Source organism: Callospermophilus lateralis, chromosome 5 (assembly GCF_048772815.1).
Source record: "Callospermophilus lateralis isolate mCalLat2 chromosome 5, mCalLat2.hap1, whole genome shotgun sequence".
Lineage (NCBI taxonomy): Eukaryota > Metazoa > Chordata > Mammalia > Rodentia > Sciuridae > Callospermophilus > Callospermophilus lateralis.
Genome location: NC_135309.1, coordinates 85856777 through 86000955, shown reverse-complemented (window position 1 = coordinate 86000955; position 144179 = coordinate 85856777). Strand labels below are relative to the sequence as shown.

The 144179-nt window shown below is 33.5% G+C and overlaps 1 protein-coding gene and 1 pseudogene across 2 annotated transcripts; both read left to right on the top strand.

Moving 5' to 3' along the window:
• Positions 1 to 15844: 15844 nt before the first annotated feature.
• LOC143399298 (anamorsin pseudogene) lies at positions 15845 to 16847 on the top strand (annotated as a pseudogene).
• A 58173-nt stretch (positions 16848 to 75020) lies between these two features.
• Fam174a (family with sequence similarity 174 member A) lies at positions 75021 to 120084 on the top strand. 2 transcript variants are annotated; one of them, XM_076856012.2, is made up of 3 exons: positions 75021 to 75648; positions 94034 to 94168; positions 119496 to 120084. In XM_076856012.2, the coding sequence occupies exons 1-3, from the start codon at positions 75215 to 75217 to the stop codon at positions 119497 to 119499; spliced, it is 573 nt and encodes a 190-aa protein (XP_076712127.2). In that variant the 5' UTR covers positions 75021 to 75214; the 3' UTR covers positions 119500 to 120084. The 2 variants fall into 2 exon arrangements, with proteins under 2 accessions (XP_076712127.2, XP_076712128.2); XM_076856013.2 differs by lacking the exon at positions 119496 to 120084 and having other exon boundaries at positions 94034 to 94172.
• The last annotated feature ends 24095 nt before the right edge of the window (positions 120085 to 144179 follow it).

The window sequence follows — 144179 nt, the reverse complement described above, 5'->3', positions numbered from 1 at the left end:
CCCCTTGGTAAATTCCCTTTGTTTCTGATTTGATACTTGGTCATGTGTTATAGTCTCATTAATGGGACCATAGCAAACATGTGACAAGCAGAGGGTCTCATCAATGGGACTATAGCACATGACTGTGACAAGCAGAGGTTTGAGTCATAACTAAGAATTGGGGATCCTCTTCTTTTCTTTCTTGAAATTTGACATCACATCCAGACTAAATGGATGAATGATGAGAGAGCCATAACCCACTTTCTTTCATAGTTTCATCCAAGAGTAAAATCTTAAAAGCCTGAAGACACAAAGGTAGATGAGGTTAATCCATCAGAAGAACCCACTTGCTGAGCCCAAACCTAATTTATGACCCAAGAACGGTAAACTAAAAAATGATGTTTGAATTCAGAAGTTTTTGTGATTGTCTATTAAACAACAAAAGACAATCAATGAATATTCTTAGATTTTATCTAATAATTATAGATGTGTATATATACATATGTATGTTTGTGTGTGTCTGTGCATGCAAAATACAAAGTCTTTAGATATTATTAGATATTGACTGTGTTTTTAAAAGAAGCTAAATAAGTAGATTTCTCCTCATAAATATTCCTTATTTTATGAAATTAAAACTTTCAGTTTTCTTTAACAACAGAATGACTGGTAGGGTTATGCTCCAAAAATACCATCATTGAACAATGAAATATTTTGAATCAGGTTTTTACAAATTAGTATATTTCCTTTTTAGTAAGAGCAAGAATTGCTATTGCTTGATTGCAGTGTGAGCAAGTTTGTAATCAATGAGTTCTAACAAGAATTATGTTACTTCAGCCATTTTTAGTAACCAGCACATTACAGCTCCACTTATAGCATGCAAGAAAACAAAAATTTAATTAGCTACATTGTAGAAGGGGACACAGATGGAGATGTTAAAAAATATGCATACTTCAAGGAAAGAAAATTTGCTGTGCTTTTGTTTTTATGAGAAAAAGAGCTAAAATATGTCTCTGTGCACTGCAGAAAGGAATTGTTATTTAATTTTGTTATTTTGATTAACACTAAAGAAATTTGGGGGACATTTGGAGGGTATGTTTTCCAATTAGAAAAGAGAATTTAAAAGTTTTGCACTTCATGAAAACATTGTTCTAAATTGTGTGTTGCAGAGCATGCCTATAATCCCAGTGATTCTGAAGGTTAAGACAGGATTGCAAGTACATGGCTCACCTCAGCAATTTAGCGAGATCCTCAGCAACTTAGAGAAACTTTGCCTCAAAACAAAAAGTAGACTTTGCACCTAACAGAAGAAAAAGCAGGCCCAAATCTTCATCATGTTGGCTTAGAACCTGACTTCCTTAACAAGACTCCTAAAGAGAATAAATCAAATAAAATCAAGAATCAATAAATGGAATGGATTAAAACTAAAAAGCTTCTTTCAGCAAAGAAAACAATCAATAACATGAAGAGAATCTACAGAGTGGGAAAAAATATTTACCATAGGTACCTCAGATAGAGCACTAATCTCCAAGATATAAATAGAACACACAAAAATTAACACCAAAAAAAAAAAAAACCCACAAATAACCAATAAATTGGCTAAGAAACTAAGCAGACACTTCTCACAAGAAGAAATAACAATCAATCAACAAATATATGAAAAAATGTTCAACATTTCTAGCAATTAGACAAATGCCAATCAAAACTACTCCAAGATTTCATCTCATGCCAGAATTTCATCTCAGAACAGCAATTATCAAAAATACAAGCAACAATAAGTTTTGGTGAGGATAAGGGGGAAAAGGTGCACTCATTCATTACTGTTGGGATTGCAAATTGGTGCAACCACTCTGGAAAGCAGTATGGAAATTCCTTAGAAAACTTGGAAGGGAACCACCATTTAACCCAGCTATCCCACTCCTCAGTCTATACCCAAAGAAGTAAAATCAGCACACTGCAGTGACAGCCACATCAATGTTTATAGCAGCTCAATGCACAATAGCTAAGCTGTGGAACAAACCAAGATACCCTTCAATAGATGAATGCCTAAAGAAAATGTGGTGTATGTACACAATGGAATAATACTCAGCCTTAAAGAAGAAAAATGAAATTATGGCATTTGCAGTAAATGGATGGACTTGGAGAATATTATGCTAAACAAAGTAAGCCAATCATGAAAAACCAAAAGCCAAATGGTTTCTCTGATAAGTAGATGCTGATCCATGCTGGAGGGAGTGGGGTGGGAGAATGAAGGAACTTTGGAAGGGGCAGAGGGGAGTGAGGAGAAAGGATGGGGTGTGGGTTGGGAAAGATGGTAAAATGAGACGAACATTATTACCCTACATACATGTACAATTACACAAATGCTGTGACTCTGCATTGTGTACAAACAAACAGAGAAATGAAAAGTTGTGTTCCATTTGTGTGAAAAAATAAAAAGTAAATGACTGAGAATATAGTCCAATGATACCATACGCAGGGTTAAATTTCCAGTATGGGAGAAAACACAGAACAAAGCAAAACAAACAAACAAAAAAGCCCACCATTTGATGCAATTAAGTGATTTTGACTTTTTAAGTAAAATCATATTGATTAAATTTCAAATATGTAATATTTTGTTGTTATTTATAATTTTGTAATCTTAAGTATGTTCCTCTAGTTTTTCATCAATAAGATATTCAGATTAAAGACAATATATTTACTTAAAAACATAAGTCTTTAAATGGCAAGCATACAAATGCAATGGCCAGCATGTAAACAGCTTTGATTATTATTTTTTCTACTAATACATGCCATTATAATTGTTTACAGATCAATAAGGCACCACAGTTTAAAACTACTTCCCAATAAAAACAAATCTAAAAAATCTTATTTCTTAAATATGCTTTGAATTTATCTTTTTCTTTCTAGTTGTATCCTACTGGCTTGTGCATAAGCCCTTATGATTTTTTTTTCGGGGTGGGGGCTGGATTACTCAATTGGCATCTTAAATTATCTCCTTTATTCATCTGTTGCTGTTCCCTAATCTTTAGATATCATATTCCAGCAATATAAGATTATTAGTATTTAGCCGGAGATACTGCTTTGTCTTATAATTTCATGTATATTTATGTGGTAAAATATTATTATTATTATTATACAAACTTGGTCTATGTATTTCCTCCCATTATATTCAGTGGTTCTGATGACTTAATTATTTTTCTCTCTTCTGCTATTTTATCTTCTTCACATTTCTAAGATTATACTTTGTACAACGTTTTGTGATGTTTTACACTCTATATCAAAGTTAATTTTATAATTTTATGTCTTAACAGATATCTGTTGTTACAGACATTGTTATAGATCTGTTCATACTATATTGGATGTATTTTCATAATTGTCAGTAGGTTTATAGACTGGTTCATCAAAAAAACTTTGTCTTTTTTTTGATCATTTTTCTTGATCTCTTAGGAAATCATCTAGCATTAATAAAACATGTAATTATTGTTTTTTAAATGGTTTTTGACTATTCAGTTTGAGTACTATGAAACTTGTGAAAACAGAATGTTTTCCTGTTGGAAATAACATAAAGTGAACTCTTTGCAGAAATTCCTCTGAAAGGATACAGTCTAGTTAAACAGAACTTCTATACATTTATGTGCAAATATCTAAAGCTATGATATTTATCTCCCTGTTTTCTTCATAGAACTGCAATTATAACTAATAAAAATTTTACACTTTTCAAGGTATAAAATAAAACTCAACTTATGTCTATCTCCCATTTTAATGCTCAGTGACTCTGTTGCACAAATAGATTTTCTTTGCAATGTCTAATTTTCTATTAATGAAGTTAAACAGTTACCAATCAGTTTATGTAAATATCTTTAGATATTATTACTAAATCAAAACTTTTGTTATGTACTTCCTGTATTGTTTTATAGAGAACAATTTATCCTATTTAGAAAGGAATCTAGGAAGGTGGCAGAGGAAGCCCAAGGAATCTATGTTTCACCTAGACAATAATTGCACTGAACAAATCTGTCTAATGTAACTAGTTTGTGGCTCTTGAGCCTTTGGAAGACTTACAACTTCCAAGGGGAGGCTTACACAGTAGTTTATGGTTACAGTCATTTTAAGCTCAGCAGGGTAACAACTGCCAAGTCACCACACAATCCCATTGCAGGTAACTATGTAACTGTTCTTGGAGCAGTTTCCATGCAGTTTGCAGGATCAAAACTGGACAAATGACCCTGTCCTACAAATACTGGGAATCTCTGCTGTGAACACCTATGGCAGCTTCTAACCAAAGAGGTGTGTAGAAAGAGGGAGTGGTCACAATTGCAAACCCTCCTCTTCTGACTGAAGTTATTTCCAAGCAATTGAAGGTTTCACCACACTTACCACATTTCATTTTTTTTCCTTTCAGAAGCCAGACATTAATAACTAGAACATTCAAAAGCAACTACATTTTATAAAGGAAATAGAAGGTCACTGAACATTCCCGAAAATAAGACAAGTTCTGAAAAGACCTGAAAAGGCTTAATACCTCTAGCCTTTCTTCAGCACAGAGTCAGCTCATGAAAAATAAATAAATAAAAGAAGGAAGGAAGGAAGGGGGTAGGAGAGAAGAGAGAGAGAGAGAGAGAGAGAGAGAGAGAGAGAGAGAGAGAGAGAGAGAGAGAAGCAAAACACTGGGGAAAGGTAGAATATAATTTCCAAAGACAATACATTATTAGATTTTAATGTCTGGTTTTCAACAACAACTCACCAAACAAACAAAACAAATCACAGCATACAGAAAAACAGGATTTATTTTACATTAAAATGAAACTAAAATAGATATCTTTATCAAAATAAAAAAAAATCAACAAAAATTATCCCTGAGAAGATACATGATGGCTAATCTACTAAACAAAGGTTTTAAAACCAACTTCTCAATGCTGGAAGAATTAAATAAATACATAAAATTAAGAAACAATATAGGAACAAAATGTAAATATCAATAAAAGACAGATTATATAAAAATAAAAAAATTCTGAAGCAGAAAATTACAACTGAAATTATAAAAATTACTGGAGGAATGAAACAAAAGAAGATTTGAGTAGGCAGAAGAACAAATCAGTGAATACAAAGGTAGAAAAAATGGAAGTGATTGATTCCAAGAAACAGAAATAGAAAAGATTTAATAAAATTGAATGGAGTGAGGACCTATGAGATAACTCCCTGTGGGAGTCCCAAAAAGAACAGAGAAAAGACAGAGGGAATATTTGAAAAAAATAATCACTGGAAATATTCCAAATTTGATGAACATAAATACCTATGAATCTCAATGAATTCTAATTATAGGAACTTCAAGACACCCAAATGTAGATATATTTCCTTCTTCCTGACTTCACATATCCTAATATGTTCTTCTTCAGAAATACAAACTACTCTTTATCATGACAATTAATACTATTCTTCCACTATTTAACCAGATGACAGTGTAATTGTTTATATGGTTTCAATTTCTTTTTTGCAGTTACTATAAATTTGAGTACTTTCTTTTCAGTATTCACTTAGTATTGTTTCTCAGAAATTTGAATAATTTCTCTTAGTTTTCTTGTAGTTCATTACTGCTTACAACAAACTTAAATTTTTTCTAAGATTCTTTACTTCACTTTTTAAAAGTATTGAATTTTACATGTTTTCCTTTTTCTTTTAGTTCTTTAAAAATTCTCTATTGTTTTTAGTGATCCAGTTTTTCATGAAAAGATAGCTGAAATTTCTCTCCCTTTTCCCCTTATATTATGTAGAGCCTTCAACATAAGTTTTCTCCCTTCCCCCAATTGCTGTGTCTTCTGTGATCTACTAGTTTAGAGAGTTGAGGTTTTTTAATCTACAGCTGAGATTTAGCTTAAATATAGGAATACAGCTTTTAATTAAATTCTTTTCACCACTTTAAGTGTTGTGAGGGTGGGATCATCAAGATATGAGTTTTGATCAACCACTTTTCTAAAATATATGTTCAGGAATTGCTGTGTGCTCTGTAGCTTAGCCATCAGAGTTTGAGACTTGGAAGATTTCTCTATGACTTAAAGACTGTGCTCAAGCTATTTAAATAAATATATATTTATATACATATAAATATGTATAAGTATTTTTGTGTATATATATATATTTACTTTCTATATCTCAGAAAATCTTCTTTTCTACTGCCTCATCCTAATCTTCTGAAAGTCTTATTAAATTTTATGATGGCTCACAATATATATTGGAAGGATTTTCTAATTTCGTGTTTATTTTATCTCATAAGATTTTATTGATTAATAATACAATATATTACATCTATTTGTGATTTATAACAATAGTTTAAAACTTTGGCTATAATCTCCTTGGCCATTAGAATAAAAACGACTGACCTAACTATGTTTTTACCTGAATGTGAGAAAAGGATCTCAAGTTTTAAGCATAATGGATTATTTTCTTTTTTTTTTATTGGTTATTCAAAACATTACAAAACTCTTGACATATCATTTTTCGTACATTCAATTCAAGTGGGTTATGAACTCCCATTTTTACCCCAAATACAGATTGCAGAATCACATCAATTACACATCCACATTTTTACATAATGCCATATTAGTAACTGTTGTATTCTGCTACCTTTCCTATCCTCTACTATCCCCCCTCCCCTCCCCTCCCATCTTCTCTCTCTACCCCATCTGTTGTAATTTAATTCTTTCTCTTGTTTTTTTTTTCCCTTCCCCCTCAAATTCTCTTATATGTAATTTTGTATATCAATGAGGGTCTCCTTCCATTTCCATGCAATTTCCCTTTTCTCTCCCTTTTCCTCCCACCTCATGTCTCTGTTTAAAGTTGATCTTTTCCTCCTGCTCTTCCTCCCTGCTCTGTTCTTAGTTGTTCTCATTATATCAAAGAAGACATTTGGCATTTGTGTTTTAGGGATTGGCTAGCTTCACTTAGCATAATCTGCTCTAATGCCATCCATTTCCCTAATGGATTATTTTCTAACACACTTTTCCAAACTTAGAAAAATATATTGTTTTTTTAAGTCTCCAGAAATAGTACTTTCCATTGAAGAAATTTTGATTTGACTAGATAAAGTAGTTCAGAGTAAATACAGCAAGCAAAGAATATTAGAAAACATACCTTAAGGAAATGATCAAAATATAGCAAAATTCTATTTTCTTTTCAGTTGTTTTTCTTTCTAGACATGAATATAAGAGAGAAACTCTATGACCAGATAAAATTTCATGATGTTACTTTATTCTAATCAGATGAAGAAGTTGGTAGATATAACCAAAAATATATATGAAGACATGAGAAATGAAAAATATTGTTATCAATATCTTGAAGACAAAATAGCTTTTGTGGGACTAAATGTTTTTATTTAACTATTTTTTTCTATCAATTTCAATTATTCCCATATATTTTTCAAAAGATTATTTTCATTTATTATTCCTTACCTTAAGTTGACAATACAATTTTGGATTTTTCTTTAGCTTTTTTAAAAAATATTTATTTAGTTGTTGATGGACCTTTTTTAAAAAAAAATATTTATTTATATGTGGTGATGAGAATCAAACCCAGTGTCTCACACATGTGAGGCAAGCATTCTACCACAGAGCTACAACCCCAGCCCTGGAATATCTTAAAGTGTCTCTAAATACTTCAAACATTCATCATAAAGCAAAAGTCATCCTAATTTGAGGAATTTAAAATAATTTATGTTATTCATAATTTAAGGACACCACAATAATTACATAAACTACACAAATTCTACCCATTACTATTCTAAATTCCTTTAGTCTCTGAATTTCGAATGAAATTAGAAAGCACATATGAATATTTTAAATATACATGTATTATATAAGTATCTCTAATGAAAGAGTGATTTTTGCCTTATAAATGGCATTATACACTACTCACTCTAATAAATGTTGAGGGTTTCTTATGCAAATTTTTTATGAATAAATCTTCCCATGTTTGAATAATTTAGAAATCTTGGGAAGTACTTTTTCTACTGTATTTGACTTGTCATATATGCCAAAATATGATTGATAAGCACACCAGCAATGACTAAATAAGATGACATACATGAGAGTTTATGGCAGAGCTTTTTTACCACTATGACTATGATAATAAAAAAAATGAAAAATATACCTTTTAATTTTGCGGGGAGTTCCGGGGATTGAACTCAGTGCCACTCAATCACTGAGCCACATCCCCAGCCTTACTTTTTATTTTATTTAGAGACAGGGTCTCACTGAGTTGCTTACTGCCCTGCCATTGCTGAGGCTGGCTTTGAACTTGTGATCCTCCTGTCCCAGGTTCCCAAGCCACTGGGATTATGGGTGTACAACATCACGCCTGGGGAAAAATACACCTTTTAAAAATATTTTGCTTTCACGTATTTATTTAGTATTGAATTTAATTTTGTAGATTTCAAAATCACTGAGATTATTAGTTTCATTTATTTAATTTTCAAATTTTGTTTCCATTAATAGTAATGTGAATTTACTACGTTCTAGCTTTAGAAAAGACAAATAAACAATAGCGAACATTTTTGTCTACTCTTCAAATATACATGAATATATATTCAAATATACATGAATAAACACTTGAACATATACATATATATATATATATATTTTTTTTTAATACATGTCTTCATAAACATGAAGATTACCTATCTTTTTTTTAATTAGCTACACATGACATTACAATGATCTTGGCAAGATTACCTATCTTAAAGTTAGGTTTTACACAAATTAGGAAATGAAGACCTGGAGATTTGAAATAACTTGACCCAAATTAACCAATCAGCTAGCTAATAAATTTTTCTCCAATTTGTTTTTATAATTTGGCTTTTATATCTTTATATTCTGTATTCTTTCTACCAAAAAATCAAAATGAATAATATTTTATTGTACATTTATATAGAATGTAAGTAAAAAAAAAAAATGTTACTACCTTTGCTAATTTGAAGTACCCTGGATAACCCTACACAATATTCATCAAACCACATAGTTGGGATATGACATGTATGAATTTGAAAAAATAGGGTAGGGAGCAGAAAGAGGCCCGCTTTCTTCAGTGTGTCAGTTATGCATTGAGGCAAAGCAAATAAATCAAAAATATTGTAGCTTGGGGTTGTGACTCAGAGGTAGAATGTTTGCCAAGTATGTGTGAGGCACTGGGTTCAATCCTCAACACCACATTAAAAAAACAATAAATTTTTTTTAAAAAATTGTAGCTTAAAATAATGATTCATTAATTTTCACAAATTTTTGATCTAATTGGGTGATTCTTCTGCAATTTTCATTTACATTTCTTCATGCTTCTGTATCCATGTAAGGGACTGACTATGGTAACATTTAGGATGTCCAAATCTGTCCATGTGTCATTCATTTTCAAAGAGATTTGATCCATGCTGGGCTTTCTCACATATAATATCTATATTATAAGAAAATGAAAGATCTCACCGGCTCAGGAGTTTTACACCATCATTTCTGCCATATTCTGTATACTCAAAGAAGACCTAAGGCTGGATTCAAGTAATTATGGAATCTAATTAGCCTCTTTGTAAAAAGAAAGCAATGGCACCATTGTATTGAGATTTTCAGGTCATGACATATTTGCAATAATAATATTGATTTTAAAGAAAAATGCAAAGTGGTATGTTTCAGACTTAATTTTAATGAGATAAGATTTTTGATATATATGCTATCCAATATCTCCTTTCTCTCTGTCCCTCACTGTTTCTTACTCTTTTTTATTGTGAGATACCTTTAAGGCTTAACTTTATTCTTTGTTATTCTCTTTATTTTTCCATTTCTTTGAAGTATTTACAACATCCCTGTTTCTTGGGAATCTATAATGTTAACTTTTAAAGCCATTTCATGATGCAAGTTAATGTCAATGTACCACACACTAAATGTCAAAAACCAGTCAGATATTTACAGAATTCCTAAATCTCTATCAGGGAAATCTCTCTTTTTCTGGTTCCCTTTAATTAAATACAGAATAATGATTGTACACTTAGAAAATTTACTTTTTCTTCTTTAAAAAATCTTATACAGAATCTCATAAGTAAAAATTTAAACAAGGTGATCATTAAGCTGTTTATTAATACAATACATATTTACAATAATTTTAATCAAGAAAATTGAAGATGTTTAGATAAATTTTTTTAAAAACTGAAAACAAAGATGATCAAAATACAGTTGTTTTGTGTACAATAATCTACAATATAGTGTCTTTTTATTTTGCTTTGGTTTCATAACATAGGTAGATTCCTCAAATAGATGAACACCTACAAAATTTCAAGTTACAAATTAACCTGACATAACTTGTATAAAATGTGTAAAAGAAAAATTTGGACTTCAAAGTTAAATCACTATCAAGATTAAAATTGCTGGCATTACTTGCAATACATTTGAAAAATAAATAATATTGGGCAAAAAAAATATCTACAAGACACTATATTAAAGACAGAATTTATCTTTACTTTTGTGGGTAATGATTAATACCCTGACTTTTTATGATGATTGTATTCAGGCAAATTAGGAAAATTATTTGCAATCAATGTTTAGGATCATCCCTACAGCTTGGCTACTGCTCCTGATGGTTGCAAACACTGGCATCAACACTGTGGTGCTGGTTCTATAGGAATGCAGGGTGCAAGAGTCAGGATACCATGGAGATTTCCACCAAGATTTCAAAGGAAGGTGTGGGAGGTGAAGTAAAGTGCATCAGGATCAGAGCCCTTGTAGGTTTCCCCTGAGAGAGGGATGCATGGAGATTTAAGAATGAATCTGAAAAAACAATGGAGACCTCTGAGATTAAGAGATGCCAATACTGTGTAATGTTTTCTAAGGAAATATGCAGGAATTGAGACAGATAAGCCAACACATAGACCCTCTGACTATAACCAGCACAAGCATAGGAGTGGAGCTAAACAAGCCCTTTAGATAGAATATTCTGATGCCATGTGCTCCAGATGCTGGATTTGAAACTATAGGCCTTGTTTGCTCAGCCGGATTTTGGTTCTGCTTTGATCCTATCACTTCTTTTCATGGCCTTAATTCTCCATTTTGGTATGGAAATGTTTACTATATGCCATAATATACTATACATATATATATCTTGCTTTTGATTTTTACAATGGCTCGTGTTGAGAGTTTCCTTTGAGTCTCAGAGGAGACTTTCAATTTGAACTTTTGGGCAATCCTGGAATTGTTAACAACATGGGGACTCTTTAAAATGAAGTAAAAAGTGGTTTGCATTGTAATATGGGCATCAGTTTGGGGGACAGGGGCAGAGTGTTTAGCTATGAGATATCCCCCAAAAACTTACATGTGAGACAATACATAAAAGTTTAGAGTTAAATGATTAAATTAAAAATGCATTAATGCACTTATAGAGTTTAACTGGGTGTTAACTATAGGCAGGTAGGATGTGACAGGAAGTGAGTCACTGTGGTGTGTTTTGGAGTTTATTTATTCTTTGTTGAGTAAAATATTCTCTCTCTGCTTCCTGGTGGCTTGTCTGTATTCCTCCACCACACTCTTCCACCATGATGTCCTTCCTTACCCTAAGCCCTGAGGAATAGAGTTGGCCATCTATGAACTGAAACCTCTGAAGTTGCAGCCCCCAAATAAACGTTTCTTCCTCTAAAACTGTTAGACAGATCTTTTGGTTACAACAGTAAAAAATAAAAAAAAAATGACTAAACGAATCTGCTAACTTATGTACATACATGTACATTTAATCCTTTATAAATGTCTCATATTTTGACAAAGCAAAGTAAGAACATACATTATAAATTTCCCACTTTTGTATCATTGGTTTCCTTAAAGAAGTTAAATAGGGGATTTTACTCTATGGTGGATCCAATGTTTTTTAGTCACATCCACATTTGCATATGAATTCTTTAAATAAGTTCTTCACATCTCCATGAATACCTTGAAAAGGCTCTTTGGAGGCATGTACAAATGAAAATTAAGATTTAAACCAGTGTAAAAATAAATACTTCAATATTATTAGCAGTTAAAAATACATTGGAATATATCAGAAGAAAGCATATACTTTTGAATAAAGACACATATCCCTTTCCCTAGAAATGGAATCCTAACTTTACTTGCATATGAAACAGAGTTCTTACAGGTTTGTGTGTGATTTTCTCAACTTGGGTAGCTAGATGCCTGTGTATCTTAACAATTGCATCAGTATTTTACTAAGATAGCATCTTACTTAGATGCTGATGCAATTGTGAAGATGAAAGGGCAACTACCTGCATCTATAGTGGAATACTATTTTACCTAAAAACCCAATTGACAGATGTACTATAAATGTTCAGAGAGATTAGACAGACATTGTCTCAAAAATTAATAACATAAAGCTATCATTTTAAATAATACCTGATGATAGTTGTTACAATGATAATTTTCTAACTTTCAAGAAAAAATTAAAAGCTGGAGAAACATGTGTGCCACTATGAACTTGACAGTTTTCTAATATCTAGATAATATTTTGATGAGCATACTGTGATGTTAATAAATGGATGATGAAATATATTGATTTGTAGATTACCAGCCCAGTTACCCAATATTTTCCAAATAGCTACCAGATGATATTATAAAAGTGAGCATTAGTAAAAGGTAATTTGATTGCAAGACAGATCAACAGATTTCATGTTTGTTAATTGTTGCTATTAATTCTTGTTTAAGCTGATTTTGTTTGGTTGATTTCTTCATTGCAATCAATCTTAACAAATAAATCAATTATTAACTTTTGTGTTGTTTCAAAAAATCCACACACAAATTAAAAGATTATTACTAAATTCTTCCCTTTTCCAACTTAATGTTTGTACAGAACCAAAACTTTTTCTTAATGTTTTAGTCAAACAAACATCAAAACAGTTTGAATGCAGAAGATATGAGAATCCAGACATTAAAGTGATTTGCAAAATAAAAATATGTAAACAATGTCACTTTCTTCAATATTTCTTTTTAATTTTGGAAGAAATTTTATATAGTAGGTTAAATAAAACATGTTTTTTTAAAATTAAAGTCTACACAAATGAATTCATCAAGTACATTAAGAATGTATTTGTTTTAAAATCTAATGCTGAAAATACTAATATATATATAACTCACAAAATCAAAGGCTTATGGAATTATAAGTAATTTTTATTAGAACATTATGGTTATACATAGTAGTTGAGTTCATCCTGACAAACTCATACAGGCATGGAAATCAATAATTGATTGTTAAGAGTGTGAAGAGTTTCTGTTTGAGAGCAACAACTCCAAATTTTCACCCATTTTGTATTTTATACTAATGTCCCTGTCATCAACCAATGTATTTCATTATATCTTTTCTGATGTTTCAAAACCCCTCTCTTTCACATGTTCCCACAAATTGTCCCACAGCATACCACACACCAACAACCAGATGGATCTAGGATGTTCCCTATGGGCTTTGTAGCAGCAGTAGTCATGGAAGAATAGCAGCAACAGATAGTTTTGTTTATTTTGTTTACCTGGGTATCCTCTAGATTCTATTTGAGTTACTTTATCACTCATTTCATTTCTATCATAGTTCTTTGATGTAAATTCTTATGTTACTGGAATTATTTTAATTTTAAATAGACCCCCCAAAAATTTAAAATAATGGTATGCAATTATTAAATATATAGCAAGAAATACAAAGGAAGGAGTTTAGGATAGATTTAGCAACTTAAAAAGGTCAATGAGAACATCGTCCTTTGCGATTCCTTTGTCCTTCCATTCTCAGTATGTTTGTTTCCTTCTCAGAGTTGCTTCCAGTGGTCTCAACATTGTCCACTGCACATTCATGTGCCACACCCTCCTCTGACAAAATCTCAAATCTCTCTTATTATGACTAAGGAGGAAAATTGTTTGCTCAGGAGGAAAATTATTCACAGAACTACTGCCAACTTGTATGACTTCTTGGATTTCTTCAGCCATATTAAGCTTCTGCTCTAAATTAGCCATTGGGAAGGGTGACTAGTGTAACCAAAACCCTTCTGACATGAGAAATATTCATTGTTTTCTGGGGTTGGGCCGATGCCTGCTGGGCAAATGCCTGCTGAACGAATTCTGTGGTTTTTTTTCACCCAAGAGAAAGGGGTGAGTTGTTGCTCAGGTTATATATTTATTCTCACGTTCTGTTAGGATGCACAAGGTCTCTGGATCCAAGAACAGATCATTACACACAATCCCCACAGGATAACAGGGTGAGAGTCTGATGTTACCGTGTGCTTGTAATAAAGAAGAACCTTGAATTTATGAGACTCAGAGGTTATATTGGGCAGTTGTCTCATCTGTCCCTCTGTCTTTGGGGAGAGAGAGCGAGCCTTCCTGGAAAGTTAAGGAGATCTGTTCCTGGGAGGGGATGGGCAAGCTCCAGCCTGCCAATACTGGCATGTTAGTCAAACACTCCAGGGGAGATGAACTTTCATCTAACTTCAGAGCAATACACCAGCTCCAGCTTTCAAGGCATGTTTGCTATAGGTCATCTGTTGACACAACTGTATAGTGATGTTTGGTTCAGAAAACTCAGAGCAAGCACAAAATGAAAAAGAAAAAAAAAATGGAGAATTGTGGTCCAAACCATGTCACACCATGATTGTCCCTGCTTTACATATGTGATCAACAGATTTCTGCCCTGGCAAGGGACTAATCAGGTTAACAAACCTCTGCTCAAACCTATATGATTTTGACTCAAATATAGCAATTCTTTCATGAATACCAGAATACTTTTGGTAATTTGTGGCTAGGCAGAAGGAAAGAGAGTAGATAAGTGGATTCTGGAATTTTAAATTAAGATTCCAAATTACTTTGTCATTGTAGATATAAACTAACTCCTTGTTTGATATCTTTAGTTATTTTTCAGACTCCATTGGGAATCTGATCATCATTTGTAATATTGAATACATATGAAAATATATTCCTGAAAGCAAAAAATAAATTAGGTTTCAAAACCACCTGTTTCAAATCTACTGACAATGTATAGCTAGAAACCTTTTCTCTCTTAAATATGACTTGAGAGAATGCTTTTGATTATGAAATAAATGCCCTAATTTATATTAGTATAAGGAGACATTTGTTGAAAAAACTGTCACTACATGTAAAATATTCACATGCAACCTAATTTTTCTGCCTTTAAATATGGCTGCCCTCGGTTATTTAATATAGAAACTCCTACAGATATTCGTGATCATGAAATGAAATATTGGAATTCTGTTTTTCTAATGAAAACTTAGGCAATTCGAAATGTGTGATAACAAGTAGAATAACACAAATTGACATATTGTTCAATCCCTCATAGCTTCTGGGATTTTGCCCTTGGTAATTCAGACTGTACTGTGCTGATAGTTTTTTAAGTTAAAGAGTTTGCTTTTGCTCAACTTGATGCCTGCTATTATGTGGAAATATTTTTCTGAGATTACTGAAAGTTACTTTTGTGTTTTGTGTTTAATTTCTAAGTATAACAAAGCATAAAAGAATAAAATTAGCCCATTTCCTATTTCCAGCCTCGTGCCTAGGTAGGAAGGTAGCCAAGGCAGCTTCATGGAGAACCCCGGAGGCGGCGGGCTTATGCCTTGGGAAGCAGGTGTGAGGGGCCGAGCCCAGCCCTGGACCTACTTGCCTGGGCTCCTGACGCTGTGGCTCCCTGTCCTTCCTGGGTTGTCTCCTTTGTTGCTCAGCCACCCCCCAGGCACTGATCGCTAGGTGGCAAAGACCTGAGCTCGAGCCATGGAGTCTGAGACTCGGTTCTACCTCGTAGACAACTCTTGTGACCTTGCGTCCCAGTTCTACCAAGTTTGCAAGCTTTTAGGTCTGTCAACACTGGAGGAATGGCCTATTTTGGGATCTCAGCTGGCCAGGCTGTGGCAGTGGTCTAGGATAAGTCACATCCCCTGTGGAGGCTCTGAAAGATCTGGTGGATAAACTTCAAGTGTTAACTGGTGATGAAGGTCAAGTGTTGGTGGAGAACATGAGCCAGCTGTTGCGGTCTGCCCCCAAGAAATCCAGCTTTGACGTTATCTTGTCAGGTGTAGTCCCAGGAAGTATGACTCTGCACAGTGCCAAGGTTTTGGCTGGGATGGCCCGCATCCTTCGGCCTGGGGGATGTCTTTTTCTGAAAGAACCAGTAGAGACAGCTGTAGATAAAGATAGCAAAGTGAAGACAGTGTCTAAACTGTGTTCAGCCCTGACTCTCTCTGGTCTTGTGGAAGTAAAAGAGCTGCAGCGGGATCCTTGAGTCCTGAGGAGAAGCAGTCTATTCAGTGACACCTGGGCTGCAACAGTGAGAGCCTGCTCTCTGTTCAGATCACAGGCAAAAAGCCAGACTTTGAAGTGGGTTCTTCCACTCAGCTTAAACTTTCTATCACCAAAAAGTCTCCTTTGGTGAAACCTGCTGTGGACCCTGCCACTGCCAAGCTCTGGACCCTCTCAGTCAATGACATGGAGGACGAGAGCATGAATCTCATTGACTCAGATGAGCTACTGGATCCAGAAGATTTGAAAAAACAGATCCTGCTTCCCTATGGGCTGCTTCTTGTGGGGAAAGAAAAAAGAGGAAGGCTTGTAAGAACTGCACCTATGGCCTTGCAGAAGAACTAGAAAAAGAGAAGTCACAGGAACAGAAGAATGCCCAGCCCAAGTCAGCCTGTGGAAACTGCTACCTAGGCGATGCTTTCCGCTGTGCCAACTGCCCTACCTTGGGAAGCTAGCCTTCAAACCTGGCAAGAAGGTGCTGCTGAGCGATGGCAATCTTCATGATGCCTAGGAGGACCCATGGGACACATTTGCTCTTCCACCACCTTCTGTCCCTCAGATCCCACCACTGTGGCTCCTCCCACCTCCTTGGACTCTCTGGCTCTCCGTTGGAAATCCCTTTTCAGGGTGGTGCTTGTAGACAGGGAAGCTGGCTGTGGGTGCAGTGGTGTGTAGTGCTGCTGTTTGTATCCAAAGACCCAGGCTTGGTGGCCTGGCTTCCTGTAGCCGGGGCCTCTTTCCTCACCTAGTGTTAGGAGAAGGGAGCCTGCCCAGAAGAGGCCCCTCTCCTGGTGTTAAAGAAGCACTGACCAGACACTCTCAAGCCCAGACATCCTTGAGTGTCTGGGCTCTGGGACGAGCTCCAGGCCCTGCCCCTGTCCTAAGCTCAGCCCTGCCATGTACCTGTCTTCCCAAGCTGGTGGTTTACTTGATATGCAGTTTTAGTGACGAGTCAACTGTCTCATGTCTCAACACCAAAGGAGTCACTCACAGGTTACTGTGATCCCATCCCATGTCTCTCTACTCCTCCCCCTCCACTTTAGTGTTGCATTTGTGTCCCGTGTCATTTCTGTTCCTCTGTAGGTATTAAACTTGCATACTTCTGTGTATCCATTGTAAAGAGAGGCTCTGTATGTATGTGTGATATCTTTCAGACATCCATCAGTAGGGACCATGAAACTGTCTTTCTGGAGGAACTTGGTGTCTCCCCACAAAGAGGGCCAGCGCCGTACTATGAAGTATGGCCTCTCTCCTCTACTGAGGAAGAGTCCAGGTTAGTAAGAATTTGGAGAGAAGTAGGAGAGCACTCTAAACCAACTGAAGACTCTGAGCAAGAGACCTCTTTATTCTCCTCATGACCCACCCACACAGATCTGGAAACCAATCTTGCCAAATATTTGAAGAGATTGTGTGGATTTAAAAAGTGTTGATTCTCTCAGCTTGCTTTTGCTGACCCTGGTCCACACTGCTGGAGTTATGGCTATGACTAAATTCTAGCTGGATTCCAAATCCTTTGTGGGAGGCAGAGTTTGGAGACAACCATTGGCCCCTGCCCTGAGTGACCTTGAGTTTGAGCAAGACCTGTGAATGCACTAGAATCTCCCTTCTGGGATTAGGTGAGGTTTCGTGGCAAAAGTAAAAGGATTTTGCAGAGATAATTAAAATCCTGATGGATTTAATGAGAAGGAAGATTATCCTGAATGAGCCTGCCCACAGTTGATCCTTTAAAAGAACTTAGAGAAGGAAGAGCTTTCCTTACCCGCCTTGTAGGGATCAGCACGACAGTGTGAGAGGCCCATAGGGCAAGAAACTCCTAGTGCAGACAAGTCCCCAGCACACAGTCCTCATGAAAATAGGGACCTCAGACCTTTGGAAGAACTGGAGTTCCAGGTGAGAGCACAGCCTGCGATGCCCTGATAGCAGTGTTCTGTGCCTGGACCTCATACAGAAACTGAGAATAGGACTGGGATGTAGCTCAGTGGCAGAGCACCTGCCTGCAATGCGTGAGGCCCTGGGTTCCCTCCCCAGAAGTGCAAAATAAAACGGGTGCTTTTTTGATGCTGGAGAAGTTGAGTGAGAAGAAGATAATAAACTGGTGTGTTAAGCAGAAAAAAATAAAATAAAATTCCAAATTTGTAGGGAGAAAAGGGAGAAAGTATAATAAATAACCAGAAATTATACACATGTGTTACCTATTTTTCTCAAATTAGCCATAATAAACCAGATGCTATTTATGTACAGTTGGTTAAAATCAATTTTATTACTTATTTATTTACTTTTACATAACTGTATTTTATATAGTTATCTTTTAGGAGATTGCTCTAATTTTATTCCTTAGTTACAGAAGCAAATTGTTGCTTCCATATGGATGTAGATATGGTTTATATCTACAATCTCTCCTGTTAATCTCTCCTGTTTCTTATTTATTCAATAGAATATTCATTCAATTTGCCATTTAAAGTACATTTATCGGCACCTGCAATAAGTTACATGGATAATTATATGAATAGATATATGGATAATTTTCTATGCTTTTCATAAACTATTTCTGGCATGTTAACATTTAATACATGATAGCAGAAAACATGAAGCATAAACTTTCTTTTGTTACATGTTGTAACATGAAGCAAATGCATTTATTTTATTTTACTCTTTGGTATCAGAGATTGAACCCATTGGTGTTTTAGTACCACACCACATTCTTATTTCTTTTTTACTTTTTATTTTGGAACAAGGTCTTTCTAGGTTGCTTAGGGACATACTAAATTACTGAGGATGACTTAGAACTTGCAATCCTTCTGCATCAGCCTGGAAGTTACCAAGATTACCAGGCATTTGCCACTGTGTTCTGTAAGCAAATGTATATACGTGTGGTTTTGTGATGGGCAGCACAATGTTTTCAAGTCAGATGAAGTGTGGCAGAGGCAGAGAAGACTGTCAAGCGAGCATAAGGCTAAAAGACTTTTCAGTCATGACCATTCCCTTTTTTGATCTTAAATTTGAATTGTTTCTAATTTTATTAACTTATGTGTCTACAGAATGATACTCCAAAATTCTAAGTTTTTCTATTGTTATTTCTGTTCTCTTATTTCAAAATTTCCTTTTTCTACACCATATTCTTCAGACATTTTAGAATTTTATTCTATAACAAAATTAAGATTTAAATGTATTGCAGAATGTATACATAGCTATAAAACAATTGAACTTTGATTAGTTGCTTTACTGACTAAAAGAAACAAGATCCCCCCCCTAGAAAACCAGAAATTAAATTACCAATATTCCTTAGACTTTCATATGAATTTTATTAACATTTTTACCATAAAAATTATTCAAATAAGCTAAACTTGCCTGTATTTATGAATAAATTTACTTCAAGTTTTATATTAAGTACTTGCAAGTGCCAATAAATGTACTTTACATGGCAAAATGAAGGGATATTCTATTGAAAAAATTAGAAACAGGAGAGATTTTTCCCTCTAGATAAAAGATCCAAAGTGTCATCCATATGGCAGTAACAATTTGCTTCTGTAACTAAGGAAAAATATTAGAGCAATCTTCTAAAAGATAACTATATAAAATATAGTTATATAAAAGTAAATAAATAAGTAAGAAAATTGATTTTAACCAACTGTACATGAATAGCATCTGATTCATTATGGCTAATTTGAGAAGAATAGGTAAAACATGTGTACAATTTTTGGTTATTTATTTACTTTCTCCTTTTTCTGCCTACAAATTTGTAATCTTATTCTTTTGTGCTTTGTTATACTTAAAAATTAAACACAAAACCCAAAAGTAGCTTTCATTAATCTCTAGAAAATATTTCCACATTGGGGCTGGGGTTGTGGCTCAGTGGCAGAGCACTTGCCTAGCATGTGTGAGGCCCTGGGTTCAGCACCACATAAAAATAAATAAATAAAATAAAGGTATTGTGTTCAACTACTAGTAAAAAATAAATATTTTTTGAAAAAGAAAATATTTCCACATAATAGTAGGCATCAAATTATCTATATAACTAAATATATCCACTAATTCACTAATTAAATGTTGAAATATTAAAAAAGATATGACGTTTTTCTTTACTTTTCTGATGATTTTTAACTTAGGGTCTTTTCTAAATATCAATTTTGATGTTGGTCCCTTCAACATCACATGTTTTTACCATGTAAATGAACTAATATGCTTTCGTTTTTAGTACAAAGTTAGCATGACACAAAATTCACATTGTTTCAAGTATAATTTTTTTATAGTATAGTAATGTCCTATGGCAACACTAATAGCACCTGAAAAGCAAAACGTAAATTACAAAAAATATTTTAGGTTTTTTTTAATTTCCATTTAATAAGTTACCCAGAAGTTAATTGATAAAGCCTTAGGCACTTTTGAAAGTGAATTTAGAATTGAGTACATTTAGTTTGCCCTTATGACCCTAAATAGAATAAATTATTCAATCGAAATGCAAAAAGTGGGTGAATGGATTAAAAACCACAATCCAAATGTATCCTGCTTGTAGGAGACATTCAGTGAAGGGATTGAAGTAGATATTATATTGCAAGCAGAAACCAAAAAGACACAGAGGTTGCTATAGTTATATCATAGGACAGACTCTGGATCAAAAAACATAGAAAAAGACAAAGAAGGCCATTCATTATGTAGTAAAAAGTGGTCAGCTCATCAAGAGTTTATACAAACTGTACCCAATATCTAATAATATATGCACCCAATATCTAATAATCTAAAAACATGAAACAAACATCAAGAAATTTAAAGGAATTTATGTACTGCAACACAGTAATCGAAAGGATTTCCAATATCCCACTTTCAGCAATAGAAAGATCATCCAGATAGAAAGTCAGTCAGGAAATTTTGGACTTGAACTAAACCTTGGAACAAATGTACCTAACAGAAACATACAGAAAATTCCATCCAACAGCAATAATTCTAAAGAACCCATGAACAATTTTCAGACAGGTAATATTTTAGGCCACAAAACTAAACAAATTAAGAAGATTGAAATCATATCAAGTATCTCTTCAGATAACAAGGGCATTAAATTAAAAATAAGCAATAGAATGAATATTAGAAAATTTGCAAATATGTCAAAATTAAACATTGTACTCTGAATAGATTAAAGAAAATTTTAAAGGCAAAGAAAATTAAATATATATTTTGAAGAAAAAAAAGTGATACAATATATTCTGAAACTTATAGAACTAAGAACAAATTTTAAGCAAGAATTTATAGAAACTCTACCTAAGAACGAATAAGCATATCAGATAAATTACCTATGTTACTTATGCAACAAAAACTAAAAAAAGAAGAACTAACCACAAGTTAGTAGAAAGAAGGAAAAAATAAAAAGAACAGGAATAAATGAAATAGAGACAATCAAAACAATAGAAAATACCAACAAAACTAAGAGTCGGTTTTTCTAGAAAGATAAAATTTATAAACCAATGACAAAGAGAAGTTGATTAAAATCTGTATGAAGAGGAGACATTACTACTGAAAACATAGTAGACAATTATGTACAATTATATACCACAAACTGGATAACTTGAAAAAAATTGCTAAATTCCTAGAAAAATATCACCTACCAAGACTGAATCATGAAGAAATCAGAAGTTTGAACAACACATTGAAAATATGTAAGGGCTTTAAAACAGTGTTAAGAGTCTCACAAAAAAAATTAAATGCCAAGATCAGATGGCTTAATGACTTAATTCTACCAAACATGTGAAGGACTAATATTGAATCCTTCTCAAACTCTTCAGAAAAAAAGAAAGGAGGGATCAATTTCAAGTTCATTTTATAAGACCAAGAATATACTTATATCAAAGCCATACATAGAAAATACCAATAAAGAAAGCTTCAAGTTCATACCCCTGATGAACACAGATGCAAAAGTCCTCAACAAAATACTAACAACCATCTTCAACAGTACATTAAAAGTAACATTCATGATAATTGCCATTCTGACTGGAGTGAGAAGAAATCTTAGTTTTGATTTGCATTTCTCTAACTAATTGCTTAGAGATGATAAACACTTTTTCATATGTCTGTTGATCTATTATGTTTTTTTTTCTGTGAAATGTCTGTTCAGTTCCTTAACCATTTATTGGTCAGCTTATCTATCTATCTATTTATTTATTTGTTTGTTTGTTAGTTTGTTTGTTTAGTTAGTTATTGGTGTTAATTTTTTTGAGTTCTTTATATATCCCCGAGATTAGTGCCCTACCTGAGGTGCATGTGGTAAAGATTTTCTCCATTCTGTAGGCTCTCTCTTCATGTTATTGTTTCCTTTGCTGAGAAGAAGCCTTGAGGTATAACTCATTCATTGCTTGTGGCACTGCACATTGGTACAATCAGTATGGAGAGCAGTATGGAGGGAGATTCCTCAGAACTTGGAATGGAACCACTATTTGACCAGCTATCCCACTCCTCAGTTTATACCCAAAGGACTTAAAATAAGCATACTATAGTAAAACAATCACATCAATGTTTATAGCAGCTCGATTCACAATAGCTTAATTATGGAACCAACTTAGATGCCTTTCAACAGATGACGGAATAAAGAAAATGTGGTACGTATACACAATGGAATATTACTCAGCCTCAAAGAAGAATGAAATTATGGCATTTTTGGTAAATGGATGGAACTGGAGAATATCATGCTAAGCAAAATAAGCCAAATTAAACAACAAGAAGAAGAAAACAAAGTGAATGCTGATCCATAATGGGAGGAGAATAGAAAAGAATGAAGAACTTTTGGAATGAGGGAAGGAGAGAGGGTGTGGGGATGGGAAGAATGATGGAATGAGTTGGATCTTATTACACTATACACATATATGAATAACACTACAGGTGTGACTATGCACCATGTACAGCCAGAGGAACAAGAAGTTGTGCTCTGTTTGTGTAAAATGTGTCAAAGTGTATTCTACTGTCATGTATAACTGATTAAAACAAATTAAAAACTAAAAAGTTTCACTCATTATGATTAAGGGGAATTTATGCCTGTGATGCAAAAGTGATTCAACATATGCAAATCAATAAAATTCACTGTATTATCAGAACATAGAACACAAACCATTATGGGCATCTCAATACATGCAGAATAAGCTGATAAAATTCAACAACAGGATGAGAAATCTTAATAAATTCTGTAAAAGGAATGTTTCTCAACATCATAAAAGCCATGTAAGACAGGCTCACAGCTAACACCATTCTCAATGGTTAAATGATTAAGGTTTTGCTTTAAAATCTAAAACTAAGTTGCTTATTTTTATCTCTCCTATTAAACCCAGTATTGGAAGTCATGGAGAAAAAGAAGAAATAAAAGGTCATCCATTAGGAAAAAGTAAAATTGTCTTTGTTTTCTGATTATAAAATCTTATAAACTGAAAACTACATCAGAAAGTTTTCTGACTGATCAGTGAATTCAGTAAATCTGTGGGATAAAAAAATCAACATAAAATTCATCTTGGTTTATATAAACTAGCAATGAACTATCTTAAAAGTAAATTAAGAGAACAATTTCATCTGTTATAAAAATAACAAATGAAATATTTAAAAGTAAATTAATTAAGGAAATAAAAGTTGAGTGTATGAAAACTGTGGAGCACTGATGAAAGAAATTGAAGATGACACAAATAAATGGAATGATATCCCATGATCTTGGGTTGTAAAACATTTATACTGTTAAAATATCCATAGGGATGGGAGGGAAAAGGAGGGAGAAGGGGAATAGCATGGATGATGGTAGAAAACCATCATCATTGTACAAAATACATGTATGAAGATGTGAATTTGGTGTCAACATACCTTATATACAATCAGAGATATGATAAATTGTGGCATAAAAGTGTATTAAGAATTGTAATGCAAATAATAATAATAATAGAGCTCATGTGTAATGGCATAATTTGGATTGAACATACTTTATATACAGAGTTACGAAAAATGGTGTTGTGAATGGATAATTATGATTGTAATGCATTCCACTATTGTCATGTATGTAAGAAAAAAAAATGTCAATACAACCCAAAGCAATCCATGGATTTAATGGTATCCCTATCAAGTTTTCTTACCTTTTCTCAAAATGCAAAAAGGAAAAAAAAATATTTTTATAGAAAAGCAAAAATCTCAAGATATCTAAACCTTAATTGAGCAGAAAAAAAACTAATTATGAGGTATCATGCTGTCACAGAAAAGCAAGGACCCGAAACTCCTAAGTTCCTTCGTTCCAGCAAGCAAAAATTTAAAGTCAGATAGCAAAAGTCATGCAAGAGAACTTCATTATAAGTGAAAGTAAAGTAAAAGCAAAGTGAGACTTAAGCAGACAACTCTCACGGAGAGAGAGTTGGCTGTCTCCAAGTAGTCACTGACAAAAAACACAATGCTGTCTCCAAATTTATTACTGTTTGACATTTACGAGAACTGGAAAGCATCTTCTGTATTCTTTGCCAATCAGGTATTCAATTCCTCCTTCACGTTGGGTGGCAGTGTTTTTGACTTTAGTAGTTTCTCTCAAGAATTTTTTGGGGCCATCCTATTCAGGGGGGCTTCTTCTACAAGTCAAGCCCCTGTTAATGTGGGCATTGGGGTCAATAGACGTCAGAAGTTATCTTAATGTGGTGCCTGCACTACTAAGAGAATCTTTCCTCCCAGACAAATGGAGCCTCTAGGCCTAAATACCAGTTGTAGGAAACATTGATGTTAGAGGCACAAATCAATTGCCACAAAGAAGAAGCTATTAGCCAAATACAGGGTGTGAGGAACTTTAAGGGGCAAATGTCTCTCTTCTATTACCAAATAAATGATATTGAAGCCTTCAGAAATCTCTATGTTTTAGTCATTCCCCACTCCAAAGAGTTCTCATTCTCTAAGATTAACCTCATTACTGTTATTGAATAATGAAATGTCATTTTAAGGCTATATTTCTGTCACTTGGAAAAACATTCCATCTTTTATAACCTTATCTGATTTTAATATTTAATTTTAATTTAACCAAGATATTTTTAAAATCTATAAGTCAAAAGTTACTGGATACTATATAATTTAGGTAGAATGATATATCACAACTAGATAAAACCAGAAATATTCTTCTGGTTCAAGAAGCTTGTGTTTTCATGGACATGTTTGCATAAAAGATAAAATAATATATTGTTTTTTCATTTATGTATCTTGAAAAAAATGAAATATTTTACTAAAGAAAATAAATTAAAATTTTAATCTCCCCTGCTAAATAGTTTGAAATAGATGATGCACATATCTATGTCCATGTATCAGATTAAGTCTTAATTTAAATTATAATATTTCTGGTGTAGTATTTTAAGAAATTAACAAAATATTCCCAAATTTTAAGATTTGTAATTTTATCATGAAAAGTTTGGAAATAAAACTTTCTTTAAGATTTTTATATTTCTTTGTATTGAAGAATACAAACACACACCACACACACACACACATACACAAGTATGTGTTGTATTTCAGAGGTCTTCAAACTGTGTATTTTACTAAGAACAAAAGTTCTAACATTGCCAAAAGTATTCTTTAAATTTCAGTTCTTCTTAAAATAAACAATTTTTTATGTTCCCACATCCTTTTTTTTTTCCCCCGAAATGAATCTGTTTGAGCATCTGATAACTTTGTTATGAGAACTGTCTTCTTAGAATCTGGACTTCTTCCCTAAACAGGAACAAAAGGAAGCTCCTACAAAACAAGATTGTTATTTGATGTGCATGTCAATGTTTTTTGACAGAAGTTACATGGCAGGAAATCTAAGACTTTCAAATTTAAATACAAATTTTTAAAATTATCTTGACATTGCCTAAATTTGAAGGAGTTAATTATGGCTTCATAAAATTTACTTATTTCACTCTGATGTTTTTACCTTTTCCAAAGTTTCACTACTAAATTTAATTATAATGATTCTATATGGACTACTCAGTATAATATCCTACAGAGAAGATACTAAATATTTTAGGATTTATATCCTGCTCATCTTTCTTACATGTCTATGACCTATACACCCATCAATTCACAAAGTTGTTTTAATTTAAAATTTTCATTTATAATTTTTATCATTAGCTTTCTTAGAAACCAACTTTACTAAATTATTATATGAATTCAATGGTAAAGAAGCATAACAAAAGTTGAATCCAACTGTTTAGTGATGATTTGGAGATGGTACTTTCTTTCTCCTTTTAGGCATTCATGCAACTTGGTAGAAACAGGAGAAGCATTAAAATATTACTGATTTTCTACTTGGCCTCTGTACAAGTAAGCCCCATACTAATTTGCTATGTTCCTGGGGGCTCTGCTAAGGGAGTTGTGACAATGGCCACTACAGTTCAATAAACTTAGCCCTTTACTGCTGACTAGCTCCAATACAGATAATTGGTTTTTACAAGACTTTTCTCTCGACTCCTGGTCTCTTTTTCAGAGAATATATATGCTGCATATATTCCTATAGATTAAGTATAACTTAGTCTGTGGGACAGGGTATGGGTAAATTTCTTAAAAAAAATGTACTAGATTGTATGAATTGTTTTGGCCTCACATATTTCATTTATGAGCCTTAAAGCAACCCATTAGCCAAAATCCCCACAATTCATCTTCCCACCAAAATATTTACAGATGAATCTGCATCTGTGGTGTTTCCTTCTCTTTTGCTGGATTAGAAGAACTCTATATGTGCTTATTCAAGACTTTTCCACCTGCTTCTTTCTCAGTGATCTCCAACTTTGTGTTATTTAGACTTACATGTTTTGCCTCTTTGCCATCAATAATTACAATAATTAACATGCGTTTGTTTTTCATGAAAGCATATCTATAAAACACCTTCTTTACCAATATCAATGCTATTTTGCCCAGTTTATTATTGGTTAAGACTTTAAAAGAAGGTATTTATTATGAACTTCCTCTGTTTTTCTCACTCTCAAATGTTTGTTAACTCCTTCCACTTTAACTTCTTAAAACTTTCATTAGTCCTTAAAACATTCTCTGGCTGAGGTTATTCTTTGTTCATTACTTTTTTCATATGTTTTTCCTAACAAATATTTATGTAACACTATGTTAGGATATAAAAAACTAAGTACCAGTAAAAAAAAAAATCTCTGATTAATGATTGATATTTTGCAAATGCAATTAGCATCCTTTATCATATTAATTTCTATTTTGTAAAAAAATACTATAAGCTTATTGCAACAATAAAAAACAAGGGTATATAAAAGAAAATGCAATTTCTTCCAAATTATTACTTGATGTGAAAGTTATATATAAATTCTTCCACAAATTTCTCTATAATCATATATTGAAACATTTAAATTTGCTGATATTCTATTTTCTCATAAAACAATATCAAGTGTTCCAATATAGTGAATATGCACATATATAAAAACGTTCACATACTATTAAATGTATGACATTTTAGTATATGAATGGTTTAATGAATGTGTGAGACATATATATATATATATGTTCATTTTTATTAAGAAAATATAATTGAATACAAAATTTCTGGTCAACAAATAAAACCTCTCTACAAAGATCAAAGTGAAAGAAAAGAGTTTACAAAGATCAAAGTGAAGGAAAAGAGTTTTATTTTCAAACAAACAGTAATCTAGAAGGTTACAATCATCATAGGAAATCCATTAAGAGATTGTAAAGAGAAAGTAAGAAGATACAATCCATTACATAAGACTCCTTCAGATAAACAATAACTACTGCTAAATTAAGATTTGTTAGCACCATTTGTCAGGCACAGCCCATATCAAATTCACATGATAATTGGCTTATCTAAAGGAAAATTAAACTCAAATCTGTACGGCAGGAAGTGGTTTTACAATTTAGCCAAGATTAAACTCCATCTTCCCACAGAAACTCAGAGATAAGTGTATGAAATTCCTTGCTGATTACATTTCAAAGGCAGTTACCAAGTCCTTGAACAAATATTTCCTTTTTACCATAAGACTTGCAAAAGATCTCATTTAAAATTTAATAATATTTTATGTGTTTAAAGAAAACACCCCAAACCATACAATTTTATTTTTTAAATAAAATACTTAAAAACAAGATGGTAGGATATTTCTTTCCTTATTTTTCAAAAGAAAAAAAAGTAGCCTTTTTCAAATTTATATTTACCTTTGTATCCTCTCTCTCAAGAATTAAATCATTCACAAAAAAATTAGCTATCACAAAATATCATCTCCTAAAGTTTGAATAGTCCAGTTTTCCAAATTGGCAACTATATAGAAGGCAGAAAAGAAAATTCTGAAAAGAAAAATATGTTATTTTTTAGGATTAGAAAGTTAGTCACAAAACCAAGGTCCATAATCAGTAATACAAGTAGACAGTATTTTCAGATAACTGAACAAGCTATCAATATACAAGTAAATTTCAGTCAGTTTTTATTTGGAGCAGATAAATAATCATGATAAAACAACAAATGTAATGTATTATTTCTCTTAATAGTTGAACAATAAGCATTTAATTATTGCAGTGAAAAATGCATACACTAGATCTTAGTAATTAAAATGGTTCCCCTTTCTTATTGTAGACATTCAGTTAAATCTTATGAAACAAACAAAAAAAAAACATGAAAGTACAAATGAGATAAATCACAAGTTTTACATATGAGAAAATAGCACATATTTATCTCATTATTCTTTGTATAACCATATAATACTTTCCATTTTCAGTCTATCACGTGTGCTTAATGAGTATGCTTATCTCACTAAACTATACCAGATTTTATATTTCTAATACATTCAACCTGCCCCCAAATAATCTTATAATGTTTTGAATATTTTTACCCTATAAAAATCAGCACTGAATTTTATTCAAACCATTTTCTAGTTATTTATTCATTTTCAATATCAATTCAAACACAATTAATGATTATCATTTATCGAGTGTTTACTATACATCTGGTAAATATTTTATGAACATTGCCACTCTAGTGTCACATAACTCAATAAGATATGTTTGCCAACCCTTTCAGATGGAGAGAATAGGGGACATTAGAGTAAGTAAGTCACTCTACAAGAGTGAAACAGCTAGAAGTTGGTAGGACTAAATTCAAACCTAGGTCAGCCTGAATGCCCAGATCCTGCTCCAAGTTCTGTGCTTTGCCAGCACATAACTGCCTCTTGTTTTAGATATAGTTTACCCCATGCTGTATGGCAAAGAATTCACAAAGTACTCAAGAAGGTAGCAAATCTGGCTCCTCTAAGCAATTATTAATAATAAAGATGTTTGAATTCCTGGATTAGGAAATTATTCAGGGTGATCATGGTGATAAATATTCTTAGTAACAGAGGTTAATGCCAAGGTTTTGAGCAACCAACTCATTTGTAAAATAGTAAATGTAGTGATATGACAGATATGACCCCTGGGGGAAGTTTTGTGAATAATTGACACAAAGCTGAAAACCTGTGGAAAGCTTTTAGCAAGGTTGCTAATAATAATGTCTCCCCGATGACTGATATGGTACAGGAGCATCTCCCCTGAGACCTTAGTAAAACCTGGAGTGATTAAAAACTGCAACCATGGGTTATAGAAAATGAAGTGCTCTGCTAGGCACTGTGGCACACACCTGCAATACCAACTAGCTGGGATGCTTAGACAGGAGAATCATAGGCTAAAGGCAAAATAGAGAGATATTATCTCAAAAATTAAATAAATAAATAAATAAATGTTGAGAGCCACAGCCGAAGGGGCCCCAGCAAACTTCCAGCTGCCAGCAAACTTCCAGCTGCCAGCTGATGATTGGCTCATTGGGCTGTTTCCCCGCCCTTTCAGACCACGGAGCTGCTCATTGGGGGACTCTTTTTGGCTCCGCCCACACAACCCAGCCAATCGGCCTCAAGGGCAGGAGGAGTGGGGAAGGTTGAGAGGCTTGTGGGAAGCCTGTGGTGGCAGGCTCTGAGGGTTTTTCCTGAGGAGCTGTGTGATGTGGTGTATGTGTTCTAAAAATAAAGTTCATTTCTTTTGACAAGTGGTTCCTGAATTGTGCCCAGCCAGACTGTGGCAAATAAATAAATAAATAAATAAATAAATAAATAAATAAAGGGCTGGGAATTAAGCTCAGTGGCAAAGTACCCCTGAATTTAATCCCAAGTAACAGGAAAAAGAAAAGAAAAGAAAAAAAAAAAGACAGGAAAAAAGAGAAAAATAAAATGCTCAATTTTAGGGCTGGGGCTATAGCTCAGTGGCAAAGCACTTGCCTAGCATGTGTGAGGCACTGGGTTTGATCTTTAGCACCTTATTAAAAAAAGAAGAAGAAATAAAATAAAGGCATCCTGTCCATCTACAACTATAAATTTTTTTAAATGCTCATTTATATTATGAACACTATTAATATATTTAATTTAAAAAGCTTCAGAACCTGCTTGCTTTTGGGTATAAAGGTACTGCTATATTCACTGAGCCTATTTCTAGAGGGGCATAAACCAGCCTGAGGGTAGTCTGTACAGAAAGCTATGGAAGGCAGGGGAGAGGAGAATAGTGGAAGGGTTGGGTAGAATGGGGAGAGCAACCTCTGCAGGTTTTGTATCTTTGAAGATGCCATGGTTTGGCTAAGAAGGCTTGGATAGTAGTCAACCTGTGGGGGCAGAGGAAAGATGATTGTGGGTCCCACCTCTGAGGAACTGTAATACAACCTTTTACTAATTTTCTTTACCTTTCTTTTTGCACTTTACCTAATGTCCCACAAAAAGATTATTTGTGATTCTAGTGCAATATTTTGTCAAACCTTTTGCTTTTTACAGTTACTTAAAGCTAGTATTTTATTTAACTACTTATTTGGTAATATCATTCTCAACAATAAATCCCCTTAAAGGCAGAAACTTGTTCTAGAAAACAACTATCTTAGTATAAGAAGCACATACTTATTTGGCAAGTAAATTCACTCAGATGGGTAGGTTTTCTTTCTCCCAACAATAACCAGTGAGAAACATCTGGTTTTGTTTTTTAAAGCAAAGATCCTCCTCCTTATTTAATACTTCTTTTCATAATGCAGGAAAGAAACCTATTCTAGATCACTTAAATGAGGAGAATTTTTTGTTTCATAGAGATAAATTAATAGAAAAGTTACAATGAAACTTACCTTGTGAATTTAGAACAAATAAAATATTACAAGTGTGTCTTGTGTGACAGCAGACACAGGTGACAAAAGGTAATGACTTTCACATTCATAAAATTTTGGAACTACAGGGAGAAGATTGCATCTCGATATTTTGGAATTAGGGGGAAACACAAGAAGATTGAGGACTGTAAAAAAGATGGCAAAATAACAAAGTTCCCATGAGAACACATAGTAAGGATGTGGCGAGGGGATGCATAAACTTGAAGGAACAGAAAGGTCAACAGGTGAGCATGTCTGAGGGGAAGGACATTTTTTATTTAACAGAGAGTATGTAGAGAAATAGTGGCACTCTGTGTTGAGTGCCTCCTCTCTGCCCCATGAGTTTCATACACATTGTAAACTCATCTAAGAATGTATAAAAATAAATAAACATGAAGTGGCATGATACTGGGAAATGCTTTTGCTGTACATGTTGCCAATTATGAAGAAATATTTATAATTAACATAAAAAAGTGATAAATTCTTAAAACATTAGCAAAAAGGTTTAACCTTTCTATTGATTTTTAGAATTATGTGTCGGCCCAAACTAGACAATTAAAAAATTGAGTCCATAAGAGAACTAGTATTTTCTGAATACCACACATACTTGACAGGTACTATATCATTTAATCCTCATAAAAATAATACAGAGTAGCTATCTATTTTTTTTCTGAAGGGAGGGGAGACCAGGGATTGAACTCAGGGCTCCCCAGCCCTATTTTGTATTTTATTTAGAGACAGAGTCTCACTGAGTTGCTTGGCCCCTCGCTCTTTTTAAAATATATTTATTTTTAGTTGTAGATAGACACAATATCTTTATTTTGTTTATTTTATTTTTATGTGGTGCTTAGAATTGAACCTAGTGCCTTACATGTGCAGGCAAGTGATCTACCACTGAGCTACAACCCAGCCCATGCCTCACTTTTGCCGAGGCTGGCTTTGAACTTACTATCCTTCTGTCTCAGCCTTCCAAGCTCCTGAGATTACAGGCATGTGCCCCTGCACCTGGCTTATATTTCTATTTCTAAGATACAGGCTAACCAACCTAAATTTAAAAAAATAATAATATACATTATTATTATTATTATTATTATTATTATTATTATTTTAAATTGCAGTTTTCTTTTTTAGGAACACTTAAATAAATAGGGTCATCCAGATTAATTTGTTCAGAGAAGGCTCTGGCAGATACAAAGTAGAGCTCTCACCTCTGAGTCCAAGATGCTACCATTTGCCAATTTTACCTATCCTGCCTACTGACATTTCCCAGCCAGTGAAAAAGGGAAAAAAGAAAATTGGGGACAAGTGGGATGTTTAAGGGAAAGAATCTGAAACTTGTATAATTCACTTGTATTCTCCTGTTAGTTGCAACTCATTGAGATGATCTCACTTGGAGGAAGGCTGGCTATGCAATGTAGCCTCTATCTGGAAGCAAGAGCTGGACTAGAATATGTGTATAAATGGCAGCTTTGGCCAAGCTTAATTTACTGGACTTACTGTGAAACTAATCTTACATAAACATTTGAGACTCTCACATACACAAGATTCCTTCTAAGACCCTCAAGGAAGAAGAGCTAGCAACACACGTTTGTTTATTTTGTGCTGTTTTCCTTAACATTTCTAAAAGATCAATCCACCTCTAGTAGGTAAAGCCTATTGTCAAAAGGAAGAGAGTAAAAATGAATTCTAGAGGAAAATTCACTGCCTCTACGCCAAATCATTTTCTGCATTTTAAAAATGAAGAACAGAGTGGTTGAATATCTTGCAAAAAGAAAAAAGTTACATGTTAATTTTAATGGAATTGAAACTCAAATTGGGTCTCTATGGCTCAAAGACTTTGACTGCTGTATTTTGAGTGAATCAAGCACACATATCTTTTAGAATTTTATTTCTTCCTGGCAGTATTTCAGGAGAAAAGTTTGGCAGTCTTGAAATTGCAAGGTAATTGGCTACATCACTTTGTCTCCATCTGTTTAGATGATCTTGGGGGACAGAGTGAAAGTGAAAGAGAACATGCAAGGCTCAGTTGCCAAGCCGAAAGATGGCCAGTTAGTCAGGACAATGCCACTCTAACATCAACCCAGAGGTTAATAACACACATTCAGTCAAAGATATGATGGATAGAGGCTGTGAACTCCCTATCAATAACTTCCAGGGAAGACAGAGGTGGCAGATGAAGAGGCCCCTCATCAATTAAGCATGGCAGCTCATTTTTATAAAATTGTCAAAAAGAATTATTAAATTTCACATCTTAGTTTGCTTGGAGATAAAAGTCAAATAACACCCATGATTGCATTTTAAAAACAACATTTAGTGTAACTCTTGCTTCTAGCTTCATGTCAAACTGTCAGAGGTGTTCAACATTTTGACCCACGTTTTTCATGTTTTTCATTCTCTTTCGGAGCCAAGGTATTTCTGCATACTCAATATTAATCTTTAAAGTTTAAAATGTTCCTGATCATTGACTGCATACTCCCTGAAATGAAAAGCGAGACTCTAGCACCTTTCTATTCTGTTTTTCATCCGCATATGACGTGACTGCTATTTTTGTACTCTGTGATTTCCACCATGATGTTCTGCTTTGCCCCAGTCCTAAACACAGTAACACCAAGCAAGGATGAATTGAAACTTCTAAAATTGGAAGACAAAATGAACCTTTTTCCTTTATGAGTCTTTTTATCTTGGGATTTATTACAGTAAAGGAAACTGGCAAAATATATCCATGCCATATAGCATGTTCCACTTAATTCTCTTAATTAATCACGTGTTTGATGGATACCATGAAAAGAGTTTGTCAATTTGATTATAAAAAAAGTAAAGTATTACACAATGATCAATTTTAAAAGGCCCATAATACACCAAAAACTTGTGATAAATTATTGAGAATCACAACTCTGTATATTGACACAGTGAGGAAAAGTGTAATAGAATTTAATAGAATTTTAGAATTATAAGGCAAAGGCGTTACTTACGACAGTACTCTAACAAGACATGCATTAAAAGCCTGATTTAATGAAAGTCATATGATGTACTGTTTTAGATTTAGTATTGTACACTCTCCCTGCCACTTTGTCTAAGGTGACATGGTCCTCCAAATGGCATGAATACTTTGACAAAAGAGGCACTTGATTTTACTTATTGAATTAATCCTAAAAATTGAAACATCTGAGCTACTAAGAGATTCACAGTTTTGCTTTTTGTCCCCCTCAGATGTCATCTTAAACAAGGAGTAGAGTCATGCAGCTGGCCACTGAGAAAGTTTGCACTTTTAGATTCTGAAAAGTGCCACCTTGTAGCAAGTAAATATAAATTAACTGGTTGGCTGGCTGACTGACTGATAGACTGAATGCTTGGCTGATTGTCTGACAGATTAGAACTTCCCAGGGAGGGTCAAGTTCACCATTCATTACAGACTCCTCAAGGAAACTTCCAATGTCAAGTATAATTGACGAACTTGATATCTGGAATACAAATTTACTTTCACTGACACAAATTCCTAAATGTAACTGTGATTCTCTTAATTAATTCTCCCCACGATTTATTTATTTATTTTGTACACAATGTTAATTTTTGGACTTAGTTTAACTAGTGTCTAAGCATTAAAATATATAGCAATTCAACATCAAACAAAATGAATTATTTTTCACATCTGTTATCAGTTGACTCACAAAATAATATAACATTTGAGTTTCAAGACAGATATAATAGAGTACCTTGCTTAAAAGTCAAAGTTTCAAGACAAACTTAAAATGAATATTACATTTTTTTTCTATTTGAAACTAAATGTGGTAAGTGGATGCACTTTGTTATGGAATTCCTGTTGGAATTTTTTTCCCCAAATTTTGTGGAAAAAGCATTTGGAAAAATTAAAATGGGCATAGGTGTCATCTTTCTTTTTTTTTTTTTTTTCTTCTTTTTATTATTATTTTTTTTTCCAATTACTAAATCTTTAAATTTCAGAAAAGACATCATTAAGCACAATAACTTACTACAAAAGACAACATTAGTCCTTCAAATGAGAGGAATATGAAGAACCATCATTTTTATTTAACCAAAGAGTAGACTTTTTAATGTACTTATTAATATGAAGTGAATCTTAGAATGTGATCAAATAGTATATGGATTGCTTGATTCCAGTTTTATCTTCTTTGGATAAATTAAGTCTACTAAATTCCTTTTTTAAGCAATAGTTCTTATGTGTTATTTTCTTCCTTAGTTTCTTATTAAACTTCCAAATATCTTAGAATGCATATTACAATAAAGCACTATATAAATGTAAAAAGTTTTAAAAAGCAAATTATAAAGTGGTTTTTCTTTACATTATCTTTAAACATTCAAGATTGTTTACAGACCTGAATTCTAAGGCTGAATTATCTAGGCTTTGTTCTGTTGTTATATAAGGGAGTGCTTATATACTATCAGATTCTGACTTAAAACCAAACTAAAATAGAAAGTGTCATTACAATCAACCATATGGCTGTTTCATTCTAAACTTGATATTTTTAAAGACCCAGCCTCCAATATTCCTCCCTAGAGAAAGAAGGAAAATAGTGTTACTACTGTGGCATATCAAAAGTACATTGCTTAATGAGTCATTGTGTAAGCTGGCATTAAAATTCCTGAAAAGCATACTACTGTAAACCAGGTCATCTGGATGACTAAGAATGGATGGTCTTCATGTGCTTCAGGGTTAATTTAATAGATATGCTTTTTATAGAAATTGCTATAAAATACAACAAAGATTTTGGGGGAGCAGACCAATTAATCTTTTTTTATTATTAACCATTTCTGTGCAGATTCTCAAACTTTAAGGAAAACGTTCTATGTTGTTGTATTGAGAATTTTTCCCTTTGAAAATCATTCATATTCTAGAAATTCTCTCAGAAAGCATCCTGATTCCTGAAGATGAATTAAATTCAATTTCAGATGATGATTTGATAAGGTGTTTTGTTTATTTGTGTGCTTATTACTTTGGTAAAAATGTTTAATTTTCTATAGACTGTTGAGTTGACATGGTGGAAGGTATAAGCTTATAAAAATAACCCTCAAGTTTTGTATACAGTTCTATAGCTTTAGGTGGCAGTAAATATATATATATATATATATATATATATATATATATGTCCCCATGTTTCTTCAGGGATTTTAATATTTCTCTGTTGTCTTCTATTTCATACTGTCTTCCTTTATACCATGATCCTAGGTCTTTTTGAAATTCAAGTTCTAACACAGGATGAACAGACAGCAGCCTCTTTTGACTGCTATACAAGCTCTTATAATTGGGCGAGGTTAAATAATAAATTTCATATTCCACTTGACTCATTGCAATTCCATCTTTCCGGTCAAATTCAGACATATGAAATACTAATGCCAAAACACAAATTTATTCATTAAGTGGTCTACAGAACCAGAAGTACTCCTTCACCTTCTTTGAGTTGGGTTCCTATCTCTGAATGCATATTTCTTATTTTAGTTTATGAATTATTTTTCACAAAAACACAGAGCTTCTCCAAAGGTAAATTATAACTCCTAGGAGCTTTCCTTCAAATGCTCATTCTTGAGATCATGGGACTCCTCTTCAGTCTGAAGTGTCTTAGGTATACTTTCCCCTGCCTTGTTGTTGAGTACTTGGGAGAGGTTATCCTTTTGTCTATGTTAACAGCTCTTTAAAAAACTATCAGAGGGTTTTTCTCTTTGCAAGTGAAGGGTGAGGTCTTCACAGTTTAGCACTTATTGTGCTGCTCATATTTTCTTTCCCCTGTGAGAATCAGTCCACACTATACTTCAGTGAATGCTGAGAAAAGTAATGTGTACACCCCCAATCTCAGCACTACATCATCCATACTGTGAAAGGGAACAGTGCATGTCACCTTTCTGCCTAGGAGCTACAGACAGCAACTTTGAATTTTGATGGCCTAGTCACTTCATTTTTCTTTCCTGACACGTGCATCTGAGTCACAGTTCCACTTTGGAGGGCCTTTTACTTTCCTATGGTAGCATAAATTATTCTCCAAGAATTTACTGAGTACTAATGGTACACTTGGCTCAGAACTAGGCCTATAACAAGGCTAAGGCAAGATATGGGATTCAAAAACCTCTCCAATTTGTATGAGCACATAATATATTTGGGGGGATACAGACTACCCAAAGAGGAGAGCTGCAGCAATGTTTGTTGAAGTTAAAATGTAAATAATAGTGCTTTTGATAGAGTTAAAGAAAGTGGACTAGAGGAGTTCACCTCACAGTAGCTGCTTCTCAAAATTAAATCAAATGTTAAATCAGTGCCTGCATGATGAGGTAGGAAGGCTGTGGAGAAGCATCAGATGCACAATAGAAAGGTAGCAACTGGATAAAACTCAGAAATGTCAATTCTAGAATAGAAAGAGAATTGATAATAGAAACAAACTGCACCAAGCACCAGGTGCCTGCTGGCTCAGTGGGGAAGGAGAAGCTTCCTTCTAAGGAGATAAAAGGAAATCTCCTGGAAAGTTTAAGAAAAGCAGAGTCCACTATCCAGAAAACCACTATCTGAGTCAAAAGAAGGCACAGATGCTTCAAGTGAGCCTGTGCAGGAGAGAGTTCCAGCATTTCCCTGCAGATTTAATAATACTGAGGAAGCTGTGTCAGCTTAGAAAGCCTCATTGTTTAAACCTTCTTCATAGAAGATTAGAAAATCCCATGGTTTTTCTTTTTGCTTTCCTATTATTTTGCCTAGTTCTTGATTTGTTTCTTTCAACTGCCACCTGAGCTTCAGTTCTCACTCCATCAATAGAGAGCAAAGCTGTAAATCAATCTAAGCTGGAAATAAAACTATAACACACATTAGCAGGATACAATATCTACAAAAATCAATAGCTTTCTATCCTCTAATGAGTCTGCTGAAAAAGAAATTAGGAAAAGAATTTCAATCATGATAGCTTAATAAAATAAAAATACAAATACTGAGGAACTCTTAACTAAAAAGGTAGAAGACCTCTATGATGAAAATTAGAGAATACAAAAATAAATTAGAATAAAATACTAGAAGATGGAAAGACCTCCCATGTTCATGGATAGGTAGAATTAGCATTGCTAAATTGCATTACTGCCAAAAGCAATCTGCAAATTCCATATAATCCCCATCCAAATACCAATTAAATTCCTCACAAAACAAGGAAAAATGTCATAAAGTTCACATAGAGAAACAAAACCCCAGAGTAGCCAAAACAATTCTGAGCAAAAACAGCAAGGTAGAATCATGACAATACACAATTTCAATTTATACTACAGAGTTATATTAACCAAACTTCATGATTCTGGCATAGGAACAGTCATGTAGATCAATGGAACAGAAGACCTAAAGCCTGTCACACAGAGTTGCAATCATCCAATACTTGACAAGAGCACCAAAAATTATTAGAGAAAAGACAACAGTTTTAACAAATGGTGCTAGGACAACTGAATATCCATAGGTAGAAGGAAAAACTACATTCCTATGTTTTACCTGTACAAAAGTCAATTCTAAATGGGTCAAAGACTTTGGAATACACCAGAAAGTTTTGTAACTTCTAGGAAAAAGTGTGGGTCAACACTCCAACATACAGTTGCAGGAAATAATTTCATCAATAGGACTCCTATAGCTTAGGAAATAATATCAAGAATAATTTCATCAATAGGACTCCTATAGCTTAGGAAATAATATCAAGAATAAATAAATAGGATGGCAACAAATTAAAAAGCCCCTGCACAGTAAAGGAAACAAGTAATAGTATGAAAAGAAAATCTATGGAATGGGAGGAAATCTTTGTTCACTACTTTTCTGACAGATGATTAATATCCAGAATATATAAAGAATTCAAAAAACTTAACACCAAAAATTAGAATAACCCAATTAATAAATGGGCAGATAAACTAAGCACACTTTTCAAAAGACATACAAATTTTCCAACATATATATGAAAAAATGTTCGACATTTTTAGCAATCAGAGAAATGCATACAAAACTACAGGGAGATTTGTCTCACTCCAGTCAGAATGACAATCATCAAGAATATGGATAACAGTAAAATAAAGACTGGCAAGGATGTAGGTAAAAAATAACCCCTAACAACTGTTAGTGGAAAGCTTAATTAGCACATTTGCTATGGAAAACAGTAAGCAAGTTCTCCAAAAATCTGACTATGGAGCCATCGTATCATCCACCTGTACCAGTCTTTGGCATTTAATGAAAAGAAAGTCAACATACTATGTATATGCACGCACACCATGTTTACAGCAGAAAAATTCATAATACCCGAGTTATTGAACCAGCATCAGTTTCCATTAACAAATAAATGGATAAAAAAATGTGTCATGTATACACAACTGAGTTTTACTGAGTCAGAAAGAAAAATAAAATTATTTTATCTGTAGAAAAATAGGTTGAAATGGTGAACACTTAAGTGAAACAAACTAAGAAAGTTAAGGGTCATACGTTTTCTTTCAGATGCGGAATCTACAGAGAAAAACAATGGCGGGGGTTGTCTCATAAAAATAGAAGGAAGAAAATAAAGCAGAAGGGAATCAGGTGGAGGGAGGAGGAGAGGAAAAAGGAGATACTAGAGAAAGAAATTTATCAAATTAATTTTTGTGAATGTATAAATATCCTACAAAGGAAAGTCGGGGTTCTGTATAATTATTACATACCAATAAAATTTTTAAAATTTGACAATACATTGATTGTATATTAGTTTTTAAAAATATAGTGGTTTAATTTTTTTCTACAGTTTCATTGGTAGCAGTTTTAAAATATAAGAGGAATGTACATTCTCTTATATGAATAAGACTTCATGTTCCCATTACAGCACATTGAATATATATAGATGGAAAGAAATTGTTTATAGCAGATCTCCAGGGATATCTTTTGGTTATGCTATGCCCACGATATGGGCTTTCCACTCACCCATTAAAATGATGTTTGAATGATTATACTGTAGAAGCATCTTAGAGTAGGAAGTTCTACTGGGGAAATAAAGAGAACAATCAATTTCCTTTTTTACTTCCTTTCATTTATCAGTATATCCTACCACAATACAGTCAGATGGCAGTCAGAAACCCATTTGTACCACACAGCAGCACAGAAGCAATATATATTATTAATTTTTTCAAATGCAAGTTTGAAATACGTCAAAACAGTGACTATATAAATCACTGCAATTTTAGTAAAAGGAAAAGTTTAAAAGGGTACATACACAGACAAAGTATACAAGTGAACATTAAAATACATCTCAAAGCAGAAACTCATAATTACTTTTATAGCTGAAATGTAGGGTGGGCACATTTTGAGAAATATAATCAAATTTTCTATATTTTCTGAAGCACTGAGTACAAAGCAGTACATTTGCCCACAGAAATGATGGGTAAAATTATTTTAAAGCTCAAAGGTTGGGGAGGCTACTATGTTGTGCCGTTTAGGATACAATACTTTGTATTTATTTGTGTTGGCTTCTTTTCTCCTATTATTTCATTGGAAATGATTAGCAGATTTTAAACTTTAATTATAAATAATTACAATAAAAAAGAGAATAAGTCTGTTTAAAGTATCATATCTGGAACAACTTTAAAACTGCATACCACATAAAATATAAAATGTAACAAAAAACAACAAAAAAGATTTTTATAGTCCCTCAGTAACTATTATTATTTATTTATTCATTTTTGTTTGATACTCAGTAGTTTTGAAAATGATTTAAAGCAGCTTATAAAAATACATAGTGCAACCAAATACATATTGAAAACAAGTGAAGAATTTGTGCAAAGGTAAACAAGAATAGAAACAATGGGATAAATTCAAAAATGACACAAATGTATGCTCTGGAGCACAATAGCTGGTATGGTGCCTCTAATGTGGTACCCTATAAACAGTAAAGCAAAAGGAGAGAAGCAAGACAGCACTTGAGCCATAGATTTCAAAATATAAAGATAGTTCAGTTTTCTCATATTTTTTTCACCAGACAATAAAGATATATATCTTTTTTTTAAGAGAGAGTGAGAGAGAGAGAGAGAGAATTTTTTAATATTTATTTTTTAGTTATTGGCAGACACAACATCTTTGTTTTGTATGTGGTGCTGAGGATCGAACCTGGGCCGCACGCATGCCAGGCGAGCGCGCTACAGCTTGAGCCACATCCCCAGCCCCAGATATATATCTTAACTAGACCAAATTTATTAAAAAGTCATGTGAGATTCTTCCTAATAATTTTTTAGTCACAACCCATTTTACATAACTTGATGAGAAGAAAAGACTGCCTATGAAAATTCCTATGTAACACTTTCATGTAATTTTAGGGTGCTCTTGCCCCCAACTTTATTCAAAGTTAAGACTTTCTGAGAAAAAAAAAAAAGGATAAACTTTTTAATTTTCAGGAAAATCTTTGAAAGTAGTGCTTATTTCTACAAATATTTTGAGGCACTGAACAGTTTTGAGTTTGTGACTCTTTCAGACAAACCCTTAGTGTACATGATCTATGTTGGTGCTTAAACCAAAGCCAGACAGAAGTTCGTGGACTAATTGAAGATGAAACTATGCTTTATGAAGAGAAGGAAAGAGAGAGAGAGAGAGAGAGAAGGGAAGAAAAAAGAGAATAGAAATAATTCACACAAAATTATTTGTTTAATAAAAGGTCTCTTTTTCTTCAGCACTGAGATTGACACAAAATTTCCGATAAGTAAGCCCTATGGTTTCTGAAATTAATCCATAGACAATGGAAGTTTTAAAGAAGTTTAACAAAATTGATGGTAACAAGCATATTAGCCGATAAAATAGGTGTAGCCCATCTAAGTGTGTATTTATGTGTTCTTGTATGAGTATGTGTTCCCCAGTAAAGTATCCAGAAATGTTTAATTATGAATTATAGCACATATTTTAATTATTGGATACAAGACATCAACCAAAATTCAAAAAATATCTCTTGTCTTGGAAAAATTAATCTGAAAGTCATTCTTCCAGATAGTGATGATGTATGTCAATTGATTGGTTCTACACTTAAGAAAACATACTTCTGTTAAATGTATAAAAAAGTGCATATCCTTCTATGTCTCTTAGAGCAACATATTTCCAGTTTTTGAATTTTTTTTAAAGTATTAAAATGTAAGTATAGTTGTCCTTTTGTACCCACAGGGATTTGGTTTCAGAACCCCCCATAGAGGTCAAAATCCACAGATGCTCAAGTTTCTTATTTAAAATTACACAATATTTGAATGTAACCTGCACATATGCTCCCATATAATTTCAAACAGCTTTAAATGGCTTTTAATGCCTAATACAATGTAAATGTTACAAGGTATTTGATATACATATATTGTTCAGGGAATAATGACAAGAAAAAAGGCTTTACTGTTCAGAAAAGAAACAACGTATTTTTAAACATTTCTGATTCATAGTTGGTTGAATTCATAAAGCAGAAACCTGGAAATCTGTACTCATATTCTATGAAAGTCAATAATAAGGAATGTATCTTGATTCTAAACAATTCACTTATCAGGCATTGTATTAATGTGAAATAAAATTAGACTTCTGATAACCTTTTGTATCCATTCAGGAATAATTAACATAAATAGATTTTTAATTTACACAGACTGATAAGTTCCTTTTGTCATTAAACTATTTTTATTTGGCTTGTGGGCCATTTTCACCAAATAGTACAGATATATATCACTCATGAGATTCCAAGATTCTGAGGTGAAGATCAAGGTAAGGTTAACATAAATTCCATGTTACTTAATGTTTTCAACAGATATCTCCACAAAGTGATGAACAATATAAATTTGCAATTCAGTGAATACAGAAGCCTGCTTTTAAAATTGGTAAATTGGTTAATGATTTCATCCATGCTCTTATTGCACTATACTTTGTGCTACTTAATCTTCTGGTCTATGTTTAAATGTTTCCTTCTCAAAGAAGCCTTTTCTCAATTTGTAAGAAATCAAAGGGAGACAGAAGCAAGATGCAGAGGCAGAATGGCAGAATGGCAAAAAGGCAGAGTCCCTCTTATAGTTTCTAGTTTTATAATCTATATTTATGTAACTTTTACCATGCATTATATTCTTATGCTTTTGCATAAATTTTCATAGTGGAACCTTCCCACCTGGAAATTGTGAGTCATAATTAGTATTACTATTGCTTTTTTTCTTTCTTTTTACTTTTCTGTGTGTGTGTGTGTGTGTGTGTGTGTGTGTGTGTGAAGGGAAGCTTTCTGTTATGTCTTCAACATCCAGTGTGCTACCTGAAAATAGTAGGCACTCAATTGATATTTATAAAATTAATGAATGAATAGATGAAAACAATCTCATTACTGGTTCTAGAGCACTATATTATCAAAACTAAACAAAGTGTAGGTTAGACTAGCACTGAATCTTACTATGACATGATGTTGAAGTTGATTATTCATCTGTTTTCAATGAAACAATTTCTGTAGATCACATTCATTCTTTCATGGACCATGTTTATTAGAACATTTGCTCCAGGGTGTGCCCTTAAATTTTAGTAGCAGTGAGCAAGGTGAGAACTCACTGGGAGTAAATTAGTTGCAAGTATATCACTTGTTTAAAATAGAAAAGGAAATTTCTTAAGATTAATGATGAAAGATGGGAATAACATGTTTTGAGTATATGCTATGTATGTACCAGGCATATTTTATTGTTTCACTGTAAATGAAGCTTTAGAATTTATCCCTGTTTGATAAAAAAAGATAATAAAATTTAAAGTTTAACTAACTCATCCATATAACTAATCAGTAGTTAACATATGGAATTGCAGATACACTGAAATATTTAAATAAGTCTAAAATGTAAAATGGACTTTTCACTATAACAAATAGCCTCTATAAGAAAATTAACTTCAATATTTGCTTTCTTATTCTAACTTGTTCCTGAGGGGATAGTGTATTTATGGGAAAGGCAACGAAATGTGTATTATGCAATATAGACATAAAAATTAGTGAAAGCTTATTGATCTTCATAGATGTACAAACATTTTATAAGTGACTTTAATAATTGTATTCAAACAATGTAGTACTCATACAGCCAAGAATAAAATAAATAGAGCTATGATGATAGAAATGGGTATATGAAACACATAGTAAATATTAAAGATGGGTTATGAAGTAGCATGCATTTCATGATCACATTCATCATAGAAAAAAGGACAGTGATACAGATATACTATATTTAATCATATCTAAAATGCTGATTAAACTGGTCTTTTCCGTATTTGCTTTTAGGCTCATTTCCCAGGCTTCTATCCAGCTGGCTTCCTTTTTGTTTCAACAAAGGTTTATGTGAATGAATGGGGGAGAAATAGGCAAGGTGTTTCTCTCCTTCTCTTCCTACTGTAGAAAGCGTATCCAACAGAAATGTTTCCTGCATGGCTCCCTCTGTGGTTCAAGATCTGCCAATGATTCCAGTTTCTTCCAGAAAGCCTGGTTCATGTTTACATATAATACCATCTTATCCTTTTTATTTTTATCCCGAAAATGCATAATATCTGGAAATTTGCCTTTTTAACTTGGAACTTTTTTATAAGTCATTTTCTGTTAGATGTCTCTATTGAATTTCCTCATATCAGTTGTGTTTCCTTGACTGAATGCAAACTGATGCTCATCTTGTTTGGACATCCTAACTTTTCTGAATTTTTACCACATTTTATCATTTTTATTGATGAGGTAACAAAACTGATTTTTTTTTACTATTACATGTGCATGTGCATCAAAACTTGCTGAATGAGTGAGTATTTGTGGCTTAAAATAATAAGAGAAGACATTATTTAAAAGAATAATGTGTCATCTATATTCTTGTAGTTACAATATATGGAAAAATATATGTACAAGACAAACCATAATTCAACTGTCAGCATTTTGTGCAAAGATAATATAAGAATGTTTTAATCAATTTGATAAAAATACCAAAACCAATTTGTTTTTGCCTAGTTTTTACATATAAGTGTCATATACTATTAAATATTTTAACTAATATGCCTGAAAATACATAATATTTATATTGTAAGTGATATGTAAGTTTATATCATTGTTTTACATGACATCATAAACATTTTTCTTCATTGTTCATAAAATAATAGAGCTTCTTAAATAGATGAACATTAGTAGGTATATATGGCAAACACTACAAAGGATTATTTCCAATTTGTATAGATTTTTACTTCCTTTATAAGTTGACTTCCTTTTTTTTTTTTTCCAGTACTGGGGGATGGAACCCAAGACCAGCCACATGCTGGGCAAGTGCTTTACTATTGAGTACATCCCCAGTTCTTCTTAATACTTTATTGATTAAATAAAGTGTTTGCCCATTTTTACAATGATAAAGAGTAATTTTTAAAGAAATGATATACATTAAATCAAAATCTGTATCCAATAATCTCTAAAGCTATGAACAATAGAGATTGGTAGTATTCTGGATTTCTTGGTTGCACAGCAGAGTCTGCATTTGCTGGTGCTTCTTCTCTGTTATTCTTTGGGATTTAAAACAACCAGTGTTTCCTTTACTCATTATCTGAGCAACCATTGCTTACTAACATTTCTTTTTTTGTGATTAAATATTTTGAAATGGTCTTTTAGTTGACAATGACTATATATAATGTTATCCAATATAGTCATACTAGCAGAGATAGACTCAAAACCTGAGGTGTTCAGCTGAATACATCAAAGAACAAGTAGATCATCACACAAATATAAAAGAATGAGTGCAGGACAATAAACTCTGATTCTAAAGGAGGAATCATAACGTTGAGATCTCCCAGTAATGTTCTGGGATGTCAAGATGGTGGAATGAGGGTAAACAAGAAGGGATATGTGAAGTACTCAATGAACATTGATTCATTTTCTCTCTCTATTAAACCATTACAATTTTTAACTTTCACATGTTGACTAGGGAAAGAGGCCAGAGCAACTTGAATAAATGACAATAAACATGCTTAATTGCAGAATGTATACTTCCAAATTTTATCTCCTACAACATATTCTCCTATAATGTACACCATGAAGTAAATAAGGTCACCTAAAATTTTTAACATCAGAATAGAACATTTTTTCATTTGACTCTTCTCAGTACAAGGGACCATCATTATTTCACTCCATCAAGGGCATTGAGAAGCTGAATGGAATATTCTTCCAGATTAATTTAGTATAACCAATGAATAAAAATTGCACATATTTAAGTATGCAGCCTAATATTTTGATATATATACACATTGTAAAATAATTAGAACAATAAATATATTATATATCCAGAATCCAACAGTTATCTTTTCCAGAGGTATTTGTGTATGTGTGTGTGTGTGTATGTGTGTGTGCACACACACTACAGAGAGAGAAAGTTGAGAATACTGAAGTTCCATTCTCTTGACAAATTTAAAATGGTCAGTCTTTCATTGTCAACCAGTCAGAATATTGTGCATTATGTCTTCTCCATAATCTCACCAGTACTTTTTTTTTGCCCTCCTAGAATAAGGTATATGTCATTTTGTTTTAAATTTACATTTAAAGGTAGTATACTACCTTTACATTTATAAGGTAGTATGTCATTTTGTTTTAAATTTACATTTTCCTAGTAATTAATGATATAAGCACCATATCAGATATTGATCTGAAAATTTTATTTTTTCATTCCATAGGATAAGAAATTTTTTCCTTTGCTGTGCAAGAGTCTTTCAGTTTTATGAAGCCCAGATTGTTTATTTTGTTGCCTGTACTTTGGTTGTCATATGTAATCAATCATTGCCCCAAGAAATGTCTTGAAACGTTCCCTTATGTTTTTTCTCAGAGTTTTGCAGTTTCAAGTATTACATTTAAGTCATTGAAACACTTTTTTGTTCATTGTTGTGCATAGTGTAAGATATGGGTCAAATAACAGGATTTGAGTGTGGATAGTAAGTTTTTCCAACACTACTTATGAAGTAACTCTTGTTTTCCTATAGTATATTCTTGTTGCCTTTGTTGAAGATTAGTTGACTATATATGGGTTTGTTTGGATTTGTTTCTGGAATTTCTATTTTCTTCCTTAGGTCTATTTGTTTGATTTTTAGACCAATAACATGCTATTTGATTACTGTAATTTTATAATATATTAAAATCAAACAGTGTGGTGTCTTCAGCTTTGTTCTTTTTGCTCAAGATTGCTTCAGGTATTTGGTGTCTTGTGTGGTTCCATATGAATTTTAAGCACTTTTTAAAAATTTCTATGAAAAATACCATTGGAATTTTTATATATGTGTGTGTATATTTATATATGTGTGTATATGCATATATACATATAAAATTATATATTTAGTTGTAGGTGCACACAATACCTTTATTTTATTTTTATGTGGTGCTGGGGATCAAACACAGTGCCTCATGTGTGCCAGGCAAGCACTCTACCACTGGCCCCCAGCCCCAGCTCCACATTTGGAATTTTGATAGGGATTTCATTCAGTAAGTTGATTGTTTAGGTGGTATGAATATTTTAACAATGTTAATTTTCCTCATCCTTGAATGTGGATTGAACATGAAATTTATTTCCATTTATCTGTGCCTTCTTCAATTTTTTTCATCAGTTTTCAGCATAAAAATCTTTCACCTTCTTTATTGAATTTACTCCTAGTTATTTTATTCTTTTTGATGTTATTTATTCCCCTATGACTGATGTTAGAAGAAAGGGATTCAGCTCTACACCAGTGAATATGATACTAGTAATACCCTTGGCCTAAATGGTATTCCTTCAATAGGATACTTTCCAAAGTTTTTATCATTTAAGAATGTTGTAGTTTTCCAAATGCCTTTTCTTTGTCTGTTGAGAGGATCATCTGATTTTCTTTCTTTAGTTTGTTAATGTGGTGGGTCACATTAATTAATTTGCATATGTTGGACCATCTTTGCATCCCAGGGTTGAATCTCAGATGGCTGGGAAAAGCTGAAAGAATCCCTGACATCACTTATTTTAAAACAATCATTTTCAGAATAAAAACATTTTGCTCCAATATAAATAGAAATAACTTGTATTACGTGTATGGTGTTACATAATAAATTAATACAAATATTATCTGACAATAATGTCACACAGTTTTTAAGGATCAAGAATCCAAAATATGCTTAGTCAAGTATATCTGGCTTTGGGATTATGAAGTGGCATTAAACTTCTGGCTTGCCTGAAGCTTTTTGTTTTGACTGGTGTTGAAGAAACTTCTTCCATGTTCCCTCATGTGGCTTCACTAAGAGGCTTCAATTCCTTGACATTTAGGGTAAATGGCCAGTCTTACCACAGATCAAGAGAGCCAAGGGATAGAGCAATCAAGTTGTAAACCATAATCTCTTGTAATTTAAACTCACAACTGATATAACATCAACCTTAGTATAATTTATGTTAAGAGTTGTGAGGCATTTAGTGGCCATTTTTAAGTCTCAATAACGCAGAGCCCTGAACTAGGATTCCAAATATTTGAATTAATTGAGGTAGTAGAGAAAGAAAAATCATTATGTTTCTTGTCTTTCCCCAAAAACTCCATCATCAAAAAAGATGACAGTATACTTGAATAATTCTCCCACCTTAGAGGTAGTAGATATTTCTCTATTTCTCATTCTTGAGAGTCATAAAGCAAAAGTATATTAAGTAGTAAAGAGATACAATGAATGCCCCCCCCCCAAAACTTCTGAATTCTCTTGATTTTAACTATTCTCCAGTTAGCTCAATGGTTTCACTAGAGAAAGACTATATGAAACCAGAATCCAAGGCAGTTTACTTACTGGAAGAAGGCAATCAGAATGGCAAAGTCTCCTTTGAGATGCAACACTCTCTGTTCTTGTCAAAAGTTGCAATTATCTTCCTTGGATCTGTGAAATATATTAGCTCTTCAAGAACTTACAAATTTGTTATTAATGTTTTCCTGAGATGTTTTTCTATATACTTCTAAGTAGAACATTGTGTTAAGTAAGTTTCTAGGCTAAGTTAAACACTAAAATTCACATACTGTACTTTAGTCAATCTGGATTAGGGTAATAGAAATAATGTAGTCTAGAATAACAATCAGATTTTTATTTACTATTGTATAGACAGAGTTTGCATAGTTTAGTCCTTTCTCTAAATTTTCCTCCTTATGCATGACTAATAAAATAAGACACATATTTTCCATTGTATTAAATACAATGAATATATTTACAATAGTTTTATAATCAGTGAGAGACTTAGAGAAAACAAGATTATCGCTGTACTTGGCTTTACTTCTCAGTGCAACTAAAGTGGAACAAATGTAGTTCAAATATCACTTGGTCTCTTGTTCATTCATTTTGAGTTAGACTCTGGTTTCCCCTTATTGATTTTTCACTGCTTATTACAGGTCACTTTATCTCTCTTTGATTTGTTTCTCTTACCGACTTGGCACTTCTTGTAGATGATTCACTTCTTACTAATCACAATTGCTGGCTATTGACTAAATATGACATGACCACTGAATTGAAACTTTCTACATCATTACAGCTCCCTGTTGGTAAGTGCAGTTTTATATACTCCAAATTATCTCTACATATGACACTTAAAAATGCAGGGACCCATGAGAACAAACTCTCTGTAGAAATAGCTAAAAGCATAATTATAGTTTGTATGTCTCCTAATGCTGTAAAGTATAAAGTTTTGCTGATCTAAAATTAAGTGAACTAGATGATTCCACAAACATCCCTGTACCTAACGGGTACCTATATTCTTCTTTAGAGGTTTGTAATCTACTTAGTAATAAAAAATAAAATTGATCAAATGGAAAATATTTAGCCCCTGAGCAAAAAGACCAAAGAAAACATTGGTTTTGTTTACACCATTTTTCTTTCTTTCTTTTTCAAAATACCTTTGTTTTATTTTTATGTAGTGCTGAGGATTGAACCCAGTGACTCACACATGCCATGCAAGCACTCTACCACTGAGCTACAATTCCAGCCCTCTATTTTTCTTTTTAGATGAGAAGAGTTTTTTTTGTTTTTTTTTTTTTTTTTTTTTTTTTTTAGTAGAGAAAGCTTTCTCAAGAGCAGTAATGCTACTTAGCTCACTTTTTCATTCCTGAGTGGTAAAAAAAGCAGATCACATTGTGTAGGTTGCATTTGTAATGAAACAATTTCAACATGAAAATTAAAACAGATTGTTTTGTGAGACATGAATGTTTTAGAAAGATGAATAGCCAGATAGAGTATAGTTGAGGCATAATTAATGATAAAAGAGAGACCAAATAGTATAAAAAAATAAAGAGCATGTTGTAATTTTTCTCTTACTTTCCAGGACCCTGGAAGTGATGCACATACCTACTGAGCAAATATACTAGCAGGAAATGAAGGAAATATAAGAGGCAGAACTGAATGTTGAGATTAAATTCTAATTCTTAACTTTATACATTTTTATTCATAGCTTGAGAAGTAACTGAACAATCATTTATATGAATGTAATAAAACAACACTTCTTTATTGGATTAATTGACTTTCTTTGAATTAAATTGAATTAACTGAATTATTAATTTAATTTCTTTCCAATTCCTCTGTTTTGATTTTTTTTTCCTCCTTGAATCCTTAGCCTACCTCTTGACTGATAGATTCACCTTGGCATATTCAGTACTCAAAATATCAACAAAAATATTAATGTACTACAGCATTTCCTTCTTTTCTTCTTCTGTTGAAGTCTCAAAAGCCTTCTATACCCACTGTTTCACTTGATGCTTCTAATGAGTTTTCCCCCCTTTGATAGACTATTTTTCAAAACAGTTTCAGGTTTGCAGAAAAAAACTAGCAAAAGATAGAGATTTCCCATAGATCCCTGACCCTACCCATATACACAATCTTACCCATAATCAAAATCTTCTTCCAGAATAGGAAATTTGTTATAGTTTATTAATCCTCATTGACACGTCATTATTGCCAGAAGTCCATAGTTTATATTTGGGTTCTTTCTTGGTACTTTACATTCTATGGGATTGGGAAAATTTATAATAGCTGGTATTCATCATTATAGTATCATACAAAGTAATTTCACTGCCTAAAATTCCTGAGTTCTGTATATTCATCCCTTTATCATCTTCAACTCCTAGAAACCACTGATGTTTTTACTCTCAGCATATTTTTTTTTCCTGCTGGGAATACTATAGAGTTGAAATAGTGGTATATAGTCTATTCAGACTGGTTCCTTGCAATAGTGAGATGTATTTAAGCTACTTCCATGTCTTTGCACGGCTTAATAGTTCAGTTCTTTTTAGCACTGGATAATATTTCATTTTCTGGATGTGTCAGTTTATCCATTCATCTACTAAAAAATATTTATTTTGGTTGCTTCCAAGTTTAGCTATTTTGAAATAAATCTATTTATGAACATAATTTTTCAACTCTTTTGAGTAAATACCCAGGAGTACAATTGCTGGATCAGATGGTAATACCATGTTTATCCTTGGAAGAAACTGCCTAACTATCTTCCCCAGTAGTAGTACCATTTTGCATTCTTATCAGCAATAAATAAGATTTACTGTTGTTCCACATCTTTACCAGCTTTTGGTATTGCTAGTAATCTGAATTTGGTCTATCCAATAGCTGCTTAATATTGTCTGGTTGTTATTTTAACTAATGTGTGTGGAATCCACTGAACTATGTTTTTTCCTCTAGCATTCCATTAGAACTGCTAGCAACTATCCTCTGAATTTCAAATAGGTTTTTCATTTTTTGTCTGTCTTAATTTCTTTGTGATATCTTTCCCTAAATTTTCATTTCTCTTGACTTAACTATCAGTAGGATTTATATTTTCCTTGTTATCATTCCTGTTATTTGTTTGTATGTTTTAGCATTAATTCTTCATATTCTCTGTTGTCCACATATGAACAACTTTGTCCTGTTATAATATATTTCTAGTTTCCTCTGTTAGAGTCTGTAAACAAGTCAGATGGCGCCTGGCATTTTGCCCGAGAAATGTTAGAGTCTGTAAACAAGTCTGGATGGCGCCTGGCAAAATGCCAGAGGTTGTAATTTGTGAAGTAAGGCCAGCGAGCCATTAAGTGTGGAGATTTCTTATTGGTTGACTGCTGTATCTAGTTTATGCTAATTACGATAAGCTATGTGGAATGTATAAATACCTCTGTTGTCTTACAATAAATGGTTCCTACTCCTGCTGTATCAACATACACAAGTTGCTTGTCACCCCCCCACCCCCCACCCCCACCCCCGTTAATTTGCTGCAGCCGGCATTCCTCCAAAATATTAAATAAACAAAATAATTCATAATTTTTCAACTCTTTTGAGTAAATCCCAAGGAGTACAATTGCTGGATCCAATGGTAATATTATGTTTAGCCTTGTAAGAAAATTGTATTAAACTGACTTTTGAATTCATTTTAAGTCACCTTCTGAACTCTTATAATTCTCCAATAGAAATCTCAAATACATTATGTCCAAAAATAACACTGATAATAATAATAACAATAGAAATCATATTTCACAGTCATGATCCACTTTAATGTTCATAAAAATCTCAAGAGGGAATTACTCTATGAGTTCTACCATGGACAAAACCACGAGTTAGAATATGAAGTAATGTGCACCATTTCAAAAAGTCAGTAAGAATTAGTTTAGTGATTTGAGTCCAAGTCTATCTGATTGCTAATTCTATTGCTTGTCCAAACCAATTCTGTATAAAATTCAACCAGATTTCACATTTTCTTTATAATTTAGTTAATGACTTCAGCATTAAATTACTGAAATTTAAAATCTAAGAGATTTAATTCTATCTTCAACACTAAACTTATTCTATTTATGACTTTTATAAATAGGTGACAATTTTTTTAAATTAATAAAATTGCTTAAATTTTCTTTTCCACTGCCCTTGTTCATAGTTTCACATTTATTTCATCCTATTCCATCCATTGACTGACTTATCATTCTGAATTAAAACTTTTTCATGCCATTCCTTATATTTCAGTTAGCTTTTTACTGCTGTGACCAAAAGACCTGACAAAACAATTTTAGAGGCATGAAAGTTTATTTGACACTCACAGTTTCAGAGGTCTCATTTCATACACAGACAATTCCACTCCTCTGGACCCAAGGTAAGGCACAATCTCAAGGCAGAAGAGCACGGTGGAGGAAAGCAGCTAAGCACATGGCAATCAGAAAGAAAAGAGAGCTCTGCTCACCAGGGACAAAATATATGGCCCAAAGGCATTCCCCCAGTGATCCACCTCCTCCAGCCATACCCTATCTACCTAAAGTTACCAAGCAGTTAATCCACTGAAGTGGATTAATACACTGATTAATTATTAGATTAAGGCTCTCATATCCCAATCATTTCATCTCTAAACTTTCTTGCATGGTCTCACACATGAACTTTGTGAGGTCAACTAATATCTAAACCTGAGCACTCTGAAATAAAATCTTGTAATTTTTCTACTTATATCAGGGAGAAAGTTCAACCTTCTAGTCCTCCCATTCATACATCATTTATGATGCTCGGTTTCTTCCTTGTCATTCGGCCCCAGGCTCTCTTCGTTTTAGATCTTCTTCATCTCATCATTTGTGTGTGAACATGCTAGTCACATCATGAATTATTTCTCTGCTTATATTCTTTCTCCTGTCCTTATTTTTTTTTCCGGAATTATAACCCTGTCCATCTCTATTTATTACTAATAAATGATTTGATTTGAATATTTCGGTTATACATTTGTCTCCCCAAAGAAACTGAGCAGTTTTCAGGACAAGAGTCAAATACTGATTTCACAACTCCTTTCTCTTTTCCTTGGATACTACATCATCTAGAACTTCTTGCAAAAAAAAAAAAAAAACTCATGTTGAAATCTTGAATACACAGCTGTAGTGAGAAAATAACAGGAAGTTTAAACATTTATATATGAAGTTTTGGGATCTTGGGAAGACTAAATAAGTGAGAATGATCATAATAGCTGTCTTTTAAAAACATTACTGCGTGACTTACAGAAATGAAATTGGTCAGACTTCCTCACCCAGATGTCCGGAAAGGAATGACTAAGATGTTTTCTGTAGGTTAGGAACAACAGGGCATACTTATGTAACATGTGATATCATACTTGGCATGCTGCCAGATTGGTTTCAATTTCAAACTGGGACTTGCTGATGCATGGATTATCCATCCATAGAATGAAGGCATGTGAGATCTCCTTATAGCCATGTGTATTTTCTTCAGGCTGCCTGAATCTAAAGTCAACCTACTTGTAATAGAGTGATTGCAGAACAGCCTAGTATAGAATCCACTGTACTTGCTGAAGTAGGTATGGAGGAATGGCTAGCTATGAGTATGTGGTATCAGGTTGCAAGTCCTGGCTACCTTGGCCCCTCCCCAGGAATTGGAAAAGATGGTAGGTATCCCTGTGGGGTTGAAAATGGCATTGTGCCAAGTGGGAGAGAGCCTGGAAAAGTGCGGTATAAGTGCAGCCTCTGAAGCCATGAGATGAGCGTTTCTTACAGATATGAGAGCAGAAACTGTTGCATATTTAGGAGCAGCATCCAAGGTGAGGGAGTTGTAAAATAAGGAAGAGTTCTTGGAAACCAAGTTGTAGTCACTGGAGGAGGATCTCTGTACCTTGGAAAAGCTCTTCTTGGACCCTCCAACTACCGTTGGAGTTGAAGAAGGAGGAAGGAGATCAACACCTGCAAGCTTAGCCAGTGGTAATGTAGAAAATGAAACAACAGCAGCTGATGGCTCTGGAAGGGTAGCTGGCAGAGCTGGTCCAGGTAATGTATGTCACCACATTTGATCAGTATACTCAAGCAAACGTGATGGACTTTGGAAAGCAATTTAGCCAGAGGCTGAGAAAACCCCTGGATATTTGGTTGTTAAGTCTGTGAGATTTAGGGGTGGATGGCATCATGTATAGTACCCTAGAAATTGAAAGGTTGGCATCTATAACTGCTCACCCCTCATTATGGCAGAGCTGGCAAAACAGTTGAAGCCATGGATGCAGACAGGGGGACCACTCTTTGTTAGATTGGGTAATGGCTACTATCCACACTGGTTGAGTGTGGGGGTCGTTCCTCAGACTCTGAGTAAATGGTAGTCATAAGAAGGTACTATAAGAGTTGGGAATGAAAAAGACCATGTTTAACCTTAGTATTCATGGACCAGACGACGAGTGGTTTACAACTGCAGAAGGCCCCATCAGTATAATTTCTATCCCTGAGGACTATCCCAGCTCCTTTTTTGGGTCACCATATTAATGAAGTAACTATTGTGGTTTCCAGTCTGGGGAAGGCAGAGAGGACGAATATCAACAAAAGTGGGTTCAAGCCACCACTGTGGCTATCCCATTGTAAAAGCTATCTATGCTAAGCCTCAGGCTACCATCATTCTGAATGGAGAAAAATTGAAGGCATTCCCTCTAAAATCTGGAACAAGACAGGGTTGCCGTCTATCACCACTTCTATTCAATATAGTTCTTGAAACACTGGCCAGAGCAATTAGACAGACGAAAGAAATTAAAGGCATAAAAATAGGAAAAGAAGAACTTAAATTATCAATGTTTGCGGATGACATGATTCTATACCTAGAAGACCCAAAAGGGTCTACAAAAAAACTACTAGAACTAATAAATGAATTCAGCAAAGTGGCAGGATACAGGATATAAAATCAACACGCATAAATCAAAGGCATTTCTGTATATCAGCGACAAAACTTCTGAAACGGAAATGAGGAAAAACACTCCATTCACAATATCCTCAAAAAAAATAAAATACTTGGGAATCAACCTAACAAAAGAGGTGAAAGATTTATACAATGAAAACTACAGGACCCTAAAAAGAGAAGTAGAAGAAGATCTTAGAAGATGGAAAAATATACCCTGTTCATGGATAGGCAGAACTAACATCATCAAAATGGCGATATTACCAAAAGCTCTCTATAGGTTTAATGCAATGCCAATCAAAATCCCAAAGGCATTTCTTGTAGAAATAGATAAAGCAATCATGAAATTCATATGGAAAAACAAAAGACCCAGAATAGCAAAAGCAATTCTAAGCAGGAAATGTGAATCAGGCGGTATAGCGACACCAGATTTCAAACTATATTACAGAGCAATAGTAACAAAAACAGCATGGTACTGGTACCAAAACAGGCGGGTGGACCAATGGTACAGAATAGAGGACACAGAGACTAATCCACAAAGCTACAACTATCTTATATTTGATAAAGGAGCTAAAAGCATGCAATAGAGGAAGGATAGCATCTTCAACAAATGGTGTTGGGAAAACTGGAAATCCATATGCAACAAAATGAAACTGAATCCCCTCCTCTAGCCATGCACAAAAGTTAACTCAAAGTGGATCAAGGAGCTAGATATCAAATCAGAGACTCTGTGTCTGATAGAAGAAAAAGTTGGCTCCGATCTACATATTGTGGGGTCGGGCTCCAAATTCCTTAATAGGACACCCATAGCACAAGAGTTAATAACAAGAATCAACAAATGGGACTTACTTAAACTGAAAAGTTTTTTCTCAGCAAGAGAAACAATAAGAGAGGTAAATAGGGAGCCTACATCATGGGAACAAATATTTACTTCTCACACTTCAGATAGAGCCCTAATATCCAGAATATACAAAGAACTCAAAAAATTAGACAATAGGATAACAAATAACCCAATCAACAATTGGGCCAAGGACCTGAACAGACACTTCTCAGAGGAGGACATACAATCAATCAACAAGTACATGAAAAAATGCTCACCATCTCTAGCAGTCAGAGAAATGCAAATCAAAACCACCCTAAGATACCATCTCACTCCAGTAAGATTGGCAGCCATTATGAAGTCAAACAACAACAAGTGCTGGCGAGGATGTGGGGAAAAGGGTACTCTTGTACACTGCTGGTGGGACTGCAAACTGGTGTGGCCAATTTGGAAAGCAGTATGGAGATTCCTGGGAAAGCTGGGAATGGAACCACCATTTGACCCAGTCATTGCCCTTCTCGGACTATTCCCTGAAGACCTTAAAAGAGCGTACTACAGAGATATTGCCACATCGATGTTCATAGCAGCACAATTCACAATTGCTAGACTGTGGAACCAATCCAGATGCCCTTTAATAGATGAATGGATAAAAAAAATGTGGCATTTATACACCATGGAGTATTACGCAGCACTAAAAAATGACAGAATCATGGAATTTGCAGGGAAATGGATGGCACTAGAGCAGATTATCCTTAGTGAATCTAGCCAACCCCTAAAAAACAAATACCAAATGTCTTCTTTGATATAATGAGAGCAACTAAGAACAGAGCAGGGAGAAAGAGCAGGAAGAAATGATTAACATTAAACAGAGACATGAGGTGGGAGGGAAAGGGAGAGAAAAGGGAAATTGCATGGAAATGGAGGGAGACCCTCAATGTTATACAAAATTACATATAAGAAGTTGTGAGGGGAAGGGGAAAATAAACAAGGAGGGAAATGAATTACAGTAGATGGGGTAGAGAGAGAAGATGGGAGGGGGGGAGGGGGGATAGTAGAGGATAGGAAAGGTAGCAGAATACAACAGTTACTAATAGGGCATTATGTAAAAATGTGGATGTGTAACCGATGTGATTCTGCAATCTGTATTTGGGGTAAAAATGGGAATTCATAATCCACTTGAATCTAATGTATGAAATATGACATGTCAAGAGCTTTGTAATATTTTGAACAACCAATTTAAAAAAAAACACATTTTTGAAGTGTACCACAGTGCACAAATTGCTTATGACTCATCATAGATTATTCAATATAGGATGGTGTAAGATGGCTTCCAGCTGAAGCTGTAGACCTTAACTAAAAGATACTCCATTATATAGAGAAGAGGGGAGCAGGAATATATAAGGGACCCCATGAGTCTTGTGCACTACAATAGTTGATGGTTCTAAAACCTTGGATTCACAAAATGGTAGTTGTGCCTGCCCTGTCTCACTAGGATATTTATGGGTATGAGGGCAATATTTATGGGTATGAGGGCCATATTTATCTGCTGAATGAACTGACCAATGTACTCGGAGAAGACTATAACTCCCAGCAATGATTCAAAAAAAGCGTATTTGAGCGGTAATCAAATTGGGAGACTTATAAGAAATGGCATCATGTGAAAGTACTCCATGATGGCTTTACCCCTTAGTTTTGTTCTTATGACAAAGGGCCATCATTGTTAGGGTTTGTAAACAAGTCAAGATGGCACCTGGCATTTTGCCAGAGGGAGTGGTTTGTGAAGTAACACCAGCGAGCCATTAAGTGTGGAGATTCCTTATTGGTTGACTGCTGTATCTAGTTTACGTTAATTAAGATAAGCTGTGTGTAATGTATATATACCCCTCCTGTCCTACAATAAATGGCTCCCACTCCTGTTGTATCATTGTACACAAGTTGCTCGTCACCCCCCCCCCCCCAGTTATTTTGCCCAGCCAGCAGGGCTGCGGCACATAATTGTTAATGTGATGGTGATTACAATACTGTTACTGCATACAGTCAAAGTCCTCAATGCTACCCATTAGTCCCTCAATCTCTTAAATAAAGAAATGTACCAAATAAGGAAACTAGTGCTGCAAAATCAAATGGCCTTTGATATACTGACCACCTCCCAAGGTGAAGTATGCACTCTCCTAGGCATTGAACATTGTGTATAAATACCAGATGAGTTCCATAATATAAGCCAGGCACTATAAACCTGAGCCCTTGAAAATCAGCAAATTGAACATTTAATAGGGAACCCTACAAGAATGATGGGCTGGCCTGACTGCCTCATGAATATGGGTCTTGTTTATTTTGTGGGGGACATCTTGTGTATTAGTAATTTGCTGTTGTGCCTCATATTGCTTTTGTGTATTATGGGTGCAGAGCTATGCTCTTCTGGCCAAGGAATCTTCTTGGAAGACATCTGTTGCATACATCATCCAGTGAGGAAACCTGAAGAGATGGAATGTAAGGAAAATGGAGTCAGTCAGGCTTTTTCACCTGGATGTACAGGAAGGAAAGACTAAGATGTTTCTAAGATTCAGGAACAACTATACCTGTGTACTCTTGTGCAATCTGTGATATCGGACTTGGCACACTACCAGATTTGTTGCAATGTTGTAAATAAACTGTCTGAAATTTTGTGCTGTGCTGATTGTCTACCTGTAGAATAAAGGCAGGTGAGATCTCCCTACAGCCCTATGTATATTATTCAGGCTGCTCAAATCTCAATATTCAACCTGCCTGTGATAGAATCATTGGAAAACACCGAAAATGACATATTGTCATTGACCTTTCACTGTATCTTTACATAGCAACGTTCCAGAACACTTATAATAAAAAATAGATCTTAAAAGATTTCAGAAATAGAAAAAGAGAGCTGAGTGTGGTGGTACTTGCCTATAATCCTAGTGGCTCAGGAAGATGAGGCAGGAAGTTCAAAACCAGCCTCAAAATTAAAAAAAAATAATAATAAAATAAAAAAGGTCTGGGGATGGGGCTCAGCAGTTAAGATATTTTGTGTTCAATACCTGGTATGGAAAAGAAAGAAAAAAAGAAAGAGAAAAAGAGATTATATACAGAAGACAAATATCAGAACAGCATCTCATTTCTAAAAACTTAACTGCTGTAACAATGTGTAAAACTGAAAGACATCACAAAGAAAATGCAAAGATGATACTAAACATTCAAATCATGAATGGGGACAGATAGATGAAAAATACTCTTATTATAGAAAAATTTATAAAAGATAAGAAATAAAGCTTAATAAAGCTGAATAAAATTGATTATTATAAATAATGCATTAATGTTAAACAATAAATATATATTAAAAATTAAAATATATTTTTAAAAAGGAAGGTAAAATTGAGTATATGTACTTCATAATAGAAAATCTAAAATTGATAAGAACAATTATCACAAAATAGGCACAATTATCACAAACAAAAGCAAATAAAATATTGTACAGATGGTGATTTTATATTAGATGCCCAAGACTCAAGAAGAACATTTATATTTATAATCATATGTTTCATATATATAGTAGAAAAATATATAAATTGATTTATGTAATTGATTGGTTCAGATTATATGTTGTAGTTTGTTCAATGTACCATAACATTGCATAATTTTACATAGCTAAAAGCTAAGTAAATGTTAATAATATTTAAATATTTCACATGTAATGATTGCTACATTACCAAGTGATTAATTTTATGTATTTCTTATGTTACATGAGATGGAAGCTTCAAAGTTACAACTTTAAAAGGTTTTCTTTTCCAAAGTGGAATTCCACATGTAATTTCCATGTGGAAGCCCAGCTGGTAGGTATATGGCATCATACTGCCAAGAATTCTATTTCACAACAGTCTTCCCAAAAAGAATTATGAAAACCTTCATATTGGGCAAACACTTTTATTAATCTAAACATTGTGAGTTAAATTAAATGAAGGCTGGGGGTGTAGCTTAGTGATAGAATACTTTCCTAATTATACCAGGCAAGAGCTTGGGTTCCATCCCCAGCACTAAAAAACAAAATTCTTTTTTTGGAGAACTATTTTTTTTTAAATGATTTTTGCCTCGTTTCCACCTCTCTCGAGTCTCTTTTTCTACTGTAAAAAAATTCTTTGGTTTCATAAGATGACAGGAGTGGTAGTTTCCTTAGCTAAGCCCAAAAGTGTATTTGGCTTCCATTTGTTCTCAACATTTGTTAGTTAGAAAACTGAGTACTTGCCAGGCAGGGTAGCACATAGCTGTAATCCCAGTGATTTTGGAGGCTGAGGCAGGAACACTGCAACCTAAAAACCAGTCTCAGCAATTTAGCAAGATCCTGTCTCCAAATGAAAAAAAAAAAATAGGGATATGATTCCATGTTAAAGCATCTCTGAGTTCAATCCCCAATATTCAAGGGGAAAAGGAAAAGGAAAAAGAAAGAAAAAGAAAAGAAAAGAAAACTGGGTATTGGGTACTTAATTCTCTTGTCATCAGTTCTGGTTCATAGTTACTATGTTAGTCAACTTTCAATGCTGTTATAAAATATCTGAGAAAATTAACTTAAAGGAGCAAAGATGTATTTGCAGTTTCAGTCCATAATCTCTTAGCCCCATTGTGTGGGCTTGTGGTGAGGAAAAACATCATGGTGGTGAGTACAAGTAGGAGTACAATTGCTTACCTCATAGTGACTAGAAAGCATAGAGAGACAGAAAGTGCTAGTGACAAAATATAAGTCTCCAGGGACATACCCCCATGAGCCCACTCCCTTCACCTAGGTCCTATCTCCTACAGTTTCCACCACCTCACAATAGAACATCTAGTTATGAATCTATCAGTTAATGAATCCACAAATGAGGTCAGAGAACCAATCATTTCCCCAAGCTCCACTCATGAATACTACTGCACTGGAGACCAAGCCTCCGACTCCCGACTCGTGAGCCTTATTTGAACATTCCAGATCTAAACAATAATAGTTACCATTTCCCAGGTGGCAGGAATGATCTATTCCCCAAAATATTATTATAAATCTAGAAAAGCAATTACATAAATCTCAGAGCACAAAATTCTAATACAATTGGTTGGTTGGTTGTTTACCAAAAATCTGTCCTTTAAATTCAATTGATAAAGTGTTTTTCTTTACTATCTCTCTTAAAAGCTCAAAGACCACTTCTCTTAAATATATAAATTTGACTCCATTGCAGTTTAAAATATTATGGGAAATTTGAAACAAGTTGGAAGAGTTATGGACTCTCTAATTTGTTTGAGGTTTCTCCCACTTTACCATAGAGACTTTTTAAGGTTTCTATTCTGAAAATAAGATTTATAAAAAGAAGAAAAGAAAGAAAGAAATGTGTTTATCCTAGCTGATCTTAGCACCAAGCCTTCTTGTAGAGCTAAATCAAGGATAGAAACTTAAACAGTATATGTGACTCTAAATATCACATAGTGTATTAAAAAAAATGTGCATGACCTAAGAATATTATAAAGAATAAAAATAGTGTTTGGTTATATTTACAAATGTACAGAGTTAAATTGATAAAATTTGAGCAAGAGACAAAGTCTAATAAGGGAAGATAAATCCACAGAAAACAATTTTGTAAATTGGGTTCTAAGAAAGGAAGAAGCTCAGAGAAATAATTAAAGATTACGCACTCTCACTGGAAAGTAGGTAAAAGGAAGAGTTACATCATGATCCAAGGTTAATTACTGAGGTAGAAGGAGGCTCTAAAAATATCACTCTGATTCTCTCAGATCAACCACTAACAATTCGGCTTCTCACTTTTCACTTTCAGCTTCCACTAGAGTTGTTTCTAAAATTCAGTTCTTTCTTTTCCTAAATATGATGGAGCATGAAGAATGGAAGTGACTGGATTATGGCAGAATAATCCATTCAAAGGGGAAATGGATATTCTTGGGTTTCAGTGATGTTCCCAAGCTTTTGAACCTCAAGAATATTGGCAAAATGTCAGTTTTAGATACCCTCTCTTCCTATTAGTATAGGAAGATTGCACTGTAAATTATGTAAACAAATGATTACCACAAGATTGACTTCTTAGCAAATTTCAGATATAAAATACATTATTAACTATAATCACCAAAATAAATTAATTTTTTAAAAATTAAATATTAAAATTATATATGAGGATAAAAGTACTTTTTTCATAATTCCTGGTATCCTTTTCTGATGAGTGATTTTCTCCCCATAGATTTTATTGGTGCATTATGGTTGTACATAAGGGTGTGATTTTTTTGTTACATATTCATACATGCACAAAATATAACATTATAATTTGGCCAATATTATTCCCTAGTGTTTCCCCTTCCTCTGTTCCTCTTTCCCTACGGTCCCTCTTCTCTATTCTACTGATCTCCCTTCTATTTTCACTGAATGATGAATGATTTTCTTCATGGGCAATTTGATTTCATCACAGAGTAATATAAAATCTGATTCTAAATTTCTTCTAATGTATTCATGAGACACACACCTTTACCTTTATAAAAGATCATTCTGTTGCGAGCCTAAGATGAGTGTCTTATTTTTTGCTGTAATTTGAATACACCAAGTAACTGAAGTTTTCTGACACTCAAGATTTGTCACTCTAAAGTAGAAGAATCTCAAGGTTCTTTTCCAGAATGAGATTAAATTTCCCAGATGAAAATATTGCCTTCCTTACTATGACTCTTCAATGATATAGAGTTCATAGAAATAACCTTTCATTGCTAGTTTGCAAAAAAAAAAAATTTCATCTCATCCAGGTTGCAAGACAAATAACAGTTTTCTCAAATTCAAATATTTTGATACTCTAAAGTGGAAGTGCATCTAACCCCTTAGGCATTCTTACATGAATATAACCCACAGAAATCTTTTAATTTAAAAACCCTTAAGAACAGAGAATTTTAGAAACATTAAAATCAATCCATCCAACACATCCTGTTTTGATATACTCTGTGAGAGTTTTGGGTAGAGGGATATAAGAATGTTCTGATTGATCAATACAGCAGTTATCTACATGATTAGTCATTCATTTCTTTTCTCCAGTTTTATTGAGGTAGAATCAACACATAAAAATTTCATATACTTAGTGTATAATGTAATGTTTTGATATATAAATGTATAGTGAAATGCTTACCACAATCAGGCTAATTCATGCATCACTTCAGATACGTTTTGTGACAGGGAGAATGTGGTAAGAATACTTAATATCTACTTATTAGCCAACTTCAGATATATGATACATTATTATTCACTATAGCCACCATGCTGCAAATTGAGTCTCCAGAACATATTCAGCTTATAACTAAACATTTGTACCTTTTTAACCAATAATCTTGCTTCACCAGCTGGGGGGAGATTGTTTTAATGAGTAACCATATTAGGCACTGGTAATCATAAGGGAACCCAATAAAACTAAGGTTTTGTGTAACTAAAATAATTTATTTGTTATTTTAAAACTTTTAAAATCTATTACTGTGTTTCTACTTTTTTATATACAAACCTATACACTATTAATTTATTACAATTTTTCTTTCAAAACAACAAAATTAAATATGAAAAATTTGAACCCAAATACCATCCCATTTATGTAACTTATGCTAACTAGTGCAAATATGTGTAATTTACTTATTAAAAGAGATAAAATATTGTTATTGAGGAAGATTTTTTTATTTTAACTTGGTATTTGTAAAGTTATAAGCTTTTGTACAATACCATAACTTCTCATCTGTATTCTCACATCATCTCCTACCTCTTTTCTAGAAATTTATTATGAGTTTACTGAATGTATGCTATTAGATGAATTCTTTCATCTGACTGTGCAGCCTCAAAGTTTTAAGCTACATCTTACTTAAGTTATTGAATGTCTATCATAATAATTCATTATCAGGGTTATTATTAATTGTGATGGTTTTAGATGCAAGAAAAGAACAGTAAATCAATGAAACAAATGAATATGTCACAATGAATCTTACTTTTCCAAATGTGTACTAAGCACTAACAAAAAAGGAAACAATTAACAGGAGAATATACTGTGAGGAACATGATGTCAAAATGAACAGTGGTATGAAAGTAGCTAGACTTTGAAAAATTCCAAAATTTAGAACAAACATAACAAAATAACATATGGTTAAAATAGCAAAAGAACAAAAACTGTCAAAGCTACAGTCACTATTAACTTCTCATCTTTTATTTTCCTCCTCTCTATCCTGTGACTTTCTCAATTTTATTTTTTGTCATGCATATCAGCTTTTACTACACCCAGCCCACAGAGCAGAAAACTTCAACCATTCAGTAAACATTACCAGATTCAAATAAAAACTTAGTGATAGTTCTAAATTCTCCTAATGGATTTCTGAAAGGCCCAGCTTGGATGAGATGTCCACCTAGAACTTTTCTGATGTGGCCCAGAGTGGCAGCAGACTTCCCTTTTACCATGGGAGTACAAGAGTGAAGCCATTCTTAAAGAGGGGCTGCTGAGTATATATGCATAGTGTGCAATACACTATTGAGAAATTAAAAGGATGAATGAATGAATCACACTAAAGCACATAATCCAATAAAACATCCCCATGAATAAGTTTTGATTGATTTATTCTTGGAATGGGAAGTATTTTTTTCCCTGTGACAAGCAACATAATTATTAATGCAGTATCTTGTGACTGATGTCATTCTTGAATACTTTTTTCCTTCTTTTTCCCTCTGATATATTTGTCTTGACTTCAGATTAGTCAGGAAGTCTTTAAAGTACAGAAATGCCTTTCATCTTTTTTCTTCTGCTGGAGACAATGTGTGGTTTTTACATAACAGGATGTTCAGTGTATGTTTTTAATACTGATATATTTATTAGTGTCTTCCAGTGATTCATGTTGAGCAAAGATATTCGTAATCTAAACACAGGAATCATGAACATTTAAATACTGGAATTTCCATTTTCCATGTCCTTTAACTCCTTTTACCCCTAATTGGGTGATATGGTCCCATACAGATATAATTAGACATGAAAAATTTAAATAAGAGCTTATATACACAGTCTGTCCTGTTCCAAAGTAATTTCTTCAGCTTGCAGTTCATTAGGCAAGGGTGCCAGCCAAATGAGGGTACACTTCTTCAACAGAAGCCTAAGTAAAGAAACCCAAGAAGTACATACTTACAGGCAATGGCAAAGGAGTGAGAAGGAGTGTGAGGCTGAGTAAATATCTGGATTGCATTTTGGGATTGTGACTTTTAGATACTTCTTGACCTGCTAAGGCTTGAGAAGTGACTGGCTGGATCCATTGAAAGATTTAGTGTTATAGGCATGAACTAGCTCTCCCATTCATGACTCAAATTTTAGAGCTTGCATCCCCAAATTTATATGAATTCTGGGTTATTCCTGAAGTGACATGTATCTTGTCATTATAGTTTTCTTGAAATATTTTCTATAAAACCCAAATGAAGAGTTTGCAAATAATTTATCAAAGGAAAGACTTCTTTGATGACATAGAGATTCCTTTTCTTGGTACATCAGTGCTTATTGTTGTGTATGATCGTGAATGTAATTAGATGAGAAATAAGTCCAAATCTTATTAGAATTGGAAGAAAATACTTTACAAATCAAATACGTGAATGTATATGTGTGTGTGTGTTCAGTTTTTAAAGGAAGATTCTTAATGTTTTTTTTTAACTTACCTTATAACTTACCTTATCTTTGATATCCTTTGATGAATGTTATGGACATACTATATTATTTTTTAACTTTACAAGCTTTTTTTTTTTTACCTAGGGTTGAGGTTGTAGCTCAGTGATAGAAACATTTAGCTAACAGGCTGGAGGCCCTGGGTTTAATCCAACTCCCAACCCCACAAAAATAAAGAAATGATTTATCAGATAAAACAGGAAAAAATATTCATTGCTATTAGTTAACCATACAAAATTAGCCTTTAAACCATAATTAGAAGTTCATTATATGTTATGCTTTTTTAATGTTATCATATTAATAAAGATGAAATATTTGCATATATGTAATATCTAGTTATATTAAGTCTATTTAGAAGGGAAAACATTTATAATTTATTTTTAACTAAAACTCCTTATGGAAAGTGGGAATAAATTCTTACTAGTTAATAATTTGAAGTATAGTATAAGACTAGAAAAGATTGTATAACTTAAAAGGGCTCAAAGATTAGTTAATGTCAGTTTAGTCCTACCTTTCACTAGGTCATGCCATAAAAATCATACAGCCTCTATACATCCTTTTCTCTTCTAATACTTTATAGTGCTATATTTCGTACATGGATCACCATAATTCTAAACATATGTATGTATTTATTTTTATTGGTTCTTTTTAGTTATACATAACAGTAGAATACATTTTGATATAATTATAAAAGCATGGAATATATCTTCTTCTAATTAAGTCCCTAGTACCTCTCCTTTCCTTTCCCTCCTCCCAGCTCCTGCTCCCTTCCCTCTCCTCCACTGATCTTTCTACAAACGTACAACTATGTTTTCAAATGTCTTAAATATGTTCTTAAATATGCAATTTGATTAATGCAAAGAATCTGAATTTTACCTTCTATGTATTTTAGAATTCAGAGAGTTGTACTACATGAATAAAAGAAAAATATTACAAATACTATTAAAATTAAAAATTTTACATTTTTATTCATACTATACATTAACCAAATGTCATTGAATACTCATTATGTACCAGACACTTCTGTTAGACATCAAGGGCAGTTACAAAGTTCTGTAATCAAAAAGCTTCTATAGATGTTTCTAGGTTCCTAACAAGGTGTGCTGACTGCATGTGTTTCTTATCTTTATATATTTCATTTGTTAATCAAAAAGTGAATATACATAAAAATATGGGTGTCTGTTTTGTCTTGAAAAAAAATGAAATTATTCCTTTTATTCTTGCTTGTCAAAAATTCACTGAAATTTACAACTAATCTTCAATGTAGGACCGTTGATCTCCAGCTGATTATATGCAATTACCTCCTCCTCTTGCCTGCTTTTTCTTTCAATCTCCCATGTACAAACAAAAGAGCAGCTGGACAAATAGCTCACTTAAAGAAGCTATACTGAACTAAGTCTGCTGGAAAAGTTCCAATGTCAAAGCAAAGGTAGCCACCATGCATACTTAAAAAATGATTTTTTTTCAACATGTTGGCATAATTTTTAGGAAAAAAAAAATGAAAGACCTAACACACTAGTGAAAATCCAGGTAAAAGATACATTGATGGAATCTTTCACACCATTTAATATATTTTTTGGATTAGGTTATACATCTATGTATCATGCCTAAGGAAATTATATGCAGATACTTCAAATATTAACATCTTTTAACTATGTCATAATGTATAAACAACCTTTAGAACAAGTTTATAGAAGAGATAGAAAAGGGGGAAAACAGACAAATAGAATGGGACCATTTATCAGTGTGAAAGTAGAAAAAAGGAGAACTATGTGTGGTGACACACTCCTGTAATCCCAGTGATTTGGAATGCTGGGATATGAGGATCACAAGTTCAAGAGCAGTCTCAACAACTTTGTGAGGCCCTAAGCTATTTAGTGAGACCCTGTCTTAAAATTAAAAAAATAAAATTGGCTGGGTAAGTGGTTCACTGGTTAATCACCTCATCTTGAGAGCAATAAACTGGTGTATAAGACTAAATATTTGTTAATATTCTCCTGTGCAAGGCCCACCTTTTCTCAAGGAATGACAGCAGGAAGTGGGAGCCTTCTTGCTTCATACTGACCATGCTCTCCATCACTGCTTTCCTGTGTTCTTGCTGATGTTTTGACCACAGTCTCAAGTTTCTTTTCCACAATTATTATTTTGTGGGTTGGTTGCTCAGCTCTAGCAAGTGAGAGAGCCACTTACTATTTAGCACTTGCTTCAGCTCAATTCACATCTGATTTTGAACCCAAGACTTATAACACTTTTTTTTGTTGTCGTTTGTTTTCTTTAAGTTGTGCTGGGGATTGAACCCAGAGCCTTGTGTATGTGAAGCCAGTGCTTGGCCACTGAGTTAAACCCCCAAATCTGACACAATACTTTCATAAAGAATCTTCAAACTGACAGACTCTAAATATATATTACCCTAAAATAAGGTCACTGGCATACATTTGTGTAAGAAGTAATTCAATAGCAGAGATGTAGAATATCATTTAAGTAAAGTAATACCATAAAATGTTATTTAATAGGGCTGGGGTTATAGCTCAGTAGAAGAGAGCTTCCATAGCATGTGTGAGGCACTGGGCTCAATTCTCAGAACCAATACAAATAAATAAGATAAAGGTCCATCAACAATTAAAAAAACTATATATATGTGTATATATATATATATATATATATATATATATATATATAGAGAGAGAGAGAGAGAGAGAGAGAGAGAGAGAGTCAAAATTAAAAATTAAAGTGATTTTAAAAGATAAGCCAAAAAATGTCTATGCATATAATGTTTACTAATTAATACCTTAACAAAGCAGACATGGTGGTGCATGCCTGTAATCTCAGCAGCTCAGAAGGTCAAGGCAGGAGGATCCCAAGTTCAAAGCCAGCCTCAGCAAATTAGTGAGGTCCTAAAGCAACTCAGGGAGGCCCTGTCTCTAAATAAAATATAAAAAAGGGGTGCAGATGTGGTCACTGGATAATCACCACTGGGTTCAATCCCTCCTACCAAAAAAAAAAATTAGTGTCAGAACTAAAGGAAAATGATTCAATACAGTAAACAAATATGGTAAATAAATAACATTCATGCTTTCAATGAGAGAATAGACATTTCTGATATGAAATATCATATTAGAATACAATTTAGATATACTGTATTGTTTGAAATATATAATATATACAAGGCAGTTTATGTGTGTATACCCAGGCACATATCATATTGGGATATTGGAAATTCTGAAGGTAATTGTATTGTCAACTTCCAAACTTTGATCATGTCAGTGTCCTCTTTTTACTATTAGAAAGATATTATTTTCAAAATTATTCTTCAGAAATGCCTAACAAGGGTATTTTCTCATTGGTAGTTATTTATAACATCCTTTCCTAGATACACCTCTTTTCATTATAATTTACTGGTTCCTGAAGTGTAACTATATTCTTTTTTTAAAGTTAGTAATAAGTCTCTTCTTAGCTTTGATACTGTGTTACTTCAAACTTCAGTTCTAATATTTTGAACTTCCTAAGTCACAGATTCAACTTCACATCTCAAATTTACCACCAATAACTGCAAAAACACAATAGCCTTACAACAGTGTAATTATATATATAAACAACCAAATTTTCACGTCACTCCTATCATTTAAAACTTCACATTTCAAATGTCATTATTCAGCAAATGGGAAGCACCATAAAACCATTTCCCACTCTTGTCCTGAAATTTACCTGTATGCTATTGCCATTTTACATTTTTGTTTGCATAAAATTTTGACATTCTGACATTATTTTTTGAATGATTTTATTGCTTTTAATAAATTAGAAGAGGGTTGTTAGAGTCTGTAAACAAGTCAAGATGGAGCCTGGCATTTTGCAGAGGGAGTGGTTTGTGAAGTAACGCCAGGGAGCCATTAGTGTGGAGATTCCTTATTGGTTGACTGCTGTATCTAGTTTATGTTAATTAGATAAGCTGTGTGGAATGTATAAATATCCCTCCTGTCCTACAATAAATGGCTCCCAGTGCTGCTGTATCAATGTACACAAGTTGTTTGCCCCCCCCCCCCCCCCCCCCCCGTTACTTTGCTGCAGCCGGACTTTGGCAGATGGTTACACAGATGTTTGTATTTACACAAAGATTTTCAATTTCCATTTGCTAGTCTCTCCTTGTAAACTGAAGTTTCCATCTTTCCATTCAGCCTGAAAAACATCTTTTTTATTAAATATAATAATATGTAATTGACAATTAAGTCCCTTAGCTTTAATTTTTCTGAAAAAAAATGTTGATTTTGTCATCTTCTTGGAGTATACTTTCATTGGTTATAGTCAATATTGATAGCTTTTTGTTTTCTTTTAATATCTTCAAGATGTTTCTGCATTGATTTCTGTTATCAATTTAAATACTAAATTTACCAGATTCCCTAAAAGCTAAATGTGGCCATGTGACACACCCCTCACTAAAGAAATGCATATGTGTCAAGGGCATTAGGAGGGGACTTTTAAATAAGTTATTGTTTCCATTGCTTTTAAAAAACAAAATTACAAGTACCCAAACACAAATGGCTTCGCATTTTGCAAATTACGTATTGCCCTCTACTTTTCCTCTCTGTCCAGGAAGTTTTGACCTTACCTTAGAAAAGAAAATGACAAAGATAAGCCAGCCTCCTGATCTTGGAAGAATATGAGAGGAGACACTTAGTGTAAACTCAGCCTGTGGCCTAGTACCAGGTTGAGCTTGTCAATCAACCTGAGCTTGACACATAAGAAACACTTATTTGCTATAAACTTCAGAGATTTTACCATTTGGGGTTATATAGCATTCTTCTAGCAACAGGTGATTGAAACAATAAGGTAGAATGAAATCATGGGAGTGTTTATGAACAGTTAATAATCCACCAGTGCTGCTAAAGTACTAGTGTTCAATATCCAGTTTTGTTTTTAATCACAGGAGCCACATTAATTATGCTGTGTCTCAGTTTCCTAAGAACAACTATGAGATATTTTTGAGGATAAAACAAGCAATCATTTAAAGTTTGAAAGTGTGATATCTAATATATATTAGCTATTTAAAAGTACTCACAATAATTACACAATCAAGACTGATGAATTCGGATTTCATTCAGCAGGTCAGTGGTTTTTAATTATATTTCCATAAAAGAAGACTGGTTGGTTTGATAAGGAATTGTATTCCTTAATAAATTTAAAAAAAAACGTTGGTTTTTACCTGGTTTACAGATGAATTTAAGCAATTTGATATGTTTCTTGTTCTAAAATTTTTCTCCTCTGAATGTTTTAAATCTCTAGTGCTTGATACTTGTTTATAAGCCAAATAATGAGCTAATGAATGAATAGTATATTAACAGAAAAATTCAAAACAAAAAAATTATAAATATATTTGGAGGCTTTTATTTTAAATAGATAGATATGCTCATAATTTTGAGGGGGGGGCACTGGGCTGGGCCTTGAATTCATGGGTTCTTAAACACTGAGCCAAATCCTCAGCCCTTTTTATTTTATCTTTTTTAAATTAATTTTTTTATTTATATATGACAGCAGAATGCATTACAATTCTTATTACACATATAGAGCACAATTTTTCATATCTCTGATTGTATGCAAAGTATATTAACACCAATTAGTGTCTTCATACATGTACTTTGGATAATAATGTCCATCACATTCCAGCATCATTTCTGACCCCAAGATCCCCCCTTCCCCTCCCACCCCTCTGCCCTATCTAGAGTTCCTCTATTCCTCCCAAGCTCCCTCTGCCTTCCCCACTATGAGTCAGCCTCCTTATATCAGAGAACATATATTTGGCATTTGGTATTTTGGGCTTGGATAACTTCACTTAGCATTATCTTCTCTAACTTCATCCATTTACCTGCAAATGCCATGATTTTATTCTCCTTTATTGCTGAGTAATATTCCATTGTGTATATACACCACATTTTCTTTATCTGTTCATCTATTGAAGGGCATCTAGGTTGGTTCCACAGTTTAGCTATTGTGAATTGTGCTGCTATAAACATTGATGTGGCTGTGTCCCTGTAGCATGCTGCTTTTAAGTCCTTTGGGTATTGACCATACAGCTGGGTCAAATGGTGGTTCCATTCCCAATTTTCCTAGAAATCTCCATACTGCTTTCCATATTGCCTCAGTCCTTTTTATATTGAGACAGGGTTTAACTAAATTGCTTAGGGTGGCTTTGAATTTGTGATTTTCCTAACTAAGCCTTCAGAATCATTGAGATTATAGACACAAGCCACAGTGTCCAGTTCAAATTGTCATTTTAATATTGCACGAGCAGAACACAATCTTTTCTCTCAGGAATATTGTTCTTCATTGCTCTAATGGATTTAGATAACTTCATGTCATAATGCTTTACTAAAAATATGGTATTCTACAAATAAAATGTTTTCAGGTGATTTGCCTGCTTACTTTCATTATTATTGAGGACTAAGGATGTCAGAAATATCTTTTGATTTATTAATGTTTGCTACTTCAAGCTAAACTTGAACTTGAAAAGTTTAGCCTGATATTAATATACAAGGTTTAACTAAAGACATAAAGGGCAGGAAGTAAAGTAGATTGTATAAAGCCCTAGCAATATAAAAATGATTAGTTGTTACAGAGAGTTAAAGAGTGTGGATCAATGGCAAAAATATTAGGAAATGGACAGATATTACAATATATTGATGCTAGTTTGAGGGAAATAAAACAGTTGCTTAAATTTTGTCTTAAATGAAAACCACCTCCGTGAATTTGTCTATGATTCCAATATGATCTATGTTCCCACTCCCCCAAATTCTGTCTCAGAAATTCTAGAATCTGTACTTTTAATAAAGTATCTTATTCTGATTCAAATGGTTGCTAGTCATATTTTGAGAAACATTAGAATACAGCTTGTTATAAACATTTGAAGCATGACTTTAAAATTCAGAAGTTTACATGTCCTTGGCAAGGACTGTTGTAGCTGGAAGTAAAAGGTAATAAATGCCTCCAATGTTATACGTGAGCATCCAGGAGAAGAATAATCCCATTAATAAAGATGAAGAACACTATGGTAAAATCAGATTTTGTAAGAAAGGAAATATATCACATGTACTCCTTCCTTCCTTCTTCCTCCATCTCTCCTTTACTTCTCCTTTCTTGCTGAATTTTATGTTGGACTATCTTGGGAGATCACAGAGAGTGACATTAAATACCAACTTTCTTTCAAGTCTGGTTTGGAATAGAGAGGTCTGTGTATGGAAGATGGGAAATCCAAACAGCCACTTTATTATTGATAAACGCCAGCTGGAAGCAGGACACTTGGATGTGTCACAAATACGTTTCCTCCCACAGGAACCCAGCATTAAGATGCCTATTCCTGGCAGTTCTACCAGGCAGAAGCAACTACATCATCCTGCTCTCCCTTAGCAGCTAAAAGACAGTATCCTGTTCATCTCCCCCAAAATAGTCATTTACAAAGTTTTCACTGTAGATCCTGTACTTCTTACATACAATACAAAAGTCAGAATTCAGTTAATGTGAATATTATTGTTATTGTCACTTGAACATAAGCTTTATGAAAGAGAAACAAGTCTTATTTACTCACACTCCAATATCCCAAATTAGCATAGTCCCAAGCAAAAAGTAGGACAGCTAAAGGACTTGTTGAACAAATAAATTTTTAAAAATGTAAATATTAACTTATTCAAGTCAGATGTTTTCTTGTAAGTTAAATCTGCTCCAGCTGAAACTCCACGTTATTGGTGAAAAAGGCAAACAGGTAAAGAAGAGTGCTTAACAAAGGATAGGGCCAAGCATTCAGTCTGAGTTGGACTTCTGTAAAGGAAACAAACAGCTAGAGCTGGGGCAGGCAAATCATAGGCCACCTGTTTGCTAATTGACTTCACCAAAATTAAAAGGAATGCATCTTAGATTTTCACCAGCAAGAGGAGGTTTCCCAATCTGAAGGAGCTTGTGCTGAGGTTAGTTTCCAGTCCTCTCACAGAAACTAGGAAACAGAAGCACTGTTTTCCTTGTTTGAATTTCAAAGGAATGACTCATAGGTTCTTGAAACTTGGGGGCATTTTAAAAAAGATTTGCATTCCAAAGGAGCAGATAAAGAATTCAAAATTCTGTGTTTTTTTTTTTTTTTTTTGGGGGGGGGGGAAGTCTGGGGCCTCCAAGCCAGAAAAAAGTCTGCTGAAATTTTTTCAATCAAGCCAAGGAAAAGCCATGAAGTTCACCTTCTGGTTGATTTGCTGTATTTTTGCAGTTTTACACCAAGCAATTCAAACTATGCGCTTTCTCTCATGGTTTTGGCATGGAGTAGATGTACACCTTACACTTGTTGTTTACTTTTTGTTACTCATCCTCAATCACCTCTTTCTCTACAGTAGAAAAAGCACCAAACACCTCTCAAGCATCTTCTCCTTTCCCTTTCCGTCAGGGCGTCTGCGCAATCTGCGGAGAGGCTGACGTCACTGACTGCGTCCCGCCCCTACATATTAGCAACCGAAGCGTCCGTAGCAGCAGTGGCTGCTGAGATGTACGAACTTCCGGTTCTCCCCGCAGCTGCTGCCGGCTCTACAGCTGCTGCTGTCTCTGCCACCTGCTGTCCCCGGCCCTCAGCCCAGGATTTAGTCACCATTTCTTCGTTACCCAGCGGGCCCATGGTCCCTCCTGGACCCAGGTTGGCGGGCCCGGCGGCTCCAGCGTGGTGAGAGTGAGGTCTGGGGACGATGAAGGCCCTGCACTGCTGCTGCTGTCTCCGCTGCCTCCTGGCCTCCTTCTTCCTCCTGCTGCTTCTGCCAGCGCTGAGCGGGCCGCTGGCGGTGTGGTTGCAGGCAGCTGAGGCCGCGCAGGGCCCCGGGCCTCCAGATCCTGGCCAGCGGACCTTGCCACCGCTGTCCCGGGGCCCCACAGCTGCCCAGCCACCGGGCTATGCTCTGGCTGAAGCCTCAGGACCTCGAGGCACCGAGGGCGGCAATGGCAGCAGCCCCGGGGCGGGGCTTGCAGCAGAGGAAAACGGAGTAAAGGCCGGGGAAGGCTCAGTGGGTGGCGGCCTTGCCGTGAGCCCCAACCCTGGAGACAAGCCCATGACCCAGCGGGCCCTGACCGTGTTAATGGTGGTGAGCGGCGCGGTGCTGGTGTACTTCGTGGTCAGGACAGTCAGGTGAGGCAAAGCCTCGATGGGGCACTCCCCGCAGCCAGACCTGGGCAGACCAGTCACCTCCTTCCTTTCCCGCAGCATCAGGGGCGCTTAGCTCAGAGAATGTGCTATTCCTAGTCCTAAAGGCCTGTGTTACCTTGGGGGAATTTAAACCTCCTAGTAGGTGCTGTCTTTTGTTTATAAATCAGCATTTTACCTCCAAATCTCTTCGTCTTGCCTGAGGCTTGACTCAACCTCAAAGGACACCTTTTTCCTGAAGTGAAAGTGATCTCATATTCCCTTGAATTTCCATGATCACACTATCTTGTAACACTTTTCTCTTTCTGCTTCATGTAATTTTAAGTAACTAACCCATCAAAAATTTGCCTATCAGAATGCAAACTCCTTTAGGTCAGAATCCCCATTTGTAAGTTTTTGTGTTCTTTATTCAGTGCTTCAGTGCTGCATTAATATAGTGTACAGGGCCTTATTGTAGGTATTTTATTTTTATATGATTTAGAAGGGAAGTTCTTCTTTACCATCAGTGTTTTTTAGAACCTTAATCTGCACCTAAATAATTGGATTATACCTAATTAGTTGGAAACCACCTCTCTGAAGAGTTAACATAAGCCAAGATCTTACCAGAAAGAACCAGCCAGTCAGTTTTATTCTCTATACAATAGGAGTAGTGGATGAGTTTCCAGGATTGTTTTCCAAACCACTTCATATTTTCCCCATAATTATATATATATATTTCTTCATGAATAGAAGAAAATGAACATCACTTAGCTCAAATAGCTGATTTAAGAAGGTACAGTGGAAGCCAGTGTTGCTGAATATGAATCCAGCATTCTATGGTTGAAGAACCATGGGAAATTATTGGTTTCCCCTGAGATCTCTTTTGATATCTACAGTATTCAACTTTTCCAAATAATGCATTCTCTTATAAGTTTATAAAGGACAAACCATTCATTGATATTATTTCAGATTCTACATTTCAGTTAATATTAAAAAACTATCTCTTGCCAAGTTTTGCCGTAATATTAAAAAAAAAGAAGAAGAACCATTGGTATCTGACAGGCTTTTAAAACACCCCTCCATTTACAAGTTCATATCTCTATATAACTGGACTTTCTCTATGTCCTACATCCAAACATCACTTTGCACAATTGAATTCAGAATAAGAAAATCTAGCACTTTCTATTTTATATCCATTCTTATTTTCTATCTTCTCTCATTTTAGATCAGATAATAACAGAATTTGGAAAAAAAAACAGTGCCATTCTTTTCACCATTTTTATTTTTGTTTCTGAGAAGTTTTTACAAAAATATGTAAATTATAATTTATTATATTTTTCAAATATTTAATTTTAGTTGTAGTTGGACAGAATACCTTTATTTTGCTTATTTATTTTTATGTGGTACTGAGGATGGAACCAAGGGTCCCGCACGTCCAAGGTGAGCACTCTACCACTGAGCTAGAACCCTAGCCCCTATAATTTATTATTTTAAACCAATAACTATCTAAAAGTTTACTAAGGTTTAATTAATATATTAAATTTTAAAAAATATATTTTTAGTTGTAGATGGACACAATACCTTTCTTTCACTTATTATTTTTTTCTTTTAATGTCATGCTGAAGATCGAACCCAGTGCCTCACACATGCTAGTTGAGCGCTCTACTACTGAGCCACAACCCCAGCCCAGTATATTAAATATTGATATACTTAATCTACATAAATAATAGTCCTTTGAAGGCCATTAATAATTTTTGAGAATGTAAAGGGATTCAAAACACTTGAAAATTACTGGTATAAGCAATATTATTGAACTAGATACTGTTGATTCACAAAGACTATCAAATTCAGGCCAACACTAGTATACAGGAATTAAAGTTGTTAAATTATTTATTATAGCAAGTATTAAGAGCATATTGCTATTTCATATGTATATGTATATATATATATATGTGTGTGTGTGTATTTGCACACACACACACACACACACACACACAATGGATAGTAGAATAATTTTCTTGGTATTCTCTTAATTTTTTTTCCACTTTGGTTTATTTGTAATCTTAAATACAAGTGATTATCACCATTGATTTTCCTGTCTTCATTGCTGTAAAACTTGAAAATTACAGCCATTTCAGTCAGATTCTATTGGATAATGCAACATCATATTATATGAGAACTGCCAAATGCTGAACCATGGCTAATAAAAACTACATTCTTCACCCAGTATTTAACACATTCATGTAGTCCAAGTTCTAAATTTAGTTGGCTACCTAAGGTCCAAAGCTTGATTGATGCTAACGATGTCTGGGCAATGTTCAGAGCCCACAATTTTTGTTTCCAGATTATGCTTTTCATTTGGTGGATGCTCATTTTGGCCCCCATTTCCAAAATATGTGCAACAGCGAATCAGCATTAGTTGTCTGTGCCAAGGGGGAAGAATATGCCAAAATTATCATTCCCTTTACTATTATGAGATGACACTGAGAATATTTTACTTGTAAAATTTTATGATATTGAACTCTGAGATTTCCAAATTGTCTTGGAATGTAATTCAGTTATATTTTTAACTGAAGAAGTATTTGGAAGAACAGTCAGTTGCTTTCCAGAGTAACTGAAAAATATATGCAAGGAACACTGAAGGGACAGAGTAAATTTTCCAAGATAAACATAATGTCTATGAAAGAAGCTTATTTGTTTAATTCTTTACTATATGCCCAATGCTGAACAAAATATAGTGAGCACTGAATAAGTACTTGCTGAATGAGTAAATATTCTTGGTTAATTCTTCATATTACTGTACAGTTAGATTATGGAGTTTAGAAATTTAGAGATAATTGCTACTTAGGGATAGAAGAAATAAGTATGAAGATCTTAATACTTACATTTCATTCCTCTTTGTGAAAGATTCTTACAGTAAAAATATATAAAATGTATAAAAATATATAAAGCTAAAACAAAATCACTTTAGAGGGCTGTTATTATTTTTGAGCATGCACACTGATTATATAAAAGCTATTTCTGGTATGAGTATGTGAAAATTGTCCATACTTTAAAAGCAGAGAATCATTTCTCTTTTCATACCATGTCACTGCTGCTTTTTCTTTTTTTAATTCAGTATAGTGTATTGGAAAGACACCAATGCTGGGATTCCAACTCTTCCATTCTTTTACCTCTGTAATCTTTGGCAAAAGTCACTTAACCTCTTCAATTTCAGAACTCCTTTTTCTATGAAATGAGGATAAAGGCTATTTGATGTGGTATAGATGTGTGTGAAATTTAGCATCCATAGCCTTCATTCTGGCAATCAGTATTTATTCAGCTGCCTAATACTGTGCACTAGAGATATTGTTGTGGTGATAGGGATCAACATTTCTGTCTCCATGGTACTTGTATACTGGAGGAGCAGAGAGTCATTCATCAATCATACAGATAGTAAACATATAATGAAATGGTATCAAATTGCAGAATCACAGATCCTTCTTATATAATCTTTCTCCATTCTACCTTCCTGTCTCCTTCCCAGCCTGCAGTGATTATGATTCTATTATTTTTGAGATCAACATTTTTAACTTCCACAGATGTGAGAATATGCCCTATTTGTCTTTTGTTCATTTAGTATAATGTTCTTCAAAATACAGATAGGAACAATAAGTTGTAGTGTTTCACTGCATAGTAGGGGGCTGTGTCGATTACAAAAATCTATTATATGTTTTATGGAATATTGGAAGAGAGGAGTATGACAGCTCCAAAGATGAAGAAATGATAAGGACAAATACTAGTTTTGATTTCATCATTACGTAGTGAATACTTGTATTAAACCATGACACTGTACCCATATATGAGTATATTTATTATGGTCCAAGTAAAAGTTAAATTATAAAAACTTCAAAAGAAAAAACTGCAGGTCCTATTAATACTTATAGGAAACAAACTATTTAATTTGATTATCCAAGCTGGTAAATGAAAGCATAATATTAGGTTTCTTTCAAAGAAACTTTCTTTAACTAAAACATTATTTTTGAGTTTTTATTGGCCATCTTAATAGCAAATAGTTATAAAATGTTAATCTGTCTCTGATATAATGCTATATATTTTATGTACATTTTTCAATTTAATTCTTGCAAAAACTTTTGAAATTGGTAATATATTCTTGAGATAACCGAGGCTGAGCAAGTTTAAATAGTTTGTCCAGGCATACCCATCTAGGATTTTCCTAAACCCAGATCTACTTGAACTTAACAAGTTTAAATACTGGGCTTCTTCTTATGAGGAAAATAACTGATTTAAAGTCATAAACACCTAAAATGTGTAATATATGAAAAAAATGAACTGTGTAAAATATTTGAGTTTTTGTTGAGTGACAAATAATAAACCTCCACATTTTACTGTTTTATAAAAATGATTCAACTTGAACATTTATCAATTATCATGTCTGTGCCAAGGTGAAATGATTTCTGATGCTATCTCCTTCCCTCATTCAAAGATTTTCTTAATTTGCTAGATGTAGTCAGAAATGGTGATATTTTAAAGCAACCTCTGTTATCTGATCATACATATATCTTTAATTCTTTCCGAAACTAGACACTAATAAATTATGTCTGTGAGACTGGTAACCACCTCTCTCCCATCTAGTTACTTAATTGTATGAGTTAAGAATTAATTTTCTTCCAGAATTGTGATTTCAACATATAAAATCATGATATTGATAGAAATTATTCAACTGGGCAAAAATGGGATTACTTTGTCTACTTAGTCATTTGTGTATTTAGTCACTGCTATTGATTTAGAAAATATTATTGGGCACCTAATATATAATATGTATCAGTACCAGGCCCTGTGGCAAGGATTAGCTGCACATAGATGGGAAAGTCTTTGCAATTATGGATCACTATTCTAGTTATTTATGTATCCATGGAAAGCGGAACTTTTCTACCAAGCAGATTGTCCTGTTTCTCCTTCATTTATACAGCTTGGCAATATATATTGAACATTTTATGTATAGAAACCCCGGGCCTTAGAAATGTATTTAAGAATAACAAGTTGTCAAGGATTTGATATTCTTTGCAGAGATAAAACTTACCTTCCAAAAAATGTTTATGCATGTGTTTAGAATAAATATTAAGTTGACTATGTGGTGAACTGACAAAATCTCATGCAGATGAGGATTGATGATGTAAGTGATATGGCAGTCAGGTTTGTCAGGGATCATCAGTGTGAGATGAAAGTACTAGAAAATACTAAGAAAAGCTTGAGGGTAGAGGTTATTTTACATTTGTATACAGGATAGAATATAGTACTTAACCCAAATATTTAGTAAGTGAAGTAAGCATGGTTAGACTTAAGAAATAAAAGCTAAGGTAGAGAATATAGTGATTATTTTATTAGATTTTTCAACAGAAATATCCTCCCTCCTGCTTCTCCTCTGTGAACTTACTTTAGTGCTTTCTTCTAATATTAAAGAAAGAATATATTACTGATGAATGTGTTTGGGATAAATAAATGAATAAATAAAATTCTGGCTAACTTAAGGGAATTTACTGGGAGAATTTTGAGATTTGTAAAAAGCCAAAGAAAATCTGAAGATTAGGGTTTGGGGAATCAAGCAAGCTTGGGGGACATGATGCCAACTCATGCAGAGGTCTCATTGCAGCAATACTCCACTGCATGAGCATGTGACAGTTGTTAGGTATTTTTAATTGATTGATTGTTAGACCCTCAGTTCAGGAATCAAATTCCAGGGAAGGATAAATAAATTTTACTCACCTATAGTAAGGATGGTAACAGTTCTAATTGTTATCTCACCAAATGTTTATTGTGGGAGAAATAACACAAATAAAGGAGTAAGGTGTACTGCAAGAAAATAAATATAGTCACCAAAACAAGGGGTGTGCATTGCTCTAGGCTTTTAAGAATAAGTATGAATTATTTTATATTCCATGCTACTAGATCTTTCCTTTTTAACCCAGCAATTTAAAACACCAGTCCATTCTTAAGTTGTTTTCTTCTGCTGACTTCTGTTCCCTTATCTTCCCTTATCCTATTTCACTGTATCCTGACAGGTGTGTGTGGAGAGGGGGGGTCAACATCCCTGAGGTCTAATCCAAGCTTCACACTCGAGTTACATGCCTTCTGTAAGGTTCAGCCCATGTTTTATGAAATAGAAAATATCTACCTGAAAGGACTGTTTCAAAGATCTATTTAAAGTACTAAGCATAGTTTCTGGCATGTAATAACTCCTCAAGACATTTTTGTAGTAATGATTATTGTTCCTCTCCTCATTTTTTATTTTGACTACATATCTTTTCATTTTTTTTTCTGTGATGTAGACATAACTAAAGCTTTTTGGAGTACTTCTAAAACAATCTTTTTTCTCTGTCTTTATGTATGTGATACTAGGATTTTATATATTTAAGCAATATGTGTTGTAGATGCAGTTTTGAGAGGTAAAAATACATTTTAATTTGTTGGGATATTAAGCCAAAATAGTGCTTTCCAACTGTTTTCATATTATGACACATAGAAATTGACATCCATATAGAATAAATATATGAGATAGTGTTCCCTTAGACTCTGCCTAGTTGACCTCAAGAGCTGAGGGGAACTTTGTATCAATACATCAGTAATCATACAACATGCTTGTTGGGAGGTTTTTTTTAAGGATGATGCTGATTGTGAATTATGTAAACAAGTGCTCAGATAAGTAATCATATGAACCACCTTTAAACCCATGCAAATCAGTTCATAGTACTTTGGAGTTTCTGTTATGCCTCCCAAACTATCCTGGATATTGGAGCTTAAATGACAATACAAGTCATGTTTGACCTCAAAGTGCTCCTTATCCAGTAAAGGAGCATTGTTGCCTTTTGTGGTTATAAATTCAGCTTGTCAGAATATCACAACAAGAGACTAAGGTGGTTGAAAGTAGCTTCTCTGAAATCTCATTTCTGCACATAAGGCTATTTGAAAAGCCATTTAACAATGTAACAAAACTATTATATTTGTCTAGAAGACTGAGGGTTTTATAATTGATATCAGTCATCTAAAAGCTGGCCCTGTAACTGAATCTACTTTCTGTTGACCTATACTCCTTGAATTTTGGTCATTCTTAGTAATCTTAAATCTGTAAGCAGGGAGAAGTTTGAATTAGAGATATAGAAAATTGCCTATTTAAGGATGATTGCCAATAGTGGGGACAGAGGCAGTAGAGGAGGATATTTGAAACTATAGGAAAGTAAGAAGCCAAAGAAGCCATGAAAAGGGAATCTAAATAAAGCTCCTATGGAAGTAAAAGTATAGGCACGACTGGAGAGAGATTCTCCATTGAAGTGTCCCCATTCTATACCTTGCTTTCCCTTCTCTTCTTGTTGCAGTCTGGCTTTTAATTGTACCACTCTAAAATTGCTCTTTCAAAGGATAATTAATAAGCACATTGTCTGAGTTCTACAGACATTTCCCTTCTTTTCTATACAGATCAATACAATAGTTTTTCTTTGGTTTCTGTGACTTCTGATTTTCTTCTTACCTCTTTATTTAGTCTCTTGCTTCTCCATGAATTGTCTCATCTATGAACTATTTTTCCTACTTTTATAACTCTCTTACACATCTAACGTCCTAGAGAACAGGGCTCGTATCTTACCCACCTTTGGTCCTTCAAGCCCTGACCAGGTGCTGGAATACAAAGGCATTCACTGAATGTTTGTGTGAAAAAATGATTTTCACCCTGAGATTTCAGTGATGTCTGGACTCTTTTCTTAACCCTTTATGCTTTGATGGTCAGTGTTCTTTGGGTGATCCATGCATCCATCCATTTCTTTTATTTCCACCTCTAACCTTTTAATTGCTGTCTGAATTATAGACTTTAGTCAGCTAACTCATTAGAAGATAGGGATACAGTCTCCTAAAATTCAACTTTGAAACTACCATTTTTATCCTTCAACAAATTCTTGCTGCATTACTTTTATTAGGTGAATGACATCATATCTACAGTTTCTCAAATTAGAAACCTGTGCCTTCCCAAATTTGTCTCTTTAGTTACTGTTTATATCCAATCATCCAGTTTTAATTTCTAAATATTATTTTAGTATATCACCTCTTTCTGAATGACACTGTCCTTACATTATGCTCAACTCACTAGGTTACTATAATAGATACTGTTCTTCTTTCTCCATTACAAATATGTCTATCCTTGAATTTATCTTATACTGAATATATAATATTCCTTCCAATGTGTTTTTGATCACAATATGTTTTTGCTTATAATTCTTTATGACCATACTGTTTAATATAGTAGCAATAGCTACTGTAGTAGTTTAAAAACTTAACTGAAATGACATTTAAAATTCCAGTCCATTAGATGCATTGGCCACATCTCAAGGCTCAATTATTGCATCACCAATAGCTACATTATTGAACAGAATGATGAAGAATAATTCTATCATTCTATAACATTTTCTTGGGCAGCAAAGTCCCATGGCATCTTATGGGATAAGGTTCATGTTTATGAAATTTCATCTGCAGGTTTGCACTATCATCCAGGACAGTTGTCTTACATATGATAACCCAGCAGTTTAGCTTCCTTTCATGTTATGATATTGCCATTTCAACATAAGTCCTCCAGAGTTGTCACGATTTGGTGTTAGACACAAGAGAATGCACAGGAGCTTTTGACTACCTTAGCAAAGAAATGCAGTTACTTCGATTTGCTTTATTTACCAAAAGTATATATGAGCCTAACTGTATGAAAGCTGGGAGGTACGCATGTGTATTTGGGGTTTGGTAGGGGAAGGTCCATGTGTGCTAAGCACTAATAATGTTACCATATGAATCCATATATCAGAAAATTGTAATACCTGGAAAAATGCACAAACCCCTGTAGAACCCAGAGTTTGTATTCTAACTGGACATTCCTTCTGTGTTACTCATAGATTTCTTAAAGTAATTGATTGATTACAGTTTTTTACTTTTTAACTGGGATGATTTTGCATTTTATAGAACAGTAAAACTAATTCTTATTTAAACTAAAAATAATGAACAATTAAATAATGCTTTTGCAGTTACTTTGATTGACATCACTTCTCCATGTTTTCTTGAAAATTATATAGAATATACAGATATGAATTGATTCCCATTAAAAAAGTATATTAATCTAAAAAATGATGCTTCCATGGAAAATCAACAAAATTTATCTGTTCTTTGATTGCTTAGTTTTGTTTTTCTTGCTTTTGACCAATGAAATTACTCACTATGTATATTTCTTCCTGCTACTTCAAAGCTTCTGACTCCATATTTTGCTTTCTTTTAGCTTAAGTTTTCTATGACCTATCATTCTTTTCATGATAGGTCATAGTATCATGAATCCTTTAATCTTCATAAAAGAATTGACTCAGTCAAATGCCTCATATACGTGGGTGCATTTTTTTTTTTCCTACACTGTCTTCTTAAAGCACATATTCTGATTGGTTTATCTTATCTTTGTATTTCAGGCATTAATATGGGTCACAATCCACCCTTGATATTGACACTCCTGGTCTAGAAAAGGTGCTCATATTAATATATTTTTGGGGTGAGATTAGGTGATTTTACATGGTAGAAAACATAATTACATTCTTTTTTTTAGAGGTGGGGTCTCTCTATATAAACTAGTTGAATATAGAACTGCAGTGATTGGCTATACCTCTACTGAAACTCAGGAATCTAAGGAGAACAGTTTGAAAACAATTATGTTCTTTCTGTGGACTTTTAAATTTCTGAGGAGAGAATATAACAAAAAAGATTTGATGGGACTGGTGGTGGTTGTGGCTCAGTGGTACCTACCTTACATGTTTGCTAGCACATGTAAGGCACTGGTTCGATCCTCAGCACCACATAAAAATTAAAAAAAAAAAATGTGTCCATCTACAACCAAAGTATTTTTAAAAAGGGATTTGATGATCAAGATGTTGGTGGGACCACCGTGCTCAGCAGAAAAAACAAGTGTGGAATAAAGCTTTAAAAATCTGTGGCCTTTTTGGAAACTGCAAAGAAAACATGTTCAGTTTATTCAGAGAGAAGGGCATGCTAATAGAACCTACTTGAAAGATTCATTGAAGGAATAGGGTTATAAGGAATATACATCTGGGTAATATAAATTGGCAATGTGACTCAGAAGCTAAGATGCTAAAGGTTTGGATCAGGATGTTTTTATCTCTAAGAAATAGAATACACATTAAATTTTGTTGTTGTATTCTTGTCATGAATGTGAATGGTTTGATGGTTTGGTTCGTAGCCTTATGAGATAATGAAGCATTCTGAATTTTTTCATCTTTTTTTCTCTATGCCAAGGCTACATAAGCTCTAATAATTATGTTCCCACACAGTAGTGTTTCATGCAGGATGGAGGGAAGGGGGCTGGGGCCTGAAAGGAGGCTTTCTCTTCTTGTTGTGTTTTTTGTTGTTGCTGTTTTTGTTGTTTTATTTTTTAATCAGTGAGAAAAGTCTTTCCTAGAAAATCAACCAGAGACATTTCCTTCTATCTAATTTGTCTGAGCTGCTTCATTTCCTCTCTCCTAGATGATGACTGGCAAAAGGAAAATAATATTGTTATAATTGGTTTGCACCAATTATTACCATCATTATATACTCCTTAGGGCTAGACTTTATTGCTTTCTAACAAAATCATGGTTCTGTAAGCCATAAGAAGAAGGTTGTCTCAAAACAAAAAGCAGATTCTATTACAGTGATCAAAACTAAAAGATGGACTAATAAGAACAACATAATTGTACTTGTTAAAGCAAGTAGATGCCAAGTCATTACTTTTACAACAGAACGATGAACAAAAAATATATTTCAACTAAAAAATTATTCAGTCTGATACAAATGTGAAATCATTGTATTGAGGATCATAAAATGTTTGTCAATTAATTTTCTGACCTTGGTTAGTATTACCTTAATTTATCATGAAATCACTTTAGCTTAATGATTTAAAACTCAAGCCAGGTAGTAAACGTAGTTGTGTATGAATCCCAGCTTTCCAATTTATAGTCCCATATTTAATTTTCTCTAAACTCTGCCTTTTTCTATGTAATATGAGGGTACTTTCCTAATAGAATTGTTTGCAAGGATTATAAAAAGATAATGATTATAAGTTGCTTTGCTCAGTGGCTGGCATATGTGAGTGTACAATAAATATGAGTTATTCTTACCGAGATTATTTTGTGTCTAGAATTACAAATGTATATCTTACATATTTTAGTATGTTTTCTAATGCATTCACATATTTTAAAACATGGCTGTCATTATTACTTTTTTATACAATTTTTGGCATTTATAAGACAGATTCCATTTGAAACATATAATTATGTTGTACGAATACATGTATACATTTTAAACCTATTTATATGCAACATATATACATAAATATAAATATAAACAAATAAATATATATCTATACACACACACACATAAAATATACACATTTGTGTGATATCTGACCTCTGAAACTATAATCAGCAAGAAAGTAGGTCTGGGAAGACTGGAGTAGGGTAAAAAAGTGGGGAGTAGGGTAAAAAAGTGGGGAGTAGGGTAAAAAAGAAGATTGTAGAAGAAAACTAATAGGGTTTGCCATAGTGCCAGTCAGAGGCCAAGGGGGATGAAACTGGGAAGTTATTAGTAGATAGGAATTTAAAGTTGACTAGAAAAGAAATTTATGCTGAACTTTTAGAAACGGAAATCAGAAGAATTATCAAGGTACACATCCTAAACTTTAGGGTCTAAAAGGAAAAAAAAATAGGAAATCCATGTAAAGATAACGAGGAGAAATGATGAGGAAATCATTTGTTGTATACTTTCATACTGGGCACTTTAAAGCCCACATATATGACACTATGAGATTAACTTAGGACTTACTTCATCTGGTTGTCATCAAACAAGAGACTGAAATCTAAGTTCAGGAACTGATTATATGGACTGAATTACAAGAAACTAGATGAAAAAGGTGTCTCTGAGGAAAAGCAACATTGCAGTGTTCTAAACACAGATGAACATGCTTTTGATCTTTTCTTTGTTAACCTTTGGATATTAGAAGTGAACTGTTTCCTGGAGATGAGCAGTGCTAAGTTACATTTGGGGGACAATCGCCTATTTGATGATGCACTTTGTCAAGGTTGTTGTAAGTACCAAACTTGGCAGCTGTCAGGCCAATAGACAGGACCCAATAAAAATTGCAAAAGGAGCCAAAAAAAAATTCAAAAACAGATAGTAGTCTGAGAACTTCGTTATGGGATCACATATACCTTAGCCTCTCCTGGAAGTATTATTGCTATATATCAGGGTATACCAAGCATCATGATCTTGAGATTAAAAAGATTAGAACACTCATTCATATGGGTAGGCAAAAATATCTCTAGCATTGGAAATTATTCCAGATAGAATGCAGAGAATTTTTTAAAAGAATTAAAGATTCCGTTTGGCTTTTGAAAGGATATATGTCCATTATGTAAAGTATAGGTTAACTGTGTGTTAGAATATGGAAATTTTGCATATCAAAAACTCAAAATGAAGCTCTGTATCATAGGATGTAAGCTAAATATTAGTCTTTCTAGTTTGAGTAGAGTATGACAACACCCTGAGATATACCTAAACAAGATCAAAAAGGTCCTAGAGTGAGTACCTATTTAAATATTCTAGAAGTACAGTTTTGTTTTGAGACAAAAGGCAATTATTTACCTCTTGAGATCCATATTAGAATTTGAAAATTGGCTAGATTCTTAGGTTTTGTTGTGGTATATTCAGAAGATAATATTTTTATTTTCCCAGAGGAGATGATTTCCATCTAAAATTGTAAATATCTTTGTTACAGAGAGAAAATGCAAGATATATTATCAATCTACATATTTCAGTCAGTTTACTTAACAGGTATTTATTAGGTATTTATGGAAGAACCTGTATACTATGGGTGAGCAAAACAGGTAGAGCTCCTACTCCTATGAAACTAATGGTCTGGTAGAGAAGAAAAATAGTAACTTATTAAATAAGTGCACAAGTACACATTTGGTGAGTACTTTGCCAGTAAGGTGCATTCATACTATGGAGACATTTTTGATCTAGCTAGATAGATCAGAAAAGGCTTTCCTAAATTAATGGTACTTGATCTGAAAGCTAAATAAATAAGCACTAGTACAGCAGTAATGCCAGTGTAAAAACTGTCAGTACAGTGGCAGAAAAAGTATGGCCCTTATAAAGATTGAGAGAAGGCTTTGTGACTGGGCTATAGAAAGTGAAATGGAATGCCGAATGAAGACCAAAGTGGAGCAAGAGCTGTTAATATGAGCCATGCTGTGCTCATATTTTGAAGATCATATTACAAACTCATTACTGAATGCTGAGGGAACTCATTGAAGATTTGAGGGATAAAGGGCAGTTTAGTTTGTTGCCATAGTTGGTGTAAGTAGTAAATTAGAATGCTGTTTTGATAGGAGAAAAGATGATAACAATGATACGGTGGAGCAACATAAAAGAATTTCAGTGATTCCCAGGAAGTACACTCAATAGGGCCTTGTAATTGGTGGCAGCTATGGAAATGCATTAATCCTGCCTAATATTAGGATAACCTACTGCAGGAAGCATGGTTGACCAACAGCCTCCATCTGTTGCAGTCTTTAATCCATTGTGGCATCAATGCCAAGATCATAATTCCTAGGTATCTGCTCACCCAGTAACTAAGTGCAGCAAAACCTAGCTATCCTGACTGACTTGGGACAGCTAATGGGTAGTCTTTACTTGAAGATACATCATTGGCCTGATCAAAACTCTTTCAGAAGTGCACTACAAGCTGCACATCTTACTACCCAGTTATCCTTTCCCACTGCATCATCTGCTGTAGTATCTTCTGGCCTTCTCTATTTCCCTCTATCCTTCACAGTTTTTTTCTGTAATAAATAAATCTCTTGCATGCTGTATTAATTTTTTAGAGCTGCTATAAGAAAGTCTTACAAAGGGGATTAAACTTCTGTTGTTTGAACTGAGGGCCTTGAGTGAAGAATGTCTTCCAGGCCATTATCCTTGGCTTGTGGATGACTGTCTTCACGCTCACATGTCATTCATTTTGTATTCATGTAGTCTCAAAATTTCCTTTTTAATAAGAACACCAGACATATTAAGTTTCACCTTAACGACCCAAGTTTAATTGAATACCTCTGTAAAGACCCTATCTTTAAGTGGTGATCTAAAGATCACATTCTCCAGTCCTGGGAGTTAGAACCTCAATATGAATATTTGAATGGCAAAGTTCAGCCCATAAAAAGCTTTAATCTCTTATCAGTGTTTGCTTCCTGAAGTACTAGGACTGAGAATTGATGGACTGAGTTATGAGAATGAGGTCTAAAAATGAGAGAGATATCAAATTAGCAAAAATAACTTTTACTATTTATCTTGTATCCAATTTGACTGGACTTCCTGATGAAAATCATAGACAACTAAAATTGTAGCTCTCTAACTTATTTACTTACATTACTATGGCAAAAATTATAGTTTCAAATTATTGTTTGGTCAGTAATTAGATTCATTATTGGTCACTTTATTATAAAAATAGTCAAGACAGATATTCTATATCAATAGTTGTATATTTATTATTGAGGTTTACCCTGTTTTATCATCATGTCTAACCATATACAAAAGAACGTGTATGTGTAATTAACATTCTTCAGTATAGGTTGAATGTGTTATTGAGTAAATTAAGGAATATTATTATTTATATTGTTGATATTTAATACATACCCTACATATATTCCATTAAAAGAAAACAAATGGAACAAAAGGTATGAGTCAATACCAGTGGATACAGCAAGTTGTAACAAGTTACATTGATTTGTACTTTTTTCCTTGCATAAAGTAGTAAAATTAAATGAAGTCTTATTCTTCTGTTTTGTTTATTTTATGTGGCATCCAATTTTTATATACAGTTTTATCAAGCTTACCTTAGTACTTTTATTTTTATACTGTCATTTCTACATGTAAGAACAGGAAATAGTTCTGACCAAGCTGAGTGTAATTGAACATTAAGAAATATTTGTCTATATTAAGACAGCTATTTGGTTACCAACTCAAATATCTAGAAATAATATGATCAGGATAATTCTTTTGTGCATGCTATGTGCTGGCTGAATGTAATTCAATGTAAGTAACTGTTTAGATTTTAACATTTTTTGTCCTTTTGGGCTTCCACACATTCTTTCTTGTATTTTGTTACATGAATTTCCTATTTTTATACTTCATTGGGAACCACAAAATATACTTTATTATTGGATAAGTATTTATTATGTCTAATAGAAAAATATGCATATTATTATGTGGTAATAGATGTATAATTATAAACACATATACAGGCAAGTTAAGCTTAGTGAAACATTTATTGGTAAGAAAGAAAATATGGCTATGAAAATTAAAGATTTTAAAGCGCCCTTCACTCTTTTGTTTCAGAATAATATACACTGTATATCAGTAGATAAAATTAGACTTTTTCTTGATGATGTATATTATATTTTACTTTTTTTGTATTTTAAGTAGCTCATTGGATTAACACAATAATTTTAAGACTTTATAAGGGTTTTTGACCCTCCTTGAGGAAAAAAAAATCACAGCATATGATAGTAAATATGTTTTGTTGTATTTAATGTTTTATGGTCCTATATCGTGACCAAGTAGCTATCTCTCCCTATTTGGACTAAGGGAAAACACTTTTCCAGAAGTAGCGTATCAGTTCTAAATTCTTCTTTATAATACATTGATTTTGATAATTTGATTCATTCTTGTATGAATTAGTACATATATTAAAATATTAAATTTATTTAAATTGAACTGAGTCCCCCACTTATTTAAAGCTTAACAATATTCTGCTTGTTTATATGAAATAGGTTTCTGTTTTTAAAAAGATTCATGTTTGGAAGATATATTTTATACCCATGATTACAAAAAAGAAACCTACAATACAAAATATATTGATATTATACATATTGACAATATAGACTAGAATAAACAATACAGTGCACAAACCCATGCAATCAAATGTTTACACCATATGGTCAAATGTGTACACCATACAGAAATACAGAAAATAGTGTTATTATTAAGATTGATTTGAGCTTTCACTGGAAAATTAGGAATTCATTCTAGGTATGACGAAGACCTTTAGAGTAGCAAAAAAGATTTGCTGAGATTAGGTTTTTTACAAAATCCTTAAACTCTGTGTTTATGCCCTTCTGTGTTTTAAGACTTGCCAAAATATCCTGTGACTAGCAATAGCCTAGTTATTAGCAGATTGACTATTTAATGTATATGGCTTGGGAGAATCCAATATATTTCTACAAATTCTTTTACATGACATTAAATTCTTGACTAAAAATGCCAGAATGTTTGGGAAGCCATTGTTTTAGAAAAGTGAGCAAAAGACTGACAAAAAGTTGATATCATAACTCTTCAGTACCCATAACCAATATTGCAGTAAGGTTTCAGTCTCTTCTGTGTATTCACTTTTTTAAATCAAAGGAAAGCAGAAAACCGATCACTCCCTCAACAAATATTTAAGGACCATCTTAATTATTAAATCATTTGACACAAAAAGTTCAATCCTCTTTTCAGAGGCTATGCTTTTATCCCCTTCTGTTGGTTTTCCTGTTAATTAGTTTTGTAAATCTCAGTTAGAGGTTGGTAAATAGACTGTCCTGTCCATTGACACGTTTTTTGAAGTCCAAAATATCTAAGGATTTTTTAAAATATTTTTAAAGGATTGTAAACGAAACAGAAAAGTTATATAAATATATGACAGAAAATATATATGGCCCATTAAACCAAAATTACTATCAGTCCTTTAACAGAAAAAGTTTAGACTTCTGATCACATGGTATGTATAGGTATGCACACACAGACACACATACATATACACATATACATACATATACATATTAATATTAATCTAAATTTATTTAATTTTTCACTATATAAGGCTAGCATAAACTTCATACTGTCTTATTTTAGCTACTTAAGTAATTACATCCACTTGGTTTTTGTTCTTTCACCTTTGGTTAACTTTTAGTTGATATATAAATAGGTGTATAGGTAGTATGTGGTAGAAATTAGTTTTTTTGTCCAGGACTAATAATATTTTATACATTTAAATTTCTGACACCACGCATGTTGCACCCAGAAGCTAGTTTAGTACCCAATGCTTATGAACTCTCCAGTATTTGTTGAATGTATATATGTATGCATGTATATGTAGGACACTATCTTCTAGGGGCTCACATGTCGTGTTTGAAAATGCTTATCTTTGAAGTTGGTGCCACTCAATTTGTCATGCAAACCCTCAACAAATATTTTAAAAGCATCTTAACTATAAGTATATTGTGATTATATAATGGTGAATAAAGCAAGTATAGTTGCTCCCCTAATGGAACTTAATGGGAGAGACAGAAATATCAACATCCACAAAAATATATACCCACATGACTGCAAATTGAGCTAAATGATTTGAAGGAAAAGAAAAAATTATTGTAAGAGAAACAGTAGAACTCTATATTATGAAACCCTTTCATATACACAGCTGACAATAATTTATATTTAGTATCCTAATATTTTCATTACTTTAGGGCACTATTTCTCAAATTCCAGCATGCATCAAAATCACAAGAAGTATTTGTTTAAAAACACAGTTTTCTGGCCCCTCTTTTCAAAGTTTGTTGTCCTCTTAAGTCTATGTTGAGCATAAAGGTTTTTTATTTCTTATAAATTTCTTGGTTAGTATGGTTCTAGGGATCCAGAGAGACACACTTTAAGAACCACTGGTTTAGGACAGAACTTTTCAGCACATTGGAATCACTTGTAGAACTTTAATAAAATAATGATGCTTAATTCCTATTCCTGAAAATTCTAATGCAATTATGTCCTGAGCATGCTACTTTTTAATGGAAACTAGGTGATTCTGATGTGTAGCCTGTGATATGTTGCAAGCTACCAGTCTAGAATTTGAGTATATATGTATACATACAGTTTCTTAATGTTGCAAAAAATATCTAATCCTATAAAATGATAAAAAGATATGGAGGCAAAGCTGGAATAGAAGGTTTTGGTAAAGTTGTACCCGAACTAAGATTTAGAAAATTATCTATCAACACCACCAGTTGTCAGTGATAAAAAAGAGTATGTCAGTGATGGAAACAATCATAGGAATACATTTTGTTTAATGAATCATAAGTAATCCTTGGTGTAAATTATATACTTGAAATATAACCATCTATGTATTGAGTTCCTCCTATGTCAGACACGTAGGGATTGTTTATTTTAAATTTAGAATATAAACTAAGGATCATCTATCCTATATTAAAATAATTTTTGTTCATTAATTTGCTGTATTTTGTAGGATGAGAAGAAGAAACCGAAAAACCAGGAGATACGGAGTTTTGGACACTAACATAGAAAACATGGAATTAACACCTCTAGAACAAGATGATGAGGATGATGATAACACATTGTTTGATGCCAATCATCCTAGAAGGTAAGTATTCAGTAGTTTAATTCCATATATCAGGAAGCAAGTCCTTGTCAAGAAAATTTAAGATGTTGATGTTCACTTAACAGTTTTTATTCTAATTGATATTATTGAGTTCTCTTTAATGAAGTTCTGTGTACTACCCAGCCAATAGCTCACATTCACATTGCTATTCTGAAATAGCCATAAAGAGTACAATACATCTGCCTTCAGTATATTTATTGTAGGTTTCCTTGCAATGCTTTAGTTTTAACTTCTTTATTCATATAATATGTATTGGGTGTGTTTGTGTGAGGGGGAATTTAGTAATCTTTTTCTTTTTATATCCTGAAGGCATTTTGTTTTCCATTTGAATTATTTTATTTACAAATAGTACTTCAAAACAGAATTGTAGAGTTAATTGTGTTCTGATAGTTTAACTGTGTAAATAAAATATATGTATTTAGATTTATTCTCACTCCATTTTAAGACCTTTCCTAAGATATTTGGATAAATAAAATTATAAGGGTATTTAATAAATGCAAATAGAATGAGAAAAAGATGCAGTGAAGATCCTACACATTAAGTAAAGATATGTTAGGATAAAAAGGGATTTCTTAGGTCAAGGAAAATTATTATCAAGGATCAGGTACAAATTTAAAGAGTACAGAAATCTTGGAATTAAAAAGAAAAGAATGAACAAAATTCAGGCTATTAAATTTCATGTATTTACTACATATAATGTATAGAATCTAAATTTTATATTTTTGTATTTTAATCAATAAAGGGTATATGTGTATTAAATCCCATATTTTAGTGTATTGTGTATATATGTATTGAGTCAAATATACAAATGAAATTTTATGTATATATCATTATAAATTAATATATAAAAGAAGGAATTACCAATACTACTAAAAATTCCCATGTATTTTTAAAATTTTATTTTTATATATTTATTGTATATATGTGTATGTTTATATACGTACATATATAAGTACATAAAAGGTATCTTGGGATGTAGCTCAGTTGATAGAGTGCTTGCCAACCCACGCACAAGGCCCTAGGTTGAATCTCCAGCACCACCACAAAAAAAAACAACAACCAAAAGACTCATAAGTATATAAAAGAACTTCAAGTAATGACAAAAATTTATACATTTTATAAAAATATATTTATATAATTTTAATTATACAATTATATTAATATTAGAACTTAGGCAGATGTGAACAAAAGTCTTAACCTCTCATTAAGATCTTAGCCTCTTAAAAAACAAACATGACTAAAATATATACACGTTTGTAACATTTGGTTTGGCTCACTAAAAACCCATTAAATTGCCTATAAATGTTGTAGAGTTTTCAACAAGGTTAATATTGTTGATTGTTAAATTTTTTTTTACACTGTGTATCAGATAAATTTTTGTATTTTCATTTAATAGTCACTAAATATATTAGGTACTTTATGCATTAGAATTAAAAACTGAATAATATGAAATACAGTTGGGAACAAAGACTTATTTAAGGAGTAACTAATCATATCTCTCATCTTGGGCTCACTCTAAGAAAGTGTTTTAATAATTAAGATGGCAGTGGAATCTCACTCTTTTCAATATTATTATTATTAAAATTAAAAGTTTTCACAGCTATTATATTGAAATAATTTAGATACATATGAGACATCTGCTCTACACATAGAAATGGAAGGTAGGAAACAAAATTGTTAACAACTTAAGATTGTCTCCAAGCCAGGCATGGTGGTACATGCCTATAATACCAGCAGCTCAGGAGACAGGAGAGTTACGAGTTCAAAGCCATCCTCAGAAATGGTGAGGCACTAAGCAATTCAGTGAGACCCTGTGTCTCAGTAAAATACAAAATTGGGCTGAAGATGTAGCACAGTGGTTGAGTGCCACTGAGTTCAATCCCCAAGACCAAAAAAAAAAAAAAAAAAAAAAAAGAAAAAAAGATTGTCTCCAAAGATGGACTTAATTTGAACTCTAGTTCATTTATTTCAGCATGCTAGTTAAAGACAAAGCTTGCAAAGTTCAATAGTTGTGAACATAATGCCTCACAAATAAAAAAGATCATGTACAGATTTGATAACCTGGAAGAAAAGTAAATGCCTAGGATTGTACAACCAAAATCTAATCAAGGATAAATTGAAACCTCAACAGACCAATAAGGAGATGAAATTGGTAATCAAAAATTCCCCAAGAAGTGTGCATGGTAGCGCATATGCCTATAACCTCAGCTGTTCAGGAGGGTGAGGCAGGATAATCATGTGTTTGAGGCTAGCTTAGGTAACATAACAAGGTCCTGTCTAAAGCAGAGAAACAAAAAAATCCCAAGATGAATTACTTCACAAAGTTAATCATAACAAATTTTCAAAAAAAATCAATGCCAGTCTTTCTCAAAAGAATTTTTCTTTACTAAGGGAACATACCAAAGATACAACAAATGAAAGTTACAGGTTAATATACCCTTGATGAACAAAGTTGCCAAAATTCTCAATGAAATTCTACCGAACTGAATTCAATAGAATATTTAAGTGAGACCAAATGGGATTTGTCCCTGGAATACAAGGATATTTCAAGATATGCAAGTCAATCTTTTCCATAAATTTTAGTGAGAAAACTGTCATCTTCATCCAGAAGAATGAAATGAAACCATTCTTTTTTGCCATATACAAAAATCAATCAAAATGGATTAAAGACTTACATATATGGCTTCCATAAAAGATTTCCAAAAAGACATGAGGAAAACATTTTTGACATTGGTCTGGGTAATGATGTTTTGAACATGATCCCAGAAATCACAGGCAACAAAATAATTAGGGCTGCATCTAATTAAAAAGGTTCCACGCAATCAACAAAGTAAAAAGGCAACCTGTGTAATAGCAGGAAACATAGTTTGTTTGTTTTAATTTTTAATTATTTTATTTGTTCTTTTTTATATATACATACAGTAGGTTATATTTTGACATATATACATGGAGTATAAGTTCTAATTAGGATCCCATTCTTGTGGTCGTACATGATTTGGAGTTTTCACTGGTCATGTATTCATATGTGAATATAGGAAAAATTATGTTTGATTCATTCTACTGTTGTTCTTATGCCCATTCCCCCTCCATTTCCTTCATTCCCCTTTGTCTAATCCAATGAACTTCTGTTTTTAATATCCCTTTTAATATCCCTTATATAAGATGTTTGTGAATAAGTGTATTTCAGATCTCAGAGATTTTTGGACTTTGGAATTTTTGCCTGAAGATTTGGATTTTAGATATTTGGATGTATACACATTATGTATACTTACATACTACATATTGTATCTCTCTATATATACAGATAGGTCATGTAGTATTTGTATTTTTGTGTCAATCTTTCTCTCTTTCTCTCTCTATATCTCTCTCCATACACACACACACACACACACACACACACACACGTGGAGAGAGGCTTTAATATCTAATGTTTATATAGAAGTTATGTAACTCAATAGCAAAATAAAACAGAACAAATAACCTGATTCAAAAGTGGGCAAAAGACAGTAGAGTATTATAAATATAGTTAATGAGAGTACATTGTATACTTGACACTTGCTATGAGGGTAAATCTTTATTGTTCTCACCAGAAAAATAAATGGTAGTTATTTGAGGTGAAAATGTTTTTAGCTTGTTTGTGAGTGTTTCACATACTGCATGTATATCAAAACATATAAGTATACCTATTAATGTTAACAATTTTTATTTGTCAACTATATCTCAGTAGAGATGAGGAAAGAGAATATGAGACATATCTTTTTGGTGGAGGGCGGGGGTGTTGGGGGGGCACTTAACCATTGAACTACCATCCCCAGCTCTTTTTATTTTTTTATTTTGAGACAGAGTCTAAGTTGCTTAGGGCTTCTCAGCCTCACTAAGTCATTGAGGCTGGCTTTAAACTTATGATTCTCTTGCGTTAGCCTCCTAAGTCATTGGAATTACAAGCATATGCCACTGCACCCAGCTAAGAAAATATATCTTGAAACACTTGTAAAGAATGCTATTCATGCTTCTCATCAGTTATTCTACAGGTGATGAAAATTCATTCTGAAAATCTTAAGACATGGGAAAAAAAGTTGTGTTATAAAGATTTCTCTGTTGGGAAAAAAAAAAGATTTCTCTGTTGGGTTGGAGGAGAACAGGGTAAGGAGTAAGAGGATAAGAAAGAAGACCATTTAGAGGGTGCAAATACATGGAATGACTTGAATTATTCAAGGGGCTTTGGATGTATTATCAGTGGGATCTAGGTATTCTGTTTTCATGGCAAAGGAGAAGAAATACTAAGGAAGAAGCAATAATGAAATCTTCGTGAGCTTTTTAGTAGTTGACCGAATTTATTTCATAAATAAATAATTTTAGTATACAGATCTACATAAAGTAAGGAGGAGGAAAATAGTTGCTTTAGTCAGCTTTTTTTTTTTTTTTTTTGCCACTGTGACTAAAAGATCTGACCAAAACAACTGTAGAGGAGAAAAAAGTTATTTGAGGGCTCACAGTTTCAGAGGTCTTAGTTGGTTTAGCAGGCCGGCTCCATTCCTTGGAGCTTAAGAGGAAGCAGAAGATCATGGTGCAAGAGTGTGGCAGAGGGAAGCAGTTCACATGGTGATCAGAAAACAGAGAAATAGTTCTCTACTTGCCAGATACAAATATAGACCCCAAAACCACACCCTTACTGCCTTACCTCCTCCAGGTACACCCTCCTTTCAATTACCACTCAGTTAATCCCATCAGGAAATTAATTCACTATTGCGTTAAGACTCTTATAACCCAGTCATTTACCTTCTGAACTCTCTTGCATTGTCTCACGTGTGAACTTTTGGGGGACACCTCATATTCAAACCTTAACAATCATAACTTGTATCTACTCATTCATCTCTCCAGTAAATGAATATTGTAGGAGCTATTCAGGTGCCAAGCACCAGTGTGGGTGCTTGGGATGTATTTGAGCAAAAAACAGGAAAAAAAAATCTTAACTTTGTGAAGTTTAGCTTCTAGTGGGGAAAAGATAACATTGGGAGGTTGATAATTCATTTTATTTTCCATTTACATCTTCCTGTTTGATTTTTTCTTCTTCAAAGAACATATATTCATGCATTACTTTTTAAAAAATATTTTTTGTATAGAAATAATTTCAAACTTATAGTAAAAACAATTACAAAGAAAGTCCTAGATGCTTTTTACCCAAATTCAACCATTCTTAACATTTTATTTTATTCTCTTTTTCTTTCATACTATGGATATAGAAGAGCTCATACCACTCATTTGTATTTACCTGATGTTATGTTTCCTCATAATTAGATTCAGGTTATGTTTTGATTGAACTGCTAAAGAGAACATGCATGATAACTGAAGAATACAGGGTGTTCACTTGTCCTTCATTGCAGTGTTAATTGTTATGCACCTTTTGAAGGTTTTATCCAACTTCTTCACTATGTTACTTTTTTCCTCCCTCAAAATTAATCGGGTTATATTTTAAAATCATGAAAAATTTCCATTTTCATAAAAATTTTTCCTGTATGTAGTATTTATCATGATTTTGCACAATCTAACCTTTGACTAGATAGTTGCAAAATGATGATTTTCTAACTTAAGTATTTTCTCCATGGTAACTAGTCAGCATTAATTTTCTACCATAAGCAAATGTTGTTGTTGTTTTTTTAATCTATCTACGTATCTATCTATCTATCTATCATGGACTAATGACATTCTTGTTTTCAGAGGTTTGTAATTCATTTATGTACTTGTTTATTTGGATTCCAAGTGATCCCAGAAGTCACCAGTAGTAGCATTACCAAATGATTTCTGTTCCCTTGTGACTTCATCCTGTATTTATTTATTTTTAACCTCCTTATTATCCCAGGATCATTTTGTACTCCCACCCATGAAATCAACTATTTCTCCAAGGAATTCTCATTCCTTTGAGTGGACCTAGTAAGCTCTTTGAGACTGGGGTATCTTGGTTTCTATAGACCTTTTCACCAGAGACCAGTCTGTGAATGTATTTATACACATGCATCCGTGTGTGTGTGTGTGTGTGTGTGTGTGTGTGTGTGTGTCTATATATATATACATATATATATATATATATATATATATATATATATATGTTATATATATGTGCATAATTTAGATAGTATTCCTTCATACCTCCCTTTCCAATCTATACTTATTTGGTTTTGTTTTGGTTTTACATTATCTTTCCATAATTGTATTGTTCTTCCATCATGATATCCCTGACTTCCAACATCAATACTTTTACCAACTTGTTCAATCCTATAATAAAACTACAGTAATTTCTGAACTGTTTTGCCTATTAATTACATTGCTTAATAATTAAGCATTCTGAGAAGAGTTTATGATGTTCTCTAGTTTTTTTTTTTTTTTTTCACAACCCCATCGTGTCCAAGACTGAAAGTATTTATTCAGATATGGCCTTCTTAATGTAATTTGTCTTAGCAGTCATTTGAAATATAATAATGCCTTTCAGTTTACTTTGTTTCTGGTTTCCCTTCTTTTACTATAAAAAACATGAACATGCTTCCAATAGTTAATACTCTCAGTAAAATTTAATCACACATATGCATACTTGTCTTATATCCTTATCACTTCATTCTTCCCACGATATCCTTTGTACATGATCAATTTATTATCTGACTTATCCTCCCTATAGTCTTTTGATAATGGTTGACAGAAATACTTATTTCTTATGTGTAACTTATTTCTTACACAATAGGCAGTATAGTTCTTATGCTCTATATGCTTTTTTGTTGTGCTTAATATCTCTTGCAAGTCATGGCATACATATAATTTCACAGTTATATTTTTATTTCTATAATTGTATAAGTACTATATAGTAGGTATATTTCATAGCTTATTCATTCATCTATGATTTGACATTTAGGTAGTTTTAAATTATTTTACAATTATAAATAATACTACAATTAATAACCTTGTGCATATATATTTTTGTATTGCTGAGCTTTCTAGGAGTGATATTAGATTAGTCCATTTTATGTTATTATAATAAAATACCTGCAGCTAGGTAACTTTATAAAGAAAAGTGGTTCAATGGCCTGCATCTTGTGATGGTCTTTTTTTTAGTAGAGTACTTAGACTGTGAGAGCATCACATAGTAAGAGACAGGGAGTATGCATGTTGTCTCTTTTTTTCTTGTAAAATTAACAACATGGGTTGTCTACTCTAATGACCTTATTTAATTCTAATTACCTCCTAAAGGCCCCCACAATTAAATACCAAAGTCAGATTAAGCTTTCACCATCTTAATACCTCACAGTTGGGATTAAATTTTAACACAGAAACCCTTGGGGGATACACTCAAATCATGTTCAAATCATACCAGATATTATGGGTCAAAAAGTGTGAAGTCAGTTTTAACTATGAGGAATTTGAGGCAATATTTCAATGGATAGAGCAAATTCCATGGACTCATTCTTTATGAAAATCAGTGATTCTATCTGTCATGTGTCCCAGGCCCTGTATGAAGCTATGGGGTTATACTGGTGAATAAAAAATGCACAATATGTGCTGGGAGCCATCAGCCAAGTAGGTATGACAAATTCCTTGCCAGCTTACTCCCATGCTGTCTAGTGGAAGGACTTCTGGAAGGTGACCTTGCTCAAGGACCAGGGCAGGATCCGTGTTTAGGGTGTTCCCCCTTTAGAATAGGGCAGTTTAGCATAATAGGAGAGTAGGGTGTTTCCCCTTTAGAATAGGGCGGTTTAGTAATAGGAGATTAGGGTGTTCCTCTTTTGGAATAGGGCGTATCCTGCTGCTGAGTTCCTCTTGAGTGCTTAGGGTCAGACAGTATATTTTGGGAGACAGAAGCCCATGTGGAGTGGATTTGGGAGAGAGTGGATCAGGGCAGAGTGGAGATTTGGGAAGAGAACGTGGATTCCCCAAAACGTGTTTGTAGACGGCCGGTGTGAGTTGGGGAATAAAGAATTGCTGTTTGAATCTACAAGCTGTGTGGAGACTCGTGATTTGTGCCCAGCCGAGAGACTGCGGCAAATATGGCCAGTTGTGTAGTTAACAATCTAGTATATATACTAGGCTAGCGATACAGAACAACAGAGTCTTTGAGATAATAGATATCAGCTTTTATCTTCTTCTTCTCCTCCTCCTCCTCCTTCTTCATCCTTCTTCCTTCTTTCTTCCTTTCTTCCCTCCTTCTCCTTCTCCCCTCCTCCTCCTTCTCCTTCGTCTTCTTTTGGTACTGGGGATTGAAATCAGAAAATCATAGATGCTTTAACACTGAACCACATCCTCAGCCTTTTATTTATTTATTTATTTTAGGCAGATTCTTGTTAAGTTGATTAGGGCCTCATTGAGTTGAGGCTGACTCAAACTTGTGATCCTTCTGCATTAGTCTCCTGAGTTACTCGGATTATAGGCATGTGACACCATGCCTGGCTAACATTTTCATTTTTCAACCTTGCTCAAATCAGTAAGCAGGTACTTTCTAAGCCAGGCTCACATTTCTTTTTAAAAATGAAAAACAATTATGGATATTTCAGGATGCAAAAAAGCAAAGCCAAGAAATATAGTTTTTGTATTTTCTTTTTATTCTCTTCCCTTTGTTGTTTGCTTTTTCATTTTGTTTTGTTTTGTTTTCAGGTGTTAGTGAATTCAGGGCAAGGCTCTATCACTGAGCTACATACCCAGCCTATTCTCTGCTTCAAACAATTATAGAAATTATTTAAGTAAATACACTGATACTAGAATTCTTCTGTAACTTACTTCAAAGTCCAAGCCAATATGAAACCTTTTTTTTTTTTTTTCTTTCTGTATTTCACTTATAGAATGTGGCTACATTTCTTTCTTCCTACTGGGCAGTATTTTCATAGGTGGAGGTATGTTTATTCCTGTGGCTTTCTTGGTCTTAGAAATTACTTCCTAGAATGAGATCTATACAGTCCTGACCCATTACTTAATTGAAGCTGATATGATGGGCAAGACATGTGATTTTTTAAATGTTGATATTAGAAATAAACATGCAAATCTGACAGTGTATTCAATATTCTGAATGTCTCTTGGGAAAGTTGAACATAGATCTTAATGTGATTAATGAAAAATGACAAGCTTGGTTAATGACATTCCCTTTTCCCAAAAAAATGATGAAAAATATTATACTTGTATTGAGATAGTACTATCACATATTTGTAGGATCTGAAAAAGAAATTTGATCAAGGGGTTGCCAGAATAGCACTGTGAATGTCTACATCCTAATGTCTAGAAACCTGTAAGTACCTTAAGTTACATGACTAAGGGGAGTTAAGATTGCCAATCAGCTGATTTTAAAATAGGAGAATATCTTGGATTATGTTCATATTATGAATCAAGTTATTCTGATTGTTGTTGCTTTATAGTAAGCTGTAATATTAGGTACAACTACCTCCTATATTAAGTATAACATTAGTATAACATCAATTTTATAGATATTCTCTGTTAACATAAGTTCCCAACTATTTTTAGATTAAGAGGTTTTACATTAATTAGTGTTAAATTTTTTCAATGCTTTTTTAGCATATATATATTAAAATTATGTTTTACCCTTTAATCAGTAAATATGGTGAATTTCATGGATTGATAATTGAAGGTCAAAACAATGTAACATTCCTGAGATAAATCCTATTTTATCATGATATCCTCTTTATACATTGTTGCTAATGTTTTCTTTATGGTTTTTGCTCCTATAATTATATATGTAATAGATGTATACATCTATTTACCTACCTGTATATGTGTAAATGGAAAACATTTATATTTTTATAGTGTTTGTCTTGTTTTGATATTAAAATGTTGCAGTTCTCATAAAAAGTCAAATTATATAAATATGCATATATATATATATATATATATGAATATATGAATATGCCACAGTGAAATACACCATTCTGTATACTTATCATACACCAATTAAAAAAATAAACAATAAAAATGTGTTAGGAAATCATAGGTCTTCATCTGTTTTTTAAAAAATATTGGTTTAATATTGGTATTATTTCTTCCTTGAATGTTTGATAGAGCTCATGAGTGAAATAAATCATCGAGGAATGGTATTTTTTTAGAGTACTTTGGTAATAAATTCAGTTTCTTTAATGGATATAGGACTATTTTGTTTCTTCTTGTGTTACTGGAAAATTTTATTTTTTAAGACAATTTTCCATAAGATATTTAATTTTACAAACATGATTGTGCAACTTATTGAAACATAGCTGCTTTGCTTACACTTATTTAAATACTTAAATATATATGTCTGCATACAGAAAGAAAAAGATACATACAGAAAGGGTCACTATACAATAAGTATCAGAAATGCTTTTTTTTAATAAAACCTGTATCTTCAGTTGTATTTGACATATTAAAAGTATTCATAAACAGTATTTCCTTTTACCATTTATTCTATTGCCTTCTTTTTTCTTTAACTTTTCTCACTTTAGTCTTTCTCCTTCTTCTGCTGACCTTTAATACCAAGCTGTCTAGTAGCCACATTCATCTTTTTAAAGATACGAAGTGAAATAGTAGAAAAGTTGAGAAATGTGGCATCCTCTTTGCTGTTGTTGTTACTGTTATAAATAACACTGCCTTCAGATTACTACAAATATCTTGTGATGGATGAAGTAGGTTTTACAGTCATTTTTATAGCAAATCCTTGGGTGCCTATGGTTTCCTGTTGCTGTACTGATTATATTAGTTACCTATTTTGTCAACCAGAGCAAATGAGAATAAGCCATTAAAGAATATCAGGAAACAAAACCATTGCTGTTTGAAATTTATCCTTGTACTGAAAGGATCTCTTTGCTGACTCTGATATTCCTGATGAATTTTTTAAAGTATTGAATATATTATAAAAATAATTTAAAATATTCTCTAGGACTGGGGATGTAGCTCAGAGATTTTACTTTTGCCTAGCAGGCATGAGGCCCTTAGTTAAAGCCTCAGTCTACTAAATAAACAGTCAATCCACCCAAACCCACAAATTATTAAATAAATGCATTATTGAGAACTTTAACTCTTAGTGAAAGTCTGTTAACCTATCTAATTAGACGTTTATTTAAGATACATTTTTTCTTAAGTGCCTTTTCTTAATAAAACAACATTTGAGCCATTTCAAAGTTCTAGTAAAACATATTAGATGCATGGTTATGACATTAATCCATAAACCAATTAATAGAGCCATATCCCCTGCCCTATTTTGTATTTTATTTAGAGACGGGGTCTCACTGATTTGCAGTATGTGAAGCAAAATAAGTCAGACTGAGAAAGTCAAGGGTTATTTGTTTTCTCTCTTGTGTGGAAGCTAGGGGAAAAAAGCAGGAGGGCAGGGCTCACATGAAAATAGGAAGGAGTCCAGTAGAGTAGAGGAAGGTGACTCGGGAGGAAAGGAGAGGAGAAAAATGAGGAAAGGGGAGCCAGCCAGCAGGTAATGAAATTGACAAAGTTGTGTTATGTGCATGTATAAATATATGACAAGGAAGCCCACTATTAAGTAAAATAATAATGCATCAATTATAAAAAAATTATATATATATATATATAGATAGATAGATAGATAAATAGATAGATAGATAGATAGATAGATAGATAGATAGATGGTAGGGAATATTGTTGACTAGAATTCTAAGGGGTAAATAAACGTGCTGTTCTGCAAATCTTCATTATTGGGTGAGTCTAGATGTTGCTCTTTAAGTAAATATTTTGTTTAAAACTATTTAAGCCACATTCCAACTTTTAGATTAAAAAGTATTTGACTTCACTGTTTAGCTCTCTTTCTCTCTTAAAATTCTTTATCCAATTTTTTGGGGGGAGGGGTACTGGGAATTGAACCTAGGGGCATTTGACCACTGAGCCATATTCCCCCCTATTTGTATTTTATTTAGAGACAGGGTCTCACTGAGTTGCTTAGCACCTCAACTTTGCGAACACAGGCTTTGAGCTTGAGATTCTCCTGTTTTAGCCTCCCAAGCTGCTGGGATTATAGGTGTGCACCACCATACTCAGCTCTTTACCCAGATTTGACTCATTTAAAAATTAACAAATGGGTAGGGGATGTGGCTTAAGCGGTAGGGCGCTCGCCTAGCATGTGTGCGGCCTGGGTTCGATCCTCAGCACCACATACAAATAAAAAGATGTTGTGTCCACCGAAAAATAAATATTAAAAAATTTTCTCTCTCTCTCTCTCTCTCTCTCTCTCTCTCTCTCTCTCAAATAAATTAACAAAGAATTTATATTTGAATGGAAATACCATTTAAATAACTGAAAGGACAGAAAAGAATATTTAAGTAAATGGTACAGGTTTTCATACAAGGGGATAATTATATCTGGTCAGGGCAGAATGGGGTATCAGAACTCCAATAAGAGTGATTAGAATAGCTTTTAGTGAGTAATACCTACATTAGTTCAGACACTGTGATAGATTCTTTATGTGTACTAACAGAATCATCAAAACAATCTTGCAAAGCAGTTTCTATGACTTTCATTTTGAAAATAGGAAATCTGAAGCTGAAAGAATCTAAGTAACTAGACTTTTTCTTTCTACTGCATTCTCATTCCATTCATTGAATATCAATTTGATTTATTTTTATTTTTTTAAATACATGACAGTGGAATGCATTACAGTTCTTATTATACTTACAGATCACAATTTTCATATCTCTGCTTGTATAATAAATATGTTCACACCAAGTCATGTACCTTGGATAATGATGTCCATCCTATTCCACCATCATTGCTAACTCCCTGCCCTCTCCCTTCCCCTCCAACCCTTCTGCCCTATCTAGAGTTCCTCTGTTCCTCCCATATTCCTGCTCCCTACCCCACTATGAGTCAGACTCCTTATATCAGAGAAAACATTCGGCATTTGGTTTTTTGGGATTGGCTAACTTCACTTAGCATTATCTTCTCTAACTCCATCCATTTACCTGCAAATGCCCTGATTTTATTCTCTTCTATTGCTGAGTAATATTCCATTGTGTATATATGCCACATTTTTTTAATCCATTCACTTGTTGAAGGGATCTAGAATGGTTCCAGTTTAGCTATTGTGAATTGTTCTGCTATAAACATTGATGTGGCTGTGTCCCTATAGTATGCTGTTTTTAAGTCCTGTGGGTATAGACTTGGAGAGGAAGAGCTGAGTCAAATGATGTTTCCATTCCCAGTTTTCCAAGGAATCCCCATACTGCTTTCCATATCGGCTGCACCAGTTTGTCCCACCAGCAATGTATGAGTGTGCCTTTTTCCCCACATCCTTGCCAACACTTATTGTTGTTTGTCTACATGATAGCTGCCATTTTGACTGGAGAGCAATGATATCTTAGAGTAGTTTTGATTTGCATTTCTCTAATTGCTAGAGATGATGAACATTTTTTTATATATTTGTTGTTTGATTGTATATCCTCATCTGAGAAGTGTCTATTCATGTCCTTGGCCTATTTATTGATCGGGTTATTTGGGTTTTTTTGGTGCTTAGCTTTTTTTTTTTTCTTTAATTTTTATTGTTGGTTGTTCAAAACATTACATAGTTCTTGACATATCATATTTCACACTTTGATTCAAGTGGGTTATGAACTCCCATTTTTACCCCGTATACAGATTGCAGCATCACATGGGTTACACATCCACTGTTTTACATATTGCTATACTAGTGTCTGTTGTATTCTGCTGCCTTTCCTATCCTCTACTATCCCCCATCCCCTCCCCTCCCATCTTCTCTCTTTACCCCATCTACTGTAATTCATTTCTCCCCCTTGTTTTTTTCCCCCTTTCCCCTCACTTCCTCTTGTATGTAATTTTGTATAAAAATTCCTTCCATTTCCATGCAATTTTCCTTCTCTTTCCTTTTCCTCTCCCACCTCTCACCCCTGTTTAATGTTAATCTTCTTTTATATACCTTAGAGATTAGTGTTCTGTCTGATGTGTGAGGGATAAAAATTTGCTCCTAAGATGTAGGCTCTCTATTCACCTCACAGGTTGCTTTTTTGTTGAGAAGAAACTTTTTCATTTGAATCCATCCCACTTATTAATTCTTGGTTTTAATTCTTGTGGTATAGGTGTCTTATTAAGAAAGTTGGGGCCTAATCCCACATGATGAAGATTAGGGCCTACTTTTTCTTTTAATAGACGCAGAGTCTCTGATTTAATTCCTAGATTAACCTATCTAATTAGAAGTTAATTTTAGAAATATTACAAAATATTTTTTTGTCCTTGATCCACTTTGATTTGAGTTTTATGCATGGTGAGAGATAGGGGTTTTAATCTCATTTTGTTGCTAATGGATTTCCAGTTTTCCCAGCACCATTTGTTGAAGAGGCTATCTTTTCTCCAATGCATGTTTTTGGTGCCTTTGTCTAATATGAGATAATTGTAATTTTGTGGGTTAGTCTCTGTGTCCTCAATTCTGTACAATTGGTCTACCAGCCTGTTTAGATTCCAGTACCATGCTTTTTTTGTTACTATTACTCTGTAGTATATTTAAGGTCTGGTGTAGTAATACAACCTATTTCACTCTTCTTGTAAAGGATTGCTTTAGCTATTTTGGGTCTCATATTTTTGCGGGTAAATTTCATGACTGTCTTTTCTATTTCTATGAGGAATGCCATTGGGATTTTGATTGGAATTGCATTAAATCTGTTTAGTGCTTTTGGTAGTATGGTTATTTTGATAATATTAATTCTGTCTATCCAAGAGCAAGGTAGATTTTTCTGTCTTCTAAGGGCTTCTTTGATTTCTTTCTTTAGGATTCTATAGTTTTCATTGTATAGATCTTCCACCTCTTTTGTTAAGTTGATTCCTAAGTTTTTGTTGTTGTTGTTGTTAAGTTGATTCCTAAGTTTTTGTTGTTGTTGTTGTTGTTTGTTTATTTTGAGGCTATTGAGATTGGGGTAGTTTTCCTAATTTTCCTCTCAGAGGATTTGTCACTGCTATACAGAAATGCCTTTGATTTATGGGTGTTGATTTTATATCCTGCTACTTTGCTGAATTCATTTACTAGTTGTAGTCTGGTGGAACTTTCTGGGTCTTCTAGGTATAGAATCATCAGAAGCCTATCAACCAAGAAAAGACCAGGATCAGATGGATACGGAGTCGAATTCTATGAGACCTTTAAAGAAGAACTAATACCAACACTCTTCAGTTTATTTCAGGAAACAGAAAAAGAGGCAGCACTTCCAAACTCATTTTATGAGGCCAATATCACCCTGATTCCCAAACCAGGCAAAGACACATCAGAGAAAGAAAACTTTAGACCAATATCTCTAATGAACATAGATGCAAAAATTCTCAATATAATTCTGTCAAATTGAATACAAAAACATAACAAAAAGTTTGTGCACCATGATCAAGTGGAATTCATCCCAGGGATGCAAGGTTGGTTCAACATATGGAAATCAATAAATAGAATTCATCACATCAATAGACTCAAAGATAAGAATCATATGATCATCTCAATAGATGCAGGAAAAAGCATTTGACAAAATATAGCACCTCTTCATGTTCAAAACACTAGAAAAACTAGGGATAACAGGAACATAACTCAACATCATAAAGGCTATCTACGCTAATCCCCAGGCCAACATAATTCTAAATTGAGAAAAATTGAAGGCATTCCCTCCAAAAACTGAAACAAGACAGGGCTGCCCTCTTTTACCACTTGTTTTTTAAATACTGGCTAGAGCAATTAGATGAAAGAAATTAAAGGGATATGTATAGGAAAAGAAGACTCAATTTGATTTATACTTATAAAGAGAATTATTCCAATTCTATTCATTCTGTCTTTTGTATTATGATTTTCTTTTTCTCTTAGATTTTCAAATATGAACTTATAAAATAAGGAATAAAAGTAGTATTCTTTGTCTTGCTTCTCATCTGCATAAAATCAAAGAACTCTATAACTTCAAGTAATTATTTTTGGATCACTGCTTACTAACAGTTAATATTTTTAATTGTTTGAGGATTTCTAAAATTAGTACCTCTTTGTTTTCCAAAGTCTATCTCCCCAGAATGACAGGAAGCAAGTCGTTTCCAGAAAGGAAAATGAATTTTCTTGCTTTTTGTTTGGTTGTTTTTTTTACAATTTTACAAAACTATATTTTGTAATATTTCTGAAAGAAACGTTTCTAATTTGTCCTTAAATCCACCAAAATATTAATAGTGAATATCATTGGTGATTAGAATATGGGATAATTATTTCCACACCTTGTATCAGATTGAGCTAAAAGAAACTGCCAATATATCACTTAATCTAAATTTCCTCAAAGAATGCTTTTCCAGATAGGAGTGGTAAGTAGAATGCCACCAACTGATTGGGCTAACTCCAAACACAGCACCTTGGGGCTTAGGTTCCTCTCCTCAGGCTTCCTTGAGTTCTGCCTTGTCTCATGTTTGCTTCAGCTTAGGCAGACAATAGAATAGTACCATTTCTTCCCGTCTTTATAGCCAGGTGGTAATATTCTGTCAAAGTTTTGGACTTAGTGTTCTTTCTTTCTTCCTTTTTTAAACCTCACTGACCAGGATTTGGTGATGTGTTCATTCCTAAAACTAAAACCTAAGGAAGAAAATGAAGTATGATAAGTTCAGAGGTTGAATGGATATTTAAGTTACCCGCCATTACCACTGTACTAGTGCTTTTAGCATTGAAGTAGATACAGTCAAATCTGGAAAATTTGTAGGTGTATGAATAACAACAACAAAAAAATAGCTTCAACTTCTTGATTAATGTAACTTGTCTTGATAGTATGCTTTGGTATAATAAGTTTAATTTGGTTTAGTTGTTGAAACATTTTGCACAAAGGAAGTATAAAACTAAAAAATCTCAGGGGATTTTGCCTATATTTTTATTGCTGCATTATAATTATACATAGTAGTGGAATTTATTATGCCATATTTGTACCTACACAGACCATAATTTGATCATTCTCATTCCCTAGCACCTTCTCTTTCCCTCTTCCAGATCAATTGCTCTACTTTATGGATGTTCCTTCTATTATTATTATTATTTTAATGATTCCATTATGATTGTATGTATAAGCAGGTTCATTGTGATATATTTGTACATGACAGCAAATTTTAGTAGATTTCTTCCCACAGAATTTCCCATGCTTGCCCTTCCTCTTTCCCTATCCCCTCTACTTTTTTACCCCTCTTTTTTTTTTTAGCATTATTCTCTCTCTCTCTCTCTCTCTCTTTCTCTTTCTCTCTCTCCCTCCTCTCTCCCCCTCCCTCCCTCCCTCTCTCTCTCTCTCCTTTCTCCTCCTTCTACTTCTCCTCTCTCTCTTTCTCTTTCTTTCTCTGTCTCCTCTCACTTCTGTCTGAAACAGGAAACAACCCTTGACTTTCTGAGTCTGGCTTATTTCAATTAGCATTATGTTCTCTAGTTCCACCCATTTACTAGCAAATGCTGTAATTTTCTTTTTTATAGCTGAGTAAAACTCCATTGAGTATATATACCATATTTTCTTCATTCATTCATCTATTATAGGATCACTTAGGTTGATTCTATAATTTGGCTCTAAACATTGGTGTACCTCTATTGTATCTCCTTTGGCCTTCCAAAGTGGTTGTATTAATCTGTAGTCTTACCAGTAGTGCTTGAGTTTACTTTTGTTTCCACATCCTCATTAGAAATTATTATTTGCATTCTTTTTTTTTAAAAAAAATTATTTGTTAGGTGTAGATGGACACAACACAAGGCCTTTATTTTTATGTGGTGCTGAGGATCGAACCGGGTCCTGCCTGTGCTCTACCGCTGAGCCACAATCCCAGCCCCTATTATTTGCATTCTTGATGGCTGCCATTCTAACTAGAATAAGATGAAATTCCAGAGTAGTTTTGATTTCATTTCCCTGATTGCTGATGACATTGAACATTTTTCATATATTTTTTGCCATTTCTATTTCTTCTTTTGAGAAATGTCTGTTAGATCATTTGTACACTTATTCAGTTTTATTTTTTAGTGCTTTTTGAGTTCTTTATATATTCTTGATATTAAACCCTTGTGGGAAGAGTTGCTGGTCAAGATATTTTCTCATTTTGTGAGCTCTTTCTTAATGCTTTTGTTTCTTTTGCTGTTCAGAAGCTTTTTAATTTGATGCTGTCAAATTTATTGGTTCCTGGTTTTATTTCTTGAGCTTTAAAATCTTATTAAAGGAAGGCAGTACTTTCTCCAATATGTTGGGGTGTTGATCCTATTTTTTTTTTCTAGTAGTTTTAGTGTTTCTGATTTAATTGCTAGGTCTTTGATGATTTTTGTGTAAAATGACAGACAGGGATCTACTTTCTTTCTTCCACACTTGAAATTCCAAATCTCAGTTTTTAAATTGTTGTATAGAGTTCTCAGCTCCTTCGGACAGAAAATCTGATAAGGAATAAGACAGCATATGCTTTGTAAATATTATCTTTATTTTTCCAAAAGAAAAATGTTGATGAAAAATATCCATAACCAGGCTCTGATAAAAAGATGCAAAGCATGGCTTTATAGCACAAAACAACAAATGGAAACAATATGTTCATGCTATTATGTTTGGTTTCTACTAAATGATAAAATTATTATTTATAATGATGTATATTCGAAGATAATTTTTAAAATTTTGGTAACTGCTTCCAAAAGCTAGTACTTCTGTCATTTGAATGCTACTCTAGTAATTTGTGTCAAATGTGTAATTCAAAAAGCTCTAAATTTGCTTTTTGGCTACTTCTATTTTGCTTCATCAAATTTGCTATTGTATATGTTCATTACATGTTGTGCCCAGTGTTAATTGGCCATAAAATACTTTCTGGCTATTAACATAAGCATTTCAGAATCAGAAAACAGTTTTGATACAACTTTTTAATCAAAATCCCTCATTTAAAAGATCATATTCAAAAAGTTATCAATCTCAAAGTAGTTCTAATCTCTAAAACACTATTTTAATTTTAAGTATAAGATATTGTCAGAATAGCCAGGTGTGGTTGTGCACATCTGTGCTCAGAAGCCTGAGGCAGGAGGATTGCAAATTCAAAGCCAGCCTCAGCATCTTAGTGAGACTCTAACCAACTTAATAAGAGCCTGTCTCAAAATAATAGAAAGCTCTGGGGATATAGTGGCTCAGTGGTTAAACAACCCTGGCTTAAATCCCTGGTACAAAAAAAAAAATAATCTAAATAAACACAAACGTTATCTTATTCAAAGTAAATAGAATATAGGAATATATTAAAGTGCCATTATTTGCTTTAGAAAGAAATTTCTTGCCCAACATGTCCACTGTTACTAGTAGTCTAGCAGATGTTTATCCAAATTAAAAAAAAAACATACCATGTTCATCATTACTTAATCCAGTAATAAAAGAATTTTCATGTAGTTTTTGTGTGTGTGTGTTCCTTTTTACATTTCACTTTTCAGTTGATGTTGAGCGATAGGAGAAAGTTTTACTTGATCCATTAACAATTAGACATCACAGTGTTCAAATTTGTTAGTTGCTAGCCATATGTGATTCTTGAGCATTTTATGTGTGACTAGTACAACTGAACAACTGACATTTTACTTTATTTAGTTTTTATTAATTGAAATTCTACTTAAATTGCTGTTGTGGCTAGTGGGTATACTGTTACACAGCACAGATCTGGAGCAAAAGTATTTGACTCAATTTAAACTAGTTCTATTTAATGAAAGCTATTATGTAACAGATGAATCAAAGTTTCTATTTATATAGCATTTGATCCATTTTACAAAATTATTGCTGCTTTGGTTCAGGATTTACATTTTGCTGCAATTGTTTAGGGTGCAGAATCTTTAAGGTTCATGGAGAGCTAGATGAACGAGAGAGGTAGAACATAATCAATCATATGATTGTTTTACATAGGTAAGTTGCAGGACAACACTGGAACCAGGACCTCAAGTTTATAATGGCAATACCCTGAAAAAATTTTAAGGCATTAGCCTTTCCCAGTGCTCTTAGGTAGTGTTCATTATCTAAAATCTAAAAACATTATTCTTATTTAAAAGGAGCTGGAAGAAGGAAAAAAAAGAAAGACTCCAAGGGTTTAATATTTGCAATTTTACTTAAGTGAACAAACAATTAAAATTCTTGATGACAGTAGAGCAGTTTTTCCGTTCAAACTTGATTTGGATTTATAATCATTTTGTTTTATTTTTCTGAATTTTTTAAGCTATTCTTAAAATATTGTGTTAAAAAACTGGTATCATTGGATGCTGTATAAAGACAGATCATTCTTAAAGCTTGGAAAATAATCAAACTGGGATTTATGTAAAATATATTAATAATATATCCTTGTGTTGCCTCATAGCGAAGCAGATTGACTTGAAATACATAGGGCTGGGGAAATAGTCTTTCTACAAATGATACTAATTCCAGGAGTAGAGATCCTAAAAAGTTTTACTCATGTCACATGAAGTCTATAGTGGCTGGCTCCTGGAATTAATTCAGTGACCTTTTGATGTTAGGGACTTTATGCAATTTTCCTTTTCTTATGTTTGCCTTATCCTAATAATACAGCTGCTAGGATTTCAGCCATCACAGTTGTGTTTTAGGCAACAAGAGAATGAGAGGCAAGAACCCATTGTACGCCTCTCTCTTCCTCAGAGAATCAAAGTTTTTCAGAATTGTTTCTTCTCCACAGACTTTTTCTCTCCTTTGCCTAAAAAAATAAATAAATGAAAAGAAGTATAATCTGGTAAAAAAGCTATAAAAGGTCACCATTTGACTATTTGAGATACTTTTCTATAGATTCTGTTTTTTTATTAATTGATTTTCACCTATAATTATGTGTATATGCATTTATGAAAAAATACAGATTTTTTTTAAGGAGCTTTAGTCTTCAACTCTAATACTCCACTCTAATACTCTCTCTCTCTCTCATTAGTGCATATTAATTATACAGAATGCTGGGTTTCACTGTGGCACAATCTATGTATATTAGAGGTTGAAGGGACTAGTAAGAGAAGTATTGGGGATTGGAGATCACTGCATGAAGGCATGAGTCCTCAGGAATTACTTTTCCTGAGTAGCAGTTTTATAGAGAAGCCAGAGGCAACCAAGGAAATAATAGCATAAGTCAAAACCTACAATATACCAATAGTATATTTTTTTATTTATTCTTAGAAGGAGTAGGAATCCATTGTCATAACCAGAGTACCAGAGTAGGTCTTATCCTTCTCTTTTTTACTTTATTATTATTATTATTATTTTACTACAGCAGGAATTTTGTAAATGACAGAAAACTGAGCATTGGATAGCTCATCTAATCATTACATTTCAATGATTAAATCCTCCATGACTGAAAAGTATTGTGGTAAATAAGGGACAAAGTCAAATGAATCTTATGCTTCTGTTTTTGAAAAACAGAATGACCTTAGACCAATCTCTTGAGTCTTGATTCCTCTTCTTTATCTAGACACACTTCAATTATGTAATTGGGGTGCATCTCTAAACGATCCCAGTTTCTGGGTTCTGTAATCATTGCCAATTTCACCGTGCAGATAACAGTAAAAGGACAACCCTTAATATTCCCTTCAAAACTATTCGTTTTATCCCTTAAAAAAATACTTTAAGACATCCAGGAAATAACTGACCAATGTGGTACTAGTATCCAGTCTTTCCACGTAAACCATGGTTTCTTTCTCTTCTGATCCAGATTTTTAAGCTATATTTATGGTTTTATAATAAGACAATAGGGAATTTTCCTTTTCTTTTGCTTATTTAATTAATTGATTGATTGATCACTAACATTTTCTCCAATATAAAGCAATATTCCTAATGGTTAATAAAAACTTAATGTTTTGAGTGATTGAATGAATGAATATATATTTATGTGTATATGTAATATATATAAATGTTTTGACTATTAAACATATTTGCACACACAGCTGAATTAATGTGCTCCTGTTTTAAACACAATGGAAGCCATCGAGGCATTAAATATTATCTGCATTTAGATTTAGATTTTTCTGTACTAGTTGATATGTCACTACTGTAAGATATTGTTTAGCAAGAATGGAACATTCTTAATTTTTCTACATTTTATATACTATTGGTGAAGAAGTTCAACTTCTCAATTTCAGCTACTTTTTTCCAGCTTAAACTTTTTATCAATACAATATTTAAATGTCATTAATGAAAGCATCTACCTGTCTTTTCTCCTCTCCCTTCCCTCCCAAATGGTCTAATTTCTGTGGGGACTTATATCAGTATTTATATAATCTAAGGCACTATTTGTTTAATTTGATCACTAAAGAAGGAAAGAAATAGCCACCAATTTAATTGTAAAACCATGTAATGATAGTTTCAAATTATGCAAGAATTATGCATATCAGCCTTCCAAAACTGTTACATTTTTCATCCCTTCTAATGAAATTGGCAACTTCTGTTTGCAGTTGCATTTCTTTGTAAATAATGACTTATCAGAACAAATTAGATGTCATTTATCTGGAGTATTGTCCCATCTTAAAAATCTTCATTTTGGGGAAGAATATGTAGAATTGACACTAATGTATGGAATTGAAGCAAAGGTTCTAGTGATAAATCTTTGATTTTCTAATATCAAATTATAGCTTATTATTGTCATTATGTTTTTCTTCATATATAATTACTTGACTTCATTGATGATTCATGATATTATTTTTAAGGTATTTTAAACATCATTAAACATATCCCTTATTTATACTAACAATGCATATGCTTCAATTGAAGTGACAGCAATACAAAGAGATGTGACCAATCTTATGAACATATACATAATAATGACTACATAAGTAATACCACTTGTCTGATAGCAATTTTAAGATGCCTTCAATTGGAGGATATGTTTCAAGTTCAGTGATGTTGAAATATTAGAAATATTTGTGTTACATATTATGAAATACAGTACTATTCACAGGAGAGTGTACACATATAGTCCTCTGTCTTTATTGGCCACAGCTGAGGCATAATTTATCCTGCTTGATTTTAGAGCTTCAATCTCTATCTCTGCCATTTTTGCCAAAAACAAAAACAAAAAAAAAAAAACCCTCCTGTTAAAAGTTCCTACAGATTATACTGTTTACTCCTGGTTCTGTCTCTAAAGTTTCTTTGAGTCTACCAGTCCCCTTTTACAGCTTTTACAACTTCTATATCACTTCTCCAAGTAGGAACTCTTGGATATTTTCCTCATGCAAAGCTAATGCTCAGTGTTTTTTCAAATTATTGTTATATTACTGAGAAAGAGCAACTGAGTTAAAGATAGCAACTTAGAAGATCACACTGAGAAAGTTACATTTGTGTTGTGGTTATTTTAACAAATATGAAAGATAACCAAGAAAGAGCTTTTGATGGAGAAGTAAGTTCCATGTCAAGAGGAGTTGAAAGCATGTGCCAAGCTATGGCCCTATATGAGGATGTGTACATGCTGTCAAGCCTCTAGAAATACAGGATATATACTGGGTCATGGAAAATCATTGAGAAAATCAAATCTGGAAGGTTATGTTAACAAAACAATACAGTAAGGATTTATATTTTATCAACCAAGAGGACTTATAGATCATCAAATGCTTTTCAATGCAGGAGCAATTCCAACATATTTATGTTCTAGAAGATGATTCCGGTGAGTTTGTAAGAGATTGAGTTTGAAAACACTAATGTATAATACTTTGAGCCTATTTCAGTTAAGGTGAGGAGTTTCAAACACGTGTAGAGGTTAGTGTTTGAAGTACATGGAATCAAAAATATTTATAGTAGTGAGACTCAGGATAATTATTCTCTAGATGAGTACTCTCTCAACATAAGTAATCAACAGTGACCTCCCTGCTCCCACTGGAATAGTGATAAAGTGGAAAGTATTGTCACAATTTAAGAGAAATAGAGGAATATCATATTTAAGGTGGTCAGATGGTAGGTTTGATTAATGATGCATTAAAAATTACCTCAGGGGAGAATCTTCCTCAGGGCGATATAAATACAGAACATCTTTTTAAATATTAACTTTGGTCCTTAATTTAGTCATGCCAGGAAGGGGTTAGGGAATGGCAGTTCCATATAGCATACAATAGGTGCTGGTCATGATGGCAACATCAGGATGGAACTCTGAGGAAATCCCAATACAAGGGATTTCTTGGGAAATTACAAAGAATGTGTACTCTTTAGGGGGAGAACTGGCCATATTGTAAAATATAAAGTTTCAGTACAATATTGGGCATGATGTGATTTGATAGATCTTAATAGTTACGCTTATCCACATTTGTTGTGAGATAAATTATCGCTGTTGAGATGCATTTCTGAAGTCATACATTAAAACCTTTGTTTGTGTTAGTTACTTCTCTATCAGAAAACTTCCTGTGGTACCACTAGCTTTTTTAACAATCCACAAATTCATTATAAAAATAATCATGTTTCAAGTATTGAACAGATGAGAATTGGGAAAAAATATTGTCTAAGTAGCACATTGTTTTTTCAAAATTATCTTCAATATATTTTTGAAAGGTTTGATTTTATTCTTAAAATATTTCATAAGCTTAGTAGCTTCTAGTCATGTAGAGCTCTGTTATAGATTAATTACTAAGATTTGAGTAAAACAATGTAAAAAGGACTTTACTTATACTCAAGCCGTATCTCCAATGATGTTCTAAGCATTACTGGTAATTATAAGAAGATTTATAATAATCCCTTGGCTATTCTTTGGTTTCACAAAATGCTTTAAATTGTGATGCATTTAAAGTTAAATAATAGTAAAGGAACTTATATAATTAGAATTAATGTCCATAAAAATGTGTGACAAAAGTTTAACTTTATACTACAAATCAGTCATTAAGAGAAAATGGGCAAATTGGCCCCATTATGTTTATTGAAACCCTGTCTTCTGTATAGATAATTTTCATTACATTACTGTAAATAACCAAAGAATTTTTAACATATTCTCAGGCCTGCAGCTTTAATTAATCCTCATTTATGAAGTTTTAAAAACAAGATTAGTTAAATAATTATATTTACAGAAACTACATAAACAACTATATTGCATACTGAAGTCAATCAAAGTAATTTATTAAGATTACATAAGGACATAACTTCATTGTGACTGTAACTTTTGTCTTAATTCCTAGCACTTATATATAAAATTCCTTTGAAAATTAGAAATATAATTCAAAAGATAATATTTGAAGTCATAAATACAGACAAAATAATCATTGTTTTATGGTGTCCTTCATTGTGATTCTTGTAGATTAAATACTTTATTATATTCTTCCCTCCCTTGAAAATCCTTCTGAATATTTTGAGATGTTTTGAATTTATTACAGAAGGGTCATTTTAATATTTTTTTCTTCCAGATAACAATGTGCCTTTTGATGAGAAGATTTAATCCTTCTACAGTGAAAAGCGGAGTCTGTTTAAGGAATAAGAAGCCACTATATCAATGGGGTGAGGGGTATTTAAGTTCATACATTATGATAACCTTTATTTCGTTGTTGCTGCAATAAATACTGTATCACTTTGTTATACCATTATATGTACAGAAGTGCTCTAATAATGGGCTCAGTGTTGTTAGGGATAAACTATATTGTAATAGTTTATCTGTTTGAAAATTACTTTAAAAGTCCATGTTTCTGAAGAGTTTTTGTTTATTGCTTACCATATTATTGTAAATTGTTTTTTTTTATGTACTAATCAGTTAATGTTAATTTTTTTTTTTGCGGGTATCATTTTATAGAGCCCTAACCCCTAAAAAGCAACTGGTGTGTAAAAATAATTAAAATTTTCCTTTACTGAAATATATTTCCCATTTTTGTGGGGAAATGAAGCCAAATTTATTATGTGTTTGGGTTTTTAAAATATTAATAAATGTCTGAGTTATTATATGCAAAACAATAAATGTGATGTAAAATTCTTTTAATCTGGTACAGATAATATGTTCACAAAATAAACCTGAAGATCATAGAACTACTTTTAATATATGTATATATGGCTTATGGAAAAAATCTTTTTAAAAAATTTCTTTATATTTTATCAACTTCCATGTAAAAATAAGATACATGGGACAAAGTAAGATTGAAAGTAAGATACAATATCTACTTTGATTATATATTTTAGAAACCTGAATTTTTTATTTGTTTATAGTATAATGTGAAACAGAATTAATGCAAAAAAATGGTATGGTTCAAAACCTCAGTCAATAAAATATGGAAAGGCAAGGAATTAAAGTGCATAGACTTTCAATTGAGATCTTTAGGCAGACAATAACCTCATTGTCTCTGAACAAAAAATGTAATCATGGTGAACTTCAATTTTACACATTCTTTTTTTTTTTTTTTTTTGAGGAAAGTTGGTTGCATGGAGTTCATTCCTTAAAAGAAGAAAAAAATCAACAAATAAATGACCTCATATTACATCTCAAAGCATAATTTTACACATTCTGATAGTTAAAGAGAACTTACAGGAAAATTGAGTCACAAAGTCAGTTGCTAACTGTCACCAAGAGATAAACTAAAGTGTGCATTAGTAAATTTGAGCTGGGACCTATGTAGTTAAAATAGGAGTTCCCCCCATCATAATGGATTATAACAAGGATTAATTTCTCATTCATGCCACATGTGTTTTGGGGTTCTGATTCTGCTCTCATTTTCTTATTTCTTTACTGAAGCCAATGGTGAAATTTCTGCCTCAAATGTCTTATACTTAACATCTCAAACAAGACAAACTCTATTCTATTTCATAGCTTCTGCCTTAAGTTCACCTATTTCAATGCTATCTAACCTTTTATTGGCCAGAACATACCCTCAGGCTACTACAGAGTCCAAAAAGGCAAGAATAGATAATCCTCTAGTAAAGGAGAAATTTGTCATATTTGTCCATCCACAATGCCAAATTAAGGACAGGGTGTAGCTCAGTAGTAGATCGCTTGCTTCATGTTTGTGAGACCCTAGATTTGATTCTTAGCATTAAAGGAGGGTGAAGGGGAGCAAACTAGTTTTGCATCTCTATGGCAAATTCCTTTGCACAATGAGTTATCCTGAGTCAAGTTATCCTGATGTCAGTGCATGTATGTTTGATGTATAGCAAGGACTAAAGGGGAAGATAACACTTGTTCTAAAGGAATTAGTTCACTTTAGCTCTCACTCATAGTTGTATGAGGAAATACTTTCCAAGTGTTTTTCATTCTTAGTTTTAAATTTTAAAGAATCACTAGGACTCCAGATTTCTTATATAAAATTGCCCTCTTTTAATATATTATTAACACAGAATACATGTTTGGATAGAAATTATCCCCATACTTAGCAATTTGTTATATAGGAAAATCATATAACATCTTGGAAAGAGTGATATTTCATTTAGTAACTGCTATTATTTAATTATTATTTATAATTAAAAGTAAAAAAAAAAATCTACCATAAAATAAGAATTCTAATAATTAGGGTAATTTAATGATCATTTCCATAAGGGGCCTTCAATTTTGCCTTTAAATAAATACTTCTGATACTTTTGTCTTAACTCCTAGCACTTTTGCCTTAACTCCTAGCACTTATATATAAAATTCCTTTGAAAATTAGAAATATAATTCAAAAGATAATATTTGAAGTCATAAATACAGGCAAAATAATCATTATTTTATATATATTTCTAAAAACTGTTTTTAGAAATATATATTTGCTCTAGATGACTAGTATGAAAATTCTCATTTTTGTCAAAATGCCTTTTTAAAAATTATTCTTATGTAGTCATTACTGAACTGTAAATCAACCATAGTTATTGTAATAAGCCACATTTAAATTAAAGTGCAAGATATTATACATATAATATCTACAAAACCAGTAAGCTGGATATTAATTTCATTAGTTATGTAACAAAATTGATGATGAACTAGTATTTTCAAGTAAAATATATATGTAACTTTTAAAACAACTGGTGATACCTTAGATATTATGAAAACATGCTACTATTGTCCCTTCCAATTTTTTGCTTAATTTTAGATATTTTGTTGATAATCCCCTCACCTAGAAATTAGAGATTAGTGGGCCTAGTATAATCGAGTTCGTAGCTCATAAGAAGAATAAAGAGACTGAAAGAATCGATGCTTGAGTAGTTTAAGGAGATGCACTTGAACTGGAAGCTTCTGACCAACCACTGTGTGGTTGAAAGTACAATCAAGTACTTTCTTTCTGTCCCATTTCTCTTAATTAATTGGTAGAGAATTACTTCTGTGGAAAAATAAAATAAAATAAAAGCACTTATGCTGGATGGTAAACCTCACCTTGTCAGTTTGCAGTGGGTTTTTGGTTTAATTGCTTTACTAAGGGTATATCATCTCTTACCCTTTATCAACTATTTCTTCTCCTTTTTAAAAATGGGAGGTTTGTTTATTTTAAGTTACCTTTGGTTGAGCTGCACTCATTTTCATGAATTCAATAAATTTTTTACCATTCTTAACTAGTTTACTTTTCTGCAGTTGTTTTATTCTCTAAGCACCTCTATAATGCAATGAAGGAAAGATAGTTCATATTTCTTCTATGTTGGGAGATAAGCAGAAAGCCTGAAGAAAAATAGGTGGAGGGATGAATACAGAGATGTGAGTCATCCCATGTCATGGACAGTTAATTGGAGTTGGAGCCCTTATCTCGAATACTTCCCTTGGCTATCTAGTCATTTTCAAAGATTTGTTTTTTTCTATAAACAGTTTTGCCTTGTGTGACAAGAATCAAGCAAAGATTATTCATAATACAGAAGCTTTACTTGATTTGCTGAGATTTTATAATTCTTTTCATTTCACACTATCTGCTCTCTGCAACAGGGATGGAACATTTTAAATCCATAGTTTTCAATGTATTTTGCCTGCCTGTACCAAAAGACTCTTTACAAGGCACAGGGTAAAGATAGAAGAAGTTTAGGAAGGATAATCCCCAAACCCTTATCTGGCTGGTTAAGAAACTACACAGCCACATCTCCCACTAAAGTATCTCTTTATGTCAGGGGTTATAGTTCAGAGGTAGAGCGCTTGCTTAGCATGCATGTGGCACTGGATTCGATCCTCAGCACCACATAAAAATAAAATAAAGGTATTGTGTACACCTATAACTGAAACAAATAAATGAATATTTAATTTTTTTTTTTTTATGTCTCCACAGCAGAGGATTTATAGCCAGCAAGGGATAGGTGGAATTAGGTAGTTTTTCTCAAATAGGTTATTTGAAGCAAAGTAAACTCAAGAGCTCTGACAGTTATTTTTCTTAATCTGTCTGACCCTTTCTGGGGTAACATGGGTACTCACCTATTATTATTGTGTAAAACTGAGTGGAAGTTCATTTCTTCCTCTGACTTTGCTCACCCCCTTGCCTGAATAAAGTTCTAGATCTTGAGTGCAGCTTAGGCTGTCTTTCTAATACTTTACTCTAAAACAGATGACCATCTTTAAGCTCCAGACTTAAGCTCTTATTCCCTTATTTGATTTTTTCCCCACTGAATCTATTGTTATTCATCTACATGTGTGTGTGTGGGGGGGGGGGGTGTCGGGGGGGGGGGTTGGGGGGTAAATCTTCCTCCCCAAATAGGACATGATTTTGTTTTTTTAGAACCGTACCTCCTAGGCAGACTTGGAAATAGTCTTTGCACCTTCTTCTACCTGAAATCTCAAGCTAATTTTGTGTGTCTCTCCCAGTGCTAAAGAAGCTTCCCAAGGTCCAATAACATCTTATGGATAAGTCAGCTAAGGTTTTGGTGGACTATTATCAGTGACATAAGGTGGTACAGGGAGTGGGCAGAAATATCTCTTCCTAAGCAATGGTCCGTTCTTCGCTTATCAGATCAAAATATACCATAACCAGAGCTAGAAGTTTTACATATACCAAGAGATAACATGAAATTAATAGGTATGGTCTTTCACAAAAGACAAACTTTAGATCATTTCTGTTGATAATTTTTTCTTTCTTGAAATATGGCTAAATTCCAAAAGTAACCATCCCAGTTATTTGACTTGGCTTTTAAAATTGATTTTAGTATTTCGTTTTTAGCATACATGAATTATTTTAAAATATCCTATAATTTTTTTATTTTCAACATTCAATGGTAAAACTGATAGATAAAGGCAGATTAACCAAGTGTATTTCTCTTAAGGTTTGCTGATTATTGCCCTGAAACTGTTGCCTATAATGACACTACCAAACATTATTTCTAGCACAGGTGCCTACTCTAGATATTTGTGCACAGTTTTATTTATATCCAGGGTATAAAATTATACCAGAGGACCTGAAAGTCAAAAAAATAAAAAGGGAGGGGACTCTTTGTAGAAGCATTGAGGAGCAAAAAGACTTCAGTAGGAAGTGTTGTTTCCTTAGTCTAAGGAAACATGGGATGTCCCACACTCAGAGATTCATATTGCATTGCCATGAAGAATGGCCTCAGCACGTGTGACAGACAGAAAGCTCCATCAGTGACTCTTGCAACTTCAAGACTGAGAACCTCTCCAAGTTTAAAAATAAATCACACTGATTTACAGCAGAGCTTTGGGACTAACAGACCTTGTATTGAATTCTGTCTCTCTCGCTTTCCCATCTATGTTATCTTCAATGATTTTTCCCCTGTCTACTACTTTTGACATATAATTAATACTTAAGTTAAATTAATACTAGTGTGTTAAGTGCTCTAGATTTTTAGTTTATTCATACCCCATAAAAACGCTTTGAAGAATTGGCTATAATTTGCACTTTGCAAATCAGGATATTGAAACTTAAAATATTGAAGAATTTGCTCCTAACCAAAGTAGAAAATGGCTTACTAAATATAAGTTTACAAAATTCTTTTTTTTTTTTTTTTGAGGGAGAGAGAGAAAAGAAAAAGAAGTTTTATTGCTTTGCTAGCAAAGGAGAAACACAGGAGACTCTTGTCCCACAGGCTGTATTTCTGCCCATCTGCAGAAACAGGGGCTTTTAAAGAGGTGACTCAAAGGTTACATTACATTTGTTCTTTGTTGGAGTTGTAATTCAGTTTTTAATTTGGGAGATAGTCATTTCTGAGATCTTCTGGTACCATCCCCAAAGTCTGGATTACTTTGTTTTTATGTGAGTGTGTACTCAAGGACAAATAAATCTGCCTAAAATGGGGAAGAAAGGTAATCATGTTTTACCAAAGATTAGGGATGGGGAGAGATTAGAGAACAATAGGGAAAGAGGAAGAGAAAGAACTATGTCCATTTTAAAAATAAGTTGCAGTGGCAGAGCAGCACCTATATTTAAAGCATAAGGTGGATCACTGTTACATTTCCCCACTGTCAAATTCTACATTCCATTTCTATGGAAAAATGGGTGAGGACATTTCCAAGCTGCTTCCTGCTGAAAGAGGGGGAAGTTAGGGGAAGTAACCCAAAATCTTTGTATCATATGGGGAGTGGAAAGTTAAGGGTATTCAGCATCAGAGCAGTCCAGAGGTCCACAGCACCAGATAGCTGGTGACTGGACAAGACATACTTAGGGCAAAGCATTACTTTTTTATAATTATCACAAAAGCAGTTAATGTTTCAGCTCATCTCCAAAACCCAGGAAGAAAATAACTCATATCAGTGAAAAGCAGAGTTTATCAATGTAGGAGTTTAGGAAGATTTGTAAGTCTATGAAATCAGACTTTTTAATTCAGAACAAATTCACAACTCTTGTGATCATTATTAGGCACTCCCACACAAAAACCCTTCATTTACAGCCTTCAGTTTTACTTACATTTGGTAGGGCTGACACAAGTGTACATCATAAGTTACATTAAAAAACTATTGTTTTTCCTTTTAAATGTCCACATAGGACTGTCCTTAGGCTATAATCTTTTGTCAGGTGTTTAAGACCAAGTTGGTCAAAACCAACCTTGTTCCTATCTACTCTTTAAGACTTGACTGAGATTCCTAAAGATCACTCTGGGGCATGTGTGAGGCCTCCTGGCTCCTTTAGCAAAGGAGAAATACAGGAGACTCTTTTCTTTATCAATGATGCCATCTGTCAAGATGGGTCAGAGTCTTACTGACCATACATGGTTTCTCTTAGAAGCATCAGGGACATTTCCCTTTCCAATGGCCTTCCTCTTTGCAAAATGTGCACTAGTTGGCTTCCTGCTCTCTCAGGTCTTCTTAATCTCCCTGATCAGCAGATAGGCTGACTAACCAGAATTTCAGGGCCCAGAGAGGGGTCCTATCATTATTTGGGTCTTGGCTGACCTTAGAGGGCAAGGGCCAAAATGATGGCTGCTTTTTCCTGGCCCTTTTACTTCCTTGATTTCAGTCTACAAATTTTTGGTTTTAAGCATCCAGCAGACCAGTTTCACCTCTCTTAAAGTGGGAGTAACAGGTTGTAACTTCAATATCTGTAGTTTTACAATTACCTTTTCCATTTAATTGAGGTTAGTGTTAGTACTGAAAGTCAGCATTGTATACTATCCATCCTATATATAATGGCTTATTAGCTAAAATTAACTCACTTGTTTTATTAGAAGCAGTACCTCTGCAAAACACTAACAGTCAAAAGTCATAAAGTGTACAAGGAAAATACAAAGTAAAATTAACAGCAAAATTATTCAATTTGTGTAATAGATATGAACCAAGAAAACGCTTTTTATAATCTTAAATCTATACTTAGCTATACATTATATATTCTATTTTGAGATCACAGTAATCTTTAAAACAAAAATCAATCTTTTGAACACAACTTTAAATGAGCTGAAGTCTAGCCTGTTTTGCAGACTTATTACTTATTACTTCTAATATGGAGTAAGGTGAGAGGCAGAGTCTTATCTCAGGTAGTATGGGGCTCCTGACAAATAACATAACTCGACATTGCATCTGAAACACGAATCAAACAAAGACTAAGATGACTTTTAATGTTCTTTTTGTGGAATAAGTGGCAGAATGCTTCCATGTTCTACACTATCACATTTAAACAGCTCAGGCTCTCCTTATTGCCTTCCAAAAATACATTTAAATTCCTATTCCAGTGTGAAGAGTAACACAAAATTGTATATATAACTTGTTGATAATAGGTTACTTTATCCAGCTATAAAACATCAAATGACATTAATAAATAACAACTAAGTTCATTATTTCTATATAAATTGAAGACTAGTATTACAGATAATATTAGTCTAATAGACTTAAAGATAAGAATCATATGATCATCTTAATAGATGCAGAGAAAGCATTTGACAAAACTATAGCACCCCTTTATGTACAAAACACTAGAAAAACTAGGGATAACAGGACATACCTCAACATAATAAAGGCTATCCATGCTAAGCCCCAGGCCAACATCATTCTAAATGGAAAAAAAATTGAAGGCATTCCCTCTAAAAACTGGAACAAGAAAGGAATGCCCTCTTTTACCACTTCTATTTAACATTGTTCTTGAAACACTGGCCAGAGCAATTAGACAGATGAAAGAAATTAAAGGAATACACAAAGGAAAAGAAGAACGCAAACTGGCACTATTAGCTGATCATATGATTCTATACTTGGAAGACCCTAAAAGCTCCACCAGAAAACTTCTAGAACTAGTAAATGAATTCAGCAAAATAGCAGGATATAAAAATCAACACCCATAAATCAAAGGCATTTCTGTATATCAGTGACAAATCTTCTGAAAAGGAAACAAGGAAAACTACCCCATTATCAATAGCCTCAAAAAAAAAAAAAAAACTTGGGAATTAATTAAGGATGTGAAAGATCTATATAATGAAAATTACAGAATCCTAATGAAAGAGAAATCAAAGAAGACCTTAGAAGATGGAAAGATCTACTTTGCTCTTGGATAGGCAGAATTAATAGTATCAAAATGACCATACTACCAAAAGCACTATACAGATTTAATGAAATTTCAATCAAAATTCCAATGGCATTCCTCATAGAAATAGAAAAAGAAGACATGAAATTCATATGGAAAAATAAAGAGACCCAGAATAGCTAAATCAATCCTTATCAGGAAGAATGAAGCAGGTGGCATCACTATACCATGCCTTAATCTATACTACAGAGCAATAGTAACAAAAACAGCATGGGGTATTGGCACCAAAACAGACTGGTGGATCAGTGGTACAGAATAGAGGACACAGAGACTAACCGACAAAACTACAATTATATTAGACAAAGGTGCCAAGGACATACATTGGAGAAAAGATAATCTCTTCAACAAATGGTGCTGGAAAACTGGAAATCCATATGCAAAAAAAAAAAAAAAAATGAAATTAAACCCCTATCTCTTGCCATGCACAAACCTCAACTCAAAATGGATCAAGGACTTAGGAATACAACCAAAGACCCTGCGTCTAATAGAAGAAAAAGTAGGCCCTAATCTCCTTCATGTGGGATTAGACCCCAACTTCCTTAATAGACTCTTGTGGAGCAAGAATTAAAATCAATAATCAAAAATTGGGATGGACTCAAACTAAAAAGTTTCTTCTCATCAAAAGAAACAATATGTGAGGTGAATAGAGAGCCTACATCTTGTGAGCTAAACTTTTTAAAGTACAATTTAGAATCCATAGTGTACTGTAAAAATAATCAGAAATCTGCATGGATTAGCAGTACTGGCAAAAATCAAATGATAGCCTTAAATCTCTTATATATTTAAGAAACAGTGTTAATGATCAGAAATATTCTTGGTTAAAGCAAATGGATATAAGCAGGTCTTCAAATGATAGTGTGTCCCTTCTATGTCAGGCACAATGTATAAAAGAGAGTACTTATTGGTTACCTTGCCAATAAACCTAGATAAACTTCCATTTTATAAATTTTTACATAACACTTAGACAAGGCTTACATACATATAGTTATACCCAGTCACGTATACTTAGGGTGTCAACTATATTTTTTAACCTAAAATAATAGTTTTTTATCTAACCAGTTACAAAGTAATCATTTAAGACTTTAAAACAGGTACAAACTGTGTTTCCCTAAGTAATAAAACCTAACAGATACAACAGATAACTTTTCTTAAAATTGTTAAATTTGTTTTTATTAGTTATACATGACAATATAATGCACTTTGATACACCATATAAAGTGGAGCATAATTTCTCATTTTTCTGGTTATACATGATGTAGAATACCACCAGTCATATATAGATACATAGGCTAATAATGCTTGATTCATTCTACTATCCATCCTGCCCATATATCCCTTCCGTCCTTTAATTCCCCTCTATCTAATCTAATGTGATTCTTTTCTTCCCTAGCTCCACAATAAGAAAACTATCTTGATAGATAAGATCAGATCAATATTACATACTTTGCTTTACATCAGTATATTAAAGTTCAATTAATTTTGTCTGATTGTACTAATTATAGACAATTTAATAACAAAAACAAACTTTTTGAGATTTACCTTCTACAAACCTTCTGCAACTTTCTTAGATGTTTACAACTTGTTTACAACCTTAGTTTTGTCCTCTTTCATCTTGGGCTTTAGCACAAGGATATTTCTTGACCAGATAAAATATTTTATCATTCCAGTAACATTTCTTTTACCTTCTAACTTTCTGCACTAAAATATATTTCCATACCTATACTTTATCTTTTCTAATTTTGGACCCTATCTTAAACTCATTTTCTCAAACAAACCTGATGAATATTATCTGTGTTTTTAATTTACATAATATATTTAATCCCAGGAGATGGTTAGATAACCTCCTATTCAAAAACTGTGCCTTAATCTTTTTTCTCCCAATTTGCATTCAAGGTGTTGGAGCACAGGATATTTTTTAGCCTGACCACTTTCTCTCTCATCATTATCACAATGCCATCAACTTTAAGTAAGTTCCCAATTGTCAACTGAACCCAGAGGCTCATTTTGGGCCTTTTTCGTTTACTAGGCATATTGCTATGCAATAGAGGAAGCCTTTTCCATCCTTTTCTCTAGGCTTCCTTGAAGATACCTTTGCAGAGGCTGCCTACAATACATGGGTTGGCCTTAGTTTCCGTCTTTCATTTCTGAATGCAGTTGTTTATTCTGCCAGTCTCCCCAGGCATTTAGTATTATGAGATACTGTTATAGCAAGAATTACTTTGCCCCAGTGATGGATATCTCCTGACCAAATGAGATGTAATATCAGATCTTAAAAGATCTATTCCTGTCTCTAGATCATAAACTGACCATGCTGGAACCAACTGCCACATTCTTTGTAGTCGGTAGTCTTTGCCCTACTATGGGCAAAAGTGGCTGGGAGGCAGGGAAGAGGCCAGGTTCTCTTTGGCCATTTTCCTAGAACCTAGGTAGCTTTTCTGGGATTTTTTTCTTCAGGTTAGGGTTAGTGCCCTGCTATCCTTGCACACCAGAGACAGTGAGTTTTGGCACCTTTAAGTTAGTTTCTGACTGTTCTGACCCCTTTTCATGCAGCTGCATAAATGCCTGTGCATATAGAATCTCTTTCATATACTTTATCCCTGAAAGATCAACTTCAAGATTGTGCAGTAATCCAGAAAATCCATTCAAAGGCCATATTGTGTTACACTAAACTGTCTTTCTCTTAGACAGGCTTATACCTATAGGTGGCCCATGCAGCCAAGATCTCTCTACTCAAGAGACTACAGGTAAGATCAAGGCAGCATGGCCTATTCTTAAAGGGTCAGTAACAGATACAAAAAGATAAGAGGATCACTGAAAACAGGGCTGACAGATGGGAACCTTTAAAGCAGAAGGACCTGCACATAAAAATTTCTTTCACTTTAACTTTTACAGAGCAGCTCCAACTACAACATTGTATAATAATCCAGAAAGCTATTCAAAAGCCAGATCATTACAGGTTTATACTATAGGATCACTACAGTCTTCAAAGGTGCACTAACAGATACAACAAACAAACAAACAAACAAACAAAAAAACAGACAACCAAAGGGAAGCCCAAATCAAAGGCCAATAACAGATGAGAAATTAGAATGAACCAAAAGGGAGAAAATATCCTTAAAGTTCCACTTAAGCATGACTCCTATACCAGTAGCACCACAGATGCCCCCACAAATAGGGACTAGATATTCCCAGGAACAGGAACCAGATGTATGGAATCAAGAGTCTTGACATGCACACAAGGAGATTTACAAGATAGCCAATGGTGTCATGACCTCACTGAGTTCAGTTTCCTTTTTATCAAAGTAGACCATGGTGGAATAACCTATATCATTCAGGAAGAGGAAGCGTGAGTTCCCCAAAGCAAAAAGAGCTTCAGCAGCTGCTGGGATTTTCCTTCAGTCCCTCCTTTGACTCACAAGAAAAGCTCCTCCAGTTTGATCTGAGAAAAACTGACCCATCTCCTAATTCTCCTGTGGTTGGCTCTCAACAAGTTCTCCATTCTGGAATTAGGGGTCTTTGGAAGCCAGACCTGACCAAGAAAACTGGAGAAGTGGCTGTTCTTGGGTCCCACCTGGGGTGCCAAATCTGTTACCAAAAGCTCAGTCTTTGTCCCCAATTCCAATCTAATAATGAAGACATGGTTTTAAGAAAAAGGAAAAATAAGTTTTACTGATTGGCTAGTAAAGGAGAAACACAGGAGACTTCTGTTAAAGAGGCTGTGATTCTCAGGAAATTTATTTTTTACTTATAAAAATTTTAGTTACATATAAAATTTTCCAAAGAAAGAATAAAACTATAAATCTACATGACAAAAAAATGAATTTGAGGAAATTAAAGTACAGGTAAACAAAAAAATAGAAAATTAAGATCAACCCACGATTTTACTGTCTCAAGTTTATGTTATGAAGTTCCACATACTTGCTATAAATGTGCTATAAGTTTCACTCAAATTAGAAGTAAAACTGTTAACTTATTGCTAGTACAGAGACCAGTGAAAAATTGCTTTCAAGGGCTTGCAAAATCTAGTATAAAGAGTTCCTCTGCTAGAAAGCAGTGAACATTTCCCTCCACATCTTTACAATAAACCAAGCACATCTTTTGCATAATGCACATCTTTTTTATAACACCATTCAATACAATACCTGTGTTATAACACTATGATCTGATCTGATAAAGTTAATTTTACAGGAAAGAAAATTTGTATTTCATTTGTATACAACCTTCTAATGTTTTATATTGACTAAAAAGGCTAGTTTTAATAGAACCCAAGGCAGTCTTCCACAAAATAGGTTCTATGAAACAGTCTATAAAAAGAATCAATCTTTTCCTTTGCTGGACATTCTTTTTGTTTTTCCTTCTCTCTTTGCTTCTATTTGTGGCTTTCTCTACTTTTAGATTTTTCCTAGATTTCTCCCCTCATCACACTCTGACCTGTTCCCAGGAAGAACTATTCACTACTTCACTTTTGAGTCCTCCCTTAATTATATACAATATTTTCACTGTAAGATTTCATCATATTCATTTGTCCAAAGATGACTAAAAAGAAGGGTTTTTATTTATTTGTTTATTTTATCAAGAATGGAAGCAGAGCCAGGTGTGGTAGCACATGCCTGTAATAGCAGAAGCTCAGGAGGCTGAGGCAGGAGGATCCTGAGTTAAAAGCCAGTCTTAGCAACTTAGCGAGGCTGTAAGCAATTCAGTGAGACCCTGTCTCTAAATAAAATATTAAAAGGGTTGGAGATGTGGCTCAGTGGTTAAATACCTCTTGGTTCAATCCTTCTCCAATACCAAAAGAAAGAAAGAAAGAAAACAATGCAGAAATCATTGGCCACAAATTCCTAACATTCTGAATTTTATCCTTGGGTTAATTCAGATTTACAATAGCTGTGCAACTCAAGTACATTTTTTAAAAGATCCTGTGTAATTACTGGCATTATGTCATTACTGAAAAGAGATGTTTTAGACTATATAGTTGTAAAAGATTAGGTCATATTTAACTTTCTAGTAATGAAAAAATTGTATGTCATACTATACCATATTTTTTTAGAAGAGAGAGAGTGAGAGAGAGAGAATTTTATAATATTTATTTTTTAGTTCTTGGCGGACACAACATCTTTGTTTGTATGTGGTGCTGAGGATCGAATCCGGGCCTCACGCATGCCAGGCGAGCACGCTACTGCTTGAGCCACATCCCCAGCCCGAATACCATATTTTTTAACAAAGGTCTATGAGAAATATTTACATTAATTCAGTATCAAAAGTGTATGTGTTTCCATTGAGCAACAGGTAGTTTAATTTTTTTTTTTTAGTTGTCAATGGAACTGTATTCATTTATTTATATGTGGTGCTGAGAACAAAACCCAGTGCCTCACATGTGCTAGGCTAGCACTCTACCACTGAGGCACAACGCTAGCCCCAGGTAGTTTGATTTTAACTATATAAAATCCAGGAATTTGATTTTAATTGTATAAAATCCAGGAATCAGCATAATTATATGCTGATTATTTTTCTTAACCCCCAAAACTTGAGAATTGAATGAGCAACCTATATTTAGCAAACTGCAAGACATTATGTTATCAGTTTATATATTCACTTCATCCCCAGAGCATCATTTTAGTGTATAGCTACATATAACCAAATACCCAAATAGGAGATTCATTTATCTAATATCTCAGTGTCAGGAAGGTTTTGATTACTACTTATTCTATAGGTCAAGGAATTCAGGATAAAGGTTTCTAAAGTGTTTTGATATTTCCTTCTGATCTCATGGTCAGTTCCTGTTATGAAGAGTTTGTAAAAGGAAGAAGGCAAGGACCAAAAGCAAAATGGTAGAGCCTTTGAACAGGCAACCCAGGCATTTATTATTTCAAATAGAACTCAAAATTTAGCCACTTAGAAAAATATTATCATTACATTTTGTTCTGTGTCTTTACAGTCTTAACTGTCTGTCCTCATTTGGAATATGTCATGTGATTATGGCCAGATCATGGCTGGAGCTGGAATTATCTGAAGGTTCAACTTGGCTAAAGGTCCAAAGTGGCTTCCTCATGTGTGGGAGTTGATGGTGGTTTTTGGCAGAGAGTTCAATCAAAGTGCCTATATGTGGCTTTGGCTTCTGATAAGTTCTGAGTGAGATCATCCTAAGGATGTTTATAAAAACAGAAAGGCTTCTCATAATTTTATTCCAGATGTTTGAGAATATTGCTTTTAATATATTCTATTGCTCTGGGAAATTATTAAGATCAACTCAGTTTCAAGGGAAGGAAATTAAAGCCTACCTCATCATGTGAGAAGCAATACAGGTGGACACAGAGGGAAGGAATTATTGTTGAACATTTTTGGATACTACCACTCACTATCTACTCTCTGGCTACCAATATTCATGATCCCCCAACACACAAAAGCAACTAAATTCTCTCTAATATTCCTGAAATTAAATCCCATGTGGTGTTAGTTTGAAACCTCCAATTCAAAATTTAAGTAATGTTCAAGGAACAAGGAGGGTTCAACTTCTCGAGTGCATTTCTTTAAATATGGTTTGTCTTTAGAAGAAGTCTCAATTAAAGAGGCAAGTTATCTGCTTGATACATTCAGTATTAACAAAGGTGATTCAAGAGTTTGCAATGTACCAAATTTAAGGAATTGGGTGCTGACGGGAGACACATAGCATTCATAGTACTTTTTTAAATTATATATTGGCAAATTGTAATTGTACATATTTATGGGATAAAAAGTGGTGTTATGATTCTTTAATACAATGTGGAAGAATTATATCAAACCATTAAACTGTCACCTGAAATATCTGACATATTTTTATAATGAGAACATTCGAGGTTTACTCTCAGTGATATTCAGATGCCCTGTATTCAGTCATTAGCTATATTTACTACACTCCTTGCTGAGTGAAAATCATCTCTTCTGTGATTGGTTTCAGTCTTGCTCCAAAGGAGTCATTCTCTGTGCCACTTGTCTCTGCCCTCTAGGCTACTACTGGCACTGTGCTCTAAGACTTCTTTCCTTTCAATTAAAAATGGCCTACCTTTGCTCCTGAATAGCTGTCAGAGCCTACTTTACACTGGTGGATAGTTTGATCCTCCAATTAAAAAAAAAAAAAAAAAAAACATGAAACAACAACAACAACAACAAAAAACCTTCAACCTTCCTGTGCCTTTTATTCTGGTCTTATAGGGGTTCACTCCATTAGACAAAATCCTCTCACAAGTTTTTCTCCAGAGAGATTTTTCTCTATTTTGGGCTTAGATTCTTGATGCTATGAAATTACAGCCATAGAATTCTTCAAAGCCTTTCTGTCTAGTTGGGAAACTCTGAAAAATTCTTCTTGATATGAATAGAATTATTTTTCCAGCTCTGGCCCTGCCATAACTGTTCTTATGGTGTTAGTACAGAGTTCTTCAGCCAGAATACTGAATTGAAGTTTACCCTGAGGTTATGTGTTACTGGACAAATGGTAAGATTGAGTTTTGCCCTGAAGCCTTTCCTTATTTTGAGAAAACTTTTGCTTCCTGGAAAGACTGAGGATGATAAACTTTTCTATTTTTGAACCTAGTAAGTCCTCTATCAAACACTGATTACTGTTCTTTTTTTTAATGTCATAAATCTTATTTCATCTGTACTTTATCCTATGCATCTAACAAAAACCAATTTCCTCTTTCAGCAATCTCCTAGAATGATATTGAATTCATTAGGACTATTTTCTATTTTCTACATTATTGGATCATGTCATTGCTAATTTTTTTTTTTTGCCTCTGAATTTTTACATAGCTTAGTTTCAGAAATTCCTGAGTCTATTTTCTGCAATATTGTATCTGTCAAATTAGCCAAGAAGAGAATCATTAAACCCCGTATGCTTTTTAAATTTTTAAAATTTGTTTTAATTAGTTATATATAACAATAGAATGCATTTATGGACTTTGATCTATCATACATAGATGGGATATAATTTCTCATTTTTCTGAGTATATATGTTGCAGAATCATATGGTCATGTAGTCACATATATACATAGAGTAATAATGTCTGTTTCATTCTACTGTCTTTCCTATCCCCACATCCCCTCCTCTTACCTCCCATCACTTCCCTCTACCTAATATAAGGTAACACTATTCTTCCCTAGTGCCCTCCACCATATTGTGAATTAGCATCCACATAATAGAGAAAACATTAAATCCTTGGTTTTGTGGGATTGACTTATTTCACTTAGTATCATATTCTCCAATTCCAACCATTTACTGGCAAATGCCATAATTTTACTCTTCTTTAAAGCTGAGTAATATACCATTGAGTATATATACCACATTTTCTTTATCTATTCATTTATTGAGGGATGAAACACTATATGCTTTTTTTAATTGAATAAATATTTTCACTTTATTCTATAAGACTAGAAATTACAGATATTCAGTACATCTACTTATATTACCATAGTTTTAAAATTAGTATAAACATAAAAAAATGAAAAATCAAATACATATGGTAGGCATAGAATTTGAAAGTTAACCAACTCTTGCTTTGTAAACCTGTTCTTGCAGATCTTAAGTGTGCCACTTCTGTTTTGCTTCATTAAACAAAGGTGTATTAATCTCTTGTACAGAATGATAAATGCTGAGAATGAAGAAAAAAGCACAGACTGAATTTTTAGGAAATTCATAGCTTTAAAACATTTTTAATAGGACAATCACACATACATTTACAGGTACAGAGTACTTCATGGGACACCTGGATGTGTTTCATTGTGATCCTACATAGGAGGATATGATATTTAAAAATATCTGTGCAAGTATGATTAGAAATGAAAGTAAATGTGCATAATTATATGTAGAATATATTTCTTTATTTCACTATTTTGTAACATTTTATTTACTGGTACTACACTAATCAGTGTCATGTATAAGAATATTTATGGAAATAGGTCCAGATCTTTGATCCCAAGGATGAATAATATACAGGTCCGTGAGCACACTGTTTTCAGCCCTATTCCAATTATTGTGGAAGATGGACAAGTTGGTTAAATATTATCTTCAAAGAACTTCCAATTTGGTAGGTAAGAAAAATTTATGGACAGTTCAAACACCCATAATATGAGGCAATATGTAAGGCAATATATAAATCAAGTTAGTGCAATAGAGTTACTGCATTAAAGTTAATACAGGAAATAGTGCAATAGAGTTACTGCGTTAAAGTTAATACAGGAAATAATTTTGAGTGGACCTACTAATCTTTGTCTTATGCGAATTGAGGAAGTAAGTTAGAGTTACCTTGACATTTGTCCACCTCCTGTATGTGTTTTGTTGTTGTTGTTGTTGTTGTTGTTGTTGTTCTGGAGATGGGATCTCACTAGGTTGCCCAGGCTGGCCTTGAACATTGGGTTCAAGCAATACTTTTTCCTCTGCTTGCCATGTAGCTCGTATTTCAGGCACGCTCCTCTGTGCTCTGCTGGGTTTTTTTCTTTTTAAAAAATTCTTTTTTAGTTATATATAACATTAGGATAGATTTTGACCCAATCACAAAAGCATGGTATAATCTGCTCTAATTCAGTCTCCAGCATTCCCTCCTCTTCATACCATCCCGTGGTTTTGTGGATATACATGATGTTGGAATCCACTATGCTATATTCATGCATGCACATATGAAATTGTGGTCAGTTTCATTCCACTGTTCTTCCCTTTTCCCATCCCTCCTTCTTCTCTCCTCAATGTTTTTTATCTATTCTGTTGATCTATCCTCTATTTTGATGAAATTCCCTCTCCTTTTTTCCTGTTTCTCTCTCTTTCTTTTATCTGCTCTCTTATTTTTCATTATCTTCGCTATCAAAGAAAACATTCTACCTTTGACTTATTGTCTGACTTATTTCACTTAGCATGATAGTCTCCAGTTCCATCCACTTACTGGCAAATGCCATAATTTTATTCTTCTTTACAGCTGAGTAATGCTTCATTGTGTATATATGCCACATTTTTTAATCCATTCATCTGTTCAAGGGCACTTGGGTTGGCTCCATAGCTTGGCTATTGTAAATTGTGCTACTATTGATGTGGTTGCATCACTGCAGCATGCTGATTTAAAAAAAAAAAAAAAAAAAAAAAAATATATATATATATATATATATATATATATATACACACACACACACACACACACACACACACACACACACTGAAGAGTGGTACAATTGGATCCTATGGTGGTTTCATTCCTAGTTTTTGAAGAATTTCTAAATAAGGATCTTATCATCAGCAAGCAGAACAACATTAGTCTCTTCTTTTCCTATTTGTATCCATTTAATTTTCTTCTCTTCCCTGATTGCTTTTGCTAGGGTTTCAAGGACTGTGTGGTATAGGAGTGGGGAAAGTGGGCATCCTTGCCTTGCTCCTGTTTTTAGAGTAAATGCTTTAAGTTTTTCTCCATTCAGAATAATGCTGGCCTGGGGCAATGTCAAAGAAAGTTCCTTCCATTCCTAGTTTTTTTAAGTGTTTTCCATCCTTTCAACTTCAGTCTGTGGATGTCTTTGGGTGCTGTACTTTGTTTAATGCTTTTACTGCATCTATTGAAATAACCATGTGATTATTGGCCTTAACTATTTATGTGGTGAATTATATTTATTGATTTCTGTATGTCAAACCAAATTTTGTACGTGATTTGCCAATATTTTATTAATATTTTTTGCATCTGTGTTTATTGTGAATATTTTGTTTCCTTGATGTGTCTTTGTCTGGTTTTAATAACAGGGTGAAACAGGCTTTGTACAATGATTTGGCAGAGTTCCTTTTTTTATTCTTTTTCTTTTTTTCCATTTTGTATGATAATTTGAGGTTTGGTATTAGTTCTTCTTTAAAGGCCTTGTAGAAGTTGACTGAGGATTTGTCCATTCTGGGGGTTTCCTGTGTTGGAAGACTTTTGATAATTCTTTCAATTTCATTACTTGAATTTTTTTTGTATCTTCATGGTTCAATTTGAGTAGGTCATATGTTTCTAAGAATTTGTCAGTATCCTGAAGATTTTCTAGCTTATTGGAGTATAAATTTTTAAAATACTCTCTGATGACTCTCTGGATGTCTGTACAATCTGTGATGATATTTCCTTTTTCATTGCTAATTTTGTTAATTTGAGCGTTCTCTCTTTCTCTTTTGGTTAGTTTGGCTAAGTTTATCAATATTGCAAAGAATTTATCAACGTTCTTTCAAAAAAGTAACTATGTTTCATTCACCTTTTGTACTTTTTTATTATCAGTTTTATTGATTTTGTCTCTGAATCTAATTTTTTCCTGTCTTCTACTGATTTTGGTGTTGGTTTGTTTTTCTTTTTCTAGCATCTTGAGATGTAATGTTAGATTGGTATCTTTCTATTCTTTTAATGTGTGAATTCAATGCTATAAACTTTCCTCTAAGAACTAACTTTATACTTTCCAAGATGTTTTGATATGTTGTATCATTATTCTCATTTACTTCTAAGATTACTTTCATTTCTCTCCTGATTTCTTCTGCTATCCATTCATCATTCAAAAGTGTTAAAAAATATAAAAGTAGAAAATTAACATACTATAATGGTCATCTTTGTACTTTAAGTAAACTTTTAATCCTTTCCGAAAAAAATAAAAACCTAATGATAGGAATTTATCATTAATCTAGGCCCATTAAACTAAATCTTTCAAGCAATTGGTATGTTACAGTCACCCAGAATTATTGTATTGTGGTATATTTGACTCTTCATATTGAGGAGCATTAATTTTACATATGAGGATACATCATTGTTTGGGGAAAAAATAATATTTTCAATCATATATCTTGTTTTTGTATGATTCCTTAAAGCAGTCTGAAGTGATTTTTTGTTTTTAATATCTCTTTTGATTAATTCTGTCTTGAAGTTCACTTTATAATGAAAAAAATAACTATCCTGCTAGTACCATTTGCATGTTATGCTTTTTCCATCCTTTCAACTTCAGTCTGTGGATGTCTTTGAGTGTGAGGTGAGCATCTTACAGACATTATATTATCAATTCTTGTTTTATACTCAACCTATGTCTTTTATTTGAAAAGGCTAGACTATTTACATTCAATGTTATCATAGATGATTTTATTTCCTCCCATTTTGATTTATTTCTAATGTTTAAATCAGACTTGATTCTCTAATTGACTATTCTTCTAAAGTAATTCCTCCTTATATTTGTTCCATTTCTATTTTTATTTCTTCATGAATTATTTTATCAAGTATGTTTTGTAGTGCACGCTTTCTTGTTACAAATTCTTTTTTTAAAAATTTTATCCTCCATTGTGAAGCTTAATTTTGTTAGGTATAGCATTTGGGGTTAGTATCTATATTCTTTAATCGGTATATATTATTTTAAGCCCTCCTGGCTTTAATTTCAGGGTTGAGAAATCAGCTGAAATCTAGATTTTGGAAATCTATAAGTTTGACCAGCTATTTTTCTTTTGCACCTTTTAAAATTATCCATATTCTGTATGTTAGGCATTTTTATTATAATGTGTCTTGGAGTGGATCTATTTTGATTTTGTACATTTGGAGTCCTATATGCCACTTGTATTTGAATTTCCATCTCATTCTTATGTTTGAAAATCCTTCTGATATTACTTTATTGAAAGACTGTACATGTCTTTATATTGTGTTTCAGAGCCTTCATCAACCCCCTGGATCTTAAATTGGCTTCTTGATGTTATCCCAGATTTCTTGAATATTCTGGTGATGGTCTCTTAACATCTTGTCTTTATGGTTAACATTATTTTCAAGATTATATATTTTGTCTTCAATGCCTGAAAACTCTATCTTTGAAGTAGTCTATCTACTGGTAATGATTCCCATTGAATTTTTAATTTGGTTTTTGAGTCTTTCATTTCAAGCATTTCTGTTTGGTTCTTTTTTAGAATCTCTATCTCTTTTTTGAAGACCTCTTTAACTTCCTACATTTTCTTCCCAATTTCACTCCTTACATCTTCTTTCAGCTCATAGAACATTTTAATATGAACTTTCTAAATTTTTTTCTCTGACATTTTATCCACTGTGTTATTGATGGAGTCAGATATTGAAGCATTATGGGCTATTTGGGATAGATTTTTCCCTTGTTTTTTCATATTGTTTGTATATCTATCTATCTATTGGGATATTTATCATTTCTTCTTTGAATCAAGAGACTACTTTATGAGCTTCTTAAAGGCCTAGGTTGGGTAAATATCCAGATATTGATACTTTAAGTCAATATGTGAACTCTGCAGATTCCAATATTAGCACCACTTTGAGAGATGCCACAGAACCCTATATAGTATAATTACTTCAGAACCAAGGCTTGTACTGTTAAAACTTATGAGAAATGAAAATCTTCTTGCATTGTTCTCCAGAGTTCCACAAATCCAGGTTTAAATTGTAGTAAAGATCTGGAATAGATCAAAAATAAATTATTAAGTTTATTAAATTGCTATAACCATAAATGAGGGTTAAAAGTGGGAAAGAAAAATGATTGGGCAAAAAGGAGATAGAGAGAGAGAGAAGATGAAAAGAAATAATATATTCCAATGTAGAGAGGAGAAATAGATGGATGTTGGGTATTTGAAGCAGTATCAGATAATGCAAGAGGTTGAATAGGTGATAAGAAGAGCCAGTATTAATTAGAGCTAGTAAAACAAAGATAGAAAGATTGATTCCACTTACTGCTTTAAACCATTAGATAAAATACATTCAAATGAGTTGAAACTACTATGTTTGGCTATTAGAGTAGCTACAATCAATCAAGTTAGAGTGATTTAGATGATAGAAGTTGACATTAGAATTATTTATAGAAAACCATTCCATGGTGAAGAAAATTCTTGGTTAATCTGGGTTTGCATTTCACTTGGGTTCAGACATTTTGCAGATGTCTATCATTCTTTGTACATTCCTGCAGAGTTGCTAGGGCACATAAGCCATTTCCCAAATTGCTATGAACTTCCTACCAGCCAATTCTTGCATCTGAGCTCAGGGATCTGTAGCTGACTACTGGGATGGTGAAGTGTTGTGGCTTGGTTGTTTCTATTGTGTGAAGAATGTAATCTCTGGAATGTCCTTGTGATTGTTGTGGGTCACTGTGTACCTGATCCCCTCTACAGTATCCTTTTCGTGGTAGTGCAGATCCTGGTTGTAGCCTGTGAGCACAAGATCTCTGATTGTGGATTTTCCGTGGGTGTTCTTCAGTATTGTAGCATTCTCCCACCAGACAACACTCTTTTGGGTATTGTAGTGAAGAAACTCAGGAAATTCACCTGGGGTCTAGTTCCCCTGCCTCAGGTTGTGAATGGTGGATGCTGATTCCCTCTGTTGACTCTGACTGATGTAAGGTTCAGCCATTGTCCAAACAATGCCCTTTCATTTGCCAGTTGTGACCATGGGTCAAAATGGGAGCAAGTAAGGCTAGAAGCAGGGTTAGGCCAGGAGCACTCACTTCCCGATGTTCTGTAATTTTCTACCTTAACTGACTCTCCTTTGGCTGTTTGTGGATGGCTTATGCTTAAGTTTCCTGAGGCATTCAAGGAATTTCTCCTAGCAGCTTTCTGCTCATGCTGCCACCATCTGGGAAATAGATCCCTATGTCACTGGATATTCAGGCAGCTTCCCTCCAGCACAGCTTTGTGATCAAGGGGACAGTTCCTGTCCCTAGGCTTACCACAGTGGTGCTTTCCCCCAAAGTCAGTGATTAGGACTAGTGTGGTCCTGATGGATCCTCTTTCCTCCACTTGGAGCAAAAGTTGCTTTGCTGCTCTGTCAGAGTCTAGGTACCACAAAAGCTGCACAGAACTTCCTACATTTACCTGAGTTACAGAGACTTAGCAGGGTGCTGAGTTAGGGGCACATCTCAGTACAAGTCTATTCCATCCGCTCCCCCAACATTTGTTGTAATGTGGGATGGGTATCAGTAATTTTCAGCTAGTAGTGATCCTACTAGAAGTTCTTTCTAGCCAGATTCTCAAGGTCCACTGCAGTGGTCTTCCCTCTAGTTAATCTGCAGCTATATGGGCATGGTAAGAAAATTCAAGAGTAACTAGTTGGCTGGGGGCTCCACAGAATGGTTGCAGACCCCCAGCTCAGTTTTCTTTTTATGATTTGGTTTTAACCTTCCATCTGCTTCAAGAACCCTGCTATTCCTATGATAATTTAAAATTTGCCCTTCAAATGTTTTACAATGGGTGAACTTAAGAGATTTTTCTACTTCTCCTTCATCTCTTTGTTGTCCCATCTTCCCTTTTTGCACCCTGGTCCACATTCAGGGTTAGAAAACTCTGTACTTATTTTATACTCCAGTAAGTAACTGATCTTCAAGTCTGTCTAGGTCTCAGACTTTGTAATATTGAGTCTCAGAGCATTATTTTGTCACCAACTTCTCAGTTCTGCTTTTCCTTACTGCCTCCATTCTGTGTTGTGAGGAGATAGGGACTTGCTGAGTAACGCACTATCACCATCTCTTCTGCCACCAAACCCCATGTCTTAACGTATGAAATAATTTGTATATAGATAAAGGGAATTAATTTATACTGTCATATTTGGAGATTATCTACCACATCAGAAAAGTCAAATTATTCAGCAGTCCTTAGAGGACTTTAACTTTTTTTATAGTTGTGAAAGGAGAGCTGGAAAATGTGATTCTATTGAGTTCATTTGCCAACTCAGAGAAAAGGAAGTATTTTAATAAGAAAGAAGGGAACAGATATTTGGTAGCAATCTGGCAATATTAATTTGCTATATGTTACTTGTAGTCTGTACACTGTATTATTATTGCTGAATATTCTTTATATACCTTTTTTCAACTGAAGTAATATACTTAGCTTTGTTCCAATAGAGATATCCCAAATTCACTTCTAGTGATGGTACCTGTGTTAGGAACAGAATCAACAGAAAGCATGATTCTAAAGAGGGTATTTATTAGATTGGATTACATGACCAGAAGCTGGATAGTCCACAGTGGCTATCTGCAGCCTGGAGAGCTGGAGGAACCAGTAGCTGCACAGTCTAAGAAGTTGAAGCCTCAGAACAAGAGGGATGTAAGGTGCTACCTTAGTCCAAGACCAAATGCTTCTGGAAACTCCCTGGAGAATCACTGGCAGAGTCGACTTTGGAAGAGAGAAGAAGTGAGAGTCTAATATCCTCAGGTAATCTCAGCAGCAATCAAACCCTGTTCTAAAAGAATTGAGCTTGCATCTGTGGCTGCTTCCTTGTTCTT

Excerpts from the sequence above, each read along its gene's own strand:
- Fam174a (XM_076856012.2), top strand. The coding sequence starts at position 75,215 with ATGAAGGCCCTGCACTGCTGCTGCTGTCTCCGCTGCCTCCTGGCCTCC. Across the intron at positions 75,649-94,033 it reads TTCGTGGTCAGGACAGTCAG|GATGAGAAGAAGAAACCGAA; the intron begins GTGAGGCAAAGC and ends TGTATTTTGTAG.